The 144179-nt window shown below is 45.1% G+C and overlaps 1 protein-coding gene across 4 annotated transcripts; it reads left to right on the top strand.

The window, feature by feature from the left end:
* The first annotated feature begins 35656 nt into the window (after positions 1-35656).
* On the top strand, positions 35657-127245 carry BMF (Bcl2 modifying factor). Of its 4 annotated transcripts, XM_069729391.1 has the most exons (6): positions 35753-35788; positions 41479-41583; positions 47325-47406; positions 66834-67138; positions 71849-72003; positions 118859-127245. In XM_069729391.1, exons 3-6 carry the CDS (start codon positions 47339-47341, stop codon positions 118955-118957), a joined length of 627 nt encoding a protein of 208 aa, XP_069585492.1. In that variant the 5' UTR covers positions 35753-35788; positions 41479-41583; positions 47325-47338; the 3' UTR covers positions 118958-127245. The 4 variants fall into 4 exon arrangements, with proteins under 4 accessions (XP_069585517.1, XP_069585509.1, XP_069585500.1 ...); XM_069729399.1 differs by lacking the exon at positions 41479-41583 and having other exon boundaries at positions 35708-35788; XM_069729416.1 differs by lacking the exons at positions 41479-41583; positions 47325-47406 and having other exon boundaries at positions 35657-35788; positions 66837-67138.
* Positions 127246-144179: the final 16934 nt, after the last annotated feature.

The raw sequence follows: 144179 nt of genomic DNA, 5'->3' as shown, positions 1-144179 counted from the left end.
GGACTCGTTCCCGCATTGTTACATGATGTAATCCTGGGCAGGGATTTTCCTTATTTCTGGCAGTTGTGGGAGAATCAGTTGCTCCTTCACGGTAGCTGTACCCGTGAATCTTCTCCCATGCCATCTGGAGGTCCCGAGTCCCTAGAGGAGACCCCACAGGAAGATGTTGCTGGGGAGGTTAGTGAATCTAACCTTCAGTACCCCTTCTCCGTCATGGCGGGGGAAACAGAGGAAACTGAGGAACTTCAGCGAGAGGCGGAGGCAGACAGCCATCCGGCACCCTGCCTGCCAGATTTGGGAGTCCAGGTGGATGACTTCCACAGCGAGCAAATGAAAGATCCTACCCTGACTCCGGCTAGGAAAAATGTAAAAATGATAGATGGGGTACCCGTAGAACCTGACACTAGGCTAGCGTACCCATATATGGTTCTTGAAAATGATTTGCTCTACCAGGTAGAAAAAAAAGGGGAAGACACAGTGCAACGGTTAGTGGTACCCAAACCTTATCGGCGGAAGGTACTGGATTTGGCCCACGGACATATAATGGGGGGACATCTGGGGGTACAGAAAACCACAGAAAGGATATTGCATTGTTTTGTGTGGCCTGGAATACATTGTGATGTGCGTAACTATTGTGAGTCCTGTCCAGAGTGCCAAATCGCGGCCCCTAAATCTCAGTTCCGTAGCCCTTTGGTACCCCTTCCTATCATCGGGGTCCCTTTTGAGAGAATTGGGATGGATTTGGTTGGGCCCCTTCCCCGATCCGCACGTGGGCACCAACATATCCTCGTCATCGTGGACTATGCCACTCGTTACCCGGAAGCCGTCCCTTTGCGTAACACAGCTACCAAGACGATCGCCAAGGAATTGGTACAAGTGTTTAGTCGGGTGGGAATTCCAAAACAGATACTCACCGACCAGGGGACTCCCTTTATGTCGAGGGTAATGAAGGAGCTCTGCAGGCTCTTACAAATAGACCCGTTGCGTACGTCTGTCTATCACCCTCAAACAGATGGCCTGGTTGAGCGCTTCAACAAAACCTTAAAACAGATGCTCCGGAAGGCGATAGACAAAGATGGGAAGAACTGGGATTACTTGTTACCCTATTTGCTGTTTGCCATTAGGGAAGTTCCCCAGTCTTCCACAGGATTTTCGCCTTTCGAACTGTTGTACGCCCGTCGTCCCCGGGGACTGCTGGACGTCGCAAAAGAAACCTGGGAAGGTCAAGTCACTCCCTTTAAAACGGTGATCGACCATGTAACACAAATGCAGGATCGTATTGCCGCTGTCATGCCCATTGTTAGGGACCATATGTTACAGGCCCAGGGAGCCCAGAGGCAAAGTTACGATAGAGGCGCTAAGGTCCGTACATTTGCACCCGGCGATAGGGTGTTGGTCCTAATCCCTACGGTGGATAGTAAATTCCTGGCGAAATGGCAGGGCCCATTTGAGGTCCGAGAAAGAGTTTGTGAAGTGAACTATAAAGTGTACCAGCCGGGTAAGAGAAAACCGGAACAGATTTATCATGTGAATCTGATAAAATCCTGGAAAGACCGCTCTGCCCTAACGGTGGATCTGCCCCGTCCGGTTTGTTCACCTACTATACCAGAGGTGCAGGTTGCTGAGACTCTCTCAGAATGACAAAAATCTGAGGTTAAGCAATTTTTGTTACAGAACCGACAGTTTTTCTCCGAAAAACCTGGCCGGACTAAGTTGGTGAAACATGAGATTGTCACAGAGCCTGGCGTCGCTGTTCATGTGAAGCCCTACCGGATTCCGGAAGCCCGCCGTGAAGCCGTCTCCCGGGAAGTGATGGCAATGTTGGACTTAGGAGTCATTGAGGAGTCACACAGCGCCTGGTCCAGTCCAATTGTGTTGATACCTAAACCGGATGGCTCCATCCGGTTTTGTAATGACTTTAGGAAACTGAATGCAGTTTCTAAATTTGATGCGTACCCTATGCCCCGGGTCGATGAGTTGATCGACCGGCTTGGTAAAGCCCGATACATTACGACCCTGGATTTAACAAAGGGGTACTGGCAGATTCCTCTGGCTGAGGCGGCCAGAGAGAAGACGGCATTTGCTACACCGGAAGGTCTGTTCCAGTATGTCTATATGCCGTTTGGACTTCACGGAGCTCCCGCAACGTTCCAGAGATTGATGGATCGAGTCTTGAGGCCTCACAGACAGTACGCTTCTGCCTACCTGGATGACATCGTAATTTACAGCATGGACTGGGAAACTCATCTCCAGAAGGTACAAGCGGTGATTGATGACCTGCGAGATGCAGGTTTAACGGCAAACCCCAAGAAATGCCACATCGGGCTTGAAGAAGCCCGATACTTGGGCTACGTGATTGGCAGAGGAGTGGTTAAACCCCAGATCGACAAAATACAGGCAATTCAGGGCTGGCCACAACCAGTGAACAAGAAACAAGTGCAGGCTTTCCTGGGGATTGCCGGCTATTATCGCCGGTTCATACCCACTTTTGCAGCCATGGCTACTCCCTTGACGGATCTTACCAAGGGGAAGGGTTCCGTCATGGTAAAATGGACCTCAGCTGCTGAAGAGGCCTTCCACAGCCTGAAACGGGCTTTGTGCTCTCAGCCCGTACTAGTGACTCCTGATTTCAGTAGCGAGTTTGTGGTACAAACTGATGCCTCTGATACTGGTGTCGGAGCTGTACTTTCCCAGGTGAGGGACGGAGTCGAACACCCGGTCCTCTATCTCAGTCGGAAACTGAATGTACATGAGCAGAGATATGCGGTGGTTGAAAAAGAGTGCCTAGCCATTAAATGGGCTCTCGACTCCCTCAAGTATTACCTGGCTGGTAGGAAGTTTAGGCTGGTCACCGACCATGCCCCTCTCAAGTGGATGCACCTCCACAAGGACCGTAATAGTCGGGTAACCCGGTGGTTCCTTGCCCTGCAGGCTTACTCTTTTACGGTGGAACACCGACCTGGGGTGCAGATGGGGAACGCCGATGCCCTATCCCGAGTGCACTGTTTCAAAAGTGTTCTTGCTCGACCGGAGTGGTCTGAGCAAGGGGGGGGGGATATGTAAGACTCATGCTGGTGTGGTAGATGGAGGCAGGTATATCTCGCCCAGGTGTTTGTCCTATGTGAATTAGGCCACTCAGTATCTTCAGGGTGCCAATGGGTTAATGATTGCAGGAATAAAAGATGACCAGCCTGGGTGTTTCCAGTGTCTGCCTGGGGCACACAGATTGCCTGCCTATGTGAGACAAACGTGAGTGAAGAGCTCTGCTCAAGATCTGTATGATGTTAGCTGGGTGGGAGAAGCCCCCCCAGTTGTTGAGATAGCAACGTATTTGTTTAGTTAGTGCCGGACAGGCTAGGATTTATTTTTATGTTTTGTTTTTTGTGTTGCTTTCACGTTAATAAATCTGACCTGAGGTCAGCCTGCTCAGAAACCTGCTGTACGCCTCAGATTCAATGCACAAACCACGTGTCCTTTGACCCCAGCAAAGGCGATCCCAGAGTGTTTTGTCACAGTACCTAGTTATGCCATTCGGACTTGCCAATGCTCCATCAGTATTTCAGTCCTTTATGCATGACATCTTCCGAGAGTACCTGGATAAATTCCTGATTGTATACTTGGATGATATTTTGGTCTTCTCGGATGATTGGGAGTCTCATGTGAAGCAGGTCAGAATGGTGTTCCAGGTCCTGCGTGCTAATTCTTTGTTTGTGAAGGGATCAAAGTGTCTCTTTGGTGTTCAGAAGGTTTCATTTTTGGGGTTCATTTTTTCCCCTTCTACCATCGAGATGGACCCTGTTAAGGTCCAGGCCATTTATGATTGGACTCAGCCGACATCTCTGAAGAGTCTGCAAAAGTTCCTTGGCTTTGCTAATTTTTATCGTCGCTTCATCTGTAACTTTTCTAGTATTGCTAAACCATTGACCGATTTGACCAAGAAGGGTGCTGATGTGGTCAATTGGTCTTCTGCTGCTGTGGAAGCTTTTCAAGAGTTAAAGCGTCGTTTTTCTTTCTGCCCCTGTGTTGTGTCAACCAGATGTTTCGCTTCCGTTCCAGGTTGAGGTTGATGCTTCTGAAATTGGAGCGGGGGCTGTTTTGTCGCAAAGAGGTGCTGATTGCTCGGTGATGAAGCCATGCGCCTTCTTTTCCAGGAAGTTTTCGCCTGCTGAGCGAAATTGTGATGTTGGCAATCGAGAGTTGCTGGCCATGAAGTGGGCATTCGAGGAGTGGCGTCATTGGCTTGAAGGAGCTAAGCATCGCGTGGTGGTCTTGACTGATCACAAGAACTTGACTTATCTCGAGTCTGCCAAACGGTTGAATCCTAGACAGGCTCGTTGGTCGCTGTTTTTCTCCCATTTTGACTTTGTGGTTTTGTACCTTCCGGGCTCTAAAAATGTGAAGGCGGATGCCCTGTCTAGGAGTTTTGTGCCCGACTCTCCGGGTTTGCCTGAGCCGGCGGGTATTCTCAAAGAGGGAGTAATTGTGTCTGCCATCTCCCCTGATTTGCGGCGGGTGCTGCAAAAATTTCAGGCTAATAAACCTGATCGTTGCCCAGCAGAGAAACTGTTTGTCCCTGATAGGTGGACGAATAAAGTTATCTCTGAGGTTCATTGTTCGGTGTTGGCTGGTCATCCTGGAATCTTTGGTACCAGAGATTTGGTGGCTAGATCCTTTTGGTGGCCGTCTCTGTCGCGGGATGTGCGTTCTTTTGTGCAGTCCTGTGGGATTTGTGCTCGGGCTAAGCCCTGCTGTTCTCGTGCCAGTGGGTTGCTTTTGCCCTTGCCGATCCCGAAGAGGCCTTGGACACATATCTGTATGGATTTTATTTCGGATCTCCCCGTCTCTCAAAAAATGTCGGTCATTTGGGTAGTTTGTGATCGCTTCTCTAAGATGATCCATTTGGTACCCTTGTCTAAATTGCCTTCCTCCTCTGATTTGGTGCCATTGTTCTTCCAGCATGTGGTTCGTTTACATGGCATTCCAGAGAACATCGTTTCTGACAGAGGTTCCCAGTTTGTTTCGAGGTTTTGGCGAGCCTTTTGTGCTAGGATGGGCATTGATTTGTCTTTTTCCTCGGCTTTCCATCCTCAGACAAATGGCCAGACTGAACGAACCAATCAGACCTTGGAAACATATCTGAGATGTTTTGTTTCTGCTGATCAGGATGATTGGGTGTCCTTTTTTCCGTTGGCTGAGTTAGCTCTTAATAATCGGGCCAGCTCAGCTACTTTGGTTTCACCGTTTTTCTGCAATTCTGGGTTCCATCCTCGTTTCTCTTCAGGGCAGGTTGAGTCTTCGGACTGTCCTGGTGTGGATACTGTGGTGGACAGGTTGCAGCGGATTTGGACTCATGTAGTGGCCAATTTGACCTTGTCCCAGGAAAAGGCTCAACGTTTTGCTAATCGCAGACGCTGTGTGGGTCCCCGACTTCGTGTTGGGGATTTGGTTTGGTTGTCATCTCGTTATATTCCTATGAAGGTTTCCTCTCTTAAGTTTAAGCCTCATTTCATTGGTCCGTATAGGATTTCTGAGGTTCTTAATCCTGTGTCTTTTTGTTTGACCCTTCCAGATTCTTTTTCCATCCATAACGTATTCCATAGGTCATTGTTGCGGAGATACGTGGCGCCTGTGGTTCCATCTGTTGATCCTCCTGCCCCGGTTTTGGTGGAGGGGGAGTTGGAGTATATAGTGGAGAAGATTTTGAATTCTCGTGTTTCGAGATGGAAACTCCAGTATCTGGTTAAGTGGAAGGGTTATGGTCAGGAAGATAATTCCTGGGTCTTTGCCTCTGATGTCCATGCTGCCTATCTTGTTCGTGCCTTCCATATGGCTCATCCTGGTCGGCCTGGGGGCTCTGGTGAGGGTTCGGTGACCCCTCCTCAAGGGGGGGGTACTGTTGTGAATTCTGTGATCAAGCTCCCTCCTGTGGTCACGAGTGGTACTGCGGCTTCTGAGTTTCCTTCCTCAGGTGATGAGGTTAAGTCGTTAGGTGCTGCTCTATTTAACTCCACCTAGTGCTTTGATCCTGGCCTCCAGTCAATATTCTAGTATTGGTCTTGCTTTCTCCTGGATCGTTCCTGTGGCCTGTCTGCTCAGCATAAGCTAAGTTCTGCTTGTGTTCCTTTTTGCTATATTTTCTGTCCAGCTTGCTTTTTTGGTTTTGCTTGCTTGCTGGAAGCTCTGAGACGCAGAGGGAGCACCTCCGTACCGTTAGTCGGTGCGGAGGGTCTTTTTGCCCCTCTGCGTGGTTGTTTGTAGGTTTTTGTGTTGACCGCAAAGCTATCTTTCCTATCCTCGGTCTATTCAGTAAGTCGGGCCTCACTTTGCTAAATCTATTTCATCTCTGTGTTTGTATTTTCATCTTAACTCACAGTCATTATATGTGGGGGGCTGCCTTTTCCTTTGGGGAATTTCTCTGAGGCAGGTAGGCTTATTTTTCTATCTTCAGGTCTAGCTAGTTTCTCAGGCTGTGCCGAGTTGCATAGGGAGCGTTAGGCGCAATCCACGGCTACCTCTAGTGTGGTTTGATAGGTTTAGGGATTGCGGTCAGCAGAGTTCCCACGTCTCAGAGCTCGTCCTATGTTTTGTGGTTTTTGTCAGGTCACTTGTGTGCTCTGAACTTCAAGGTCCATTGTGGTTCTGAATTACCTATTCATAACACCAACAGTCCCAAGAAAGGGACTTTGCAGAACCCACAATGCCAAGAAATAGACTCTGTAGATTCAATTATCTTAAGAAATTGTCTCTGCAGAGCTAACGATCCCAGAATATTGTCTCCGCAGAGCCATTGATCCATTAGTTTACCAACTAATTCTAATAGCCATGACAGCGTTGTTGAATCCACTTATCCCTAAACAATTTTATTAATGTTAATTAACGGTTCAGATCAGCAGCATCCTACATCTCCTCTGTCACGACCCATTTTTGGATTCGTGGCAGCTCTGGTTCCACTATGACTTAAATTAAGCTTTTTATCCTTTCAGGACCAGCGGGGGTTAATATCAGTTTACTCTTTACCATCCTGTTGTGTTTCGTGCCGTCCGTTGACCGACACCCCTCCCCTGTCCCCCCCCTCCCGTGGGGGTCATTTTATATTTTGTGACATTATTACCGACCAATACTTTTTTCCTGCAAACCAATGGGCCGAGCTCAGGCTTTTGCTGAGTTGATCCAGACCCTCACTTATGAGGTGAAAGAGCTGCGGTGTCAGGTGGTGCAGCAGCTTCCGCAGTTGTCGTGTATCTCTCCCTGACAGGTTCTCTGGAGGGAGAGATACATTTTTGATTTTTCAGGAGGCCTGTAAGCTATATTTCAGGCTCCTCCCTCGTTCTTCAGGGAATGAGGAACAGCCGGGGGGATTATAGTCTCTCTTCTCAAGGGTGATCCCCAATCCTGGGCCTTCTCCCTGCTGACCGATTCACCATCTTTGCAGTCAGGGGACGAGTTTTTTGCAGCATTGGCGCTGGTGTATGAGGATCCTGATGGCGTCTCACTGACTGAGTCTGGACTATTTAAAATCAAATAGGGGGGCCGGCCGGCCGGCCGGCTGAGGAGTACTGCTCAGAGTTTAGGAGATGGGACACTGACACGCAGTGGATTGACCCTACTCTTAGGAGCCATTTTTGTCAGGGTCTGTCACTTAGGCTACAGGATACTCTGGTGCAGAATGCTACTCCTGGGTCATTGCAAGCCGCAGTGGCCCTTGCTGTCCGGGTGGATAGATGCCTCAGGGAGAGACATACACCAAATATACACCCTGTTGTTCTTTCTAGGGAGGAGGACACACCAGTGCAGACGGATGAATCTATGCAGGTGGGAGGAGTCTCTTCTCAAACGGGGTTGCCTGATGTTTGCAGTGGTATGGGGGCATGTTTCTGCTGTGGACTTACAGGTCATTACATCAATGTCTGCTCAGCTCACGCCAAAGTATGTTCACTATCTCAAAAGCCGCGTCCCCCTGGTCATGTGGAGGGAGGCAACCAAGGTGTGTATATTTCTTCCATCTTTTCATCTCAATGTACCATTCTGGCTGAAGTGGTGTTTGGTGGGTAAACTGAGACGATACCGGTGCTTGTGGATAGTGGAGCTGGAGTCAATTTGATGGATTCTCACTTTGTTCAGACCCATGGTCTGATGAGTAGATCTCTAGCGAGACCCATTAGTCTTCAGGCAATTGAATCTGTTCCTCTCAGCCAAGGGAGGGTGACCCAAGTCGTAGATAATATTAACCTGCGTATAGGGTCTCTTCATGAAAAGTCATGCTACGTCTTGGAGGGTATGCCAACTCCCATCGTCCTAGGCCTTTCTTGGCTGAAGAAACACAACCCAGTCATAAATTGGCGGTCCAGGAAAGTAGTCAGTTGGGACCAGTCTTGCAAGGACTGCTGCCTGACAGCTACTGTCCCTGCCATCATTCTTAAACCTACCCCTTCGTCTCTAATGGTGACAGCTAAGGAGCCACCAGGAAGTAGGGGCAGGATTCAACCCTTACCACATGTAAACCCTGAGTCTTGGCATCCTTCCAGGAGGAGAGATCAGGGAAGGGTGGTGGTTCCCTCTGTATTTAGTGAGGGTATGAGTTTAGTGACACAGGGGGACACCTCTGTTGTCGGTTCCTCAAAGAATTCACCATCCTTTGGCAAACACGTGTGTGGAAATAAACGTTCAGGTCTGGACCCGTGTGTGAATGAGTACGTGTGGGTGTCCACCAAAAACAACAAGTGTAAGTACACAACTGGGACCTGGAGTTCTAGGGTGATCAGGCCATATCGGGTGTCGACCATTCTCAGCTCTGGGACTTTCCAGCTGGAGTTACCCCCAATAATGCACGTACACAACGTATTCCACAGGTCGGTGCCATGGAGATTTGTTCCACCTCTGGAGCCTACGTTGTTGCCATTTGCCATCTCCATTGGGCTGCGTTTGCTGTAAACCTGAGGATCAGGTGACTGCAGAAGTGAATCTTTGTGGATCATGGCGTCCTCACCACACGTCATTTCCGGTGAGGTCCAGTGTTGAGGGTCCAGAGGCCCCTCATTGGAAGAGGGGTACTGTCATGATCCATTTTTGGATTTGTGGCAGCTCTGCTTCTACTATGATGTAAATGAAGCTTTTTTTTCCTTTCAGGACCAATAGGGGATTAATATCAGTTTCCCTCACTGACAATCTATTGTAACTGCATAGTTGCTGGGTCAGCTGATACTGTATGGGTGGTGACCACTCCCACCATCCTTTAAATGGTAACCTGATGCATCAACTGACTGTCGGTGATAGAGCAATCTACAGTGACCAAGCCTGGAGTAAAGAGCTTGCTGGCTGCTGTGGTTTATCAGCTGGTTTTGTGAGTTTGTGATCCTGGTGCCTTTATTCTGCTGTGCGGTGCTTTGCAGCAGAGGGAGGTGTAAAGCTAAGTTGTGTTATTACCCCGTCTGTCTCGTGTTTGTCACTGTCCCCTGTGTTGTACCATCTGCAGTGGTGAGGCTAGCGCCCTTGCCGGCCAGTGCACTAGCCATGGCAGTGTGAGTTGACAGCGACGGATGAGGTACCTGATGGCGGTGGGGGGAAGGACCCACATAGGGCATTAGGGGAGTGTAGGGTCAGGCTTAGGTTTGAGCAGGAGGTGATCATTCCTAATTTCCCTATCGGTAGGGCCTTCTTCACCCCTTTACCATCCTGCTGTGTGTCGTGCCATCCGCCGACCGACTCCCCCCGTGGGGTCGCTTTATATATCGTGACATCCTCCCTCATCTTAGTCTACCACCCTACCCGTGCCCTCCATATTTCTAATGACTTAAAACTAAAATCCTCAATAATCCGACCCTCCCACTCTTGTCTCCAAGACCTCACGTGCTGCGCCAATTTTTTGGAATGCACTACCCTAGATAATTCAATTAATTCCTAATAGCCATACTTTCAAGCATGGCCTAAAAACACATTTCTTTAAACTGGCCTATCGCCCCACGTCACTTATCTAACTATCCCCTTTTGCCCATACAATTTTTTTTTTCAAAATCAGGACCCTTGTAGCATCTATTCACACACCCTCCATGCACTTAATAGCCCTCTGTGACCATACAGATTCTGTCTGGTGACCAGTTCATGCAGTTATGTGCGTAACCTATTTATTATATTATGGCTGTATTGTACAATATAAGCACTTTTTACCATTTACCTTTCCTGTCTGCCTTATTTCCTTATTGATTGTAAGCTTGTGAGCAGGGCCCTCACTCCTTTTGATATCTGAGATATGTGTTATTCTGTAATGTCTTTATTGTCTGTATAAATCCCCTCTAAATTGTACAGTGCTGCCAAATATGTTGATGCTCTAAAAAAAATTATTATTATAATGGGACAGCGCGTTTTGTTCAGTTTTATATTGTGAAATGTATACTCTTTGCCAGGTGGATCAGTGATTGCACAATAATGTGTTCAAGGGGTTTAAACAAGTACTTTTATGTTTACTTGATGATATACACAATAAGACCTCTCACCCCAACCCCCCCATAAAAAAAAAAAATTGCATTGAAATGTCCCATTCTAAAGTGGTGGTCCTAAACCATGAATATCAGACACGCGGGACTCCCACGTCCGCTGGAAATACAGTCCCGGGTGCCAGAATATCACAGCTCTGCACACTGTAGTGGCCATCAAAGCCCATTCACTGCAATTCTTTTGACCTATTAAGAGCTCTTCGTGTTTGACCCCACCAATCTGATTTTGAAGATTTATCCTATGAATAGTATTGGACGACCCCTTTAATTATGTTCACCCCAAAAGTAATACCTATGCTCGTCATTAACCTTGATGAAGTCATTAATGTATTATCTGTCTTTTCACTTTTATCTGTCCCGTGGGCATCTCGTTGCTTATTCTGCATATGTTCTGCCTGATAAGCTGAGTAATTGACTGAATGATGACCTTGTGTAGTTATAATAACTGTGTACATAGCAGCAAAAACTTAGTCATCACCCTTGCTTTTATGTAGACAATAATGGACATGCTATAAAAATGGAAGGAACAAGTGAATAATCCTTTCCATTCTCCTTATAGACGTCACTGTAACATAGTTCTAAATTTCTGTGAAATGTGGTGAATAAAGTACTGTCAGTAATTTAAGGGGTTGTCCGGTCACGCATACTCTTTGGGGTAAAATGTTGCTTTTGTTACGGCTACCTCCCTTCTCAACTTCCCGTTCCAGTGATGACATCCCTGGCTTGCAGTCAGAATCAAATCAGATGTATTTTACTTATTTAGCGCTATCATGTTCCATCATTAGCGCTTCACAGACATTATCGTGACTGTCCCCATTGGGGCTCACAATCTAGATTCCCTATCACGAAGTGTTTGCACTGTGGGAGGAAACCGGAGATTATCTATATATTGTTACCCTGCATGCTTTTTAGGCACAGAAAAATATAAAATTATTTATCCCATCCAAGAAAACAAATAAACACAATTTTGATATTTTATTTTATCACTACAAAAAAACTATAAATTATCCCCCCCCCAAAAAAAAAAAAAATATAAAGCTATAAAAAATGTTTAAAATACCCTAAAACGATAGTTAAAAACTACAGTTCACCATGCAAAGAAGAAACCATCACATGGCAATAGTATGTTATACTGAAAAACTGGAAGAAAATCTGCGTGTGATGTAATGGAGCAAAACATATAGTTTTTCCATGGTTCGCTGTGTGTTAAAAATAAGATAAATATGATTACGGCAATACCAAATTTTTGTTTTTGTTTGGTTGTGTCACCATTTTCTGAAACCCATAACCCTAATTCTTATTGATCTAGCTGTGTTCAGGCCTCTTTGATACTTCGTGAGTCAGCAGTATTTATTGGTACACTTTTGGGGTAAAGGTGACATTTCCATAGGGTTTTTTCAAATTTTTTTAGTAAGGCGAGGTGACCAAAAAAAACCTACATACTAGTACATAATATATACTCGAGTATAAGCCGGCCCAATATAAGCCGAGACCCCTAATTTTGCCACAAAAAACTGGGAAAACGTATTAACTCGAGTATAAGCCTAGTGTGGGAAATGCAGCAGTTATTGATAAATTTCAAAAGTAAAAATAGATACCAATAAAAGTAAAATTAGTTGAGACATAAGTAGGTTAAATATTTTTGAATATCCATATTGAATCAGGAGCCCCATATAATGCTCCATAAAGTTCATGATGGGCCCCGTAAGATGCTCCATAGAATAATATGCCTCATATGCTGCTGTATAAACATTGATGGCCCCATAAGATGCTCCATAGAATAATATGCCACATATCATGCTCCAACAGTTCATGATGGGCCCCATAAGATGCCCCATACAAAATACGCCCCATATAATGCTTCATAAAGTTCATGATGGCCCCATAAGATGCTCTGTAGAAAAATATGCCCCATATAATGCTCCATAAAGGTTGATGGCTCCATAAAATGCTCCATAGAATAATATGCCCCATATAATGCTCTATAAAGGTTGATGGCACCATAAGATGCTCCATAGAATAATATACCCCGTATGCTGCTGCTGCGATTAAAAAAAATGACATACTCACCTTTCGTCGCTGGGTGCCGAATGTCGGGGGCCTGAGCAGGCGGGGACACCGGCGCTCTATGGGGGTCAGGTGCCGGAGTCTTCCGCTGGCTCAGGCTCCCAGCACTTGCGATATTCACCTGTCCCCGTTCCACCACCACGCACCGATGTGTCTTCCGGGTCTCTGCAGTGACTGTTCAGGCAGATGGCATGCACTAAACACGTCATCGCACCCTCTGACCTGAACGTCACATCCAGAGGACGTGAAAGACACAGCCTGGCGGTGAAACAGGGACAGGTGAATATCGCATGGTTCACACTCCCCCGTTATACTCACCATCCTGGCGCGGTCTCTGCACTTCCCTGCTTAGTCCTATGGCCGGCAGCTCCTTCCAGTGCTGAGCGGTCACATGATACTGCTTATTAAAGTAATGAATATGTGCTCCACGCCTATGGGAGTGGAGTCAAATCCATATTCATTTCTTTAATGAGCGGTACCATGTGACCGATGAGCACAGGAAGAGCTGCCGGCGCTGGAGACCATCTGAGAAGCAGGGAGGTGCAGAGACCGCACCGGGAGGAGGTGAGTATGATGTGACAGATGCTACTCCTGCCACTCCCCCTCCGACCCCCTGGGACAATGACTCGAGTATAAGCTGAGAGGGGCACTTTCAGCCTAAAAAAATGGGCTTAAAATCTTGGCTTATACTCGAGTATATACGGTAAATCAAATTTTTTTTTTTATTATTTTTTTTTTTAGAATGCAATATAAATCTATTTTTTGAAATGCTGAGCTTTTTCGGTGCAGTGATTCTAACTATTTTATATTATTTATTCAACGTGGTATGGTGAATGGAGTTAAAAACTACAACTTATTCTGCGAAAAACAACCCCCCCATATAGCTATGACAGTGGAAAGTAAGTTATACCTCTTGGAAGAAGGGGAGGGTAAAAAAACAAAAAGAAATGCAGAAATGAAAATTGGCCACTGTGGGTGAATTTGGTCATATGGTCTGATAAGTACACGCTGTTGATAATGGGAATATATGAGTAAATTGTTATAATGTGCAGTGACACCCCTATTTGTCAAATTTAGTCATACATTCCCAGGAGGAATTACAAACGAATGGCATAGTGCAAAGTTTTAAGAAAAGGTGCTCCACAATTATTTGGGAGGCATGTAAATATTTAATAAAACACATATGTCAGAGCTGAAAAATGTGTGAAATGGTTAGAAGGAATGTGTAATATGTCATCAGAAAATGACTTATTGTTTAAATGAGATTTTTGTTACATTTATTTTTTTCATATCACAGTCTTTATTACAAAAAATTAGTCATTTTCCAAATTTCATGCAGGTCACTGGGGCTTTTCCACTGGCTCATTATCATCAGAGGCAGGATTACAGAGACATTTAATACATCTATACACAGCTGATAACTCAAGGTCTATCAATCACAATTGCTTTGCACACGCTGATTAGATGCTTCAGTACAAAAGATAGGCTCGGAGTCTGTTCATTGTGGCTAATGTACATGTGTTTCCTGAAACAACTGGATATTAGAATCTAAAAAAGGCCCAGTGGCCAGTGTGAAAATTATTTCATTTTCAATAAACATTTTATTGCCATTGTAAAAAATAATAAAAAACAACATTTAAGCCTGATTTAAAAGATAAGTAACTTTCTGATGGCATATTAAATTTTGTGCAGCTTGTTTCCTATAAGTGGTGAAAATTAGTTTCTGCTCACAGTATTTTATTATTGACTAAGCCAGTTCTCTGCCATTAAGCAATCTTTATTTAAAAGGAACACTAAGAAAAAATTGACAAATAATAAAAAAATAATTAATCCAGCACTTCCTTTGCTAATTTTTCCCCTTACTTTACTCCTATTTTGGCAGCAGTTGGAAAGCTCGTTAGAAACAAGCCGAGCCGGATCTAAGTGCTTGTTTACATTGACAAAACCATGACCGTAAATTACCACCAATCCGCAACGTAGAAGGCAATCAGCAGTCAATTATTAATGTGTTTAGACAGGTCAACTGCGCTTCCGAAGCGCACAGAACAATCGCTAATAGACCGCTCAGTGCACGTAGACTGTTATTGTTCTCGGCAGCACATCTCCTGTTTACACAGAATATTGTGCTGTCGAGTACAATGATTTTAAGCAAGCCTATAATTTAATCCTACGAACATCGGGTGATTGGCATTCTGTTTAGACTGCACGATTATTGGGGAAAAAAGCAATTCTAGGACTGCTCATTTTCAATAATTGTGCAGTGTAAAAACGCTGTTTGTAAATGCTGTGCAAATTGGATTAAGATAAAGCTAATTTTTACTTTTTTTGATAAAGTGATTAGTGAGAACATACTAGGATAAAAGCCAGCGAGCGACCATAAAACATAAGATAGGGACATATAAATGTACACAAATTCTATCAGGTTCTCAGCGAACACTATTCTGTATGTCCATCAGAGAGGAGATTTACATCTGCCAAATTAGTGTGAACAAGCCAGATAATTAGGAAATATAAACAGGCTGATGATCACCGAACGAATGAGCAAAATGCTCGTTCGTCAGGTGAAATGATCTTTGGACTTGCTTATCCCCTTTAACCCCCAGCCTGTTTTCACTATCTTGACCAGGCCAAATTTTACAATTCTGACCACTGTCATTTTATGAGGAAATAACTCTGGAACACTTCAACAGATCCTGGTGATTCTGAGACTTTTTTCATGAAATATTGTACTTCATGACAGTGGTATAAAATTTTCTATATGACTTGCGTTATTTAGGAAAAAATCTGAAATTTGGCAAAAATTTTGAAAATTTTGTGTCACGGTTCCACCCCCAGTGTGTCTCAGATGCAGTTACTGACAGCTCGGCCATCCAATCTGGTACAGGGGCGTGCTGAGCTCTCATTCTGTTGATTGATCGCTCGATTATCCAACCTGAGACTGGGTGGCGTCTCCTGTCTCCAAGTGTTCATTATCCCAGGTGATTGCCAAGCTACCTAAATGATCTGTTTATGACAGACATCTGCCAGACGTACGTTGAGCTAGTGAGGTTTGTTTCCTCTGTGCCTTAAGTTCTGTATTTTGGTCTTTCATTGCCTGACCTTGGACTTCGTTCTGACCAGGTCTGTTTAACCCCTTCTGCTCTGACCCGCTATCCTCCTGGTATTCTGACCTTGGAACGATACCTGACTAAGCTTTGGTCTCTTCCTTCAGTTTATGACGTACCCTACTGGCTTCTGACCTTGAACATCTTGACTATTCTGCCTCACGGCTTAGTCCTGATAAGTGACTAGCGTCACTGTGGTTTTTTTTTGCCAGTATGGAGCCTGTTCACACACTTTGTGACCAAGAAGAGATTTTGACACAGATGACTCAGGATCTGGCTAAGGAATGCCAGAGTCTGGAGCCATCGCAATTTCAGTTGCAGGGTCAGATAAATAAATTGATGAAGACCCCCTATAGCCCTCCACTGCCGGCAGTGGCTGTGACGTCAGTATCCCCTAATGTACAGTTGGTTTTTCCTATGATACCCCTCCCTGATAAATTTTTGGGATAGAAAGACCAGTTTAGAGTAGAGAGCTGGGAGAGCTGTATGTTATTTTTTACCCTGCACCGCCGGTCATCAGAGGAGTTCCGGGGGGGAATAATTATGTCCGTATTGCGAGAACACCTGGGCATTTTCTTTGTCCGAGCAAGCCCCAGAATGTTTTTTTGTTGACGCTTTTTTGACAGTTTAGGTCTGATATACGACAAATCCAACAGAATCTTGATTGCTAATGCTAAGATAATGAACCTGGCGCAGTGGGGTCGCACAGCAGAGGACTACTGTACTAAGTTCCAGCAGTGGTCCACCGAAGTTCTATGGAAGGATGCTGCTCTCAAGTTTCATTTCCAAAAAGTCCTTTGTCAAACCCTCAAGGATGCTCTGGTCCTTTTTCTCTGGTGGAGGCCATGACTCAGACCATACGAATGAACTGTAGAATCCGTGAGAGACGTGGTGAATAGCAGGCTGCTTGTTATACTTCCCTGGAGCAGGTCCATTTAGACTATGTCTATACTGTGGTCTCTCACGACATCTTCTTAACATTTCCCAACTCATCCTCAAGCTATCAAACCATCGGGAGAACAACTGAGTCTGGGTGACGCCGAGAAGGTCAACCAGACTCCCAGGTAGCTTTTTCTTCCTCTGATAAAGTACTGATAAATGCGATGTTATCCTTCGAGAACCAGGTGTTATCAACAGTAGCGTTCATTGACTGTGGGTCTGCTGCTAACTTTATTGATTCGAAACTGGTTCTGAAATTAGGGTTAGAGACATTTAGTTTAGAAAGACTCATTCAAGTCGTCCTACTTGACAAGACACACTTAGCTCACAATTTGGTCAAGAAAGCAACTGTGGATTTCACTCTCCGAGTGGGAGCACTCCACTCTGAATCCATCTCCTGTTTTGTGTTGGGTAATTTACCTTTTGGATTGGTACTGGGGTTTCACTAGTTGCAGTTTCACAATCCTGTTGATGACTGGTGTCAGAAGGAGATTGTGAAGCAGAGCCTCAATTGTTACAAGAAATGTCAAAAAATTTACAAATATGCTCCACTAGTCTGAAGTGTCTTCCAGGGTACCTTAAGGGCTTCGGAGATGTGTTCTTGGAAAAAGAGGCAGAGATACTACCTCCCCATCGTCCCTATGATTGTGCTATTGATCTTATTCCTAGCTCCAAATTGCCTAAGGCTCGCCTTTACAGTTTGTTGTCTCAAATGGTAAAAGGCTTGAAGGAAAAGAAGAGCACTCACAGTAAAATATCAGGACATGGCAGGACCTGTCCTTCTCCATTGTTTCTCCCTGCCATGTCCTGCTATTTTACTGTGAAGCCATAAATCAATAAAGAACGGACCTTTTGTACGGACGGTGAGTGCTCTTCTTTTCCTTCAAGCCTTTTACCATTTGAGACAGTTTTTTTTTCCTCTGAATGAGCACCCATAGTCCGGAGTGGCTGAAGCACGCTTTCCAGCCACAGGGAGGTGAAATTGGTGTAACAGGCTGATTGTGCGCACTTCTATTTTCTACATTGTTTTTGTTTACAGTTTGTTGTGCCTCAACGAATAGCCATGAAAGAATATGTTAACGAAAGTTTACGGAAGGGTCATATCCGTCCTTCCTCCTCCCGTAGAGCTGCTGGATTTTTCTTTGTTAAAAAAATATGGTGGTCTCCATCCTTACCTTGATTTCCGATAACTAAACAAAATCATGGTTAAAAATACTTACCCACTTCCACTCATCCCCAACCCCCTATAATCAGCTTCTGGGGGCAAGGTTATCCAATGCATCTGCTGTGTTTCAAAATGTTATGAGTGATATTTTCTCTGATTGCATTGGTAGATAAGTTGTGATTTACCTGGATGATATTCTAATATTCTCGTCAGATTTGAAAACTCACCAGAAACATGTCTGTGTTGTGTTGCAGAGGTTGAGGGAGAACTCTTTGTTAAATTAGAGAAATGTGTTTTTTCTGTTCAGGAAATCTCTTTCTTGGGATATACTGTATCTTGTCAGCAGAAGGGTTTCAGATGGACCCTGGGAAGATGTAGGCCATAATTGATTGGGTTTAACCTCGTGATCTTAAGGCTTTGCAGCGTTTTCTGGGATTCTTAAACTTATCAAGGATTTTTGCAGATTGTTAATCCCCTTTTCCTCATAGTTTGTAAGCTTGCGTGCAGGGCCCTCATTCCACTTGGTATCTATTTTGAACTGTGATTTCTGTTATGCTGTAATGTCTATTGTCTGTACAAGTCTCCTCTATAATTTGTAAAGTGCTGCGGAATATGTTGGCGCTATATAAATAAAATTATTATTATTATTACTACTACAAACTGCAAGTTGTCTACTTGTAACTTTGTCTATAACCTTCCCTACCCTGCTGGGTGTATCCTTGTGCTCCGCTCTCTGTGTTTACTTCTGCTCTGCTCGCCGCACCCTGCGGCTTTGCTCTGGTTTCGGTTTTGCTCCTTGCGGCTCCGTTCTGCTCTTGGCTCCGCTCTGCACCGGGCTCTGCACACTTGCGGTTCCATCCTGCTCTCAATCCGCGCTCTGCGGTTCCTTTCTGCTCCAAGTGATCTCGGTCTCATCACAAGCAAGGACATAGCATGTCCCGATGGACTACTCGAGTTGGGGTGTCTTCTTCCCCTTCAGGTTGAATCTCATAGACAGGACCTTCGGATCCAATCCGTCATTTCACGCGGTACGGGGTTTACTCCCACCGATACTCCAACTTGCCCCAAGGCCGCTTGTCTCGAACCAGTGCCCAATCTCCGACCTTGAGAGCTGTCCCTCGCAGATGCATCGTCTCATGATGTTCGAGCTTCCGAAACTTGGTCTGGACCAACGATGTCGATGTTCACAGACCCAAGTGGACACCCCTGTCTGCGGGTAGTCCTCCTCGGGTCCAACTCGGTGATCTCTCGCCATTTTCGGCCGAACAGCAGGGTGTATAGCGTGTATCCAGTTGTGCCATGCACCTGATTGTTGTACACACAAACTAATTCGGCCACATACTTAGGCCAACGGACTTTCCGGTCCTCCTATAGCATCCTCAGCATCTGAATCAGCGTCCAGTTGAAACGCTCACAGGCTCCATTTCCTTGTGGATGATAGGGTGTCATTCTGGATTTCTCAATCTGATACAGGCGATGAAGTTCTTCCATTACTCTTCTCTTCCTTGGAAGCAGGTGCCTTGGTCAGAGTGGATTCTCTTCGGACACCCGTATACTCGGATGAAGTCTCTGCAAATGGCCTGTGCCGCCGATTCAGCAGTCTGATCCCGGGTCAGAGTTACCACAGCAAATGTAGTAAAATGATCGGTCATGACCAGACAGTGTTCATATCCTAGGTGAGCTGGACCCACAGTCAAATAATCGATCATCAATACCTCTGGGGGAGGGGAAGTCATGATGGTCTGCGAAGGGACCCTTTGTTCTGGAGGCTTGGTCAGTTTGCAGTTACTGCACCTGTGACAAGTTTCATCTACTGCCGTCTTTAGCCAGGGTTGGTAGACCAACATCTGCAGCCACTGGAATGTCTTCTCCAGGCCAAAGTGGTCCCCTCTCTCATGAGCTTCGGTGGCCACCTCACTGATCAGTTTTTCAGGAAGCACCACTTGCCAGGTAATTCCCAACTTTCGTGTTAGCTGCACTTTCCGGCACAACAAGCCATCTTCCAACTAGAGCCTCTCCCTTTGCCGGAAGATCTGCAGTGTTCCTGGGGACAGTGCCTCCCTATCTTCTTGGCTGGGAAGTTGCTTCAAGGCCACCCACTGCCTCAACCAAGCGAGTTCCCCATCTTCTTGCTGAAGCCGGACCCAGTCATCACGGGGTCGTCCCAGGGTGTGTTCTCCGGCCGCCTCCCCGATCTGTCCCTGCGTTGCCACCAACGTCCTGGCGAGGTTCCGAAACCCAGGGATCTCTTTGTCCTCCAGCCCTTGGTCCCAATTACGCCCAGGTCGCTCATGAGTCACTCTGGATAGAGCATCAGCATGCGTATTCTCAGCTCCTCTCTGATATGCGATCTTGTATCGATACTTTGCCATACGGGCCACCCATCTCTGCTCCAGAGCCCCCAGTTTCGCATTCTCCAGATGGACCAGAGGATTGTTATTGGTGCATATCAAGGCTTCAGACCCGAACAGGTACTCAACGAATTTCTCGGTCATTGCCCACACTAAAGCCAGCAGTCCCAGCTTCAAAGAGCTGTAATTTTCTGGATTTCCTTCAGAGTCATGAAGAGACCGCCTCGCATAAGCTAACACTTGCTCTTTCCCATCCTGCATCTGCGACAATACAGCCCCTAGTCCGTGTAGACTCCCATCGGTGTGGAGCATTACAGGCTGAGAGAAGTCTGCATAGGCCAGTACGGGTGCTTTGGTCAGGGCCATTTAGGGCTCGGAAAGCTTCTCCCTGGCTATCTCCCCACTGGATGGTCCGATTTTTGGCACCAGATGGTACACCTTTCAATAATTCCAGCAGCGGATTAACAATTCAGGTGAAGTTTTTCATGATGAACCGTCAATAGTATCCGATAAGACCCAGAAAGGCACAGACATCCTTCACGGTCTTCGGAGTGGGCCAGTCCTGCACTGCTGCTATCCTTTCATGTGACGGTCTCACCCCTTCAGTGGATATGACATGTCCCAGGTATTCATTCTGCTTGCAAAAGAGATGACACTTCCGAGGTTTAACTTTCAGGCCATGCTTCTGCAGCCGACTCAACACCTGTTCCAGCCATTACAGGTGCTCCTCAAAGGTAAATAGATGAGGGTAGCTTCAAAATTCAGGTCTCTCAAACATCTCTCCATCAATCGTTGAAAGGTTCCGAGTGTGTTGTTAAGGCCAAAAAGCATCTGATTGAACTCGAACAATCGCATAGGCAGTATGAACGCTGTCTTCACCCTGTCTACTTGGGACATGGGCACTTGCCAATATCCACTGGGCAGATCTAGCAATGAGAAGTACTTTGCTTTCCCCAGAGCAGATAAGAACTCCTCAATTTGTGGTAGCGGGTACGAGTCTCACACAGTGCAGACATTCAGCTTCTGGTAATCTACACAGAAACACAGGGTCCTTCTTTCGTACCAGGACAATGGGGCAGCCGACGGGCTTTGGCTCTCTCGGATAAGTCCACTCTGTAGCATATGCGTCAACATCTCTTTTACCTCCTGGTACATTTGTGGTGGAATTCGTCGACAACATCATCATGATGGGCAAAAACGTCCTGGTGTCGCTCTAGCACCGCTTCCACTTGTACCTGTTGTGGTGAGAGTACCGTTAGTTCAGGCCGCATCTGCCCCAGGATTTGGTGTCCCTCTTTAAGGTGATTAGGGGAAGATTCAGGGGACACCACCAGGGCTACTGTCCAGGGATCCCCTTGTTTCACCGTCAATTGACCAGCCTCTGGTGGTGACAACTCTTCCACAATAGCCATTATCTGCCACTTTGCTTGTGGGCGGGAGCGTAAGACTGTCCTCTCCTAGGTTAACACATTGCACCGGCACATTACCGTCGTGAACTGTGGCTAACGTTCATGCAATGAGGAGCCTTGGAGGTAGTTGTTCCACTAAAGCGAGCTCTATCTGAACTTCTACTCCTTCAAGAGGGGTGCAGGCTCGGATGGGCAGAGTGAGCACAGTCTGACCTGGTGGTAGAATGAGGATGGCAGCAGCTGGAATGACCACCTTCCCCAATGTCCTTCCTTCACTCAACGTCTCTTGGGCCTGGGCCACCTGTATCAACTGTTGAAACACCTTTCTCTGGGGGGGGGGTGAGGGCTCTATCCATTCAAGAGCACATCTGCTGACCCATTGACCAGGATGCTCCCGAGTTCTTTCAACACGTTCATTCCCAGTCACAGTGGGACAATTGCCTGGGTCTCCGGCAGTTAACATGACTCCCTTCGGCCCACATCTTTGCCACACACAGTTATTTGCATCCAGACCGCCCCTGTGACCAGGATGGGTAACTGATTGGCCGCCATCAATTTAATTACTGGGCCCAATTCAGGCCGCATCGCTTCGGGAAAGTGACGTCTGAAATAAGTCTCGAGCATAGTAGTCACTTGAGAGTCAGTATCAACTAAGCAGTGGACGGCCTGACTATCCATTTCGGCCCATACAAGAGGAGTCAGAGACACTAGACTTGTGAGACTTGCTTTTCTCCTTCTTGACTGCTCAGGCTTCGGGCGGCGTCCGCTAGTTTAACGAACTGCGGTTGGGAGATCTTCCTCGGCTCTCACATCCACGGGCATAATGTCCATTGTCTCCACATGTAAAACAGGTTGGCGGTCTTTCTGTGCGAGGTTGTCTCCTTTCCTGGTGAGGCTCGGGATTAGTTCGACCTCTAGAGGGATCCAGGGTTAGGGGAGGTTTCTTCCTTAAGTCGGGCCATTCTTCTCGCATCTCCTGAATTTCCTTCTAGATTTCGCTCACCCAACTTGGTTCAGTTGCAAGCAGAGCTGATACCTCCCCACTCCGGACCAGGGCTGTTACTCCCTGCGTGAACCGGTGCCTAAAAAGGGGTGGTTATGGTGTCTATATGCTTCGATCTGGAAAGAGAGCTTGTTGACGCTCAGGGGGACGCCCTTGCTGCCTGTCCACTTGGTAAACTGTTTGTTCGTGTTAATCTCCTTCTTAGAGTCCTCAGCACATATCACGATTCAGTGTTGGCCGGACATTTTGGTAATAAAGCCATCACTGATCTGCTTTCTCTGAGTTTTCGGTGGCCAGGTGCTCATCAGGATGTTCGGGAGTATGTAGCCGCCTGCAGTCTTTGCATGCGTTCTAAGACCTCTCATACTCGTCCATCAGGGGCTCTCCAACCACTGGAGATTCCCAGCACACCTTGGATTCACTTGTAGGTCGATTTTATCACAGAACTACAAGTGTCGGCGGGGAATACTGTAATTCTTGCGGTGGTAGATAGATTCAGTAAAATGTCTCATTTTATCACTTTACTGAACGCCAAATCCTTGGTGCAAGTTTTCAACAGGGAAATATTACATGGGATCGCGACCGATGTCGGTGACGTCACCGCTGTGCTCTGCTTTACGGCTGGCGCTGACACAGTCAGTGCGGGAAGCTGACGGCGGGGGACGTGACAGACATCGGAATGTGAGTATGTACTGTTTTTTTTTTTTTTTTTACTTTTACAATGGTAACCAGGGTAAATATCGGGTTACTAAGCGCGGCCCTGCGCTTAGTAACCCGATGTTTACCCTGGTTGCCCGGGGACTTTGGCATCGTTGAAGACAGTTTCAACGATGCCGAAGTCTTTCCCCTGATCGTTGGTCGCTGGAGAGAGCTGTCTGTGTGACAGCTCCCCAGCGACCACACAACAACTTAACAACGATCACGGCCAGGTCGTATCGCTGGTCGTGATCGTTGGTAAGTCGTTTAGTGTAACTGGATCGCCCCCAGACACAGGGCCGCGCGTTCTCGGTACCGGGCCTTTCTGGTTCGGTTCTGAGGCTGTCACGGTGGCTAGACCCGGTTCGCGACCCTGCTATGGGGCGTCCAATAAAGGTGGTGCAGTCTGTCAGGGGTTCGTGACGCCACCTGTGGTGTTTGGTCAGGCTGCTGTGGGGTCCGCTGGGGTGATGGAATGGCAGCTGGATGGTATACCTTCCCACAGGTGAAGTATGTCCCCAGGGCTTCCCAGTAAGGTGGATGGTAATGGTGTGAGGTGCAGGCAATAACGAGGACACAAGGTTGCAGTCTCTTCACCTCTTTACTGAAGACTTCAGGATCCTCAATCCAGAGCACGTTTAACAGGGCTATCAGAGACCGGCCGGTCTGATGGGCACTTCCAGAGTTTCCCTCGCAGATGGAAATCGTCGCCCACCACTAGCGCCTGTGTGTTGTAGTCCTACCCTGCTGAGCATTCGAAATAGTCCTCACAACTGCTGTTCTCGTTCTTTCGTTCTCTACAGCTCTATCTCTCTTTAGTTCCAGATGTTACTAGTTTCTCGTCCCCCAGTATGTTTTGGCTAGGATGCACCCGTATGACGGGAAGGCCTGGAGGTCTTCCGGGACCCTAGAGACGCCCCTCTCCCACTATTGCCCCTGTTGTAAATTCTGTTATCGAACTCCCTCCTGTGGTCATGAATGGTACTTCGGCGAGTTCTGTCCATGGACTCCCTCTGGTGGCTGTGAGTGGAGCTGCTGCTTCTGAGGTTCCTTCCACAGGTGACTTAGTTTATTCTTTCGCTGGCTGTTCTATTTAACTCCACTCAGATCGTTACTCCATGCCAGCTGTCAATGTTCTTGTACTGGTTCAGTTCGCTCTTGGATCTTTCTGGTGACCTGTCTACTCCAGCAGAAGCTAAGTCCCTGCTAGTTATTTATTTGTTCATTGTTTCCTTGTCCAGCTGGCTATCATGATCTTGCCCTGCTAGCTGGAAGCTCTGGGATGCAGAGTGGCACCTCCGCACCGTGAGTCGGTGCGGAGGTCTTTTTTGCACACTCTGCGTGGTTTTTTTGTAGGGTTTTGTGCTGACCGCAAACATACCTTTCCTATCCTCAGTCTATTTAGTAAGTCTGGCCTCCCTTTGCTAAAACCTGTTTCATTTCTGTGTTTGTGACTTTCATCTTAACTCACAGTCAATATATGTGGGGGGCTGCCTTTTCCTTTGGGGAATTTCTCTGAGGCAAGGTAGGCTTTATTTTCTATCTTTAGGGCTAGTTAGCTCTTAGGCTGTGAAGAGGCATCTAGGTCGTGTTAGGTACGCTCCACGGCTATTTCTAGTTGTGTGATAGGATTAGGGGTTGCGGTCAGCAGAGCTCCCACTTCCCAGAGCTTGTCCTGTGTGAGTTTAACCATCAGGTCGTTCCGGGTGCTCCTAACCACCAGGTCCATAACAGTATTCAGTGGAACAGTACAGCTGGCCCAAAGTATTAATGCATCTCAATAGAGGGATAAGAGAAGTTCTGAGACCATTTTTTTTTCTCTGCAGTGTTTTTTGTCTTTCTTTTCCTCTAAACCTCTGGGTGGTTCAGGACACAGGTGTAGATATGGACATTCAAGGTCTGTCCTCTTGTGTGGATCATCTCACTGCAAGGGTACAAAACATTCAAGAATTTGTGGTTCAGAATCCGATGTTAGAGCCTAGAATTCCAATTCCTGATTTGTTTTCTGGGGATAGATCTAAGTTCCTGAATTTCAAAAATAATTGTAAACTGTTTCTAGCTTTGAAACCCCGCTCCTCTGGTGACCCCGTTCAACAAGTAAAAATCATTATTTCTTTGTTGCGTGGTGACCCTCAAGACTGGGCATTTTCCCTTGCGCCAGGAGATCCTGCATTGCGTGATGTAGATGCGTTTTTTCTGGCGCTTGGATTGCTTTATGATGAACCAAATTCAGTGGATCAGGCAGAGAAAATCTTGCTGGCTTTGTGTCAGGGTCAGGATGAAGCGGAGGTGTACTGTCAGAAGTTTAGAAAGTGGTCTGTGCTTACTCAGTGGAATGAGTGTGCCCTGGCGGCAATTTTCAGAAAGGGTCTTTCTGAAGCCCTTAAGGATGTCATGGTGGGATTTCCCACGCCTGCTGGTCTGAATGAGTCTATGTCCTTGGCCATTCAGATCGATCGGCGCTTGCGTGAGCGCAAAGCTGTGCACCATTTGGCGGTATTCTCTGAGCATAGGCCTGAGCCTATGCAGTGTGATAGGACTTTGACTAGAGCTGAACGGCAAGAACACAGACGTCGGAATGGGCTGTGTTTTTACTGTGGTGATTCCACTCATGATATCTCCAATTGTCCTAAGCGCACTAAGCGGTTCGCTAGGTCTGCCACCATTAGTACGGTACAGTCTAAATTTCTTTTGTCCGTTACTCTGATTTGCTCTCTGTCGTCCTATTCTGTTATGGCATTTGTGGATTCAGGCGCTGCCCTGAATTTGATGGACTTGGAGTTTGCCAGGCGCTGTGGTTTTTTCTTGGAACCCTTGCAGTATCCTATTCCATTGAGAGGAATTGATGCTACGCCTTTGGCCAAGAATAAGCCTCAGTACTGGACTCAATTGACCATGTGCATGGCTCCTGCACATCAGGAGGATATTCGCTTTTTGGTATTGCATAATCTGCATGATGTGGTCGTTTTGGGGTTGCCATGGCTACAGGTCCATAATCCAGTATTGGATTGAAAATCTATGTCTGTGTCCAGCTGGGGTTGTCAGGGGGTATATGGTGATGTTCCATTGCTGTCAATTTCGCCTTCCACTCCTTCTGAAGTCCCTGAGTTTTTGTCAGATTACCGGGATGTATTTGAAGAGCCCAAATCCGGTGCCTTACCTCCTCATAGGGATTGCGATTGTGCTATTAATTTGATTCCTGGTAGTAAGTTTCCTAAGGGCCGACTGTTTAATTTATCTGTGCCAGAGCACGCCGCTATGCGGAGTTATATAAAGGAATCCTTGGAGAAAGGTCATATTCGCCCGTCGTCATCACCGTTGGGAGCAGGGTTCTTTTTTGTGGCCAAGAAGGATGGATCTTTGAGACCTTGTATTGATTACCGCCTTCTTAATAAGATCACAGTCAAATTTCAGTACCCTTTGCCGCTGCTATCTGATTTGTTTGCTCGGATTAAGGGGGCTAGTTGGTTCACCAAGATAGATCTTCGAGGGGCGTATAATCTTGTGCGAATTAAACAGGGCGATGAATGGAAAACAGCATTTAATACGCCCGAGGGCCATTTTGAGTACCTGGTTATGCCATTCGGGCTTTCTAATGCTCCATCTGTGTTTCAGTCCTTTATGCATGACATCTTCCGAGAGTACCTGGATAGATTCATGATTGTATATTTGGATGATATTTTGGTCTTTTCGGATGATTGGGAGTCTCATTTGAAGCAGGTCAGAATGGTGTTCCAGGTCCTTCGTGCAAATTCCTTGTTTGTGAAGGGGTCAAAATGTCTCTTTGGGGTTCAGAAGGTTTCATTTTTGGGTTTCATTTTTTCCCCTTCTACTATCGAGATGGACCCTGTTAAAGTTCAGGCCATTTATGATTGGACTCAGCCGACATCTGTGAAGAGCCTGCAGAAGTTCCTGGGCTTTGCTAATTTTTACCGTCGCTTCATCGCTAATTTTTCTAGTGTTGCTAAACCGTTGACTGATTTGACCAAGAAAGGTGCTGATGTGGTCAATTGGTCCTCTGCGGCTGTAGAGGCTTTTCAGGAGTTGAAGCTTCGTTTTTCTTCTGCCCCTGTGTTGTGCCAGCCAGATGTTTCGCTCCCGGTTCAGGTCGAGGTTGATGCTTCTGAGATTGGAGCAGGGGCTGTTTTGTCGCAAAGAAGTTCTGATGGCTCGGTGATGAAACCATGTGCCTTCTTTTCTAGAAAATTCTCGCCTGCTGAGCGCAATTATGATGTTGGCAATCGAGAGTTGTTGGCCATGAAGTGGGCATTCGAGGAGTGGCGACATTGGCTTGAAGGAGCCAAGCATCGCGTGGTGGTCTTGACGGATCACAAGAATTTGACTTATCTCGAGTCTGCCAAACGGTTGAATCCTAGACAGGCTCGATGGTCGCTGTTTTTCTCCCGTTTTGATTTTGTGGTTTCGTACCTTCCTGGCTCTAAGAATGTGAAGGCTGATGCCCTGTCAAGGAGTTTTGTGCCTGACTCTCCGGGTGTTCCTGAGCCGGCGGGTATTCTCAAAGAGGGGGTAATTTTGTCTGCCATCTCCCCTGATTTGCGGCGCGTGCTGCAGAAGTTTCAGGCTGATAGACCTGACCGTTGTCCAGCGGAGAAACTGTTTGTCCCTGATAGATGGACTAGTAGAGTTATCTCTGAGGTTCATTGTTCGGTGTTGGCGGGTCATCCTGGAATCTTTGGTACCAGAGATTTGGTGGCTAGATCCTTTTGGTGGCCTTCTTTGTCACGGGATGTGCGTTCTTTTGTGCAGTCCTGTGGGACTTGTGCTCGGGCTAAGCCCTGCTGTTCTCGTGCCAGTGGGTTGCTTTTGCCCTTGCCAGTCCCGAAGAGGCCCTGGACGCATATTTCCATGGATTTTATTTCAGATCTCCCTGTCTCTCAAAGGATGTCGGTCATTTGGGTGGTTTGTGATCGCTTCTCTAAGATGGTCCATTTGGTACCCTTGTCTAAATTGCCTTCCTCCTCTGATTTGGTGCCATTGTTTTTCGAGCATGTGGTTCGTTTGCATGGCATTCCGGAGAACATCGTCTCGGACAGAGGTTCCCAGTTTGTTTCGAGGTTTTGGCGGTCCTTTTGTGCTAAGATGGGCATTGATTTGTCTTTTTCTTCGGCTTTACATCCTCAGACAAATGGCCAAACCGAACGAACTAATCAGACTTTGGAAACATATCTGAGATGCTTTGTTTCTGCTGATCAGGATGATTCTGTGTCCTTCTTGCCTTTGGCTGAGTTCGCCCTTAATAATCGGGCCAGCTCGGCTACTTTGGTTTCGCCTTTTCTCTGTAATTCTGATTTCCATCCTCGTTTCTCTTCAGGGCAGGTTGAGCCTTCGGACTGTCCTGGTGTGGATACGGTGGTGGACAGGTTGCAGCAGATTTGGACTCATGTGGTGGACAATTTGACATTGTCCCAGGAGAAGGCTCAACGTTTCGCTAACCGCCGGCGCTGTGTTGGTCCCCAACTTCGTGTTGGGGATTTGGTTTGGTTGTCATCTCGTCATGTTCCTATGAAGGTTTCCTCTCCTAAGTTTAAGCCTCGTTTCATTGGTCCGTATAAGATTTCTGAAGTTCTCAATCCTGTGTCATTTCGTTTGGCCCTTCCAGCTTCTTTTGCCATCCATAATGTGTTCCATAGGTCGTTATTGCGGAGATACGTGGCGCCTATGGTTCGCTCCGTTGATCCTCCTGCCCCGGTGTTGGTCGAGGGGGAGTTGGAGTATGTGGTGGAGAAGATTTTGGATTCTCGTATTTCGAGACGGAAACTCCAGTACCTGGTCAAGTGGAAGGGTTATGGTCAGGAAGATAATTCCTGGGTTTTTGCCTCTGATGTTCATGCTGCTGATCTAGTTCGTGCCTTTCATTTGGCTCGTCCTGATCGGCCTGGGGGCTCTGGTGAGGGTTCGGTGACCCCTCCTCAAGGGGGGGGGTACTGTTGTGAATTCTGTTATCGAACTCCCTCCTGTGGTCATGAATGGTACTTTGGCGAGTTCTGTCCATGGACTCCCTCTGGTGTGTTGTGAATTCTGTTGTCGAGCTACCTCTTGTGGTCGTGAATGGTACTTCGGTGAGTTCTGTCCGTGGGCTTCCTCTGGTGGCTGTGAGTGGAGCTGCTGCTTCTGAGGTTCCTTACACAGGTGACGTGGTTTATCCTTTGGTTGGCTTCTCTATTTAACTCCACTTAGATCGTTACTCCATGCCAGCTGTCAATGTTTCTGCATTGGTTCAGTTCGCTCTTGGATCTTTCTGGTGACCTGTCTACTCCAGCAGAAGCTAAGTTCCTGATAGTATCTAATTCGTTCATTGTTTTCTTGTCCAGCTGGATATCATGATTTTGTCTTGCTAGCTGGAAGCTCTGGGATGCAGAGTGGCACCTCCGCACCGTGAGTCAGTGCGGAGGTCTTTTTGCACACTCTGCGTGGTTTTTTTGTAGGGTTTTGTGCTGACCGCAAAGATACCTTTCCTATCCTCAGTCTATTTAGTAAGTCTGGCCTCCCTTTGCTAAAACCTGTTTCATTTCTGTGTTTGTGACTTTCATCTTAACTCACAGTCAATATATGTGGGGGGCTGCCTTTTCCTTTGGGGAATTTCTCTGAGGCAAGGTAGGCTTTATTTTCTATCTTTAGGGCTAGTTAGCTCTTAGGCTGTGAAGAGGCGTCTAGGTCGTGTTAGGTACGCTCCACGGCTATTTCTAGTTGTGTGATAGGATTAGGGGTTGCGGTCAGCAGAGCTCCCATTTCCCAGAGCTTGTCCTGTGTGAGTTTAACCATCAGGTCGTTCGGGGTGCTCCTAACCACCAGGTCCATAACATGCCCCCTATGTCTTCTTAGGAAATTTAAGGTAGACAGCCAACCTATAATTAACTGTCCTGCGGAGTTTGAAGTAAGGCCTAAAGTCAGTTACTCCCGCGGTGTTCCGGCCACCGGCTACGCGCCTCAGTAGGATGTTGCCTCGGTCTCACGGCACGACTCCTACTGGTACTCCTTTTTGCTTGATCTCGTTTACACTGTTCCACAATATCCTTCGCTTCTTGTCTCTTTCTTAGGATACCGCCGCAAGGTAGTGCAGGTGCGGTTCCGTAACGTTCTGTTCTGTTCGCTAGGCACCTGCCAGGTTCCCACGCCTGACAGGGACCCCCCTGTGTCTTCTCCCTGCAACACCCCCTGCCACAGGATGTTGCCTGAATCCAACCCAGTCAGCTTCTGACTAACTTTCTATCCAACCCCTAGTTTTACCAGTGTGAGGAGGGGCCCAATAAATAAAGCCTTTTGCTCCCCCTAGTGGCTGGAGTGTGAAGTGTAATGTGTACTGGTGATACCTGGTCAGGAGAATTCCTTCAGTGCCATCAGACGTACCATCACTCCCCTTAGTGGCAGAGTGTCATACTGCAACGACCAGATCTATGGGGCGCTGCATAACGGTACCTTTAACCCTCAATGACAAAAGCGAGCACGGACGCTAATCAGTGATATGCATCTGATCAGCGGCTTGGTGGCTGTAGGATGCACAAATGGAGTGGTGCAAAGAGGGGGGGGAATATAGACAGAGACAAAAAAGTCCTCGAAAACAGTGAACACGAGTGACGATCAGTGATTTCATCAGCGCTTGGCGGCTGCAGGACACATGCACAGAGGTGGTGCAAAGGAAGGGGAAGAAAAATAGACAGGGGAGAAAAATAGACAGAAACAAAAAAGGTATTTGAAAACAGTGAGTAAAGAGGGGAGAGGGGGATTGTGGTAGATTAGTAAAGATCGGGGATCAAGAATGGATCAGGGAAGAATCAGAAACGTCTTCTTTCTTCTTTAGCAGCAGCACCAGCAGAAGTGATGGCACAGGCTTGAAAAAGTATGTGGCACCACAAGGCCCTCACAGTGCTCAGAACGATACAGTGACCACCCTGTACAAGTTCACAGCTAGAATGAGGAGTTATACAGAGTGTTCACCGTGGGGTCAGATGGCGTCTGTGCACTCTGGTGCGATGGACGTCATAGTCCTATCAGAGCTGGCCCTGGTGATTGCCAGAAACTCTGAAACTGCTGTGATTGGCTGTTCAGAAGCGATCATAGTTGCGGGGAGGATGTCGCCACCCCTGGGACAACGACTCCATGTGCCCTGCTGCAAGATTCAGCAGGCACTTAAATGTGATCACCGAGACTGCAGTCCTGGTGCTACATTAAGGATATGACTTATCTGTACGTCCAATGTACCTACCGACCTGGACATATGGATGCCAAAGGTCGTTAAGGGCTTAAAAGATCATGGTTTTCAGCAGCATGTTGTCCTGTGTAAACAAGATGTGCTTCCGAGAACAATAGCACCCTATGAGAGCAGAATGATCTATTACTCCTTATTGTACAGTATGTGTATCTGAAGTCCAGTCATTATGTTATGGAAAGTTTGACAGATATATAGGCTAGCAAAAAAGAGAAAATCTTGCCTAGATCTATCAGTATATCCACTAAATGCACAAAATTACAAGTGTGGAACAATATTAATTGTCTAAAAACACCCTCATTGTCAAAATGTTTATCCATACCAGAAAAACACTAAAGACAACTGATGATAAAAACAGTCACACTGATGGCACATTGATAACAAACTGATGAAAACTCGGGCGACACACTGATGGAAAACACTGATACTCACCGTTACTGGTTATACAAATGCTTGTTTTATACGGACGACTGAAGGAGGTCTAACAGTGTGGTCACATCAGGAGACACCCTCAGCAAGCAGCAGAATCACAGTGGTAAGCATGTACTACTTTGGCCCACGCTAGAGCCTTCAGCTCGATCTCGAGCCATAGTGACTTGATGGATGAACTCTCTGTAGGAAGATCGACTCTTGTGCAAGACTAGATACATCCACCAGGGTCTTTTCCACCATTATCTTGATATTATCAAGCCATTGGGTTTTTGGTTTTCCATTTTGCCATAATTGTAGCACAACAAAATTGATGTTCAAGCATGGCACACTGTCACAATATTTTATTGTCAAAGTCCCTGTTTCAAAAATAAGTTTTTAACAGAACATTTTGGCGTTTGGGATGCCCCATGACGTAATCACACATATTTAGCTAGTGGGGTATCTTTCTCCTTGATGACATTACCCAATTTTGCCCCGTATTCACATGTAAAGCGCCATGGAATAAATGGCGCTATAAAAATGTATAATAATAATAATAATTGCACCAATTCATCAGAATGCACAACCCAGGACAAATCGATTAATTCCCAATATCATCAATTTTAAGCGTGTCCTGAAACCACATTTCTTTACATTGGCCTATCGCCCCTTCTCACTTATATAACTGTTCCCATTTTGCCCTTAAATATTTTTCTTCAAAATCCGGACCTTCGTAGCATCTATTCACACCCCCTCTTGCACTTAGTATCCCTCTGTGTCTGTACTGTACACATCAACTGGCTGGTGACTGATTCATGCAGTGTTATGTGAACACTTTTTACCATTTACCTTTTGTGTCTCCTCTATTTCCTCATAGACTGTAGCTTGCGAGCAGGGCCCTCTCTCGTTTTGGTATCTGTTGAATTATGTGTTACTCTCTAATGCCCTTATTGTCTGTACAAGTCCCCTCTGAAATCTAAAGTGCTGTGGAATATGTTGGCCCTATAGAAATACAAATTGCTATTATTATTATTATTATTATTATTATTATTAAATGCTGAATGATTTGTCTTCTACTTTGTAGAATTGTCTTGGCAAGATAAGATGCTGTCTGCCCACTCGGGTCTGCAATACCAAGATGCCGGAATACCTACATGGCTATTCTGTTCCAAGGTGCTGTCTACGCACTCAGCTCTACTATTACAATGTGCCTGTATGTTTACATGGCTCTACTGTTCCAAGGTGCCAAACTACAAACATTTTGTCATTTTTTTATTTAAATTTCTACGTATTCTTGGCTCAGAGATCCAGTGACTCATGCCCATGTCTGTATGGGTATGCATACATGGATAAATCTCAATCATTGATTAGGATCATCCACTGATAATCTTTTGTCACAAACCTATTTACGGTACCAATCTGATTAGCTCTTCCTTCTGATGATTGAATGTTCATTGGTTCCTATTTTGTGTATGGTGACCTAAATGGGTAACGCCTCCTTTCTCTTAGATCATATGGCCAACGACTATCCTACCAGTCCATCACTGACGGGACTATGGTTTAGTTGGACAGGTAGAGTGATACCAGTATGTCAGCAGTCTCTCTTCTTCATTTCTGCATTATTTTGCTGACTGAATGGTAAGGGCTAGAGATGTGGTCAACCCACATGTAAAATCTACAAGAGAAACCAACAAAATCTTTTGACCTTCTAATAATAGATGCATGTTTTGTTTTATGAATTTTATTCTTTTATAATGTAATTAATGTAGGACTTCTCAAAAGAAAAGTGAAAGAGGAAAACAGATTTTGTGGAAAACAATAGTTTCCCTACTGTTTCCAAAGTTTCTGACGTTGTGGGCATGTCCTCCATACATGAATAAAGAAGCCTTAACAGACTTACTGTAAGTGTCACTTGTAACAAAATGTAGAACCATCATTTAATAATTTACTCACTTTGCTTGATCTTAAACGTGAGCACAGGTTTTAAAGTACACAATTATTGGAATTAGCTCTTCCATTAAAGGGATAATCTCAATTTTGGTCGTTTCCCCTATCCATGCTATGCTGGAGTCTGATCACTGGTACCTAAACCAATCTCGAGAACTGGGGCTCTGAAAAGCGTTGTATAAATGGAGCGGTTGTTGATCGATCACACTACCACCCCGTTCATACTTATGGGAGTGCTGAAGGCCAATTGAGCGCAGGGCTTGGCTATCTCCCACAGTTCCATTAGGAATGTAAGTAACAACAGTGAGCATAATTGACCAGCACTCAATTTACACTTTTAGGGTTGCCAGCCTGTGAGAACTTGGAGTGTGCACTGTCTAAAATTTTTACAGTTGGCCATTCCTACTTTTTGAGACTACCCTTTATCATACATTACCTTAGGGGGAATATTAGGTAGTGGCTGGGAAATTTTTCCAACACCTTCAAGAGTATGGGAGGTCTTCCCTTTCCTCAGGAGTCTTCTGTATGTTCCAGAAGAATTGGCTATTAACCCTATGATCATACTGTACTGCATACTCAGAATAGAATAAGGGGCCTTACGAAAAAAGGTCCTAATATTCATTTAGTTGGCAAGATAGCCATTTATAGCAGGACATCTTTATAATATTGGAGTTATCGACACCTATTAGTGTTCTTATGACTAGGTTCCCAATAAACTTGTCATAGTGCCATTACCTGGTCATACTGCGCAGACTCTTGCACTAGGTGTGTTTCGCTGGAAGAGGAGCAGCAGGGGAGCAGTCAGGTGAATATCATTTATCACATTATACCATCTAACTTCCCTATTGCTGGATGTTCGCCCTATGGATTGTCTAATTGCGGCATCTGTTGTCTATCCTTATGTCTTGGTGGGCATGATGCTCTAAATGACGTGAGTTAGTCATTCCTTTGCTGACTTTTTGTTACTTTATTTGTAAACCCACCGCATTCATAGCAACTCTCTCCATCAGGCAGCACTCTTCATTCCCATCAGTAGTGCTGACAGACGTGCTGGGTTTTGTCAGCGCCATTATTGGACTGATCAGGTGGTTTAGCTGACCGGCCAACCACTGGTGGCCAATAATCGCTCTCGGGGATCTATTTAATCTCTGTGTCTTGTCACTTGTGCCAGCTATTGCATGTTTTTGTATACTAACCAATTGCTACTTTGGGATTGATACTGTGTCCTGTCTTGTTCTCTGTATCAGTGGGGAACCCAGCAGTCAGACCACCAGGATTCAGGATGTTATTCCCCATCTTATAGATCATGGATATCTTACAATCTTCATACAAACCCTTAATCCCTTCCTCTGACTCCATCGTTCAGCATCTACTCAGTAGACGCAACTCAGGCGGCCCCCAGGTCCAGATCTCTGTCTTTGGATTAAAGGGGGAAAATCAAGACGCTTGCCCTTGGAAGCCCGCTTTGATTTGACCGATAGCATTGCACACAGCTGACGTTCCTATCTGGTATCACAATGTGTTAGAACTTTTGGTAAATCTACTACATTATGTGAGTATGCCACTCCTAAGAGTTACAAATCAGCTTGGTTACATCCGAATGAACATGAATAGGAACGTGACCATATAAACAATATTTAACGCAGCAGTCGCTGAAGGAGGGTGCTGTATGTGAGACATAGAGCGAGAGGAAAGTATCCTCATATTACTGGGACAGAGAAGGCAGTGGGTAGGACATAATGACTGTAAACCACATTGTTATTGGATAAGGCTGGTTACATACACAATGTACAGGACACAATGACTGGAGGGAAGGCGGCGAGTATCCAGGACACAGTGGGGGAGATGTGTTGATGTAGAAGTGACTGCTCCTCCTGCCAATCACAGCCTGTCCCTCCCCGGCAGCAGACACAGCTCTGTGCACTTACATGCACTTTAATGAACACAATTCTCAGCTACCAGGAGGGAGACTCTCAGGAGTGAGTACTCTGTGCAAGCTTTCTGCTTTACACCTGATCAGGAATTGTGGGGAGGGGGCTTTATACTGTATTAGTTCTGGAACCAGGGCAGCTGGTAGTTTTTGTAAACTCTTCAGTGGTGGGAAAAGGGTCCTTGTAAAATCAGTGTACTTGGAGCAATGGTCTTTGTGACAACACAATTGAGATAGTGGGGCTGATGGTGTTGTCACAAGTGCTAAGCATTTTCTAAACCTCATCCTATAACTGCTTTTTCTGTACTTTAAATGGTTGTGTTGACTTACTGTGATTTATAGGGTCTTGGAAGGCTATCACCAGGCAGTTCATGCATAATTAGACTTGGCACAGTTTACCAATAAGGAAACTTTATATAGAGGGGGTTTGTTTGATAAAATAACTTTCTGGAAAGCTGTTGACTTATTGTGTGACTTTCATTATTATTCTTACCGACTAGAGTGGTTGGGTGATTGGACAGTGAAACTTCAAGAGAGTTTTAATAGAAGTTACTGTAACTTCTTTTTCTCAGTTCACTCAACAATTTCATCTCTTAGGGTGATGGTATCATTATTGGCATCTCAAGATATTCCCAGTTTTCTCCACCTGAAAGGTGTAGATAGAGTTTGCTACATCTATCTTGATGGGTTGACTGGTTTTGACCATCAGCCCATCCAACAACTCAGGACCTCTTACTTGTTGATGTCCTATACTGCAAATCACAGTGTCATGAATCACATCCCAGGACTATCTTAGTCCTCTCCTACCTTGGGACACATAAAGTGTTTGTTGTACCTATCAGGATCGGTTTACAGTTTTTAACCCTCAGCATGACCAGCAGCTAAGAATCTCATATTAGGTGATGTCCTCACACTTGTAATGATGATGTCATTAATCACATCCAAGGACTTTCTTGATTTTCTCCGCCTCTACAGATCAGAAAGGATTTCTTATACCTATCATGATGGGTTGACAATTTTTCGACCGTCAGCACATCCAATAGTTAAGGATCTTTTATTAGGTGATGGAAATGATGTAATTAATCCTAATACATACTTAATTTACTCCTTTCCACCTCGGTATTGTAGAAATGGTTTCTTACAATGGGTAATGTGAATAGAAAGGTACCAGCTGCCCAGTATAAGCAAGCAGGTCAAGTTGGTCTTCAGAAAAAAAAAAAGAGCAAGTCTTAAGACAGAAATGATTGTAAGCAATCATACAATCGTGACATTAATTATGAGATATTTTGTAGTGCTTTGTGAAATTTTCTACTGATTGTTGACCAGTAAACATATTGGTGGATTTTGATCTTTCACCGTGCCAGTTCTGCTATGTGCACACATATGGGTAAGTAATGCCAGCAGAAGTGACCCACTGCCAAGGAAAAACAAGCAGCAGATGTCAGGCTCAAATCAGCTGTATCTACTCTACACCAGGCAGCTGTTAACCGCACATCTGGTTTTGATCTCATAGCAGCTGATCGTGATGATTTGCCATGCACTAAATGCAGGCGGTGAACGGGGATTATACGATCAACCAGTACAGACAGTAATGTAGCAGTGAACATAGAAAGTTACCAGTGCTACCAATAAACCTGTAGCTGTAATGTATGTGGCATATGCTCCTTTGTTCAGATTTTGTTGCTTACATGGCATGGGACATACGTAAAAATTGTATGGGTCCAGTCACTGAGAACCCCAGAATAGCTAGAAAGAACAAACAAACAAACCCACTCATTCTTCTTCTATGACCCATCAACCTAAGAATTTGTAGCCTTCAAATTATGCCACAGATCTCTCTATTGACTTAGGAAGAGTTTTGAGTCTACCGATTTGGGGTTAGAAGCTGTTGGACCACCACTAAATCTACGACTCAAGTTATGTTGACAAGGTTGCGAATAGAAACATAAAGAAGACCCTTTTACTAGATGTTTTATTTAAATGGAGTACCTCCTCCAATTGCCACTGTTCCACTGATTCTGGAACGTTTTTTCTTCTGTGCCCCTCCGTTATAAAATTCTATCCCAAGATGCAAATTTTCTCTTCAACCAACTGGGCCGATAATGCAAAACGTCCCTGTGGGCGTTTGCTTTCCTTTTCTCCTATGAGGCTGGACAATCGAAACACAGCCGCACCCACAGGGAAGTTTTGTGATACACTCCTAGTTGGTTGAAGGGAAATTTTGCGTCTAAATTACATGGGGGCAGAACTTTGGAATGGTGGGACACAGAAGAAAAAGAAAAACTGTTCTGGAATCAATGGAGCAGTGGTAAATGGAGGAGGTCCTGGTGAAAGAACATCTTTTAAGAAGTCAGTTTCACAAATTTCCTAAAACCTCTTTGACATCTTTGCCGAATTCTTTTTGTCGTTATTAGAATGTTTCTAGATTAGCAAGTAAAAGTGACAGTCACTCACTAATCAGTAACTTTATGTTTTCTGATCTGCCTTAACGTGATGGTAATCCCAAGGTAAAGATGTTGGCTTACTAGAGTTTGCTTGACAGATAGAAAGTTATTTTTAGCAAATCTCCTAAGTGATGTCATCACACTGGCAATGATGATGTCATTATTCACATCCTATGACATTCTCAGTTCTCTTCTCTGGTGTGCAGAAAGAGTTGAGTACACATCATGATAGGTCGATAGCTTTTAACCCTGCATTTCTCATGTCAGCTTCTTTTAATTTTTAAAGACGCTATGAGAGAATTCTTAATAAATAGAAAACAGTCCATCTTATGTCTTAAGGCTCCATACAAATTAGATTACCGTTGTCTGAACCCTCCATATCATACATTGGGAAAGGTAAACCATCTAATATATATGGGGGCTTCTGACTCTTCATGAGAAGGATCGGCAGTATGTATCCAAGCACCCAGTTATTTTGTTCTCCCTTTGAGAAAAGCCACCGTCCGGGGGCATCTACCAGCAGCTTATCCCACTGAGTCATGTGTATGGGAGAGTCAAGAGAGATAGTTGGCTGGATGCTTAGTCTGCCGACAGCTAAGATATATGAGTAACTTTAGGTCTGATTCACACATTTGTGTTTCATCATGAGAGTATGAAAAGCGATGCACGGGTCAGCAGAGGGACTCGTCGTAACCTGTCACTGACAGTTTTATAGGTATATATGAAGCTGTCAAGTTTGGGTCTGCAGACCCACAGCTGGTCCGTACTCGTACTGTGAAACTCAGATGTGTTAATCTGTTCTTATCTGAAGTGGAGAACTCTCTAAGGCCTCTTTCACGTGTTTGAAATTTACTTTCCAAGTACAGATTCCCCGTGGGTCTCATGACAAAAGCTCAAGAGCCTCATAGACATACATGAGGCTGTTGAGTTCTGCTATGTAAACCCATGGCTGGTCCAGAATTCATTGTCCGTACTCAGACTGTGAATGTCAGAAGTGTGAAATCAGCTTTAGGCTGTGTTCATACATATATGTATCACGGTCTGTGGTTCCCAGATTGGCTGAGGGGCTCCTGACCCGATATCAACGGCCTCAAGGCATTTATAAGACAGTTACGTTTCGGTCAGCAGATCCGCAGCAGGCCCTTATGGATATGTGAATCCAACCTTATCTGGAACTGAGGCCGGTTTCACATGTTCAACATTCACTGTCCAAGTACAGACCCCTTGCAAGTCTCCTGACCAAAAGTCAACGGCCCCTTACTCATATATGAGTCTGTTTAGTTCAGGTATGGAGACTTTTGGCAGATCCAGACATTATGGTCCATACTGGAATCATAAATCTCGGATCCAAACATTCATGTATCATGGTCCGAGTACAGTCCGTGACTCATCGGCTGGCTACTGGTCTCCTGACCCGAACTTGACAGCCTCATTTATGCTTACGAGACAGTTGAGTTTTGGTCAGCGGACCTGTGGCTGGTCTGTTTAGTCAGACCGTGACACATAAATGTGTGAATCCAGCCTGATTCTGAAGGACCCAGGTTGTTTGAGTAGCACCTCACTAAGAACTCTTTAATGCTTCATTTCACCTGTGGTGGCGCTGCACGCCATGTTTGGTTCTCCATGAACTTTTAAAATAGGAAATTTCTCAATTAGACTTCCGAAATTAGATGTTTTTGATGAAATATGTACTCTTTACTGGAGACTCCGGGACAAGGGACTTATTTTTGGAAACAAGAAAGAAACAATGAAGGGAAGTATAGAGGAGGCTTCATTGCTGATGTTTTTGTTAGTGATCAGCTGCTCTCACAAGCGTGTTCTGCTTTCAGCCTCCAAACATGACTCAGCAGCGCCGAGCTGACATGTTAACTCCCACAATGCAATGCTGCACAACATAGAGTACTACTTTCACAACATTGCTTGGACTTGCATCGCGGTCACAACTTAGAGAAGTAAATAACAAAGAAAATACATGAGGGTGGGGGGACGTCACCAAAATGAAAGTAGGAAGTAGCTAAAATAATGACGTTAGAGAAATCATGGAAGGCAAAAAAAACAAGATGGATTCACATCTGAAATACATTAAAGGACACTCCAGATTCAGAGACTAAGCATATTTACTGTCTAGTAAATATTTCTGCAACTTTTTACTATTCGGCCTTGGTTATCAAAAAAGTCTAAAAGAAGAAAACATTCTTGTCGCCCGTAGCAACCAACACCTCTTTATAAAATGAAAGCTACACAGTGATTGGTTGCTATGGGTAACACACAGTTGTGATAAATCTGCCCCAGGTTTAGCAATTTCTTGCTGTTTTTTAAGATCTCTGCTTCTGGTTATTGTGTGGGAACTTTTACGTCATGTACACACGTAGTGTAAGTTCTGAAATATTTTTTCCAGCTGTATTCTTTTTACGCAATCTATTGCATTTAACAATCCAAACAAAAGGGATGTGATTTCACAAAAACTCCTCAAGTGTGCAATTTTGGTGCTTTTTTTTCACTATTGTCTTTTGTGGGCAGCCTGAAAAAAATGTGTGCGTTAGTGCAAAATCAGAACTTTTCTATCAAAAAACACTTCTTCAAAGGCACATGAATTAAAGGGGTAAACACATCTAAAGACAAAGCAAAGGAGCAATAACCACGGAAGATTTTTATTGCAGAAAGCATGCAGATAATAAGCATTAGAAAAGAAATAGCGCAACATTTACGCTACATGTGAACACAGCCTGACTGTTTACTCACAAGGATAGTGTATCTGGCCTGTACATGTGGTAGAGAGATCTGATTACTGTTCTGTAATGAACCATGCACCTACGGGAGAGGCATATGACTGGGACAAGTTTACATTTGCTGGATGTAGACAATGAAGGCATCCACTTCAAAATCCAAGGCAAGAGACTTTTTGTAGTGCTCGTGAGTAAAGTTAGTGCCAACTTATTCGCAGGAGCAGTGGCCACTGGACTGGAGCCACGAGAATCGGCTCTTACCTGGTGGCATCCATGGCTCCTCTTTTTATTTGCAGGCCTGGCGTGGCACCACTTATTTGTCTCGCCACAATGGTGACATCATACTAGGCCCCCATATCAAAGTTATGAGGCAGTTCTCGGGGCTGCCCTCCAGCAACCACCGGCATGGCCACTAGAAAGGGTCATTTCGCACCAACTCCACTGGCGGGTATGAAGGCCAACATAGTGAACCAGCTGTTTTCAGAAAGATGTATGACGGCCTCCTGAATCTTCCAGAGGAGATAAGAATTGGCTTTGATTTAATTCTCCTGATCATTTTTCTCTTGCAGGTTGATGAGCTGCTACCGGATGATTCTGGCAGCGGCCTACCATAGAACACACATAGACTCTCAGCCGAGCTGAGCATGTGCTTGGGAAAGATTGCAGTTGACCGAGTAAGCTTTTGGCCAACAGTTATCTAAGTTGTATGGCCATGTTAAGTATGGGTCTGTTTACACTGTGCGGCTACAACACTTGACAGAAGTTTGCTGGAAAAACCATACGTGGCTTTACGGCAGTGACTCTCATTAGCACAACACTGGGCAATCCATGGTAAAACCACATATACTTTTGTGTCTTGTTTGCTGCCCCAGCAAAGTTGCTGTATCTGAATATTTCTGTAGGATTTATTCAAACTATGCTGTTTAGTCGCAGCACAGAACCCAGTGTCAGATAAGGTAAAACTGCCTTAGTTCGTAGCTAAGGCCTCTTTAACACTTCCGTCGTTTCAGAACCGTCGCAATCCGTCGTTTTGGGAAAAAAACGGATCCTGCAAATGTGCCCGCAGGATCCATTTTTTTCCCATAGACTTGTATTAGCGACAGATCGCGACGGATGGTCACACGTTGCATCCGTCGTGCGACGGATCCGTCGTGTTTTGGCGGACCGTCGTCTGGAAAAAACATTCAATGTAATGTTTTTTGTCTTCGTCGGGAAAATGTGACGCGATGGATCCTGCGGCATATGTCGTTGACTAGAATGGAAGCCTATGGACACAGGATCCGTCGTGACACATCGTATGACGGAATCCAGCACTGGAATCTGTTTTTTTATATTGAGCATGCTCAGAATCAGGAATTTGTAGCCAATTGGTCAGACAGGCCCCAAATCTATATAAACCTGGCCTGGGGCGTCACCCCCAAATGTGCCAGCAAGACTCCTGCCAGCCTGAAGACAGCCAACCAGTCAATATATTGGTTTCCCTATTTTCCAGTAGCCAATCACATTTGGGAGACTCCCATTTTTAGGCATGGAAAACAGATCCGTCAAAAAAAACGGATGAAACGGATGGTAAAAACGGACAAAACCGATGCAACAGATCCAGTTTTTCGATGGAACCGTCTAGCGGATCTCTCGAAATACTGGATGCGTAGCATCCGGTTTTCACTATTTTTGACGCATACGTCGCGCCGACGCATTGTGACGAATTAAAAAAAATGGAAGCGTGAAAGTAGCCTAATTCCCTATACACACATCCATATAAAATAGTACGTTTTCATCAGAGTTTGGGATCAGTGTGTCATCAGTGTTTGGGATCAGTGTGTCATCAGTGTTTCATCTGTGTTTTTCGAATATGGATAAAGAAAGAATTACGGTAAATTACTAACCTACTCCTATACTTTGCAATGTTAAACATGTGCTGTACATGTACATCCGTGTGCTGTACATGTTTTTTTAGGGACCCATGGACTCGTATTGGCTCTTGTCATCCATGCTGCTGGATGTCCTTCGAGTGTGGGAAAAATTCAGAAAAGTTCCCAGGCTCGAGTTCATATGAGGACAACCAGCAGAGGGCGCCTCACCGCGAATGAAGGTAACTATAGGTCATTGACCTAGTTTCCATTCATTCGCTGGGGTTTTACAGCCAGGAGCATAGCTGCATTATAGCAGAGCTCCTGGTTGTAAAAAAAAAATAACCCCCTTCAGATGGATCTACAACGTGGGACGTTACAGATCCTCGGAAGGTATGTATATTGTTGGTTTATTATTTTTTCTTTGTCACAGAGCGAGGGTCTTCAGCGAGTGGATTGAGAGTAGAATAAATTAATACAACAACCTTTGTGATTTTTTCATTAAATTAATTTTTAATAATGTGTGTGTTTTTTTGAACCCTTTACTAGTATTGGATTAATAATGGATAGGTGTCATAATTGACGCCTCTCCATTATTAATTTGGCTTAATGTCACCTTACAATAGCAAGGTGACATTAACCCTTCATTACCCCATATCCCACCGCTACACGGGAATGGGAAGAGAGTGGCCAAGTGCCAGAATAGGCGCATCTTCCAGATGTGCCTTTTCTGGGGTGGCTGGGGGCAGATGTTTTTAGCCAGGGGGGGCCAATAACCATGGACCCTCTCCAGGCTATTAATATCTGCCCTCAGTCACTGGCTTTACTACTCTGGCGGAGAAAATTGTGCGGGAGCCCACGCCAATTTTTTCCGCCATTTAACCCTTTAATTTAATAGCTAGAACGGCCAAATTTTGCACCTACACACTACTAACATTAGTAGTGTGGAATATGCAAAAAAAAAAGGGGGATATGACATGGTTTACTGTATGTAAACCATGTCTCATATTATGTCGGGTTTTTGAAGGAGATCGCAAAAGCCGGCAATTGAATTACCGGCTTTTAAGCTATCTCGCGCTGGATGAAATATAAATATATATATATATATATATATATGTGTCTCACTAACACATTATATATATATATATATATATATATATATATATATATATATATAGACAGTATATATGTTTTTATTATTTTTTGAGCACATGGATCCCTTGTATGTCCGTATGTCGGTTTTGCAGGCCTGCGAGAAAATCTCGCAGTACGGATGCCATATGGATTACATACGGAGGATGCCATGCGCAAAATACGCTGACACACCCTGCCTACGGAGGAGATACGGACCACTATTTTGGGGACTTTTCACCGTATTACGGCCGTAAATTACGGACCGTATTTTTATATGCTGAGTGTGAGGCCGGCCTTAGAGTTTTCACTCTGGCTATGTGCACATGGTGACTTTTTCCCTGTGGAAACCACCTGAACTGTGTGCATATAAAGGAGGATTTGGAGAGCTTCCTCTCAGTTTTTGCTCCCCAAAAAAATTCATGTGCACGTAGCCGCTGAGTAGTGATGAGTGAATGTGCTGGGATAAGGTGTTATTGGGACATGCTCGGGTGCTAACCAAGTGATTTTGACGTGCTTGAAATATATGTTTGAGTCCTCGCGCCTCCAAGTCTCGCGGCAGTTCGACTACTGCAACACATGCAGTAATTGCCTGTTTATCAGGCAATCCCTGCGTGTGTTTTTGCTGTCGAACTGCCGCGAGACTTGGAGGCGCGAGGACTCAAACATATATTTCAAGCACGTCAAAATCACTTGGTTGCCACCCGAGCATGTCCCAATAACACCTTATCCCAGCACGGTCACTCATCACTACCACTGAGTGTAAACTGTGTGGAAACTCTCCAAAAACTCCTCAAAACCTTTGAGTTTATGCTCAGTTTCCGTTCAAAAACTCAGCAAAACCACAGCAATTCAAAGAAAAACCGCGTGCAATTAATCATCTGTAAATAAATCAGGAGAAAAATCAGCAGCAGATCAGTGGCAATATCCGATTTATACATGGATTTGTCACAAGTTTTGCTGCAGGTTTCACTCTATACATTAAAAATTACCAAAAATACATTAGTAATATTGCAGAAGAAATATATGAAAAGGGTATCACTCCCTGGGCATCAGTGCTCAGTGCTTCTGTAACTCCATTTATATCTAAAGAAGTCACAGAGACGACTTAGGCTACTTTCACACTAGCGTAGGTACGGGGCCGTCGCCACGCGTCGGCCCAACGTACCGACGCAAACTGCGAGAAAAAGAACAATGTGGGCAGCAGATGCAGTTTTAAAATGCATCCGCTGCCCCATTGTAAGGTCCGGGGAGGAGGGGGCGGAGTTCCGGCCGTGCATGCGCGGTCGGAAATGACGCACCAAAAAACATTAGATGGAACGTTTTTTTTGTGCCGACGGTCCGCCAAAACACGACGCATCCATCGCACAACAGATGCGACGTGTGGCGATACGTCGCAATGCATCGCTAATGAAAGTCTATGGAGAAAAACGCATCCTGCGGGCAACTTTGCAGGATGCGTTCTTACTCCAAAACGTAGCATTATGACGTACGTCAAAAAACGCTAGTGTGAAAGTAGCCTTAGTTCAGCCACACTGGGCTGCTTCTTGGCCATGACAGGCTGTGATGAGAGTAAACCTTTAATGTGTTGAATGACTGTTGCCGTCCACAAGATTGCATACAACTGAATGCATTGTTCTGGCCTGCAGATGTGACTCAGGAGTTAAAATCAATCAGTAGCATTGCAAAACGCCCTGGGCTAAAAGGTGATAGGAGACACATGACCTTCATGTACAATTGCACAGACACTGCATAGAATGAGATAATCTTTTCCTAGAAGCAATGTCTTTGTACACAAGACACGTGTGTAATGATTTTGCCATGTATGAAACCGGAGGCATACATAAGTGCATTAATTCCATCTTCAGAGATAGCTATTGCTGGATACAGCTCGCAAAAGCAAGCACTTTTGCCATTTACTGCTTCAAAAAATTTGCTGCCGTTCTTGAGATAGTAACACTTTTCTTTTGATTACTGCTTGTTGCCCAGGAGACCGACCACTGCTGGTGTCTACCTTGTAAACATTGCACAAGAGTTAACAGTTCACTCCAGCGATCCTGAACAGCTTCAAACAGTGTTTACAAGCTCAATAGAAAAGAGCATGTAAGCACTGAGCAATGTTTTGCTCTCTAGTAGCAGTGGCCGGTCTCCAAGGCAACGAGCTATAAATAAAAGAAAAGTGTTAATATCTCAGGAACGGATGAAAATTTTAATAAGCAGTAAATTGCAAAATTGCTTGTATTTGCAAGGACTGTCTGACAATACCCATTTATGAAGATGGGAATAACCCCTTTAAGGAAGGGAACATGTACAACTCTGTGCATGAGCTCCTTTTACAGGCAATCTGACATCAAGATTGTGGGTATAAAACTACTGCCAAGATATTATAGACCCACCTTTACTAGAATGACTCCATAGGATCTTCACTGTTAACACACTAGTCCTGAATGGATTATCGTCCCACTTCACAGAGCTAGCAGTGTTGCCTTTCCACCTGGCAGTACTGTCCACACCAAGACATGGCTTCCACAGTAATGCCATTCTCCCCTACTCAGGGAAATCAGACAGTGAGCAATCAATCAAGCTAAATTTGCTGGTGCTGGGTGAGGAAACAAGCCTTGAAGACAGAGGTTCGTTAAGTGCTCTGACACGCCCAGAGCACTTAACATCTATTTGCTCATTTCTTGGGAATGTAGTAATATTTAGAAGGTGTTGATGGATTTGGCTTTCAAAGGCCTGCTTGCCCATATATGTGATTGTGGGGGACATTGATCTTACTGACAGATTTCCATTAATAAGTTTGCTTTGGTATGTTTCACAAAAGTTATTAATCTCTTCCCTAAAGGTTCGGATCTTAGTTGTATGGGCTTGTAAGTTCATTCAAATCACACAAGTTCTGTTCCCACTAATGGGACGGCATCAGATTCTGACAGGTCAAATATCCACTTGAAGTCACTGGAAAATTTATATAAAGATAGTAAAATTAAATAAGACAGGAGTGCAAACAGAATAAAGGCACCGATACTCATCAGATGAATGGCGCATAAAACTGCCATTTCACTGGAATCGATGGATCATCTAACGTGTACAGGTGGCACTGACTCTCCTTAACAGCACATATTGGGTTAAAGAAGGGTCCTGTGTGTTAGACGTCAAGGTTCTCAATACTTTTGAGGTTCCTGGCTGCTTCTTACTCACCTCCCATAATTGAGGGCACATGCATGCTCAAGGAAGTTGGCATCTGCACCTCGATTCAAGGCATTTTTTAACAGTTGGTGAGATGATATACAACTGCTTTATTTTCAGAACTGACCCTCTTGGAGGAGTGGTGTATTCTGGCAACTTTCTGATAAAATTGTTCATTCCTTAGCTCTTGAGTTTCGCTCCCTATGATTGGTAGCTAACTACCCATTTCTCACTTCTGTCGTTCATAGTCTAGATATGGACCATGATGTCCAGAATGACCCAGAGTTTCCTGACCCAAACTCAACAGCCAGTAGGAGGCGGTGAATTCAGGTCAGTCCATACTCAGGCTGTGAACGTCAGACGTGTCTTACCCCCAGACCCTTCATCCGGGCATGCCTTCAAGTGATCATTACTGATCAGTAAAATCCCATAATTGCAAACAAACAGTCATTTTTAATTAGTTTTCTAGTCTTGGTTTGGGGTACAGGGAGCACAGAGGTCGCAGTCATACTTATCCTGGTGCCTGGCAGGCTCCAATGGCCCTCGAGCTGTAGAAGAAGAGACTCGTTATATAAATTTCACATGCCAAATGGGAGTCTTACTCCTCTTTATTGGCACGGGAGCTTCAAATTAAGTCTCTGCCTTCATTTATCTTCTATTTTGAAACAGAGATTTCCTAATTCACTCATTAATTCCAAAATTTCTCCCTCCCCACAAGCTGTTTTACTGATGACCCTGACAAATAAATGAAGTGCCATGGAGCCATACTTATGGCCTACTAATTAACACCAGTAGGAAGTTTACATTAGATGCTCATTAGTACCTTATAAAATGCTTCCCAGAAAATGCTGTGCAGTTCCTCCTAAAATAGCAAATAAAGAAAGTGTACTAATCTCCACAATGGAAGCTTTACTCAACGACTAATAAGCTTATCTGTATAACTGTACTTATAGGGAGTAAGGAAGCAGCTTTCACGTCCTTGCCTTAATGAAAGAGTGCCCCAAGAAAGTTCAACTTAAATTTCTTTATTTGCTGACTTACAAAATAAATTTACACTTTATCATCCGGCTCACAGCCGAAATGTCTGCATCAGCCTGTGCCATTGGCGGCTGCACCACCGTATAACTCACAAGTGCTGTAATGGCTTTGCTTTAATCTTGGCTCTGGCCTCTGCTCAGACTCACACAGACCTGACATACACAGAGCCTCCTGCTCTGCTGCTTGCAAACCAAACACTGACTCAAATCTTACCTGAAAGTTTAAATGGAAATCATAGACATGGGCAACACCAAAGACCCGAAGTGGAGGGAGAGATCCATCCCATTATCTTCCCACAGATCTCTCCAAAAATAAAAGCTTCTTAAATCTGACTTGGTCAAGTTGTTTGGCCCAATCCAAAGTCTCTTTTATTTAGCGTTGTAACCACAGCTGTGGCTGTAATCACAATGCTCTCCTGCGGGTTCAATATGTTTCTATGCACATCCTGGGGGGCACATAACGACCCTCGTATATATGATTCCCCTCACTGCCTCACAATGGATAACAGTAAATCCCTATTAGATGACCAGCTCTATCCTCACCTACTGTATTCTCACCCACCCCTTGTAGATTGTGAGCCTTCGCGGGCAGGGTCCTCACTCCTCCTGTACCAGTTATGACTTGTATTGTTTAAGATTATTATACTTGTTTTTATTATGTATACCCCTCCTCACATGTAAAGCGCCATGGAATAAATGGCGTTATAACAATAAATAATAATAAATAATAATAATAATATTAGATTAGGACCACCCACTGGACTCCAGGGATTTCCATAAAATATCATCAATGTTAAATTTTTACCAATAAACCTTGCAAATAAAAGCAGACACTTGACAGGTTTACTTTAAAGGTGCCCTGTTCTCAATATATCTGCTCCTGGATCCAGTGTCCGCGTTTTGCTTGTGTTCAACACAGGACAGAGTTTCTTGTGTCTGCACATCATTTGTGTTATGCTAGAAGGGGAATGGCTGACCACTTATTTCAGTTGACAAGCCAGCTTTTTTCTTCAATGTAAGCTAGTTACTAATATATTTCATTTACCCAAAGTGCTCCCATCTTCAGATATCAGGTTTGGGGTCTGTTGTGAATTCTGTGGCAGAGCTCCCTCCTGTGGTCACAAGTGGTACTTCGGCTGATTCTCTCTGTGAGCTTCCGTTGGTGGAGGAAAGTGGTACTGCGGCTTCTGAGTTTCCTTCCTCAGGTGATGTGGTGAAGTCGTTAGGTGCTGCTCTATTTAACTCCACCTAGTGCTTTGATCCTGGCCTCCAGTCAATGTTCTAGTATTGGACCTGTTTCCTCCTGGATCGTTCTGTGGCCTGCTGCTCTGCATAGCTAAGTTCCGCTTTGCTATTTTGTTTGCTGTTTTTTCTGTCCAGCTTGTCTATTTGTTTTTTCCTGCTTGCTGGAAGCTCTGGGACGCAGAGGGTGTACCTCCGTGCCGTTACGGAGGGTCTTTTTGCCCCCTTTGCGTGGTTTTTGTAGGGTTTTGTGTTGACCGCAAAGTTACCTTTCCTATCCTCGCTCTGTTCAGAAAGTCGGGCCTCACTTTGCTAAATCTATTTCATCTCAACGTTTGTCTTTTCATCTTAACTCACAGTCATTATATGTGGGGGCTGCCTTTTCCTTTGGGGTATTTCTCTGAGGCAAGGTAGGCTTATTTTCTATCTTCAGGCTAGCTAGTTTCTCAGGCTGTGCCGAGTTGCATAGGGAGCGTTAGGCGCAATCCACGGCTGCCTCTAGTGTGGTTGGAGAGGATTAGGGATTGCGGTCAGCAGAGTTCCCACGTCTCAGAGCTCGTTCTATGTTTTTGGGTTATTATCAGGTCACTGTATGTGCTCTGACCTCTATGTCCATTGTGGTACTGAATTACCTTATCATAACAGGGGTCCCAGTAGGCCAACTTCTGGCTTGTTCCCGACACACACCTTGCTTGTGAATTGGGCTACCAGCTTCTTTCGATAGCAAAGTGAGCTCCATTTTCATTTGCCACCATGTAAAGAGAGAAGGGGACTGGCTTAGCTATTAAACAATGCATTATATCTAAGAAATAATATTTTATGATGGTTTTTTTTAATCCTTTATTCCTCTGTAGTTCTTGTTTAACATCTGTATGGTACATTACTTATTAGTGTTGTACCTGTTATATAATTCTCCATCATTTCTCTATTCTGCCAGGGTTATTGACATGACAACGGGTATCCGTGACTCCTGTGAGCTCTAGTATAAAACCATTTACCTTACCTTATGACACCCCGGAGTAACGGCCACCTCCCCCTTTCCTGTGACAGAGGATTACCCCCTATTAAACACATGACAATTAAATTGGATTAATTGGCCACAGCAGCCGTTTATTAAAATTTAACATACAACAATATAATAACAGTAAACCCCGGAAGTGGATGGTCCTCGAAGCCCGAAACCAGTATTAACGTTTTTCAGCCAACCGTCCCACCTATTTTGGCCTTATATCCACCTTACCCCCAGCCGCTAAGCACCAGCTCGGAGGCAAACTCCACCCGCCAGGCCAAAACCGCACACCAGTTTGTGGGTCCCCCAATAATCCCCTCCACGGGATTATCCATACCCCTTTTACCATTTCAAATTACCCCGGGGAGTCCAGGACCTATTGAGATCCCCCCCCCCCCGGCAATTCGCCATTTTCCACTTCCACCAACTTCGAGGACCACCACCCCAGCCATGCTGCTGCGACATAAGATCATCCATACTTAAATTTACATAAGTACATTCATAATGTTAAGCATCCTAGCTCTAACCTCATACTAACAACAGTTGCTTCTACCCTTGAACCTTAACTACAAAGGGAGGGTGGGTGGGAGCTTCTCTTCTGTGGCTGGTGAGTACCCAAATGGTTGCCCCCTCCACGTGGCCACCCCCTTTTATATAGCCCCCCCCTGCCCTGTCTCCGACCCCTCCTTCCTTTTTCAAATTCAAAAAACTCTGTCCCTCCTCTTAGCTTCTGTTAACCCTATAACCCCCCAACTTCCTACGAGCTCCCTATTGTCCCACGTCACCCTGTCATGGCGGACACCCCCAAGGGCCAGAGGCCCAATACGGCCTTTCTTGACAACGAGTATCCGTGACTCCTGTGAGCTCTAGTATAAAGCCATTTACCTTACCTTATGACACCCCGGAGTAACGGCCACCTCCCCCTTTCCTGTGACAGAGGATTACCCCCTATTAAACACACGACAATTAAATTGGATTAATTGGCCACAGCAGCCGTTTATTAAAATTTAACATACAACAATATAATAACAGTAAACCCCGGAAGTGGATGGTCCTCGAAGCCCGAAACCAGTATTAACGTTTTTCAGCCAACCGTCCCACCTATTTTGGCCTTATATCCGCCTTACCCCCAGCCGCTAAGCACCAGCTCGGAGGCAAACTCCACCCGCCAGGCCAAAACCGCACACCAGTTTGTGGGTCCCCCAATAATCCCCTCCACGGGATTATCCATACCCCTTTTACCATTTCAAATTACCCCGGGGAGTCCAGGACCTATTGATATCCACACCCCCCCCCCCCCCCCCCCGGCAATCCGCCATTTTCCACTTCCACCAACTTCGAGTACCACCACCCCAGCCACAAACATAAATGTACTAACCCCTTAGCCATTTATGTCCCTCCACACCTTCAAAGCTGTTTCGATGCCCTCCTGGATCGCCAGACACCACATGTCGGTACCAACTGCATTCAAGTGCACCCCATCCAACCTCCAATAACCTCCCGTACCGGACTCCAAATTTATATGACGCACCACTACCGCTCCGTTCCTTGCCATGAACCTCGAAACAGCTTTGTTTACCTTAATCCTTGCCCTGTTCACCCCTTCTGGTGACCTAGCACCCCGCCAAACCTTCCGCGGTACGATGTCCGACCACACCACCAAGACCTTTGGAAACATCGCCCATAACCTCAATACATCGAACTTAATGTCTTTTATAAGTTCCCTGCATGGCCTTTTTCCGAGGTCATTACCCCCCAGGTGAATAACTAAAATTTGTGGGACCTGGTCCCAACGCACGAAACGATGGAAGTCCGGTAAAAATTGACTCCAAGTCATCCCCCTTTTCCCGATCCATCTCAGCTTTGCGACGTCCCGCGAAAAACCCAATTGGCGGCCATCCGGGCGAATCGCTGCCCTCTCCGCCGCCCAGAACACGAACGAGTGTCCCATTATCCACACCAGCCTTCTATCGTGTTCTGTAAGAGAATAAACATTAACACCGATCATTTCGAGAAAACCCACCGAATACGTGACCATGTAAAATTAAACCAGATCCGGGCGAACATAAGACCGGAACCTTTCTGATTCCCACCGCCCAATTCTTTTAACCACTTCATCCCCCAACCCTCTCCTGGCTGCTTCCGTTGCAGCCCCTATCCGGAATGAATGGCCGCTATACTTCGCTGGCGAAATCCCCCCTGTCTCCAAACACTTCCGAAAAACTGAAACAAATTGGTAGCGCGACAAGAACGAACCATCTGCATGAACCAACAGTGGATCGGGTAATACACCCCCTCTTATCAACCTATCCACGCAGATTACCGGGCACAATGGACAATTTGGAACTTGAAATAACACTAATTTGCACCCTTTGCCAGTTACATCCGTTTTTGACGACCTGATAAACACCACTACCTTGTCAGACGTAACATCCACGTCTTCTCTCCGTAAACCCCCTCCCTTAAATCTTGAAGGGCTAACCAACTCCCCCAAGCGAAATGCCCCAAAAAACGCCAATGCAAAAGCCGCTTGGAATAAAATTACTTCCCAATCCGAAAAACAAACCGCTCGTAATTGCCTTCCGATTGTCAACAGCACCTTAAAGGAGACCGGTCGTCTACCATCGAATGACTTCTGCCCTTTTTTCAAACCTTTTACCACTTGCATTACCATAAATGATTTTGTCTCATCGTTTAAACCTCTAGCCCTGAAACCAAATGCTAAACCAGCTAGAAACTTACTCACTTTGGACACCGACCAACCGGATTCCCACACATGCCCTACTAGCAACAACAGCTTGCTCTCGTCGTCCATAACGGACCCGTAAGACACCTTCCAACTTTCCCATGTACTCCAGGCCTGCTCGTACTGCAGCCAAGACCTTTCTGACAGTGATCTAGCAAATAGCTCCTTCACGGCCCTAAAGGCAGGTTCCACAGCTCCGCTGGACATTCCCGGCACACTGAATCCAAGTAAGGCCTCGGCCCTTGAGACTGATGCCACTGTGAATGGAAAAGAACATCATCAGCATTAGTAGGCTCAATTGCCTTGCAATCCACTACAATCCACAAGTTGAGCTTTAGCCCCAAGAAAACCAAGTGCTGCAGTAGCCTAACTACTTTTTGAGACTCTGCAGACAGCGAATTGATGGCTTCCACGACAGTCACATTTTCGCAAGAAAAACAGATCTTTTTATTCATCACTGACTCGCCCCACACTGACAACGCCACTACTCGAGGAAATAACTGTAATAAGACCCGGTTTTGTAATAAACCTCGTTCGCGCCAATCGAGTGGCCACTCCGCCACCAACACCTGACCGCGATACCACAAATTGAAACCACGCTTTTCAATCACGTTAATGCTAAAACCTAGATCTACTGCGTTTTCCACTGTTTGAATCCAAATGGATTTGCCATTGTATTCCTCTAAGAAAAGAGCCCACACCTTCAAATCCTGTTTCAACTCCTTAGTCAATCTGATGAAATGCAGGGGAGACTTTACCCCCACCGTCGCCAAAGACAAATGGCGACAAAATGCGCGGCCCATTGGCATAATTCTGCAAGCAAAGTTCAGCTTGCCCAATAAAGATTGCAAATCGTGCAGCGTTATCTTGCGCCGGGTACTTGCTTTTCTCACTTCTTCCCGAAAAGCAACCAATTTGTCATCAGGCAATCTACATTCCATTGCAACGGTATCAATTTCTATGCCTAGAAAACTTAGTGTCGTCACTGGCCCAACCGTTTTATCAGCCGCTAATGGAACTCCGAAACCTTTTGCTACCCTCTCCATTGTGTGCAGTAGAATCGAGCAAGCCGCGGACTGTGGCGGGCCTACAAACAAGAAATCGTCAAGATAATGCAAACACGAATTCAAACCAGATACATCCTTAACCACCCATTCCAAGAATGTACTAAACGTTTCAAAATAGGCGCATGATAGCGAACAGCCCATGGGAAGACAACGATCAATGAAAAAACCTCCGTCCCAAAAACAGCCTAACAGGTGCATGCTCTCCGGATGCACTGGTAACAGACGAAACGCCGCCTCGATATCCGTTTTTGCCATCACAGCACCCCTACCACACAACCGTACCAGATTAATCGCTGCATCGAAAGACATGTAAGAAACTGCACACAGTTGAGGATCAATACCGTCGTTTACTGACAGACCTTTTGGGAAGGATAAATGGTGAATAAGCCTAAATTTGTTAGGCTCCTTCTTCGGAACCACTCCTAGCGGTGACACCCTCAAATTACTGATTGGAGCCGTTGGAAAAGGTCCGGCCATCCTACCCAGATCAACCTCTTTTTTCAATTTTTCAGAAACAATGCTAGGAAACTGCAGTGCCGACTTTAGATTCTTTCTTGACAAACAAACATCCTGCTCAATAAACGGAATTTTAAAACCGTAACCAAAACCTTCCCTCAAAAGTGACGCTGCTGCTACATCTGGGTATCTATTTAGATAAGCTTCCATCGCGTCTAGCCGCACCGGTGTCTCCCCTTTTTTCAGCACCGTCTCCCCCTCTTGTTTTTCCCCCTCTGAAACATCTAGCCGCCCCGTGTGTGCCCCCACAACTTGAGCATTCGTGCTTGTACTTGCACTTGCTCCCAAATCTACATGTCCCCTCATTAAAGGAGAAATACAGTCCCTTCTGCATTGCGACCGAGTGTCCTGACTGCCCTGAACCCCCGGCGCCCCCCTGAAATGGCTTCCCTGATTCGCTCTAACCGGTGCCATAACTCTCATCCACAGTGCTATATCCTTATGATCCCAACGTATACCTGGTCGTACCGCTTTGCGCTGCCTGAACTGCTCGTCGTACCTTAACCATCCCAAACCGCCATATACCCTGTAAGCCTCCCCAATCGCGTCCATATAGCAAAAAAGTCCCGAACAATTTTCGGGTGCCTTTTCGCCTATCACGCTTGCCAATATAGCAAACGCCTGCAACCAGTTTGAAAAAGAACGAGGGATTAGGCGGTACCGCCTCCTTTCCTCATCATCTTTCTTGGAATCGTCTCTTCTTAACCTATCCAGATTAAATCTTTCCAACGGTAGTAATGAAAAAATATCTACGTAATCCCCCTTCCAGATCTTTTCCTTCACCTCCTCCCGCAAATGTGACCCCAGCGGTCCCTCAAAACAAACGTATACTTCGCTCCTAGCGGAATCATCCAGACGCACCGTGTCCTCATTTTCCTTATCTTTGCTAGCCCCTTCGTTTTGGCCTCCCGCGTCTGCTGACCCCGTCCCCCTTCCTGCTTCACTGCCGCCCCCCCCTGATGTAGCTGCGACCGCTGTACCCTGGCCCCCACACTGCGACACTACCTCAGGGCTTGTTAACCCCCCTATCCCCACTGGCCCTTCCGCGATTCCTAACCACGCCGCTGCAGGTGACCCCCCCCTTGAGGGCCCCCGTACCATATTCTGGCTAAATCTCTAAGGCCATGTAATATTAGGCCCATCCCCCTGCTAGCCCCCCCCCATAAATAACTCCCGTTCCCTACTCTCACTGGGAGCTACGGAGGGGTTAAAATTAGTAAATTGCTGGCTCTCACCTGGCTGCCTGGGCGCTGTGAACCCAGCAGCCGAAGGTCCTGGGTCCTGATGAAGGCGTGCTGGTCCCATGCTGGCTCCGTCTGCCGGTGGCTCCGCAGCTCCCGGGTCAACCTGCCTCACCGGCTGCCCACCGCCAGAAGCAGGCGAACCGGCAAGAATTACAGGGCCCCTCGGAGCTGCCGCCGTGATCTGCAGGGCGCCGCCATATTGGGGAGGTCTCCACAGGGCGCCGCCATCTTGATGTAGTCCCTGGTGCTGGTGCGCAGGCGCCGGGCCCCCAGATCCGGCGCCATCTTGCCGGAGACTTCTCTCACGTGGTGCCGCACTTCCTGCAGCGGCGCCATCTTGGATGAAGTCCTGGGAGAGTGGCGCCGCTGCAGCGCTGCTGACCGAGGCAGCCGAACGCTGCCCGCTGCTCGCCGGAGCCGCCCCCATCGATCCTCGGTACGCCGCTCCATCCTGCGTGCTGGAAGACAGGCCGGCCGGCTGCCGGCCGCTGGGACGTCGCCGCACAGGGGCCCGCCCCCTGGCACCTCGCGCTCCTCCACGCCGAGCGGGGCCTGCAGAGCCGCTGACGCCCGCCGCTCCTGGTCCTGGATCCCGTCGTCTCTGCGCCGCGGGGGGGGGGGGGGAACCCGGCCCCTGTTGTAGGTCCCGCCTGTTGGATGGATTCCTCCCAGCCTGCGGGCGGGGAGCAGGGGGACCGCGTCCACCGGCCCTGGCTGGAGGGTCCCTGGAGGGGCTCCGTATGCGGCGCCGGACCCGGGGGGTAGCCTCAGGACTAAGGCGCGCCGGAGGCCGAGACCTCCGCGGCCGGAGTCCTGCTGGAGGGGCGATGGAGGCTCCGGCTACCGACCCCTGAAGCAGGCTGTTCACAGAAGCCTGCAGCCAATCCGTCCCTTGGGTGGCTGCTTCCACCCGTAGCTGCTGGAGCAAGGCCTCGACATCCATCGCTTGGGTACAAGGAGCTTCTCTTCTGTGGCTGGTGAGTACCCAAATGGTTGCCCCCTCCACGTGGCCACCCCCTTTTATATAGCCCCCCCCTGCCCTGTCTCCGACCCCTCCTTCCTTTTTCAAATTCAAAAGACTCCGTCCCTCCTCTTAGCTTCTGTTAACCCTATAACCCCCCAACTTCCTACGAGCTCCCTATTGTCCCACGTCACCCTGTCATGGCGGCCTCCCCCAAGGGCCAGAGGCCCAATACGGCCTTTCTTGAGATTAACTCTTCCCAGTAACATGGGAATATAGCTTATTACAGAAGGTATTGGAGATGGCTCGCAAAATCGAAAGTTGTTCTAATAATAATAATAATAATCTTTATTTTTATGAAGACCATTTTATAGACAGAACAGGGAAGGAAGGCTTTTTCCCTTATTTCAAAATGTAGCTTTTCGGAAAGGAGATTGGGAATAGCCATGATAAAAAGCATCTTCTGTGGCTCCTTGCGGGCGGGGCTTGGTTTTCCTGATGTCTTATTGGAAGCAGAGTCGTTGAAGAAGGCTCCTTTCTTTCTAACTGGTTTGTAAGAGGTAAGATAGGAAAACCGTATGATTTCCTGGGAACCAAATATGGAAATTCTCTATATTCATCCACAGTTTGAGTTTTAAGTATAGAATAGAGGATGATTTAAGGCCTTTTTCTGTTTGTGTCTTGTGTTTATTTATGGGCTTCAACCATAAATGTGTCTCAGTTACTCTTCCTGAAAGTAAACAGATCTTAAACATGATGACGTGAATGGAAACATCTAGAATATTGGAATGTTGCATAACTTTTCTTTGCACAATGAGTAAGCGATATTTACAGAAAACTGGAAAAACCCTTGCTTTGTTTTTCTCAGGTAAAATAACTGCAATGACACTGACACCTGATGCCACTTATCTATTTCAGTGATCAATGACCTGCTATAAACTAATCATCTGCTTTTTTCATATCTGTTCTTTATTTTTTATTGCTAAATGGCCAGCGCCAAGCCATTTCCATCAGTGAAGTCCGCAATAAGTCTGGACATGCTTCTAAAATATAATACTGTACTTTGCTATGTTTTTTCTTAATTCCTTGACCATCAACTCAGGTGACAATGCCCTAGGTCTCATGTCAGCTACAAACTCCATTTATATTGGTATCTTGCATTGGCACACAGTCACAGCTAATATGAAGCCTATGCACGTCCACTCAGCCTTCATTAATTTAGATGTCACAAGTAGATAACTGCTTTACCATGGATTCTGCAGGGGAAGTAAGAAGGCAATTAAACTGGCGGCTGCCAGAGGGGGAAGGAGACTGACTCTGCCCAAAGCCCACCCCCAGCAGTACAATTGAGATATAAAAAAGATTATAAAGCTATATTTATATTCTATAAACACCTCAGAGACAGAAAAGTATAAGTAAATAGAGCAAGCCATGCTGGTAATATCACTCTCCCAGTCCAATCAGGAGACGGAAACCAAAACAGGAACCATGATTTACTGGAGGAAAGAGGTATTTTTTTATTTGCCTCTGACAGGATAGTCTTTTTGAACGAAGCTTGGAGCAGGAGTCCTGTCAAAAGTACTGGCATGTAAACAGGGTCGGAATATAGTTTTCTTACTATCCAATGGACAAATACGGTCATAATGTCCATCAGCAGAGCTTGACTCCTATATTCAGGTAAAGGCACCTGTAGAGTCTAATCTTTATTAAAAAATACAAAATTATAATCTTGCCATTTTTCACATTGGCCTTTTTTTTATCTAACTTCTTGATGTTTTAGTAAATGCACATGTGCATTAGAAGCAATGAACATACTCAGACCCTATCTTTTGTATTGGAGCATCTAATGAGCATGTGCAAAGGTCATTGTGGAAACAAGGATGTGACACTGCCAGTGATTGTTGGTGGAGCTTTTATCAGCTTTGTATAGAGGTGTTAGCTGTCACTGTAACCCTGCCTCTGATGATAATGAGCCCACTGTAAACTCTCCTAGAAAGAACAGCAAGTATGAATCTAAAAAAACAAACAGTGGCCAGCGTGAAAATTGCAAGACTACTAATTTAGTTTTTTTTTTAGTAAAAATCTTTTATGTGGAAAAAAATTGCAGAAAAAAATACATGTAACACAAAAACTGATTTCAAGAATAGGTCATTTTAGGTCACATTTCCTTTAAAAGTGAATTTTTAAGACATTTTGCTTCACAAATGTGAATTGTCTTTGGAAATCTGGTTGTTCTGATCCTTGGTGTGGTAGAATTGATTAGCATTGGATGTCTGTACTAAATATTCATCATATTCCACAAGATGAAAACCAACCCACTGTCTGGACCTCCACGCTCTGACAGACAGTGAGTCATGTAGAGTTGCTCAGTCGGTCATGCGACCTAATATTGCACAGACCTGGCACTCTCGCCTACAGCTCCCATAAATTACTACACAGCTTTCACAATCTATCATAAACACTTCTGCAAATTTTTAGTATTTGATAATGTCCCTTCCACAAAAAATATATCACATAAAATCTTCATTTCAATTATGAACATTAACGGTGTGTTCAGACTGACTTTTTTTTTGGGGGGGGGGTGTGAATTTTTGGGGTAGAAATTGATCTCAGACTCATTGTGTTCCACCTGGAATCAAAGAAATTAAAGTGTGGTAATGTCACGCTGTGGCTATACGAAAATATTGAAAGGGGCCCTGCGCCATCCCTAGGACTTGGAGGCAGGGCCGTATTTGCCACTAGGCACTTGAGGGCACGTGCCTAGGGCGGGGACAATGCAGGGGGGCGGCACCTGAGCAAGTTTAAAAAAAAAAATAAAAAAATTTTTTTTAAGTCGGGGGGTCCCCCCGCCCACCCACCTCAGTCCCAGTTGCTGCGGGGGGAGGGGGTCTCGGGCGCAAGGCAGCCATCAGGGCATTGCTGCCCTGACTACTGTATGGGGCAGAAATGGGTGCTGTACATTTAAGCAGCAGCAGCCCAAGTGCATCATGTTCCTCCTGACATCGGTCATGTGACACGCTGCGCGCTCTTCTTACTGTAAGAGCACTGGAGCAGACTGCAGAGAAGCAGGTTTGTGGGAGAAGATACTGAAGTCGGCGGTGAGCAGGGAGAGGAGGCGGGCAGTGTGTGAGGACTCAGAGGAGAGGAAGCTGCAGAGAGGAGTGAGGTGAGAGAGGAGACGGGAGTCTGCTGATGTGAGTGAGTGAGGAGAGGGGAGGCTGCTAAGGGGAGGGGATGAGAGGCTGGTAAGGAGATGAGAGGCAGGAGAGGCTGGAAAGGAGAGGAGAGGCAGGAGAGGAGAGGCTGGTAAGGAGAGGAGATGAGAGGCTGGAAAGGAGAGGAGATGAGAGGCTGGAGAGGAGAGGCTGGAGAGGAGAGGCTGGAAAGCAGAGGAGAGGCTGGAAAGCAGAGGAGAGGCTGGAAAGGAGAGGAGATGAGAGGCTGGTAAGGAGAGGAGATGAGAGGCTGGAAAGGAGAGGAGATGAGAGGCTGGAAAGGAGAGGCTGGGAAGGAGAGGAGATGAGAGGCTGGAGAGGAGAAGCTGGAAAGGAGAGGAGATGAGAGGCTGGTAAGGAGAGGAAATGAGAGGCAGGAGAGGAGAGGCTGGAAAGGAGAGGAGAGGCTAGAAAGGAGAGGAGATGAGAGGCTGGTAAGGAGATGAGAGGCAGGAGAAGAGAGGCTGGAAAGGAGAGGAGATGAGAGGCTGGTAAGGAGAGGAAATGAGAGGCAGGAGAGGAGAGGCTGGAAAGGAGAGGAGAGGCTGGAAAGGAGAGGAGAGGCTGGAAAGGAGAGGAGATGAGAGGCTGGTAAGGAGATGAGAGGCAGGAGAGGAGAGGCTGGAAAGGAGAGGAGATGAGAGGCTGGAAAGGAGAGGAGATGAGAGGCTGGTAAGTTGAGGAAATGAGAGGCAGGAGAGGAGAGGCTGGAAAGGAGTGGAGAGGCTGGAAAGGAGAGGAGAGGCTGGTAAGGAGAGGAGATGAGAGGCTGGTAAGGAGAGGAGATGAGAGGCTGGAAAAGAGAGGAGATGAGAGGCTGGGAAGGAGAGGAGATGAGAGGCTGGAGAGGAGAAGCTGGAAAGGAGAGGAGAGGCTGGAAAGGAGAGGAGAGGCTGGAAAGGAGAGGCTGGAAAGGAGAGGAGAGGGGATGAGAGGCTGGTAAGGAGAGGAGATGAGAGGCTGGTAAGGAGAGGAGATGAGAGGCTGGAAAGGAGAGGAGATGAGAGGCTGGAAAGGAGATGAGAGGCTGGAAAGGAGAGGAGATGAGAGGCTGGAGAGGAGAAGCTGGAAAGGAGGAGAGGCTGAAAAGGAGAGGAGAGGCTGGAGAGGAGAGGCTGGAGAGGAGAGGAGAGGCTGGAAAGGAGAGGAGAGGCTGGAGAGGAGAGGCTGGAGAGGAGAGGAGAGGCTGGAAAGGAGAGGAGAGGCTGGAGAGGAGAGGCTGGAGAGGAGAGGAGATGAGAGGCTGGTAAGGAGAGGAGATGAGAGGCTGGTAAGGAGAGGAGATGAGAGGCTGGAAAGGAGAGGAGAGGCTGGAAAGGAGAGGAGAGGCTGAAAAGGAGAGGAGAGGCTGGAGAGGAGAGGCTGGAGAGGAGAGGCGATGAGAGGCTGGTAAGGAGAGGAGATGAGAGGCTGGTAAGGAGAGGAGATGAGAGGCTGGTAAGGAGAGGAGATGAGAGGCTGGAGAGGAGAAGCTGGAAAGGAGGAGAGGCTGGAGAGGAGAGGCTGGAGAGGAGAGGAGAGGCTGGAAAGGAGAGGGGAGGCTGGAGAGGAGAGGCAATGAGAGGCTGGTAAGGAGAGGAGATGAGAGGCTGGTAAGGAGAGGAGATGAGAGGCTGGAAAGGAGAGGAGATGAGAGGCTGGAAAGGAGATGAGAGGCTGGAAAGGAGAGGAGATGAGAGGCTGGAGAGGATAGGCTGGAGAGGAGAGGATAGGCTGGAGAGGAGATGAGAGGCTGGAGAGGAGATGAGAGGCTGGAGAGGAGATGAGAGGATGGAGAGGAGATGAGAGGCTGGAAAGGAGATGAGAGGCTGGAAAGGAGAGGAGATGAGAGGCTGGATAGGAGATGAGAGGCTTGTGAGGAGAGGCTGCTGAGGAGAGGAGATGAGAGGCTGGTGAGGGGAGGCTGCTGAGGAGAGGAGAGGGGAGGCTGGTGATGGGAGGATGTGAGAGGCTGGTGAGGAGAGGGGAGGCTGCTGAGGAGAGGAGATGAGAGGCTGGTCTCATGCTGTATATGGGGAGGCTGTGTGGGGCTCATGCTGTATTTAAGGGGCTGTGGGGGTTTAAAGATATATAGGGGGTGTCAGCATACTTAATTCTGCTCAAAATTAAGTGATACAATTAATATTAATTAATATTGAGTAGAATTATTTTCATGCTATTGGTTCAGCCTCCACAACAGTCATGTTCTTTCATCTGGCCCCTCTGGAAAATAAATTGCCCACCCCTGATCTGGAGACATGGAGTGAGAAGCCCACAGATTAGTCCGTTCTCTCACTAAATTACCCATCCAGCTCTTCAAACTATTCTCTCTGAAACGTCCCAGCATTGCAGAGATAAACTTCCCTGTTTGCAGTCTGAGTGATGCTGCCCGTGGTTTTGGTAGTATGAATCGACTGACAGGTTCCCCTTAAAAACCTGTCAGCCAAACCTTGCAACCGTGGCAGAATCAACTGACCATGTACTGTGTATGAGATCCACCAGATTCTCACATGACAACTAATGGAAAGGTTTGCTAAGGCTCCTTTCACATCAGCGATTTTCTCCGTTCGCGGCAGATACTGCAGTTTTTCCGCCTCTGTCGTGTAACATATCACTTACAGGCCGGCAACTCTGCGTTCGGCCTCATTCATTCCCTATGGGACTTGCGGACATGTGCGGCACTTGAGGTGAGACAAAAAAAAAACACTGCTAGCTGCATTTTTTTTCCTGTTGCTGCAAGTACGGCATTTGCCGCAAGTCCCATAGGGAATGAATGAGGCCAAACACAGTGTTGCCATAAGTGATCCATTACGGATGCGGAAAAACTGCCGGATCTGCCGCAAATGTCAAAAATCGCTGATGTGAAAGTAGCCTAAGTCACTGCCGATAGTGTCTGCATTAGTCATAGTCACCAATGGGGGAGGCAGCACGAAAAGTGCCTAGGGCAGCAGAAACTCTAAATACGGCCCTGCTTGGAGGCTAACTATCCCTGCTCCCAAAGATACCTCTAAAGGTGAGGAGGTTTTTGCCACCAGCCTTACTGTTCTCCTGTTATTCCCCAAGCTGTCCACTTCCCCTCCCCATGAGGCCTGGGATGGAAATGCTAGTATATAAACACATAAGACAAACGGGGATAACAAAAAGCAACCAACATACAATACACTCACCAATGGTAGAAAGGTATATAGGGAAGGGTAGGAATGTACAAACCAAATGGGAATGGGACAATGAGGAAAGCATACACCCCAAAAAAACAGACAACAATCTCCAGCAGCAACAACGAACTTCAACTCAGCACAGCGACAACAAAAGGGCTAGGAAGTAAAACTTTCACTGGCAAGGAAGAGAAGGTCTGGCCAGATTTTATAGAGGGAGGAGATGACCAGGTCAGAAACAGCTGTGAGACAGTGCTGCAAGTTTCTAACCAGCATAGAAAGGGTCATTAACCTCTTCAGCACCAAAGGAAACAAAATCCGTGAAACACAAATACACAGGCTAAATGGAAGATCTGCGATTCACAATATGTAGTGATCTTCTAACTCCAGTTCTCACAGGATGACGCGACCCACTCGTGACAGGTCCTCTGCTTAGGACCCTTTTCTGAGAGAGCAACTTAATTTTGAGATGTTGTTGCCACTTTGGATAACCTACAATATGTAGAAGGAGCCTAACCGCTCATTGTCTAGGAGACCGACCACCGCTGCTGTCTAGCTTATTAACTGGGATTAGGAGCTAACAGTGCTCTCCAGCAATCTTATTGTCCTACTGCAAAACAGAAAAGAGCTTGTAAGCACTGAGCATGTTCTGCTAACAGCAGTGGTCGGTCTCCAAGTTAACAAGGTGAAAAGGAAATTGTTAATATCTCAAGAACGGATGAAAATTTGAACAAGCAGTAAATTGCAAAATTGGAGTTACCTATTTATGTAGATGGGAATGACCCTCTTAACCTCCAATGATCAGCTGTTATCCGCATAGGAAACGTGGCATTAAATGGTTAAACTCCATCAGATTCCTAAATTTGGTAGAAAAATTGTGTTGTTGTTTTTTTTAAGAGTACCACACGTAATTTCCTTCCCAGAAAGAGCATTAAATAAGTTAGACCAGATTGCAATCTGCAGTTCACTTCCTCTAGTTTCTGATGTAAATGCACAGGGTCGGTCATGAGAAGAGAAGCAAAGGCCTTTAAAGTGTTGGTATGTTACACAATCATGCTGGGATTACTAGGTATGTGTTGGTAATATTATATCTCAACATATCGGATAATGTCTCCTTCGGTAAATAGTGTTGGTATATAAACATTATAAAAGTTCCATGTAATGGAGGTGACATGATGTTATAGACTCTTTATAAGTGATAATACTCCCCCATGTCCTGTAGTTATTACATAGTAAACATTTAGCTCAGATCTGTAAAATGTATTCGCATTATAAACAACATGGCAAATAGCAATTACAGCTGAAATAATCAAGTAGAATTTAATAACACAAATTTGTACATTTCAAGACTTCTCTTGGTTACAGAAGTGTTGTTTTCATGCTGTGAGATTAGAGACATACAAGAGATTGGCTGCTGTAGATAACACATTTTTATTTGATCATTTTAGAAATACTCCTCAGCTCATTAGATGTCATCTCTGTAATCGACTGACCACTTAAAGAGGACCCGTCAGCAGGATTTTAGACTCTTAATTAAAAACATGGCTGTATTGGCACTTTGAAGCTGATTAAAATGATACCTGTTTTGAAAAAAATCAGTTTTGTCATTCTTCTGTTATCATGCGTGTAAGTTTTATGCCAATGAAGCGCAAGTGCAGGGGGATTGGATGTAGCACTTGGTCTTTTCCTGTCTGCCTCTACTGTAGAAACAGGTCACTGAAAAAGCAATGATCATAGTCATGGACCGGAAGCAGAAGGGGGGCAGCTAACACCCAGCCTGGCAGGAGAAGACCATGTCTGATGTCTACTCCCACTGCACTTGCACATCATTAGCATAAGACTTCTGCAGTTGATTACAAAAGAACAACAAAATGGATTTCTTAAAACAAAGGTACAATTTTAGTCATCTTTAAAGCACTATTACAGCCATATCTTTAAGAGTCCAAAATACTGCTGATAGTTCCTCTTTAAAGTAGTATTCTTGTGCTTTTATAAAATTTATTCTGTAGTCCCCTAACATATATGATTCAACTTGTATTAACTTATTTAGTTGTTTGTTTTTTTGTTAAGAAAAATCATGGTATATTTCTTATCAGGTAATTAAATATTGAAGAGATTACAATGTTTCCCTCTAGAAATTACATGGCTCACATTGAGTCACAATCTCCATTATATCAACTTCTCGTTTAATAAAATTGCTTGGACTGTATCACTGAGGTTCTTCACATAAACTCATATCACAGTTAATGATGATGTCAGCACAGCTCCTGTCACACAGTAATATAAAAGATGACAGTTCAGCTTCCATGAATGTTTAAAATATTCTGTTACTTTATTCAGGAGAATTTAGATGAGGGGGTAATGACAGTATTATCTCAGCAGGCAAAGATGATCCTTGATATAGCTGTCCATGAGATGCTCTACTGCTCTCATGGTGGAAGTAGGTGGAACTGTAAGGAAATAAGTATGTCATATATAAAAGAAGTGCAGAGTGTGATAGACAATCAGGATGAAGGTACAGAAAAAAATGCTGGACTGCTTCTTGTAAAGATACCCATCTACAGTTGATCAAAATGGACATTTTTTAACCCAAATGATGATTCATCAGAGCAAATTTAACAAAGAACAATACATTTAGCCAACCATTTAACACATCGCTATAGTCTAGAGAGAAAACGGCGGAAGAGAGTATATTAGGTTCTGACAGTTTGGTAGTTATACATTTTTTGGAATGAATACCATGTGTTAGGACTCATTCAGAACGTTCATGCCAATCGATACGAGGACGGGCCCCTAAAGAATGGGCTGGCCACAACTCTCTGACTCCAGCATGACAGCTTCGTATATTTCTACGAGACCCTCATGCTCGGGTCGGGGGGAGACTCCTTCAGTCTGTGCATTAGCGATCTGTGTTCGGAGCGATTGGCATGGCCATCTGAATATCCTCTAATGCATTCAACCATAGTTGTTTTTTAAAGCAAAGCATGGTTCCCTGTACTCAGAAGGCACCATAACGATGACTGAAACATATTGAAATCTTAAATTCTGACTTGATTTGTAATAGTGTCAGAAGATTAGATAAAGGTTGCTGATCGGCTGATTGCATGGCACAACAGAATCTCCATACATAGCTGTCTGATAGACAATGAGTGGAGCAGAGGCCGCGCATGCGCACGTCCACTCTATTCTGGAGAGCCATGTTCTAGGAATCGCTGGCAGAATCATCTTTGAACCCCCTTTTCAGACAGGCGTAATCAGATTTCCCATTAGGGCTGGAGTTAGAATTACACAGAAGTCTATAGAAAAGTATAAAGCTTTCAGTTATGTAAACTGACTTTTCCCCGCCCGAGTTCCCACATCAGACTACAGACAGTTTGTACACCCGTCTGTATATTGTGCAACATTGTGCAACTGAATTTTTAATAGTGTTTACACAGACATTCAGGTCCCCCGGGTTATCTGTTGGGACCAGAACCCATGGAGTTCTTGATCTTGTCATTACATCAAACTGTTAATGTTAAAATGACAATGTTATAGCTGTCCATGTAAAATAGTAATGCTTGCTTCATATATCTGATTTCTCCAGCAGGATGGAGCACGCTATGTTCATGAGTTCAGATGAATTGGACGACGATGTGTTTTATCCAGATGACTTTGAATTCTCAAGGGAGCCTATAACTCCATCGTCCCCGTCAATGTTCTCTTCGAGTCCACCTTACAATTGTCTCCTCAGCCGGTTCCAGCTCTTCACTGTATCGCACTGCTGCGGTCCAGGATGCAGGATTACGGAGTGCAAAGACAAAGCCACTCAGACCCTAGAACCGTCCTCCACCAGTGGTGATATCATGTTACCGTGTGGCGTTTCGGAATCTCCACCGAGACTCTTCTATGGTAAGAGGCAACATTGTCCTGGTTGCGTGCCTACCGTAGATTGAAATGTATTGCATTTGTCCAATATTGTACTTCCATCATCATTTCTACAATGGAGTTTGATGGCCCCTTTGACTTTTAACGTGACCCGTTAATTCAGATCGGTCACAAGAAATATGGTATGGTTTGACTATTAGGAGCGATCAAAGAATGTGTATTTATCATGCAGGAAATTTTCATCATGTCTGAATTAAAGGGAATCTGTGAAGAAAGTAACCACCAGGATGGCGTTGTGCAACTAGGATTTAGCGTTTCAAACATGCTCATGTCAAAACTGTCAATTGCCGAACTACATTACTAGGAAGATGAGTCAACTGGGAGGAGGCGCATGTGCAGATGAAGTCAAGGACAGGACACTTGGCTTCACTGTGCATTTGCATGTGCCTGCTGTCAATGAACACATGCCCCGCTCAAACTCTTCTCGGCAAGGTCGAAATCCTTACGATCTATTACAGATAGATCTGACCCAGGCATGTTTGTAATGCTACACTCCAGGTACGATTGTGGTGTGTTAGGACCCAACCTAGTGACAGGTTCCCTTTAAAGGGAACCTGTCACTACATTCATGCTGCCCAAACTATAAGCAGCATAAATCAGACCTGATATAGTCTGGGTGTGACATTTTAGAAAAAACAGTTTGAAATGGAAGGAATATAGAGTCTGGATGACTTCTTCACCGTTTGACTCCAGAGAGCAATTTTTTACCCCTAGATTAAAATAATAAAAAATAGCTGTTCTCATCATCACCTGGTCCAGCGTTTCCTCTCTGCCTCTGCTCTGGTGATTGTTTACATGCTGCAGCAATTTCATCATGATTAACGTACATATCACCGCTGCAGCCAATCAGCTCTGCCGATGTAGGGAGATCAGTGACTGTTTGCACTGGTGACATGTGCTGCCACTGCTGCAGCATGTAAGCAATCACCGGAGTAGTGGCGGAGAGGCAGCACTGGACCCCAGCAGAGGGAGCAACAGCTTTTTTTATTTTGTAATTTTCGAGTCACAAGGAAATTTCCTGGGCATTGTTCTTACACAAGGCTCTGACAATCAATGTCGCTGGCTCTCAAAAACAGGAAACGCTGATAAATGTGATGGCCGTCACCTCTAACCTGTCATTGATCCCCCACTGTCCCGATACCCCACCACTTCTTCCTTCCCAGTTTGTGACCTCCACCATTTCCTGTGTATGGATTGCTGTTTGCTGCATGTTTTCTTGTGGTTCCCATCTGTCACAAACGCCTTATTGTATTTCTATTGACTATGTGTCTTTTTCAGACACAGATTTGTAAAATGATCATTGGCACGGGCTGCTCATGCAACAGGGAAATGGAAACTCCTGTGTTTCTTATTAGCACCGTTGGCTTTGTGCCACGATCAGTGCTGGCTGTGGCTCTTCTAGTGCACAGGAATGCTCTGCCCATATGTGTGCAGATAGTGGAGTGCTCTGCAAGGCACACGACATATGGAAGCCACTGAGGAGGTACTGTTCCCAGGCCTCAGGGGATAGATAGGCTGTGAGCCAAAGCCTGCACAGGGCTTTGATGATGGATGCTCATGGATATCTTTCATGCTTTTTTTTTCTGCAGCAGGCACTCTCTTGCCATAAGGAGCTACTGGTAGGCTATTCAAAATTTGAAGTAGATTGTAGTCTACTGTAACCAGTACAGGCATTATAGGCCATCAAAAGCAGAACGGAGGGGTCTGACTGTAAGTCAGCCTGATGAAGAATTGAATTCTACAGCCTCTTCAATATGCACCTGCACCTCATGGAGGCTTTTTTTTTTTTCAACCCTGACTTATTAAAGGGCTTGTCCGGTCAGAATATATTGATGAACTATTTGCAGAGTATATATTAGATCAATGAAGGGTCCAACTCTCTTCACCCCCACCACTAATCTACAACAAGCTCCACATGTGGCCAGTTGTAATCACATTAAACTCATTTGCATTGGCCAGTTCCATTCACTGTGCAGTGGCCACTGCTGGGTACTGCTCAGCTGCGTTCAACGTGTAGGGGCCACTGCTGGGTACTACACAGCTCCATTCACATTGCAGTGGCCATTGTTGAGTACTGCGTTGCTGCGTTCAATGTGTAGTGGCCACAGCTGGGTACTGTGTGCAATATCTTTCAATGTGCAATGGGCAGCACGGTGGCGCAGTGGTTAGCACAGCAGCCTTGCAGCGCTGGGGTCCTGGGTTCTAATCCCACCCAGGACAACATCTGCAAAGAGTTTGTATGTTCTCTCCGTGTTTGCGTGGGTTTCCTCCGGGCACTCCGGTTTCCTCCCACATTCCAAAGACATACTGATAGGGATTCTAGATTGTGAGCCCCATCGGGGACAGTGGTGATAATGTGTGCAAAACTGTAAAGCGCTGCGGAATATGTTAGCGCTATATAAAAATAAAGATTATTATTATTATTAATGTGTAGTGGCCGCTGCTGGGTACTGTGTGCAATATCTTTCAATGTGTAGTGGCCACAGCTGGGTACTGTGTGCAGTATCTTTCAAAGTATAGTGGCCGCTGCTGGGTACTACACAGTTGCGTTCAATGTGTAGTGGCCGCTGCTGGGTGCTGTGTGCAGTATCTTTCAATGTGTAGTGGCCGCTGCTGGGTACTGTGCAGTATCTTTCAATGTGTAGTGGCCGCTGCTGGGTACTACACAGTTGCGTTCAATGTGTAGTGGCCGCTGCTGGGTACTGTGTGCAGTATCTTTCAATGTGTAGTGGCCGCTGCTGGGTACTGTGTGCAGTGTCTTTCAAAGTGTAGTGGCCGCTGCTGGGTACTACACAGTTGGGTTCACTGTGTAGTGGTCACTGCTGGGTACTGCGCAGTTGCGTTCCATGTGTAGTGGTCACTGCTGGGTACTGCGCAGTTGTGTTCAATGTGTAGTGGTCACTGCTGGGTACTGCGCAGTTGCGTTCAATGTGTAGTGGTCACTGCTGGGTACTGCGCAGTTGCATTCAATGTGTAGTGGTCACTGCTGGGTACTGCGCAGTTGTGTTCAATGTGTAGGGGTCACTTCTGGGTACTGCGCAGTTGCGTTCCATGTGTAGTGGTCATTGCTGGGTACTGCGCAGTTGAGTTCAATGTGTAGTGGTCACTGCTGGGTACGGAGTAGCTCCATTAAATGTGCAGTGGCCAAAGCTCAATATTGTGCAGCTCCAATCAATGTGCAGTGGCAGAACCTGAGTACTGCGCATTTCTATTCAATGTGCAGTGGTGGCTGCTGAGTACTGCACTGCACAGTGGTGGCTGCTGAGTACTGCACTGCACAGTGGTGCAGTGGCTGCTGCTGTGTACTGCGCTGCTCCACTTATTGTTCAGTGACCATTGCTGGGTACTGTGCAGGTCCACTCACTATGTAGTTGCAGTTACTGGGTGCTGCAGAAGAAGACTGCCCAGCTAATGCCAATATACAGTGTATATACCCTGTCCAGCGTGATTACATCTGGCATCCGCCAGAGCTTGTGACAAATGATCGGTGGGGGTGCTAGGTGTTGGACCCCACTAATCTGATATTGCATAGATTGATGACCTATCCTTAGGGCTTGTGCACGAGTGTAAAAATCGGATGAGTGCAATCCGTTGTTATTCTGAGAAGGCAAACCTTTTAAGTCCTACTCTAGGAAAAAGTGTGCAGAAATTGTCTTATATGCCATTAACATTCAATTATTTCTTTAGCTGATTATTATTTTGTTTGGAGATGCTACATGTTTTGACTTTTTTATGGATATTTATATTTCTCAGTAGAAAATGTATTGTCTTTACAAAGTCATCTGTGCATCAGTAATAGTCAGTGATAGCGCTACTTCTAGCTCATCGTGAAGGATCCCATCAAGTTTGGAAAATCCACATCTATTATTTTTACATATCTATAAATTTCAGAAGCAGTCAGAATACATCGCATAATTGTGTGGATCAGACAGAAAGGGTTTACTGTAAGGTTTGGTCTTTTCACACGGATAACTAATAGTGATGAGCGAGTATACTCCATTGCTCGGAGGTTTAGTTTTCCTTGCCGCAGCTGGATGATTTACATGTGGGGGTTGCCTGGTTGCTAGGGAATCCCCACATTTAATCAAGCTGTCTAGTAGCTGTAAATCATTCAGCTGCCGAGGTGAAAACGAAATCTCCGAGCACTAAAATACTCGGAGACCACCGGAGCGTGCTCGGGAAAACTCAAGCAACGAGTATACTCGCTCATCACTATTTTCACTTTTTTTGTCTGTGCATTAGAGGAGTTTTCTGATTTCAGAAAACTCTGTCTCATTAAAAAAACAAAAAACAAACAAACTGCGCTTTACTCTCCTTCCCCAGGTCCAGTGCTGAGATCCCATCACTGCTCCGGCATCTGTTATTATTTGCAGCTGTGATGTCACATCGACGATTAATGAGCTCTGCCCGGGTAGACAGCACGAACCAATGAGCTCACTGATTGGCCGCACCGCTGTCAACAAGACATCAGCGCTGCAGACAATAACAGCCCTTGGGTGCAGTGACAAAGACTCAGCACTGGACCTGAGGAGGGTGAGTATAGACATGTTTTTTTTTTTTTTAATACACAGCAGCCAGGGGGACAGGAGGTTTTGTGAAACCGGAAAAACCCTTTATATATGGACAATATCAGATAATATCTTTCTTACCTATAGTGGTGTTTCTGCATTGTAGGAAATGCTGGATATCTCTTACACCAGTCTACAAACTTATCCATACCAACTGGAAATGGGACAGGTCGTCTGAGGCAGGAGCGGAGTGCTGAGCGCCGAATTGCTCAAAAGTTGCAGTGCATCGGGGATCAATTCCACAGAATTCATCTACAGAGGGTAAAGTCACATAGATTTTGTCATTAATACACTATGTTCCAAATTATTATGCAAATGACATTTTTCTCGGATTTTCGTAAATGATCGGTGCAAATGACAGTCAGTCTAATAAAAGTCATCACCCGTTAGAGTATACATCGAATTTTATTGAAGAAACCTCCCAATGATAACAGTATGATCTCCAAAATGAATAAAAACTCAAAATGCACTGTTCCAAATTATTAGGCACAGTAGAATTTCTACACATTTGATATGTTTTAAAGAACTGAAAATGCTCATTTGTGGAATTTGCAGCATTAGGAGGTCACATTCACTGAACAAAAAAGCTATTTATCTCCAAAACATCCCAATAGGCCAAGTTACATGTTAACATAGGACCCCTTCTTTGATATCACCTTCACAATTCTTGCATCCATTGAACTTGTGAGTTTTTGGAGAGTTTCTGCTTGTATTTCTTTGCATGAAGTCAGAAGAGCCTCCCAGAGCCGCTGTTTTGATGTGAACTGCCTCCCACCCTCATAGATCTTTTGCTAGATGATACGCCAAAGGTTCTCTGTAGGGTTGAGGTCAGGGGAAGATGGTGGCCACACCATGAGTTTATCTCCTTTTATGCCCATAGCAGCCAATGACTCAGAGGTATTCTTTGCAGCATGAGATGGTACAATGTCATGCATGAAGATGATTTTGCTCCTGAAGGCACATTTCTGCTTTTTATACCATGGAAGAAAGTTGTCAGTCAGAAACTCTATATACTTTGTAGAAGTCATTTTCACACCTCCAGGAACCTTAACAGGCCCTACCAGCTGTTTTTCACTGATTCTGATCCTAAACATGACTCCTCCACCTTCTTGCTGACGTTGCAGCCTTGTTGGGACATGGTGGCCATCCACCAACCATCCACTACTCCATCCATCTGGACCATCCAGGGTTGCTCGACACTCATCAGTAAACAAGACTGTTTGAAAATTAGTCTTCATGTATGTCTGGGCCCTCTGCAACCGTTTCTGCTCATGAACACTGTTTAGGGGTGGCCGAATAGTAGGTTTATGCACCACAGCAAGCCTTTGAAGGATCCTACACCTTGAGGTTCAAGGGACTCCAGAGGCACCAGCAGCTTCAAATAACTGTTTGCTGCTTTGTAATGGTATTTTGGCAGCTGCTCTCTTAATCCAATGCATCTGTCTGGCAGAAACCTTCCTCATTATACCTTTATCTGCATGAACTCTGTCTGTGCTCTGTTTCAGTCACAAATCACTTCACAGTATGATGATCACTCTTAAGTTTTCGCGAAATAACTAATGTTTTCATACCTTCTCCAAGGCATTGCACTATTTAATGCTTTTCAGCAGCAGAGAGATCCTTTTCATTTCCCATATTGTTTGAAACCTTTGGCCTGCTTAATAATGTGGAACATCATTTTTATGTAGTTTTCCTTTAATTAGAATCACCTGGAAAACTAATTATCACATGTGTTTAAGATTGATTTCAGTGATTCATTGAGCCCTGAGACACAATACCATCCACAAGTTTATTTGAAAAACAAAACAATTAAATCTTTATGACACTTAAATCCAATTTGCATAATAATTTGAAACACGGTGTAGTCATGAGTTAGATTAGTTACCAATGTAACAGGACAATAATGTGGTAAGCCATGACCTCAACCCGATCACACACTCGGGATGAATTAGGATTGGGACCAGACCTTCTCAGTCTTACATCAGTGCCTGACGCCACAAATGCCCTGTTCTCGAGAGGGTTCAGGTTCCCAAACAACCATTTCAAGGCCTTTTTACACAGTCAAACAAATGTTGATAGAAATATTCAGCCCAATCATTAAAGATGCCTAGTGATCAGTCTGTGAAAATGTTCCATGGCCGACAGCGCATCCTCCCATGTTATCAGAGAATGTGCTGCAGACAAAAAATGCCTATTGGGAAACAAATGATCACATGTCAATCAATCATACAAACCTCCATCCTGATCATTGCTGAGCACTGGTTGTCTTCCCATATTGTCCATTGGCTCTTATTTGTCTGCCCTTGTAAAAAAAAAAACCCTTTAAAAGGGTTGTCCAGTAAAAAAAAAAAAGATATTACCTATCCAGTGGGAGTCCGACCGATCAGCAGGAAGGGGAGCTTTTATCTGCATAATAATAGAGCGCCGGAGTGCTATGGGACCTGCTCTCCATTCAGTTCCTGTGGATCTGGCTCTTGGGTTTTTCCAGCAGCCACATAGAGAATGAATGGAGTAGCGCCATCTTCTAACAAGGATAAAGGTTCCTTGTTCTACCAATCGGTGCCAGTCCTACACCGATTAGTTATCAACTTTCTTGTGGATAGGCAATAACTTGTTTTAAATGGACAATCGCTACAAAGAGTCAGTGGGTCTCCATACACAGAAGGTTGGCTGATGTATATGGGTACATTTACCTTACATTTACCTTTATTAAATGTTTCGAGAACATGGATTTCTGATATATTCAGAGTTGCCTTTCTACAAGGGAGCATTCAGAATCACTGGACAAAAATCAGACATTTATCCGGTTTATTTGGTTTAGGGTATTTGCAGCTTTGGTGCCTTTTCCAGATATGATAAAATGGACTTTGAGCATTTTTTGGGGAAAAAAAACTTCTTTGGTGCTGTAAATCAAGCTTCAGCATGCATCTGAGAAAGTAAAACAAGCCTTGAATAGAAAGAGGAAGCCTAAATGACCTCACATCTACACACAGCAGGATCACGGTATATGGACCACAAATTAATTCCACGCGTTCATTGAAAAGGGTACAATCAATTAACTGCAAGGTTGATTCAGACCAGTGGGAAGTATAATGCGCAGGACATCTTGTTTTGGTAGGAAATAACAGAATAGCTTGTATTTTACCTCTCTACTTTTCTGTGCTTAGGAGTCTAGTGGGCGGTCTTATTTAATGATTGACAGCTATCTCCGTAGTTACAAGCTGCTAATCATTAAATGATGGGATAAAGCAAATGGAAAGTAAAGGGAAAGATTGAGGTGGGTTATAGGAACACTTATCCTGCTAGCAAACCAACTCGGGTCATGTACCTTTTCAGTACAGGTGCTCTTTAAGAAATAAAACAAGAAGAAGTTGTAGAACAGGTTTTGTAAAAATGCCATTGCACAATATTTCAGCTTTGTGAATTGTATATTAGAGAGGCCAGAAGTAGGTTGGTCAAGGCCAAAAGATGGAATATATCCAATTTTAAGAGGAATCAAGGAAATAACTAAAATCATGATAGTAACACCTCAGCCATTTTATCCTTTTTCAGCTTGCTCAGACACATCAAACATCACAATCCATGAGCTGCAACATCAGAAACAATCCCTTTAAAAATGATGGACTCAACCTACATGATTTTGGTTGGAACAGCTGTAGTCAGCCAGCTAGGAAATGTAGTATTATATGGTAGCATTTATTTGGAGGTCCGCAAAGCCCTCCATGTGCTAGCCAGAGGTACCCTGACTGCCACCATTAGGTACTGGAATGAGATTCTCTAACCCATTGTGAGACCATGTGCAGGTGCAGTGGGCTTTGAGTTTCTTCTGATGCATGACAATGCCAGACCTCATGTGGCTGGAGTGTGTCAGCAGTTCCTGCAAGATGAAGGCATTGATGCTATGGACTGGCCTGCCCGTTCCCCAGACTTGAATCCAATCGATCACATCTGGGACATCATGTCTCGTTCCATCCACCAACGTCACATTGCACCATAGACTTCCAAGAGTTGATTGCTGCTCTAATCCAGGTCTGGGAGAAGATCCCTCAGGAAACCATCCGCCGCCTCATCAGGAGCATGCCCAGGCATTGTAGGGAGATCATACAGGCACGTGGAGGCCACACACTACTGAGTATCATTTCCTTGCCTTGAGGCATTTCCACTAAAATTGGATCAGCCTGTAATTTGATTTTCCACTTTGATTTTGAGTATCATTCCAAATCCAGACCTCCATGGGATATTAGTTGTGATTTGCATTGATCATTTTTATGTTTTATTGTTCTTAACTAGTGATGAGCGAGTGTACTCGTTGCTCGGGTGACCTCCGAGTATTTGACTGTTCGGAGATTTAGTTTTCATTGGGGCAGCTGAATGATTTACAGCTAGTAGCCAGGCTGAGTACATGTGGGGTTTGCCTGGTTGCTAGGGAATCCCCACATGTAATCAAGCAGGCTAGTAGCTGTAAATCATCCAGCTGCCATGATGAAAACTAAATCTCCAAGCAGTCATAAATACTCGGAGGTCACCCGAGCAATGAGTACACTCGCTCATCACTATTCTTAACGCATTCCACAATGTAATAAAGATTTACAACTCGAATATTTAGTTCAGTGATATCTAGGATGTGGTATTTTAGTGTTCCCTATATTTTTTTTTGAGCAGTGTATATATACCCCTCCCTCCCTTGTAAAGCTTTAGACACATCCTTCATATGAACCCAAGCCTGAAACCCTCAGACACCTGTTATGGGTTTAGTTGAGCATCAACTGTGATGTCATTTCTCCTGTTGTTTACTTGCTGTCAACATTGAGCGATTTATACTTGCACCTGCTTTTGAACCTTTGACTGAACCTGCCCTGGCCCTTGGCTAGTTATTCTAGATCTCGACTCATTGTTTGTATCATCACTTCTTTCTAAGAATCTAGTACAGACTACAATGTCCTGGGGGTAGGTAAGTATTCATATAGTGACTAAAGGTATGTGCCACAGGTCTTTCCTCACTTACAGTATGTGGACACGGCAACTTTTTGACACCAACGTACCCACTAAGTTTTTTAAAGATGAAGTCGCTTCAGGAAAACACTGGTGGTCAATCTTGGCTGTGACACAGGTCATGCAGCCAAAGTTTATTATGTACTCCTACATTGCAAAATAATGCAGTTGAATGGGGTTGAAATGCGACCCCAAGGGTACTGCAAGAAGCAGTTGGATTTTTTATTATTTGCTTGGCCCAGTAGAAGTATCCTAAGGGTCACAACGAAGACCCAATCCCTAGTATTGCACTGTGATCAACTTCAATAAATTTATGCCTGCAGCATATTAAAAACAATCCTGAAAAAACACAAAAAAACATTGTTTTTTTCTAAATATTCTATGTATGAAACTAAGAAAACTAAAAAAAACTCTTTTTTTTAAGAAGTAAACATTTGTTTTTGTACATGTTTTCCAAGTTCTATAAGAAAAATTCTACAATGAAACAACCCCTAACCACAGCATGGTGCTTTTGAAAAAAAAAATGCCACGGATCCCCCTAAAAAAGCCACAAAAATGTTATAAAACAAAATATTTTGGAGGGAATTTATCATGAGGGAAATTTTTAACACCATTTTCTTTTTGTGGCTACATGGCCTTTGCTTACCTGATGGAATATATCCAAAATAGGATGTGTCCATTCATACGCCAGAGACAGATTCTGGTAGAGAATTTTTGTATGGTTTTACATAGGGTTGAGCGACTTTTACTTTTTTAGGATCGAGTCGGGTTTCGCGAAACCCGACTTTCTCAAAAGTCGGGTCGGGTGAAATAGGCCGATTATTGCGAAAAGTCATGGATCGAACGAAACTTGTAGATTGTGAGCCTTCGCGGGCAGGGTCCTCATTCCTCCTGTACCAGTTATGACTTGTATTGTTTAAAATTATTGTACTTGTTTTCATTATGTATACCCCTCCTCACATGTAAAGCGCCATGGAACAAATGGCGCTATAACAATAAATAATAATAATAATAATAATAATAACATGAAACCCAATGCAAGTCAATGGGGAATCAAAGTCGGCAGTGAGTCGAGGACAGGAAAACACCTACAGTGCCCATTTTTATGCCAAAGACATCAATTCTTATTTCTTAAGCTTGTCAATCTTAATTTACTTTATAATAATAGTTAGGCATTGAAAACAGGGGGTCATTTGGCTAAAGTTGTGGGGGGTAGGGCTGGCTCAAGATTTTAGTGGGCCCAGGAAACGCAGACTACGTCACGTCGGTGGAGCAGGGAGAGGTAAGTACTGAAACTTTGCAAGTGCTGTGATCCCGAGCAAGCAGGGGGGGCCCACGTGTTCGCATTGGCACTGGCACAGGGCCCCTCAAAGTACAGCGGTGTGTTTGACGGCGGGGGCGCCTCCCACTGGCAGAGACATTTTTGCGTACTATGAGGGGCCCTGTGCCAGTGACGTCGCCAACGAGTATGCCCCCCACCTGATGAAGGAACCTGCACTTTCATCTGCACCTTCCTCTTTGTCCCCGTGTAAGGTGGTATAGTATGCGGGAAGGGGAACCTGACTTTCAGCAGGGTCAGATTCTGGCTGTGTAGAGTGCAAGGGGAATGTAGTGGTCTGGGTCAATGTACCAGCAGACTCATGTAGCAGTGGCTGGGCAATGGGCAGGAAGAGGAGGAAACACAGATATAGTCCCAAAGAATAAAGTAGGCTAAATGCAGTTCAAAATTGGTAACAGGACTAAACAGGCGGCATAGCTTTGTTCAATGGGGAAAAACTGTAATGAGTGGCAGACACAGTTAGTAGGCCCAAGTAATAAAGTGGGCCAAATGAAGTTCAAAATTGGTAACAGGAGTAAACAGGCAGCACAGCTTTGTTCAGTGGAGGAGAACAACAAGCAGCGGCAGACACCGTTAGTACGCCCAACCAAACCAGTAGCCCAAATGCAGTGTAATATCTGATATAGCCCGAATGCCAGAAGATTGAAGCTCAGCTTTGTAAAGTGGAGAACACCAAGCAGCCGCAGACACCATTAGTACACCCAACCAAACCAGTAGCCCAAATTCAGTGTAATATGTGATGTAGGCCGAAATCCTGAAGATTGAAGCTCAGCTTTGTAAAGTGGAGGAGAACACCAAGCAGCCGCAGACACCACTAGTAGGTCCAACCAAACAAGTAGGCCAAATGCAGTGTAATATTTGATATCGGTTGAAAGCCTGTAAATTTAAGATCACCTTTATTCTGTGGAGAACACCAAGCTGTGGCTCACACCATTTGTAGGCCCAACCAAAGAAGTAGGCCAAATGCAGTTAAATATCTGACACCGGATGAAAATTGAGGCTCAGCTTTGTTCAGTGGAGGACAACAGTAATGGGAGGCAGACACAGTTAGTAGGCCTTAATAAGTAAGTAGGCAAAATGCAGTTCAAAATGTGTTTGAGTAGTACACAGGCGGCATAGCTTCGTAAAGCGGAGGACAGTTGTAATGTGTGGCACGGACAGACAGGCAGACAAAGGCCTAAAATAAAAAAAGTAGGCTAAATGCGGTTCAATACTGCAAGCAGGACTAACCCGGCGGCCTAGCTTGTTTCAGGGGGAGAGAGTTGTAATGTGTGGTGCAGACAGACAGACAGACAGAGGCCTAAAATTAAAAAAGGTGGCAAAATGCGGTTCTAAACTGCTACCAGGACTAACCCGGTGGCCTAGCTTGTTTCAGGGGGGGAGAGTTGTAATGTGTGGCGCAGACAGACAGACAGACAGAGGCCTAAAATTAAAAAAGGTGGCAAAATGCGGTTCTAAACTGCTACCAGGACTAACCTGACGGCCTAGCTTGTTTCAGGGGGGGGAAGGTTTGTAATGTGTGGCGCGGACAGACAGACAGACAGGCCTAAAATAAAAAAAGGTGGCAAAATGCGGTTCTAAACTGCTACCAGGACTAACCCGGCGGCCTAGCTTGTTTCAGGGGGGGAAGGTTTGTAATGTGTGGCGCGGACAGACAGACAGAGACCTAAAATAAAAAAGGTGGCAAAATGCAGTTCACAATTGGTAACAGGATTACTCAGGTGGCATAGCTTTGGTCAGCGGAGGACAACTGTTATAAGTGGCTGACAGTTAGTAGGTCTAAATACTACAGTTGGCTAAATGTCAGCCAATGAATTGGTCATAATAAATAAACTGGTGGCATTGCGAGGTACAGGGGTGGGCTCCTATGCAGAGTTGCAGACAGTAGTAGTTGGCGCAAAGCATTAAGGGGTCTAAATGGAGGCCATGGCCCGTGTATAATTTAACTATCATCTATCATTGCAACAAACTTGTAATGGCAGTGCCATTTAAGGATTTAACAGCACAGGCTACACAGTGGTGGGGCAGGTAAGTTTTGCAAGTGGTAGAGCACAGTTCGAGCTGGGGGGGAACACTCTCTCGTGGGCGGCGGTACTGGCACAGGGCCCCTCATATCTGACATTGGTTGTGCATCACCACCGTCAGAGACACTTCATTGTACTATGTGGGACCCTGTGCCAGTGCCGTCGCCCAAGAGTGGGAACACACACCTGTCCAGCCAAATGGCACTCGCACGGGTGCTTGCGCCAAGTTGTGACCACGAACCTGTGGGGGGAGTCAGCCCATTTAGGGAGTTATAAAAAGGGCCTATGGTGGACATTCGGCACCTGCAAATGGCGGAATTGGAGCAGTCAGTAAGAGGAGGCCAAATACAAGCAATTTTTCAGGCAAGCTACGTGTCTGCAGGTGAAGGTGGGGCAAAATAATTTGAAATCCATGATTGGTTCATTTTAATGAAGGTTAGATGATCAACATTTCAGGGAGCCAGATGTGTCCTTTTTCGGTCAGTATCAAACCAGCAGCACTGAAGGCTCTTTCTGAGAGCACACTAGCAGCTGGGCAAGCGAGCTCCTGTAATGCATATTCTGCCAATTCGGGCCAGGTGTCTAGTTTAGATGCCCAGTAATCAAAGGGGAATGACCTGTGAGGGAGAACATCGATAATGACGGAAAAATAGTTGGTAACCATACTGGACAAATGCTGTCTCCTGTCACTTTGCATTGATGCAGCAGTACCTGTCGTGTCTGTGGTCAATGCGAAATCACTCCACAACCTGGTCATAAATCCCCTCTGTCCAACGCCACTTCGGCTTTGTGCACCTCTAACACCTCTGCCATGTTGCCCCCTACAGCTCGTGTGAGAACCATCAGCGCCGCTGTGTGCTGGGAATGCCAGAACCAAACGGTCTACAAGAGTTGCTTGTTTGGTAGCCAATATTTGCTCAAGGTTCTCATGTGGCATGATACTTTGTAATTTTCCTTTGTATTGTGGATCCAGGAGGCATGCTAACCAGTAATCGTCATCGGTCATCATTTTGATAATGCGGGGGTCCCGTTTTAGGATACGCTAGGCATATTCTGCCATGTGGGCCAAAGTTCCAGGTGTCAATTCACTGCTTGTGCTGGGTTGAGGAGCACTTTCTTGAAAATCTACATCACTTGTGGCCTGCAAAAACCCTGTACCTGACCTTGCAATGCCACCAGTTTCTATTTCCCCCTGTGAAGCATCCTCCTCTCATAGATATTCAGCCCCATCATCCTCCTCCTCCTCTTCGTCCACCACCTTGTCCAGGAAAGTTCCCTGAGCAGACAATGGCTGACTGTCATCAAGGCTTCCCTCCTCCTCGGCCGCAGACGCCTGCTCCTTGATGTGCGTCAAACTTTGCATCAGCAGACGCATTAGTGGGATGCTCATGCTTACGATGGCGTCGTCCGCACTGACCAGCCGTGTGCATTCCTCAAAACACTGAAGGACTTGACAGAGGTCTTGGAGCTTCGACCACTGCACACCAGACAACTCAATGTCTGCCATCCAACTGCCTGCCCATGCCTGTGTATCCTCCCACAAATACATAACAGCACGCCTCTGTTCGCACAGCCTCTGAAGCATGTGCAGTGTGGCATTCGACCTTGTTGCCACGTCGATTATCAGGCGGTGCTGGGGAAGATTCAGCGATCGCTGATGGTTAAGCATACGGCTTGAGTGTACGGGTGACTGGCGGATGTGGGAGCAAAGTCTGCGCACCTTCAGGAGCAGGGCTGGTAAATCTGGGTGATTCTTGAGGAAGCACTGCACCACCAGTTTCAATGTGTGAGCCAGGCAAGGTATGTGTTTCAGTTTTGAAAGGGCTATGGCAGCCATAAAATTCCTTCCGTTATCACTGACTACCTTGCCTGCCTCAAGATGTACACTGCCCAGCCATGACTCAGTTTCTTGCTGCAAGTACTCGGCCAGTACTTCCGCGGTGTGTCTGTTGTCGCCCAAACACTTCATTTGCAGCACAGCCTGTTGCCGCTTCCCACTAGCTGTTCCATAATGGGACACCACGGTGCAACACTGACAGCTGCGGATGGAGTGGTTGTGCGACTGCACTCTGTGGACGATCTTTCGCTTCTGGAGGAGGGGGAGCAAACGCCTATATCCAACTGTCTCCTAGACTGTGGGCTAGGCAGAACTGTGCCAGTATTGTTGTCCCCTGTGGACCCTGCATCCACCACATTAACCCAGTGTGTGGTAATGGACACGTAACGTCCCTGGCCATGCCTACTGGTCCATGCATCAGTTGTGAGGTGCGCCTTTCTACTGACCGATTGCCTGAGTGCATGGACAATGCGTTCTTTGACATGTTGGTGTAGTGCTGGGATGGCTTATCTCACAAAGAAGTGTCGACTGGGTAAGTCATAGCGTGGTACTGTGTAGGCCATCAGGGCTTTGAAAGCTTCGCTTTCAACCAAACGGTAGGGCATCATCTCTAAAGAGATTAGTCGAGCTTTTGCTACTGGTGGTGTCATAACCGGTTGGCTTCCAGTTAGGGAAGCAATGTTGCGTTGCTGACTAGCTTCAATAGGAGCAGGTGCACCAACGGTACGGGACGTTTGGTAGTTAGTCCATGCTTCCAAGTGCCTGCTGGTTAGATGTCTACGCATGCACGTTGTATTTAAATTTTGAACATTCTGCCCTCTGCTAAAGGTCTTGGAGCATTTCTTACATATAACTTTGCACTGATCATTCGGATCTTGGTTAAAAAATTGCCACACTGCACTCGTCCTACTATGGAATACCTTTTCAGGCTTTGCACGCCGTGCTACTGCCACCGGATTGCAACGCTGTACTTCACCTGTTGTGGTTTTTGACACACATTTTCGGCCTCATGTGGGCCTGCCAGATGACAACTTTTGCAATGTAGATGGCTGCTGCAGATCATCCTCCTCCGCTTCTGAGCTACAGGCTGCGGCACCCTCTTCCCCCAATGGCTGCCAATCAGGGTCAACAACTGGGTCATCTATCACCTCCTCTTCAATGTCATGGGCACTGTCCTCTGTGTCACCGTGTAAAGTGCTATAGCGTTCGGGACTGGGCACCATAGTCTCATCAGGGTCAGATTCGGGCTCAGTACACTGCGAGGGCAAAGTTGTGATCTGAGTCAATGGAACAGCATAATAATCAAGCTGTGGCTGTGCATCTGTGCACTCCATGTCCGATTCTTCCTGTAATGGGCTTTTTATTATTTCCCTCTCTAACCCAGGCACGGTATGTGTAAAGAGCTCCATGGAGTAAAGTGTAGTGTTGCCTGCCGCATCCTTCACTTTTGTTTTGGGTGAAGGACACAAGGAAGCAACTTTTTCTGGACATGGAGCATCCACTAATGACTCGCTGGTTTTAGATTTCGAAGCTTCTGAAGAGGAGGTGAAAGAGCTGGAGGCTGAGTCAGCAAGGAAAGCCAAAACTTGTTCCTGCTGCTCCGGCTTTAAAAGCTGTTTTCCTACTCCCAGATAAGGGAGCCTTCGAGGCCTTGTGTAGCCAGACGATGACTCTGCCTCTACACCTCGAGCCTTTGGTGCTATCTTGCTTTTCCCAGTACCACTAGATGCTCCCCTACCACCCCCACCATCATTACAAGTTGGCAACGACTGCCCACGGCCTCTTCCACCAGACTTCCTCATTTTTGCTGAAATGTTACCAAAATAACAACCATTATATGCTACTGTTAAACAAGGTAGAAGGTGTATATTAACTATTGGAGAATTTATATCTTCCTTTTTTTGGCGGGAAGACAGCAGGAACAAACAGGCCCTGTGTATTACACAAAGATAAAAAACAATAATGCAGTGGCGCTAGTGAAAAAAGCATAAAGAAGCAGCAAGTATAGCCCTTAACCACACAGGGCAGAGATGAAACTCTATGAATTATAGTAATTAATATATACCTGCGCTAAAAAAATGCGTAGAAGTAAATAACCATTTACCTGAAGCGAAGGATGGTGCTGGGAGTAATATTCATATGTACATAAAGCAATAATATTCGGACTAAGGGTAAAAAAGAAAAGAGAAAGAAAAAATAGATCTATATATAATCCTCAAAAAAACAAAACATGTATTGTGTTATATGCTCAACACATAACCAAGCAGATCAATATAAATGGTACTACTAGAAGTATATATGTGTGCAATATAAAAAAGCAACCAATGATATAGAGGCTTGCAAAGTAGTAACTTCCTTCATAAGCACACAGTGGTAATCCAGGAACGATTATACGTACTATCAACTGCAGCGGCACATAGGTCCGGAGGGTATCAGCAGGAGCAGCACACGTAGAGCGGTAAGATAAAAACTTGGTATTTACTTCCCTTAAGTAGTTGTGATGAAGTTCAGAGGCAGTAATCCCTCGGCGTGCTGTCCCGGCCGGTGACAGCCGCCCTTACGGCAGGAAGTAGGTAGGCTGAGCGCTCTAGTTCGTTGCAGCTGACAGGACCTGTAAAGACTTTGGGTCACGTGTCCTGTATGTCACGTGGTGCCCCTGTTGAAAGTACGGAGCACCGTAGGAGCCAAGAATAACCAACGCGTTTCCACGTTTCGGAATAACACGGATTCCTTCTTCAGGGTTGGCTCCCGATGTGCTCAGCTGGCTATATATAGCCTTGACTCCCAAGATGCCCGTCACTCAAAAGCAAAGAGTTCGACTCCATTGTTAAGTCCCTTCGGTTTGAGCGTATCCAATTCAAAAATAAAGAAACAAGATTTATTTTTGAATTGGATACGCTCAAACCGAAGGGACTTAACAATAGAGTCGAACTCTTTGCTTTTGAGTGACGGGCATCTTGGGAGTCAAGGTTATATATAGCCAGCTGAGCACATCGGGAGCCAACCCTGGTTATTCTTGGCTCCTACGGTGCTCCGTACTTTCAACAGGGGCACCACGTGACATACAGGACACGTGACCCGAAGTCTTTACAGGTCCTGTCAGCTGCAACGAACTAGAGCGCTCAGCCTACCTACTTCCTGCCGTAAAGGCGGCTGTCACCGGCCGGGACAGCGCGCTGAGGGATTACTACCTCTGAACTTCATCACAACTACTTAAGGGAAGTAAATACCAAGTTTTTATCTTACCGCTCTACGTGTGCTGCTCCTGCTGATACCCTCCGGACCTATGTGCCGCTGCAGTTGATAGTACGTATAATCGTTCCTGGATTACCACTGTGTGCTTATGAAGGAAGTTACTACTTTGCAAGCCTCTATATCATTGGTTGCTTTTTTATATTGCACACATATATACTTCTAGTAGTACCATTTATATTGATCTGCTTGGTTATGTGTTGAGCATATAACACTATACATGTTTTGTTTTTTTGAGGATTATATATAGATCTATTTTTTCTTTCTCTTTTCTTTTTTACCCTTAGTCCAAATATTATTGCTTTATGTACATATGAATATTACTCCCAGCACCATCCTTCGCTTCAGGTAAATGGTTATTTACTTCTACGCATTTTTTTTAGCGCCTGTGTATTACACAACACAATGTATAAGGCAGAACGTGGCTAGCAGATATACGCCAAACAGAACTCACGTAGATCCACTTAGTGGAAATTTAAAGCTCCCCTTTTTTTGTTGGGGGGAGACTGCAGGAAATAACAGGCCTTGTGTATTAGACCACACAATGGACAAGGCAGAACGTTGCTGGCAGATATACGCCAAACAGAACTCACGTTAATCCACTTAGTAGCAATTTAACCCCTCTGTGACCTTAGACGTACTATCCCGTCGAGGTGTCCTGGGCTTATCTGACCCTGGACGGGATAGTACGTCATAGCCGATCGGCCGCGCTCACGGGGGGAGCGCGGCCGATCGCGGCCGGGTGTCAGCTGCTTATCGCAGCTGACATCCGGCACTATGTGCCAGGAGCGGTCACGGACCGCCCCCGGCACATTAACCCCTGGCACACCGCGATCAAAGATGATCGCGATGTGCCGGCGGTGCAGGGAAGCACCGCGCAGGGAGGGGGCTCCCTGCGGGCTTCCCTGAGCCCCCCGCAGCAACGCGATGTGATCGCGTTGCTGCAAGGGTCTCCTCACCTCCCTCCCTGCTCGAGCCCCGGATCCAAGATGGCCGCGGATCCGGGTCCTGCAGGGAGGGAGGTGGCTTCACAGAGCCTGCTCAGAGCAGGCACTGTGAAGCAGCCTGCACTCCTATCAGATCAGTGATCTGACAGAGTGCTGTGCAAACTGTCAGATCACTGATCTGTGATGTCCCCCCCTGGGACAAAGTAAAAAAGTAAAAAAAAAAATTTCCAAATGTGTAAAAAAAATAAAAAAAAATATTCCAAAATAATGAAAAAAAAAAAATATATATTATTCCCATAAATACATTTCTTCATCTAAATAAAAAAAAAAAACCAATAAAAGTACACATATTTAGTATCGCCGCGTCCGTAACGGCCCGACCTATAAAACTGGCCCACTAGTTAACCCCTTCAGTAAACACCGTAAGAAAAAAAAAAAAAAAACGAGGCAAAAAACAACGCTTTATTATCATACCGCCGAACAAAAAGTGGAATAACACGCGATCAAAAGGACAGATATAAATAACCATGGTACCGCTGAAAGCGTCATATTGTCCCGCAAAAAAAGAGCCGCCATACAGCATCATCAGCAAAAAAATAAAAAAGTTATAGTCCTGAGAATAAAGCGATGCAAAAATAATTATTTTTTCTGTAAAATAGTTTTTATCGTATAAAAGCACCAAACCATAAAAAAATGATATAAATGAGGTATCGCTGTAATCGTACTGACCCGAAGAATAAAACTGATTTATCAATTTTACCAAACGCGGAACGGTATAAACGCCTCCCCCAATAGAAATTCATGAATAGCTGGCTTTTGGTCATTCTTCCTCACAAAAATCGGAATAAAAAGCGATAAAAAAATGTCACGTGCCCAAAAATGTTTTCAATAAAAACGTCAACTCGTCCCGCAAAAAACAAGACCTCACATGACTCTGTGGACCAAAATATGGAAAAATTATAGCTCTCAAAATGTGGTATTCCAAAAAATATTTTTTGCAATAAAAAGGGTCTTTCAGTGTGTGACGGCTGCCAATCATAAAAATCCGCTAAAAAACTCGCTATAAAAGTAAATCAAACCCCCCTTCATCACCCCCTTAGTTAGGGAAAAATAAAAAAAAATGTATTTATTTCCATTTTCCCATTAGGGCTAGGGTTAGGGCTAGGGTTAGGGCTAGGGCTAGGGTTAGGGCTAGGGTTAGGGCTAGGGTTAGGGCTAGGGCTAGGGTTAGGGCTAGGGTTAGGGTTAGGGTTAGGGCTAGGGTTAGGGCTAGGGTTAGGGCTAGGGTTAGGGCTAGGGCTAGGGTTAGGGTTAGGGCTAGGGTTAGGGCTAGGGTTAGGGCTAGGGTTAGGGCTAGGGTTAGGGCTAGGGTTAGGGCTAGGGTTAGGGCTAGGATTAGGGTTAGGGTTAGGGTTGGGGCTACAGTTAGGGTTGGGGCTAAAGTTAGGGTTAGGGTTTAGATTACATTTACAGTTGGGAATAGGGTTGGGATTAGGGTTAGGGGTGTGTCAGGGTTAGAGGTGTGGTTAGGGTTACCGTTGGAATTAGGGTTAGGGGTGTGTTTAGATTAGGGTTTCAGTTATAATTGGGGGGTTTCCACTGTTTCGGCACATCAGGGGCTCTCCAAACACGACATGGCGTCCGATCTCAATTCCAGCCAATTCTGCGTTGAAAAAGTAAAACAGTGCTCCTTCCCTTCCGAGCTCTCCTGTGTGCCCAAACAGGGGTTTACCCCAACATATGGGGTATCAGCGTACTCAGGACAAATTGGACAACAACTTTTGTGGACCAATTTCTCCTGTTACCCTTGGGAAAATACAAAACTGGGGGCTAAAAAATAATTTTTGTGGGAAAACAAAAAGATTTTTTATTTTCACGGCTCTGCGTTATAAACTGTAGTGAAACACTTGGGGGTTCAAAGTTCTCACAACACATCTAGATAAGTTCATTGAGGGGTCTAGTTTCCAATATGGGGTCACTTGTGGGGGGTTTCTACTGTTTAGGTACATTAGGGGCTCTGCAAACGCAATGTGACGCCTGCAGACCAATCCATCTAAGTCTGCATTCCAAATGATGCTCCTTCCCTTCCGAGCCCTCCCATGCGCCCAAACGGTGGTTCCCCCCCACATATCGGGTATCAGCGTACTCAGGACAAATTGGACAACAACATTTATGGTCCAATTTCTCCTGCTAACCTTGGAAAAATACAAAACTGGGGGCTAAAATATAATTTTTGTGGAAAAAAAAATATTTTTTATTTGCATGGCTCTGCGTTATAAACTGTAGTGAAATACTTGGGGGTTCAAAGCTCTCACAACACATCAAGATGAGTTCCTTAGGGGGTCTACTTTCCAAAATGGTGTCACTTGTGGGGGGTTTCTACTGTTTAGGTACATTAGGGGCTCTGCAAACGCAATGTGACGCCTGCAGACCATTCCATCTAAGTCTGCATTCCAAATGGCGCTCCTTCCCTTCCGAACCCTCCCATGCGCCCAAACGGTGGTTCCCCCCCACATATGGGGTATCAGCGTACTCAGGACAAATTGGACAACAACTTTTGTGGTCCAATTTCTCCTGTTACCCTAGGGAAAATACAAAACTGGGGGCTAAAAAATAATTTTTGTGGGAAAAAAATTTTGTTTTATTTTTATGGCTCTGCATTATAAACTTCTGTGAAGCCCTTGGTGGGTCAAAGTGCTCACCACACATCCAGATAAGTTCCTTAGGGGGTCTACTTTCCAAAATGGTGTCACTTGTGGGGGTTTTCAATGTTTAGGCACATCAGTGGCTCTCCAAACGCAACATGGCGTCCCATCTCAATTCCTGTCAATTTTGCATTGAAAAGTCAAACGGCGCTCCTTCCCTTCCGAGCTCTCCCATGCGCCCAAACAGTGGTTTACTGCCACATATGGGGTATCAGCGTACTCGGGACAAATTGGACAACAACTTTTGAGGTCCAATTTCTTCTCTTACCCTTGGAAAAATAAAAAATTGGGGGCAAAAATATAATTTTTGTGAAAAAATATGATTTTTTATTTTTACGGTTCTGCATTATAAACTTCTGTGAAGCACTTGGTGGGTCAAAGTGCTCACCACACCTCTAGATAAGTTCCTTAGGGGGTCTACTTTCCAAAATGGTGTCACTTGTGGGGGGTTTCAATGTTTAGGCACATCAGTGGCTCTCCAAACGCAACATGGCGTCCCATCTCAATTTCTGTCAATTTTGCATTGAAAAGTCAAACTGCGCTCCTTCCCTTCCGAGCTCTCCCATGCGCCCAAACAGTGGTTTACTGCCACATATGGGGTATCAGCGTACTCGGGACAAATTGTACAACAACTTTTGAGGTCCAATTTCTTCTCTTACCCTTGGAAAAATAAAAAATTGGGGGCAAAAATATAATTTTTGTGAAAAAATATGATTTTTTATTTTTACGGTTCTGCATTATAAACTTCTGTGAAGCACTTGGTGGGTCAAAGTGCTCACCACACCTCTAGATAAGTTCCTTAGGGGGTCTACTTTCCAAAATGGTGTCACTTGTGGGGGGTTTCAATGTTTAGGCACATCAGTGGCTCTCCAAACGCAACATGGCGTCCCATCTCAATTTCTGTCAATTTTGCATTGAAAAGTCAAACTGCGCTCCTTCCCTTCCGAGCTCTCCCATGCGCCCAAACAGTGGTTTACTGCCACATATGGGGTATCAGCGTACTCAGGACAATTTGGACAACAACTTTTGAGGTCCAATTTCTTCTCTTACCCTTGGAAAAATAAAAAATTGGGGGCAAAAATATAATTTTTGTGAAAAAATATGATTTTTTATTTTTACGGTTCTGCATTATAAACTTCTGTGAAGCACTTGGTGGGTCAAAGTGCTCACCACACATCCAGATAAGTTCCTTAGGGGGTCTACTTTCCAAAATGGTGTCACTTGTGGGGGGTTTCAATGTTTAGGCACATCAGTGGCTCTCCAAACGCAACATGGCGTCCCATCTCAATTCCTGTCAATTTTGCATTGAAAAGTCAAATAGCACTCCTTCCCTTCCGAGCTCTCCCATGCGCCCAAACAGTGGTTTACTGCCACATATGGGGTATCAGCGTACTCAGGACAAATTGGACAACAACTTTTTGGGTCCAATTTCTCCTGTTACCCTTGGTAAAATAAAACAAATTGGAGCTGAAGTAAATTTTTTGTGTAAAAAAGTTAAATGTTCATTTTTATTTAAACATTCCAAAAATTCCTATTAAACACCTGAAGGGTTAATAAACTTCTTGAATGTGGTTTTGAGCACCTTGAGGGGTGCAGTTTTTAGAATGGTGTCACACTTGGGCATTTTCTATCATATAGACCCCTCAAAATGACTTCAAATGAGACGTGGTCCCTAAAAAAAAATGGTGTTGTAAAAATGAGAAATTGCTGGTCAACTTTTAACCCTTATAACTCCCTAACAAAAAAAAAAAATGGTTCCAAAATTATGCTGATGTAAAGGAGACATGTGGGAAATGTTACTTATTAAGTATTTTGTGTGACATATCTCTGTGATTTAATTGCATAAAAATTCAAAGTTTGAAAATTGCAAAATTTTCAAAATTTTCGCCAAATTTCCGTTTTTTTCACAAATAAACGCAGGTACTATCAAAGAAATTTTACCACTATCATGAAGTACAATATGTCACGAGAAAACAATGTCAGAATCACCAGGATCCATTGAAGCGTTTCGGAGTTATAACCTCATAAAGGGACAGTGGTCAGAATTGTAAAAATTGGCCTGGTCATTAACGTGCAAACCACCCTTGGGGGTAAAGGGGTTAAAGCTCCCTTTTTTTTGTGGTAGACTGCAGGTAACAACAGGCCCTCTGTGTTAAACTACACACACACTGTAAAAAGCAAAACGTGGGTGGCAGATATACGCCAAACAGAACTCACGTTAATCCACTTAGTGGCAATTTAAAGCACCCTTTTTTTTTGTTTTTGTGGGAAACTGCAGGAAAAAACAGGCCCAGTGTATGACAACACACAATGTACAAGGCAGAACGTGGCTGCCAGATGTATCAAAAAATACAAGGGCTGTAGTAGAATTTCAATCTCCCTACAATGATCAAAGGACAAGTATGGCAGCAATAAAAAGGACTGCTGCACACAAAAAGAGTGTGGACAAAGAATCAAGAGAACTGTGCAGAAAGAAGCAACAGGATTTTTGCTTTGAAAAAAGCAGTTGGTTTGCACAGCGGCGTACACACAGCAATGCAGCTATCAGGGAGCCTTATAGGGCAGCCTAAGCTACAGAGCTGATGCACTAAAAAAAAAACTCCACTGTCCCTGCAAAGAAAAGGTGGTGTTGGACAGTGGAAATCGCTACAGCACAAGCGGTTTGGGGGTTAATATTCCCTGCCTAACTATATCCCTGCTTATGACGAAGCGGCAGCAACCTCTCCCTATGCTCAGATCGGCAGAAGTAAGATGGCGGTCGGCGTGCACGCCCCTTTATAGCCCCTGTGACGCCGCAGAAAGCAAGCCAATCACTGTCATGCCCTTCTCTAAGATGGTGGGGACCGAGACCTATGTCATCACGCTGTCCACACTCTGCGTGCGCCTTCATTGGCTGAGAAATGGCGCTTAAAGCATCATACGGAACGCGAATTTGGCGCGCAGATCGACGACCTCATGGCCGATCCCACAGTGGGATCGGGTCAGGTTTCACGAAACCCGACTTTGCCAAAAGTCGGCCATTTATGAAAATGTCCGATCCATTTCGCTCAACCCTAGTTTTACAGTCTAGCATCTGATACTTAAAGAGTAACATGATTGTTATTGAGCACCTCTTCTATTTTTTAACATAGTAAAGGCTTCACAAGAGTGCAAATTTATCTGGTGTCATCAATTTGCTATTACACGAATGCTTTAACAAAAATGTGCCAAATTTAATAAAACTGTCCATGAAAGATGCATGTACAGTAAAACACATGTTTGGTTTGCTTGTTTGATTGATTATTAAGGAAAATGTTTTTGGCTTCTTAAATGATAATTACTCAAAATCACATGCACCATTTAAAAATAATGCGTGCAATTTTCCAGGCATATTTCAAATGTGGTTTAATGCATTTTTTATGCTTTTTTGCTACCAATAAAACTGCTAAAGTATAATGGCACCTTTCCAAGAGAATCATTAACTCAAGATCTTCAGTAGGGAATGCTGTGCACCCACCACTTGTCCGTGTCTTGAAAGTTGCAACAGCTTCCAAACTCTTAGAAATTAAGGGTCTGATTCATCATTGCTTACTCATTTTATTCATTATTTTGTTTGCACCTTTTCTTTTAGGGTAACATTACTGGGTTCCATGTGTTGTTTTTTTTTCCATTGGCATTAACTAGATGTGTTAGACTAATTAATCATTTGCGGCTTTTCAAAATGGTCCAGCATGTTTGTGCTATTATACCACTGGAATACAAAATCTTTCAGATTTTATTTTTACACAGTTGAAGATTAAGGGGCAACATTGTAAAGGATCATGCGACTTCTTGCTCTGAGGAAGCACAACATTTTGATGAATTTGGAGGTGAAAATCCACAATGCAAAAATAAAGACAAGACAAAAAAAATTACTTAAAAACACGCAAGTGATGAATTGGGATTAAAGTGTTAATTAATTCCCTTTTGTTCATTTTTTTTTACAACCATGCGAATGGCCGTCAACAATAAGTTATGTGGGACCCTTACGATGGCAGTGGGTCCGCTCACCAATAAGACAATCATGTGGCCGGCTGTTAACAATAAGCCATGTGAGACCCTACCCCTACAATGTCAGTGGGTCCTCTTGCCGACAAGACAATCATGTGGCCGGCCGTTAATAATAAGTCATGTGAAACCCTACCTTTTTCATGGTGGTGAGTCCTCTTACTGATATACAGTTATGCATCTGGCCGTTAACAATAAGCTATGTGAGACTCTACCCTTATGATGGCAGTTTGTCTTCTTGCCGATAAGACAGTCATGTGGCCAGCCGTTAATAATAAGCCATGTGAGACCCTACCCTTACGGTGGGAGTGGGTCCTCTTGCCAATAAGACAATCATGTAGCCGGCCGTTAATAATAAGCCATGTGAGACCCTACCCTCGTGATGGCGGTGGGTCCTCTTACCGATATGACATGTGGCTGCCCGTTACTAATAAGCCATGTGAGACCCTTCCCTTACAATGGTGGTGGGTCATCTTGCTGTACAGACAATCATGCAGCTGGCTGTTAATAATAAGCCATGTGGGACCCTTCCCTTACAATGGCGTTTGGTCCTCTTACCAATAAGACAATCATGCAGCTGGCCATTAATAGTAAGCCATGTGAGACCCTTCCCATACAGTGGCGATGGGTCCTCTTACCGATAAGACAATCATGTGGCCGCCCGTTAGTAGTAAGCCATGTGAGACCCTTCCCTTACGATGGCGATGGGTCCTCTTACCGATAAGACAATGCGGCCACCAGTTAATAATAAGCCATGTGAAACCTTTCCCTTATGATGGTGGTGGGTCCTCTTATTGATAAGACAATCATGCAATTTGCCATCAAGCCATGTGAGACCCTACCCTTATGATGACGGTGGGTCCTCTTCCCGGTTAGACAATTATGCGGCTGGCCATTAATAATAAGCCATGTGAGACCCTACCCTCGTGATGGCGGTGGGTCCTCTTACCGATATGACAATCATGTGGCCGCCCACCAACAATAAGCCAGGTGAGACCCTAACCTTACGATGGTGGTGGGTCCTCTTGCCAATAAGACAATCATGAGGCCGGCTTTTAATAATAAGCCATGTGAGACTATATCATTATGATGGCGGTGGGTCCTCTTGCCGATAAGACAATCATGTGGCCACCAGTTAATAATAAGCCATGTGAGACCCTACCCTTACGGTGGCATTGGGTCCTCTTGCCAATAAGACAATCATGTAGCCGGCTGTTAATAATAAGCCATGTGAGACCTTATCCTCATGATGGCGGTGGGTCCTCTTACCGATAAGACAATAATGTGGCCGCCCGTTAGTAATAAGCCATGTGAGAGCCTTTCCTTGTGATGGAAATGGGTCCTGTTACCGATAAGACAATCATGCGGCTGGCCATTAATAATGAGTAATGTACAGTAAGACTCTATCATTATGATGGCGGTGGGTCCTGTTACCGATAAGGCAATCATGTGGCTGCCCGTTACTAATAAGCCATGTGAGACCCTTCCCTTACAATGGTGGTGGGTCATCTTGCTGTACAGACAATCATGCAGCTGGCTGTTAATAATAAGCCATGTGGGACCCTTCCCTTACAATGGCGTTTGGTCCTCTTACCAATAAGACAATCATGCAGCTGGCCATTAATAGTAAGCCATGTGAGACCCTTCCCATACAGTGGCGATGGGTCCTCTTACCGATAAGACAATCATGTGGCCGCCCGTTAGTAGTAAGCCATGTGAGACCCTTCCCTTACGATGGCGATGGGTCCTCTTACCGATAAGACAATGCGGCCACCAGTTAATAATAAGCCATGTGAAACCTTTCCCTTATGATGGTGGTGGGTCCTCTTATTGATAAGACAATCATGCAATTTGCCATCAAGCCATGTGAGACCCTACCCTTATGATGACGGTGGGTCCTCTTCCCGGTTAGACAATTATGCGGCTGGCCATTAATAATAAGCCATGTGAGACCCTACCCTCATGATGGCAATGGGTCCTCTTGCCAATAGGACCTTGGTGCAGCTGCACATGTCCTCTTGTGATCCGAGTGCTATGTTTTGTTTACTGACAACATCTAGCATTTACTATATTACTATTTTTTAATGTACTATATCCTCCTTGGTTGTAGATTTTATATGCAGTACATATTATGTTCAGGGAGAAAAGGATGTTGCTTTTCTTTATCTACCAATGTAGTAGTTTTGCAGTCTGCAGAAGGGTTGTACTGGGTGAATGACACACAAGCGCAGGAGGCTGGGGGGAGCCTCGCAGTGTTGGGGGATGACGAGGCATTGCGTGAGTGAGGCAGCGGCCAGCAGGACTGTGTGTATTTTGTGGCTGCAGTGCCCTCCCTGTTTATATCGCTTTCTATATTTAGTGTCTGACTCATGAGATATTTCACTACCCACAATTCACCTCTAGCACCTGACTACTGCCTTTTTTTATGCATTTCCAGCCAGCAGAATTAAAGACACCCTAAGGACATTGAATTGGTTTTGTGGCTTTTTTTTCCTCTTATGTAAACACTAGCGGCACGTCAAGACATTTACAAAGACCCAGAAAAAGGTTTCACAGAAACAAAAACACTTCTCGGAAACTTCAAACTTTTAAAGGGGATTGTCCAATCTTGTTTAAATAAAGCATGTTCTTATATAAAGAAAAGTTTTTCAACTTTCTGACAACTTTTCTTCAGACAATATTTATACTTAGAGGACAAACTCAACCCTACCTTAGTGCTTGGTTAGTAAGATAGAGTTAAAGGGAATGTGTTGTCAAAAAATAACCTTTTGCCTAAATCAAGTTTTTATGTTACATATAATTTTTAAACAAATTTGACTTGGACTTTGAAACCGAGGACAGAACAGAGGGTGAATTACCTACAAGAACAGAAGTGTGCTGAACAAAGGAAAGATTTCAAAGTGAGTAACCTAAATAACGAAATACCAAATAAACAATAAAGCAATTACTGTTTACAAGTAAACAGTCGGTTTACTAAAGATAAACAGAAGATGGGTGCAAAGTATAGCAGGGAGACAGCAAAGTGAAAACCCTTAGCTGGAATCTCACAGACTGGCTCCAAACATCAACGGAAAGTCAGAACATCCAAATGAATCTCTCACCAGCAAGAAACACCAGCAGGAGCACAATATAAAGCTGCACCCAACAGGTGATAGGCACACAAATGAAAACACCTATGTTAAACTAGACATACTGTAGCCAGAATAGCAGAAAACTGCCAGAAAAAAAGGTGCGTCTCCTGTGGCTCAGCAGAAAGAGCAAATGACCACAAAACACAACCTCAAGGGATAAAATCCTGGAGCATGACAATAACATAGAATCACAATACTCAATGTCACAGCTGACCCTGCTCACTTTACAATGACCTTCGTACACACTCATTAGATGCTTTAATAAAAAGATCAAGGGTCAGAGCCTGTTCATTGCTGCTAATGTACATGTGCATTTCCTGAAGCAGCAGGAAGTTAAATTCTAAAAAATGCCCCAGCAGCTATTGTTTAAATTGAAAGATTACTAATCTATTTTTTTATAAAATAAATTGAATTAAAAAACCTGGTTTAAACAATAGGTAATGTTTTGTAGACACATTTGCAGCGCCCCAGAGACCTGGTCGTTGCAGTATGGCCCCAAGGCGAGTAGCGGTACGTCCGATGGCACTAAAGAGTTCTCCTGACCAGGTATCACCAGAACACATTACACTTCACACTCCGGCCACTAGGGGGAGCAAAAGGCTTTATTTATTGGGCCACTCCTCACACTGGTAAAACTAGGGGCTGGGGAGGAAGTTAGTCAGAAGCTGACTGGGTTGGAACCAGGCAACATCCCGTGGCAGGGGGTGTTGTGGGGAGAAGACACAGGGGGGTCCCTGTCAGGCGTGGGAACCTGGCAGGTGCCTAGCGACAGAACAGAAAGTTACGGAACCGCGCCTGCACACCTTGCGGCGGTATCCTAAGGAAGAGACAAGAGGGAAAGAATATTGTGGAACAGTGTAAACGAGATCAGCACAAAGGAGAGCCAGTAAGAGTCGTGCCGAGAGAGGAAGGCAACATCTTACTGAGGCGCGTAGTCGGTGGCCGAATCACCGTAGGAGTAACTGACTTCACGCATTACTTCAAATTCCGCTGGACAGTCAATTATAGGTTGGCTGTCTACTTTCTACACCTACGAAGACATAGGGGGCAACATTGGGAGAGGGGCGTCTCTAGGGTCCCGGAAGACCTCCAAGCCTTCCCGTCAAATGGGTGGCGTCCTAGCCATAACATATCTGGGGGACGTTAGAAACTAGCAACATCTGGAACCAAAGAACGAGAGAGAGAAAGGAAGCTGTAGAGAACGAACGAAAGAGAACAGCAGTTGTGAGGACTATTCCGAATGCTTAGCAGGGTAGGACTACAACACACAGGCGCTATTGGTAGGCAACGATTTCCATCTGCGAGGGAAACTCTGGATGTGCCCATCGGACCGGCCGGTCTCTGATAGCCCGGTTGAACGTGCTCTGGACTGAGTGTACTGAAGCCTTCAGTAAAAGGTAAAGAGACTGCAATCCTGTGTCCTCGTTATTGCCTGCACCTCACTCCATCACCATCCATCTCACCGGGAAGCCCTGGGGACATACTTCACCTGTGGGAAGGTCTACCATCCAGCTGCCATTCCATCACCCCAGCGGACCCCCACAGCAGCGTCGGTCACCCTGACCGAATACCACAGGTGGCATCACGAACTCCTGACAGACTATACTACCACCTTCATTGGACGCCCCTTAGCAGGGTCGCGGACCGGGTCTAGCCACCGTGACAGCCTCAGAACCGAACCAGAGAGGCCTGGTACCGAAACGTCGTGGCCCTGTGTCTGGGGGCACTCCAACTTGGCGTCACGAACAGCCTGAAGAATTGGGTCATGTGTGCCTTGGAACTGTGATTGAAACGTGTTGGACTGTGATTTATTGCAAGGACTGTGTATTGCTATTGACGCATGATTCCCGCCAAAACCGCCGCCATTGCTGCGCCACGAGGAGTGCAGGAGAAGAAGGAGGGCGTGTCATGGGAGGAGATCGAGAAAACGGCGCGAACAGCGGGACCCGCCCCCTCCGACTACGGCTGCAGGAGGACGAGCTCAGGAATGGAGGAGCTCAAACCCCCGAATGCAATGGAGCCTCGTGCGTGTGCTGCAGACCCAGGAGCAGAGCTGATGACCAGCGGGCACCCGAACGACGACGAAGTGACCCCGGAGCACCGCAGCCCAGCAGAGGCGACCCAGATCTTGCCGTCGTGTGGGGACCCGGATCCCCTGGAGTTGCCGGAGGAGGCCTTGGGCCACCCGACTCCAGACGGGGGGTCGGCGACGGCGAGGAACTGGAAGTCGGAGCTGTGCTGGAAAGCCGCCCAAGGGAAGCCGTGGTCAGGGCCGCAGCAGACTCCAGCGTCCTCGTCAGCGGAGCCGACCGACATCGGTGGAACCACATCAGACGCAGGTACCAACAGCGCCCCTGCCCCACCGACCGTTTCGGCTCCGGCGACCGCTCCCCAACCCATTGATGACTGGTGTCCCGCTACTGAGATCGTGGTGGCGGCCCTGTACGCCATGAAGGGGATCCTGCCCCCACTACCGACACCGCTGGGTATACCGATCAACATCAGCCCCAGAGGAGTGGTCTTTGAGTGGAATGCCCCCCGGTTTCAGCCAGACGGGTCCCGACAGGAGGGCTCCTACATCATCAGGCTCACCTGGGATCAGTATAGGCGAAGCCTAATCTCGCAATGGGAAGATCGAGAAAGAATGGAACAGACCGTCCTACCCGAGGAACGGGTGCCCCTTGTCAATTGTTGCCCTGAGAGTTTGATAAAACGGGATTGTGCTGGCCTTTCACCGGGGGAGGGGTTGCGGCTTCATATTAGAGCCAGGGCTGCTGACCGAGGTCTATGTGACTAGCTGCAACGTGGAACCCCAGTCCCGCAGTGTCCCTCCACTCCGCAACTTGTACAGAGGGGACCATGTGACCTACACCCGCCACTGGAGTGAGCGAGGGTGGTATGCCAAGAGAGTCAAACGCTGCGCACTAGTGGTTGCGCCATCGACGATCACGACTGAAACTGGTGGCGGGACTCCACTGACCACTGACCCCATAGGACCCAGCACTACCATCCCGATGTGTGGTGCTCTGCTTGTGGAGTCCGCCACCGGTATCAACGTTCGCACCCAGATCGCTGCTGATACGACGGTGCTGGAAGGTGACACGGAGCCAGGCTTTCCCCGGATGGGATGTGGTCGCCACTGGCCGATGTCGTGTCACCCATTACAGCACTAAACCTCGAAGACCTGAAAATTTGTAAATAGTTAACTGTTCCTGCTGCTATTCCCAACCCGCCCAGGGTTAACTCCTAGGGATCCCTTTGTTGACCCGGGATCCCTATTGTTTTCTATTGTTTGTCTTTTTCTACTGTTCATCACTGTTTAAAGACTGCCGAATCATGGACGGTGAATAGTTCACAAACTGGCCTTGTAAATAGTTGCACCTTTTTAAGGGTGCCCCCTACTGGTTTTATAAGTCAGAGAAGACTTTGTGAAGACTTTGCGAAGACTTTGCGAAGACTTGCTGCAGAAGCACTTGCTTGCTGAAAAGAGAATCTGCACCAGAGACTTGGGTCCCTCTTAAAGGGAATGTTGATGATTGTTTTACCGAAACGTTAATAATGTTGAAGGATTTAGAAAGTTTTGATAATGTTAATGAAGATTGAGGACAGGAAAGTCTGAAGTGAGCCCAAAGGGGTTAGAGAGAGAGAGAGTCCTCCTGAGAAATGTAGAAAGATGGTCGGCGCAATGGCAGTAGGCTCAGCCAAAGGAGCTAGGCGGTCCTGCATTGGCGAAGTGAGAACGGAAAAGAAGGTTGAGTTGTTATAGTACTTGTTAGTAGGCCTTTAGTGGGTTCAGCTATACGCCCTTAAAGGAAGAGTTAGTTTAAGGTTCAAAAATTTTGCACTTAGTAGAATACCCGGCTGGGTACAGAAAGTTATTTATAGTCTAAACGTTATTTAAAACTGTTATTTTTGTTTGTAACGTTCAAGTGTCCTCACCTCCCATAAAGGGAAGCACCTTTTCTATTTATTGTTCTTAGCATTTAAAAATTTTGTATGTCTTTCACTGCATTGTATTGTTGTTCTTCTTCCCGGTCCAGGAGTACTGGATTTAACCGGGGGGGGGGGGGGGGGGGAGTGCAGCGCCCCAGAGACCTGGTCGTTGCAGTATGGCCCCAAGGCGAGTAGCGGTACGTCCGATGGCACTAAAGAGTTCTCCTGACCAGGTATCACCAGAACACATTACACTTCACACTCCGGCCACTAGGGGGAGCAAAAGGCTTTATTTATTGGGCCACTCATCACACTGGTAAAACTAGGGGCTGGGGAGGAAGTTAGTCAGAAGCTGACTGGGTTGGAACCAGGCAACATCCCGTGGCAGGAGGTGTTGCGGGGAGAAGACACAGGGGAGGGGGGTCCCTGTCAGGCGTGGGAACCTGGCAGGTGCCTAGCGACAGAACAGAACGTTATGGAACCGCGCCTGCACACCTTGCGGCGGTATCCTAAGGAAGAGACAAGAGGGGAAGAATATTATGGAACAGTGTAAACGAGATCAGCACAAAGGAGAGCCAGTAAGAGTCGTGCCGAGAGAGGAAGGCAACATCTTACTGAGGCGCGTAGTCGGTGGCCGGATCACCGTAGGAGTAACTGACTTCACGCATTACTTCAAATTCCGCTGGACAGTCAATTATAGGTTGGCTGTCTACCTTCTACACCTACGAAGACATAGGGGGCAACATTGGGAGAGGGGCGTCTCTAGGGTCCCGGAAGACCTCCAAGCCTTCCCGTCAAATGGGTGGCGTCCTAGCCATAACATATCTGGGGGACGTTAGAAACTAGCAACATCTGGAACCAAAGAACGAGAGAGAGAAAGGAAGCTGTAGAGAACGAACGAAAGAGAACAGCAGTTGTGAGGACTATTCCGAATGCTCAGCAGGGTAGGACTACAACACACAGGCGCTATTGGTAGGCAACGATTTCCATCTGCGAGGGAAACTCTGGATGTGCCCATCAGACCAGCCGGTCTCTGATAGCCCGGTTGAACGTGCTCTGGACTGAGTGTACTGAAGCCTTCAGTAAAAGGTAAAGAGACTGCAAACCTGTGTCCTCGTTATTGCCTGCACCTCACACCATCACCATCCACCTCACCGGGAAGCCCTGGGGACATACTTCACCTGTGGGAAGGTCTACCATCCAGCTGCCATTCCATCACCCCAGCGGACCCCCACAGCAGCGTCGGTCACCCTGACCGAATACCACAGGTGGCGTCACGAACTCCTGACGGACTATACTACCACCTTCATTGGACGCCCCTTAGCAGGGTCGCGGACCGGGTCTAGCCACCTTGACAGCCTCAGAACCGAACCAGAGAGGCCCGGTACCGAAACGTCGTGGCCCTGTTTCTGGGGGCGCTCCACATTTACTAAGGACAATTAAAAGGATCACCCAAAACAAACAAGAACATCCACTTTTGGGTATAGGTTACTTAAACCCCAGTCCTTTTCAGCCCAGGGCATCCCCATATTTGCCGGGATTGTTTAAAAAAAATATGGGATAGCATTAGCAAATGTGGGACTGTCCGAAATTATGCTTATTATTGTGTTACATGATTATATTGCTAAGCGTAGGTTCACACTATATTTGCAATCAAGGTTTGACTTACATACGCAAAAAATCTGCTTATATATATGTCTTCAGTGCCCATTGTCACCACAGCCCTCACACACACAGTATGATGTCCTCATTGCCCTCTAATACACAGTATGAAATCCCCATAGCCCTCCCACACAGTATGATGTCCCCACAGCCCTCCCACACACAGTATGATGTCCTCATTGCCCTCTAATACACAGTATGAAATCCTTATAGCCCTCCCAGACAGTATGATGTCCCCACAGCCCTCCCACACACACAATATGATGCCTCCACAGTCCCCCAACACACAGTATGATGCCTCCACAGTCCCCCAACACAGTATAATGCCCCAGAGCTCCACACACAGTATGATGTCCCTCACAGTTCCTCACATACATTAAAATGTTCCTCACAACCCCCCACACAGTATAATTCCCATATACAGTATATTAACAAGGTCAGTATTAAAAAAAAAATAGAATACTTATATAAAAATGGCCAAAGCTCAAAATCACTAAAAATATATATTCTTTAATGGATAACATAATACGGTAATTAAAAACATTAAAATAGACATATAAAAGTCAAATAAAATATCCAGGTTAAAGGGAACCTGTCACCCCCCAGGGTCTATTAAGGTAAAAGAGCCACCTTCAGCAGCACTAAGGCTGCATTCTGTGAAGGGTGTCTCTTATGGTTTTGATGCCTAATAACGCTGAAATAATCACTTTTAAAAATTTCGCGCCATACCTGTATTGAGTCTGGGGGGTACGTTTTCTCCCCCTGACTCAGCCGCCTTGCAGCCGTCCATCATCCTACCGGGCACCGCCTCCTCTGTGTTTTGTGCCGTCACCGGCGCCTGCGCTGTGCAATTATTTCTCTCGGGCATGCGCCATACGCGCTGCCCTGGAACTCACATCAGCTGATATGTACTGATATCGCGCTTGTGTGTAGCGGAGTGTGTTATGATGTATTCACACTGCGGGGTTGAGAATCTGGCGCTGTGCGCCGGAGCGATATCAGTACATCAGCTGTGCTGCTGAAGGTGGCTCTTTTACCTTAATAGGCCCTGGGAGGTGACAGGTTCCCTTTAATGGCAAAACTCCTTTGAGTGAATTCTACAAATAAATACAGAGCTGTATCATGTGAAATCAGTATTGATGACGGAAACACAATAAGTACATGCAAAAATAGCCATGGCTGTATAAATAAATGTTGTTTAAGACAAATATAGGTAAACAGGGAGAGAGTGATATCATATGAAAGTTCACATAATGATAATAATGCACAAGGGCATGGTATATGTTACCTCTCGTTTCGCATCATCCGTTGTCAGGGGGTGTTCACTCTGTTCAGGTTCATCAGGGGGTGTTCACGGTGTTCAGGGGGTGTTCATTCTGTTCAATTTCTGATATTCACATGTGTACGGAATGGCTCTTAGGCTTTTGACAGTGGCATTTAAAAGGCCAGATACTGAGTGTCCCTTCCGAAGCCTATCAGTCCTCCCACCCTGAAATATTATTGTGGGGTGCCAATATCACTATCATGGCAGCCTGCTGTCTTCCAAGTTAGTGCAGCTATGAAGCCCAGCCGTTGAATCAGTAATTTTGCGATACACTGCAATATCACAGCAGTGCAGTGTATTATACAAGTGATCACTGGTTCAATAGCATAAAAAAAAAATAAAACAGGTCACGGAGCTGCGCCTGCCCCACGTGCGGCAGTTCCTAAGAAAGGACACGAACAGAGAACTATTGTAGAGGGTGAGAAAGAAGTCATAGCAAAAGAAGTGGAAACCAGAAGGAGTTCTGCCCTACACAGGCTGCCTCCTTCTGAGGTGCAGGATCCCGGTAGCCGGAACACCGAGGGAGCAACAGTCCTTTATGCCTTGCTCCAGAGACCGGCAGGACAGCTAATTTCACGTTACTGATCCGCCCCATACCCAGGAGGCAAGGTTGCACCCACGAGAGGCCGGGGCGTGCTAGAGTCCCTGTAAAAAGCCTCATGCCACCGGTCATATGGGTTGTCCTATCCATCTGGGGGACAGAGAGAGACATAACATCTAGAACATCTACAACAGTTGTGAGGACCTTATGAGAGGCTCAGCAATAAGGTACTACAACACGCAGGCGCTAGAGGAAGGCTACTGATTTCCACCTGGATAAGGGGACTCTGGATTTGCTCTGGACTGTGGATGCTGATGCCTTCAGTAAAGGTAAAGAGACTGCAACCTTGTGTCTTCGTTCTTCACTGCGCCTCTCAGCATCCACTATCTACACACTGGGAAGCCCTGTGGACATACTTCACCTGTGGGAAGGTATACCATCTAGCTGCCATAACATCACCCCAACAGACCCCTAAGCAGCGTCGGTCACCCTGACCGAATACCACAGCTGGCGTCACGAACACTATCCCTTTAAAGACCTTTCCCCCTTTTACACTGGACCTCCCGAGGGCCACAGACCGGGTCAGCCACCGTGACATCCCCCTTGAGAACCGAATGAACCCCCCTAGTATCCCCTGAGTATCCCCTAGCCCTTGGGGGCGATCCACAAGGAGGAGAAATTGAAAACTAAGAGGGACCCACTGAGTCTTTGTGGCCTAAGGGCCCGCATAATCCTGGAGATTCTTTCTCGATACAATCGTTATACTCCTTCAATAAGTTGTGTACAGTAATATAATTCCTAATTTTCTGTTTACAGGAAAAATCCTTAATCTCAGATGTCTGTAATGTATACTCACAAGTCTAGAGGTCTTGCTTAATGATTTATCTGGTTACTAAGTAATTGGCGGATTTCCTGTCTAGTACATGAATGACAAAGCATGTTTTTGTTTTGACCTTCAGTAATTTCCTAATTCTTTTTTCTAAGAAACAACAACTAGTGATTTACGTAATGATAATAATAAAACACAAAGTCCGTAATTAGCTCGTCTGAACATCACACGTCACCGGAGGTGGGAGGAAAAGTGTCGGTCAAGGAATGATCTTTAATAAACAATCAGTAGTTTGAAAATTTGTTGCTAATCCAATGAGCATTTTTATTAGGACTTGCTGCAAGTGAGTGGATCCACTTTATCAGCATTCTGCCAGCACTGTAGGAGCTAGAACTTCCTTTCTATCACTTCCTAATATGTGTTGTTCCTGGGCTGAACTGTAGCTGGCCTTCTATTTTGCCTGCATTTTTGACAAGCATGCGAACAGAAAAAGCTCTTATAATGAAATGTTGACTAGATACGTGTTTCTAGTAGTAATGCAATTCTAGCACAGACTTTACGCTTTGACTTCTCTTCATATATAAGGTGTTAGTATGTATAGTCTCCATAATATAGATGTCACAATGTGTCCATTCTATGAAGACGTTGTATTGTCAGGACGTGAAGCGGTGGAGGATGGTTATGTTTTCATACTCTAGAAAACCCCTGTTTTGCTGCCTCAGCAGTGTGGTTTCAGTTAAAGATTAACCCTGTGACCCGCACAGTGTAAAATCACTTACAGATGGATCACTCCTCACCCTCCAGCCTGGGATTTTCAGAAAAGTCTGCAGCTGCGGATCTGACATATTCCCTGATTTATCTAATAAAAGAGTGTTTTACTTCAGACTACTCGGCTTAGTGGAGACAAGGTGTTTGTTAAATGAGCGAAGAAAGGTAAAAGCTTTATGATGGTATCTTTGGTGCACTTGAATCCTATAAGGTCCCTTGCAGATGGCGCCTGTAGGGTACAGAGCCGCTAGGACTTTATCTGCAGCACTCTGCTTCCAGAGGAGACGTTCCTTTAATATGGTGTTCAGTTTTATGTGGCAGGATATTTTCTGCCTGTGAGTGCCGATTTATAGCTTCTCATAAGGAACACATTGCACAACCATGTGCGTGATGTTTAACACTATGTTCACATTAGATTTTTGCCCTACATTTGGTAAGGGTGGACATGTGACTATATAGACGGCAGTCACACACTAGACACATGCCACATAGACACCACTCGCACACTAGACACATGCCGCTTGGACACTGGTCACAGACTAGACACATGCCGCATAGACGCCACTCGCACACTAGACACATGCCACATAGACGTCAGTCACACACTAGACACATACCACATAGATGCCAGTCACACACTAGACACATGCCGCATAGACGTCAGTCACACACTAGACACATGCCACATAGACGTCAGTCACACACTAGACACATACCACATAGATGCCAGTCACACACTAGACACATGCCGCATAGACGCCACTCGCACACTAGACACATGCCACATAGACGTCAGTCACACACTAGACACATGCCACATAGACGCCGGTCACACACTAGACACATGCTACATAGACGTCAGTCACACACTAGACACATGCCACATAGGCGCCTGTCACACACTAGACACATGCCGCATAGACGCCGGTCACACACTAGACACATGCCACATAGATGCCAGTCACACACTAGACACATGCCACATAGACGCCTGTCACACACTAGACACATGCCACATAGACGTCAGTCACACACTAGACACATGCCACATAGACGCCTGTCACACACTAGACACATGCCACATAGACGTCAGTCACACACTAGACACATGCCACATAGATGCCAGTCACACACTAGACACATGCCACATAGACGTCAGTCACACACTAGACACATGCCGCATAGACGCCGGTCACACACTAGACACATGCTACATAGACGTCAGTCACACACTAGACACATGCCACATAGGCGCCTGTCACACACTAGACACATGCCGCATAGACGCCGGTCACACACTAGACACATGCCACATAGACGCCAGTCACACACTAGACACATGCCACATAGACGTCAGTCACACACTAGACACATGCCACATAGACGCCTGTCACACACTAGACACATGCCACATAGACGTCAGTCACACACTAGACACATGCCGCATAGACGCCGGTCACACACTAGACACATGCTACATAGATGCCAGTCACACGCTAGACATATGCCGCATAGGCGCCTGTCACACACTAGACACATGCCGCATAGACGCCGGTCATACACTAGACACATGCCACATAGATGCCAGTCACACACTAGACACATGCCACATAGACGTCAGTCACACACTAGACACATGCCACATAGACGTCAGTCACACACTAGACACATGCCACATAGATGCCAGTCACACACTAGACACATGCCGCATAGATGCCGGTCACACACTAGACACATGCCACATAGACGCCGGTCACACACTAGACACATGCCACATAGACGTCAGTCACACACTAGACACATGCCGCATAGATGCAGGTCACACACTAGACACATGCTGCATAGAAGCCACTTATGCACCTCTGCCTCTATTTGGAAATCAAGGTCCCAGTGTCTGGAGGAAGAGTGGAGACGCCACAATCCGAGCTGCCTGAGATCTAGTGTGAAGTTTCCACAGTCAGTGATGGTTTGGGGAGCCATGTCATCTGCTTGTGTAGGTCCACTGTATTTTATCAAGACCAAAGTCAGCGCAGCCGCCTACCAGGCAATTTTAGAGCACTTCATGCTTCCCTCTGCTGACAAGCTTCTTGGAGATGGAAATTTCATACTCCAGCAGGACTTGGCACCTGTCCACACTGCCTAAAGTACCAATACCTGGTTTAAAAACAACAGTATCACTGTGCTTGATTGGCCAGCTAGCTCACCTGACCTTAACCCCATAGGGAATCTATGTGATCTTGTCAAGAGGAAGATGAGAGACACCAGACCCAACAATGCAGATAAGCTGAAGGCTACTATCAAAGCAACCTGGGCTTCCATAACATCTCAGCAGTGCCACAGGCTGATCGCCTCCATGCCACGCCACACTGATGCAGTAATTGATGCAAAAGGAGTATTGAGTGCATTTACTGAATATACAGTGGGGCAAAAAAGTATTTAGTCAGTCAGCAATAGTGCAAGTTCCACCACTTAAAAAGATGAGAGGCGTCTGTAATTTACATCATAGGTAGACCTCAACTATGGGAGACAAACTGAGAAAAAAAATCCAGAAAATCACATTGTCTGTTTTTTTAACATTTTATTTGCATATTATGGTGGAAAATAAGTATTTGGTCAGAAACAAAATTTCATCTCAATACTTTGTAATATATCCTTTGTTGGCAATGACAGAGGTCAAACGTTTTCTGTAAGTCTTCACAAGGTTGCCACACACTGTTGTTGGTATGTTGGCCCATTCCTCCATGCAGATCTCCTCTAGAGCAGTGATGTTTTTGGCTTTTCGCTTGGCAACACGGACTTTCAACTCCCTCCAAAGGTTTTCTTTAGGGTTGAGATCTGGAGACTGGCTAGGCCACTCCAGGACCTTGAAATGCTTCTTACGAAGCCACTTCTTCGTTGCCCTGGCGGTGTGCTTTGGATCATTGTCATGTTGAAAGACCCAGCCACGTTTCATCTTCAATGCCCTTGCTGATGGAAGGAGGTTTGCACTCAAAATCTCACGATACATGGCCCCATTCATTCTTTAAAGTACCCGGATCAGTCGTCCTGGCCCCTTTGCAGAGAAACAGCCCCAAAGCATGATGTTTCCACCACCATGCTTTACAGTAGGTATGGTGTTTGATGGATGCAACTCAGTATTCTTTTTCCTCCAAACACGACAAGTTGTGTTTCTACCAAACAGTTCCAGTTTGTTTTCATCAGACCATAGGACATTCTCCCAAAACTCCTCTGGATCATCCAAATGCTCTCTAGCAAACTTCAGATGGGCCCGGACATGTACTGGCTTAAGCAGTGGGACACGTCTGGCACTGCAGGATCTGAGTCCATGGTGGCGTAGTGTGTTACTTATGGTAGGCCTAGTTACATTGGTCCCAGCTCTCTGCAGTTCATTCACTAGGTCCCCCCGCGTGGTTCTGGGATTTTTGCTCACCGTTCTTGTGATCATTCTGACCCCACGGGGTGGGATTTTGCGTGGAGCCCCAGATCGAGGGAGATTATCAGTGGTCTTGTATGTCTTCCATTTTCTAATTATTGCTCCCACTGTTGATTTCTTCACTCCAAGCTGGTTGGCTATTGCAGATTCAGTCTTCCCAGCCTGGTGCAGGGCTACAATTTTGTTTCTGGTGTCCTTTGACAGCTCTTTGGTCTTCACCATAGTGGAGTTTGGAGTCAGACTGTTTGAGGGTGTGCACAGGTGTCTTTTTATACTGATAACAAGTTTAAACAGGTGCCATTACTACAGGTAATGAGTGGAGGAAAGAGGAGACTCTTAAAGAAGAAGTTACACGTCTGTGAGAGCCAGAAATCTTGATTGTTTGTTTCTGACCAAATACTTATTTTCCACCATAATATGCAAAAAAAATGATAAAAAAACAGACAATGTGATTTTCTGGATTTTTTTTTTCTCAGTTTGTCTCCCATAGTTGAGGTCTACCTATGATGTAAATTACAGACGCCTCTCATCTTTTTAAGTGGTGGAACTTGCACTATTGCTGACTGACTAAATACTTTTTTGCCCCACTGTACATTTCAGAAGACCAACATTTCAAATTTTAAAATCATTCTTCAAGCTGGTGTTAAAGTTTTCTAATTTACTGAGATAATGACTTTTGGGTTTTCATTGGTTGTAAGCCATAATCATCAACATTAACAGAAATAAACACTTGAAATAGATCACTCTGTTTGTAATGACTCTATATAATATATGAGTTTCACTTTTTGTATTGAAGAACTGAAATAAATTAACCTTTTGATGATATTCTAATTTTGTGAGAAGCCCTTGTATATGCAGAATGGTGAATTCACACATTTCTGCAACTGTTCCAAAACTTTTGTCTGTAGCTGACGTACCACTTTGCCTCCACCATTGCCTCCACCATTGCTTCTCCTTTCTATATCACTATTCTCACCGCAGACTTTTAAGCTCTCATCTTAGATTTGTAACATGGTTCCTTGATCTGGAAATTCTTATTTACTTATAACTGGCTATGGATCCCGAAGTCTATGGAGATGCAACCTGGAGATGAGAATACAACCTGAAGGAGTTTTAGGCTGCCGTCACAATAGCAGTATTTGGTCAGTATTTTACATCAGTATTTGTGAGCCAAAACCAGGAGAGGGTGATGAATGCAGAAGTGGTGAATATGTTTCTATTATACTTTTCCTCTAATTGTTCCACTCCTGGTTTTGGCTTACAAATACTGATGTTAAATGCTGACCAAATACTGCTAGTGTGACGGCAGCCTTAGAGTGATAAATGGGCAATCCCTTCATCCAGTGTTCCCCAACGCCAGTCCTCTAGAGCCATTAACTGATCATGTTTTCGGGATTTTTCACCTGTGCAATACTAAGGAAATCCTTAAGGTATGACCCTATCTATTCCTGCTCCCAAAGGTACATCTAAAGGTGAGGAGGTTTTGGCCACCAGCCTTACTGTTCTCCTGTTATACCCTAAGCTGTCACATCCCCCTTCCCAGGAGGCCTGAGACAGAAATGTTAGTGTATAAACATGAAAGAGAAACAGGGATAACAAAAAGCAACTGTAACGGAAAGCTGACTGCTACTCCACGTATTTCCAGTCTAAAAGAACACACTTTATTCACAGCACACAGAATATATAACGCAGATACACAGGGCAGGCCAATAGAAAAAGCAGGCCAGACATACATTACAATAGCCGCAGGGGGCCGGAGCCTGCTGATATTTACTGTGGGAATTACAAAGGTGGGGGAGGACAGAAGGGGGATATCGTGTCCTCTCTGCCCAGGGGCGCAGCCTGTGGACTGATGCATTTCACATGGAACCTATTATACATAATATATACTGCATAACATATTCTTGGTGCTGGGGGTTCTGTAACCCTGCTCCCCTTTTCAGCGACGCGATCGGCATACACAGTCTGATCCTTAACAGATCGGTTTGGGGATGACCGAAGTTTATGGGGTTGGTACAAGTTCCGTTTGTCGACTTAGCCCATCGGCATTACCGTTTTGTTTGCCGGGTCTGTAGTGGATGGTGAAGTCCAGAGGTTGTAGGGCTAAACTCCACCGCAGTAATCTGGCGTTGTCTCCGGAGACCTGATTAAGCCAGACTAGGGGATTATGGTCCGTTAGGAGGGAAAACTGTCGTCCATACAAATATGGTTGTAACTTTTTGAGTGCCCATACTATTGCCAGGCACTCCTTCTCGATGGCCGCATAGCTCACTTCACGGGGCAGTAGTTTCCGACTCAGGTAAGCTACCGGGTGTTCTTGGCCGTCCGGCCCGACTTGGCTTAGTACTGCCCCCAATCCAAACATAGAAGCGTCTGTGTGAACAAGGAAACTTTTCGTTGGATCGGGTGCGGCCAATACAGGGGTATTGGTGAGGGCGTCCTTTAGCTGGTGGAAGGCTTCCTCACACTCTGGGGTCCAGGTTACCTGGCGGGGTTGGTTCTTACGGGTCAGATCAGTGAGGGGCTTGGCCACGCTGCTAACATATAGTAACATAGTAACATAGTTAGTAAGGCCAAAAAAAGACATTTGTCCATCCAGTTCAGCCTATATTCCATCATAATAAATCCCCAGATCTACGTCCTTCTACAGAACCTAATAATTGTATGATACAATATTGTTCTGCTCCAGGAAGACATCCAGGCCTCTCTTGAACCCCTCGACTGAGTTCGCCATCACCACCTCCTCAGGCAAGCAATTCCAGATTCTCACTGCCCTAACAGTAAAGAATCCTCTTCTATGTTGGTGGAAAAACCTTCTCTCCTCCAGACGCAAAGAATGCCCCCTTGTGCCCGTCACCTTCTTTGGTATAAACAGATCCTCAGCGAGATATTTGTATTGTCCCCTTACATACTTATACATGGTTATTAGATCGCCCCTTAGTCGTCTTTTTTCTAGACTAAATAATCCTAATTTCGCTAATCTATCTGGGTATTGTAGTTCTCCCATCCCCTTTATTAATTTTGTTGCCCTCCTTTGTACTCTCTCTAGTTCCATTATATCCTTCCTGAGCACCGGTGCTGTAATTGGGACCAAATTTCCTATAATACCCCGCTGTCCCGAGAAACGCCATGACCTGGGTTTTTTGTGCGTGGGGTGGGCCATTTGGCTATGGCCTCAATCTTGGCTGGTTCTGGTCTCTGTTTCCCACTTCCCACCCAATGCCCTAAATAATGAACCTCTGCTTTGCCCAAGTGACACTTGTTTGGGTTCAGGGTGATTCCGGCCTTGTGGATCCTGTCTAATACTGTCTCTAGGTGATTTAGATGCTCTTCCCATGTCGCGCTGTAGATAGCGATGTCATCCAGGTAGGCACACGCATAGTCCTGGAGACCATCCAGAAGCCAGTCAGCCAGCCTCTGGAAGGTCGCCGGGGCAGTCTTCATCCCGAATGGCATAACTTGAAACTGGAATAAGCCGAACGGGGTGACAAATGCCGACTTGGGAATAGCATCAGGACTAAGGGGAATCTGCCAGTAGCCTTTGCATACATCAATGGTGGTCAAATACTTTGCCCCTGCCAGCCGGTCTAACAAGTCATCCACACGCGACATGGGATACGCATCCGTCACTGTTTTTTCATTGAGCTTACGATAGTCTACACAAAACCGTGTAGTCCCATCCTTCTTGGGCACTAACACTACGGGGGATGCCCAGGGACTACCTGACTCTTCAATGACCCCTAAACGCAACATCTCTTGTATCTCTTGTCGCATCCCTTCTCGTACAGACTCAGGGATGCGGAAGGGGGGGTTGTCGCAGGGGGGTCTGATCCTGGGTCTCAACCTTGTGTTGTGCCAGGTGAGTGTACCCGGGTTTCCCCGAAAACATCCTCTGTTGCTGCCTCAACAACTCCTCCACCTGCTGTCTCTCCCGGGGACCTAAGTCTTCACCCCAGTGTACCTGGTCCCATGTTTTAGACTGAGTCCTCTCCCCTAAGACATCAGGCAAGGGAAGTCCGGCTAAATCCTCTGCTTCAGGTGCACAGATGGCCACTATCTCTTCAGGGCGCTCCCGATAGGGCTTCAGCATATTCACGTGGAACATGCGGATAACCCTGGGGTCGTCACAATCGGTGACATTATAGGTGGTGTCGGCTATTTTCCCCACTACCTGGTAGGGCCCCTGCCATGCAGCTTGGAACTTGTTCTGCCTAGTGGGCTCTAACACCAGGACCTTCTGTCCTATTTCCAAGGTGCGCTCTCTGGTCCTCCGATCGTACCATACGCGCTGGCGCCGCTGGGCCACCTGCATGTTCCCACGTACAGCCTGGGTCAGCTCCTGTAGGCGGTCCCGGAATTCCAGCACATAGGGTACAATAGGTACCCCTTCTATGATGCCCTCCCCTTCCCAGTATTCCAGCACTAAGTCTAGGGGTCCCCTTACCAGTCTCCCGTATACCAGTTCGAATGGGGAAAACCCCGTGGATTCTTGGGGCACCTCTCGATAGGCAAACAGGAGGTGAGGCAAGAATTTCTCCCAGTCCCTGTAGGTCCTGGTAAAAGTCCCAATGAGTTGTTTTAACGTCACGTTAAAGCGTTCACACAACCCATTGGTTTGCGGATGGTACGGGGCGCTTCTAATGGACCTTACGCCGCACAGCTTCCACAGTTGGTTGGTCACCACTGCTGTAAACCGGGTACCCTGGTCCGAGATAATCTCCCGGGTTAATCCTACCTGTGACAAAACCTGGAGCAGGGTGGCCGCCACCGTCTCTGCCAGTATGTTAGGTAACGCAACCGCCTCTGGATACCGTGTGGCATAATCTACCACTGTCAATATATTCCTTTTCCCTGACGGACTGGGTTTGGCTAACGGCCCTATCAGATCGACCGCTACTCGGCGAAATGGTTCCTCCACAATGGGGAGGGGGCGTAATTTGGCCTTGCATCGATCTCCCCTCTTGCCAATGCGCTGGCAACTGTCACAGGTCTGGCAGTATTGACGAACATCATAGGTTACCCCCGGCCAAAAGAAGTTTTGTGTCAGATGATGCCTGGTGCGACTGACGCCGAAGTGCCCGGCCAAGGGTATGTCATGAGAGATTCGCAGTAACTTTTGCCTATACTTCTTGGGAACTACCAGCTGTCGTTTTATAGTGGGGCTCGTCCCTGTGTGGTGCTGCTCTGTGATCCGGTAGAGGAGTCCCTGCTTCCATATAAACTGTTCCCCTTCCAGTACCCCTCTCCCCTCCTGTGCCTTCCCACGATATCCCTCCAATGAAGGATCCTCAAGTAATTCCCTCTTAAATTCATCTGGGGTGGCCCAAGAAATGTGTCTGGCTATGGGAATACGTGTAGGGCTGGGATGTCTTTCCTGGGCCTCCTCTGAGTGTGATTCCGCCTCCGCAGCTCCAGCTTGTCTCCGGGTGGTCACAGGATATGTCTCAGCCAGAGGGGCAACCGAGAAGGCAGACAACATGGGCCCCAAGTCATTTCCCAGCAAAACGTCTGCAGGAAAATCCTCCATCAAGCCGACCTCAGCAAGGCCATCCCCAACTCCCCAGTTCAGGTGAATCCTGGCAGTGGGTAGTCGATGTATGGCTCCCCCTGCTACACGGACTGCCACTGTCCGGTCCGTCTTCTCTTGGTCCCGGACGAGATGAGGCTTCACAAGGGTCAAAGTTGCTCCGGAATCCCTTAGTCCCTGTATGCGTTTCCCATTAACCCACATGACCTGTCGATGCTGTTGTCGATTATCTGCCCAGGCTACCTGCACGGGGTCTACTTCATGCAGCACTTCCTCCATGTCTTCCACCCCTTGGTTAGGCTACGTTCACATTAGCGTTTTGCGTGTTTGCGTCGGGCGACGCAGCGGCGAAGCATGCGTCATGCTCCCCTATATTTATAATGGGGAACGCATGGACATGCGTTGTGCTGCGTTGTGTGACGCATGCGTTTTTTTGCCGCAAGCGTCGGGCGCAGAAAACGCAACAAGTTGCATTTTTCTTGCATCCAAATTTCAGCAAAAAACGGCGCATGCGTCGCAAAACGCAGCGTTTTTGCATGCGTTTTGGTGCGTTTTTATTTGCGTTGTGCGTTGCGTCGCCGACGCAGCGGCGCACAACGCAAATGTGAACGTAGCCTTAGTTGCAGCCCCCAATGCCGGATCAGCTTCGCCTTGGTAGCAGGGTACAGCGGCCCGGCGGAAGGTAGCTGTTCCCACCTTTGGCCACTGGGTATGCTGAGTCCGGTTGGGACATTGTCTTTGCAGGTGGCCCAGCTGACGGCAGGTGTGGCATCGCGCCCCAGGGGAACTGTGGTAGGCCGGGTTTCTAGCTGGTCCCCCTACAATCTTCGGTGGTTTGGGGCCCTCCAGGTCCATGGGCGGACCCTTAGTGACCATCTTTGATCCGGACAACTGAGGCCTCCTGGCGTCATGATGTTCATCGGCCAGAAGAGCGGCTTCCTCAAGAGTCATTGGCCGCCTGTCCCGAAGCCATTCCTGTGTCTCTGGGTTTAGTCCATTAAAGAATCGTTCTAGCAAGAAGAGCTGGAGGACGTCCTCCTTAGTGGTTGCTTGGCTCCCTTGTACCCACTGTAGCAGTGACCGCCGTAATTTACAGGCCCATTCAGCGTGGGTATCGGTTACTCGTTTTATAAGTCTGCGGAACTTTTGGCGGTATGCCTCTGGTGTCAGCGCATACCGGGCCAAGATCACTTCTTTGATCCACTCATAGTCCATACAGTCCTCATCAGGTACGTGCGATAGGCGTCCTCTGCCCGGCCTGTCAGCTTGCTGGCCAGAATCTGAACCCGTTCCTCCGGCTTCACTTGATGAAGGACACACTGCTGCTCAAAGTCCTGCAGAAAGCCATCAATGTCTTCCTCTGCCTCCCCCAACTGTCGGAAGGCATTATAATGGATCTTTTTGTGGCTTACTGTTGAAGGTACATGGGCGGAGGCCAGAGCTCTCCTTGCTCGCTGACTCTCCTCTCTCCGCTCTGCCATCTCCATCTTGGTTAGCTCTATCCTGGTCCGCTCGGCCATCTCTTCCTTCAGATCAGTACGCACATCAGCCATCACCTCTCGTATGATCGCTACTGCAGGTTTTGGGCCATAGAACGCCAGTCTGTTCTTTACCTCCCTCTGGAATTCAGTCTCCTCCACGTTCACATTGGGGAGTGCTGCACTGTCGTGTTCCATGATGGCTGCTATCAAATCCGCTTTTGTTTTGTTGCTGGCGATTAACCCTCGGGCTTCCACCAGATCTTTTAATGTAGTCCTCTTTAACTTCTGGTAGTTGTCTTCCATTCATTCCTTTCCTCCTGTAGAAGGGATATCACATCCCACTGTCTGCCACCAGTGTAACAGGGTCTACCAAGCTGGGGTACATCTTTCAGTACCACCCCGTGTTTCAGGAGGTCCACTCTGCTTTTGCTGGATTCTGAATGAAGGACGCTGGCTGGAATTCCTTGATTACGAGAGAGCATATAAAAGCTGACTGCTACTCCACGTATTTCCAGTCTAAAAGAACACACTTTATTCACAGCACACAGAATATATAACGCAGATACACAGGGCAGGCCAATAGAAAAAGCAGGCCAGACATACATTACAATAGCCGCAGGGGGCCGGAGCCTGCTGATATTTACTGTGGGAATTACAAAGGTGGGGGAGGACAGAAGGGGGATATCGTGTCCTCTCTGCCCAGGGGCGTAGCCTGTGGACTGATGCATTTCACATGGAGCCTATTATACATAATATATACTGCATAACATATTCTTGTTGCTAGGGGTTCTGTAACAGCAACTAACATACAAAACACTCACCAAAGGTAGAGAGCTATATATGGAATGATAGGTTTGTACAAACCAAATGGGAATAGTACAGTGAGGAAAGCATACACCCCAAAACAGCATGTAACAATCTCCAACTCAGCACAGCGATTCCAAGGGACTAGGAAGTAAAACTTCACTGGCGAGGAAGAGAAGGTCTGGGCAGATTTTATAGGAAGAGGAAATGACCAGGTCAGAAACAGCTGTGAGATGGAGCTGTAAGTTTTTTTTTACCAGCATAGAAAGGGTCATTAACCTCTTCAGCACCAAAGGAAACACCAACACCCAGGCTAAATGGAAGATCTGCAATTCACAATACGTAGTGATTTTCTAACCCCAGATCTACCAGGATGGCGTGACCCACTCATGACAGTTTGCGCATTCACACAGATCGTTATGTAACATTGTGCTGTCAAAGTCCGTTTTTAATATCCTACATAGTTTGGTGTCATCAGCAAAAGACTGACACTTTACTCTCAATCCTATCCACAAGGTCATTAATTAATAATTTAAAAAGAATCAGTCCTAGCACAGATCCCTGCGGTCCCCACTGCTGACTATATGCCATTTAGAGAGCGCACCATTTATGACAACTCTTTTTTTCTTGTCATTTAGCCAAGTCCTCACTCATCTGCATATGGTTTCCCCCAGTCCCTGCATATGGAGCTTCAGTATAAGGCTGTTATGTGGGACAGTATCAAACGCCTTTGTAAAGTCCAGATAAATCACATCAGCCGCATTACCTGATTTGCACTCACCTCCTCACAGATACCCACATGTTAGTTAGACACAACGTATTCTTTATGAATCCATGCTGGTTGTCAGTTATTATACTGACTCGTTTATTTACACTGTACAAGACAGCAACCTGGGGGAAAAATATGCACCATTCCATACTTTCCTCCTGGTCCTGTTACATTTGGTATACACCACTTTACTGAAAGTCAGTAAAGGGTATTTAAGTGACACATGTCAGACTTGTATAGTGTGGATAGGTGCATTTTAGTAACAAAATCTTTGTGGCTTTCAGTGAATTCAGGTGGGAGTCTTAGGGTAAATTCATACAAAGTTTTTTTTTACAAGTATTTTGAATTGGATCCATTTGAAAACCCAAATCAAAGGGTATTTAAAGCATTTTTATATGGATCTTTAAGCAAATCTGAGTCAGAATTCACACAAATAATCTCTTTGTATGAACATACAATTAAAGATTTTCTTTCTGTTTTTTTTTTTTATTGCAAGGGACCCCACACAAAAAGTTTAGACATATTTTTCAGATCTTTAGATCACAGTCTTAAAGCAGCAATGTTCAATCCATAGATTATTCAGATGGAACTGTAGGTCAAATCTAGAAGAAGAAAACAAGGTCAAAGTCCGGACCGGGGTCAAATCTAGAGAGGTACACAGAAAAGGCTATAAATCCAGATGGCAAAGCTATCTGGGTCAAATCCAAGCGGTCGTGGAACATGGCGAAAGACTAGAAGCAGTGCCTGTTTTAATAGAAACTAAACTTCTTTTCAATTTATTGATTAGTATTTGTAAAATTATTAATTTTTGTAATATACATAATCACCTTATTTTCCTTACATCTATCTTTAATATTATGCTGAAAGTGCTGAATTATCTGCTTATTCCATGCTGTCTGAGTAGCTGATTTGTTGTGTCACGGGTTTACCACAACAGAGAGGAGCCAGGAGACCGCAGCCTCTGATTTCTCCTACTCCTGCACTGATTAAAAGCACTTCAACTTCATATTAAACGGTGTAAATTTATTTTTAGCAGTGTAGGGGTTAATCTACTCTGATGATAGCTCCTGAAGCATTGAGGCTCTCAGCTGTGCACTCCCATCTCCTATATAGTCTGGGACCTGGCTAGCACTAATTGTCAGAGAGAGCTTATGCTGCATGGCAGGAGATTGTTGTTGGTGGTTATTTGAGTGGGCGGTTGGTGGATTTATCTGTAACTGTTGCTAGATTTTGAGTGTGTGATAACTCCCTTTCTTCTCTTACCATGGTTTAACTCCATCCTCCACTCCCGGGTGTAGTCCTCTGTTATTTGTGTGAGTATATTTGTATGTTTGGTATTTTTTGTTTAGCCTGTTTGTATTACCTTGTTAGTCTGGTTGGTGTATTACGGTATGCTACTACTCCCCTTTTTCTGGGTGTGGGAAGGATACAGACTGAGGGCGGATTCAGGAGCTATGGCAAGGAATGTGGCCCCAGCGTCTTCACCATCAGAAGTAATCTGGGGAGCAGGGCGAGCTAGGGTGCCCCTAGCATGAGGAAGCTGGACGGAGCCCCTGGTCTCTGGACGCTTGACAATAGAGCCGTGACATGTAGGTCTAGCAAAATCCACTACTGATATATGAGCCTCTCTGCTCCCCACTTCATGGCACAGAGACTATTTACTATTTTTTTAACAGAACAATATATAGAAGAAGAATATGAACAAGGCCATTTCTCTAGGTCAACTACTTTCATTAATGGGTTTTACACAGGGTTTGACTGAATGTATCATATATGTTCTTATTTTGTGCAGATTCAACAAAACAGAAACCAAATCTGGTTCCAGATATTTGTCTTCCTTCGTAACTTGGTGATACATCGCGAGAGGAACAGGGGTGACTTCCGAAGGTGAATACCATCCATGGGTCATGATCTACTCTGCTTATTGCATCACTGGACGGTTCTGTGTTGGTTACAGAAGAGGATGGTCCAGCATCATCATCATCAGGGATTTCTGGTCAAACACTGTTGAGACGATAACTTGTGTTGATATCTGTGGACTTAACCAGAATTAAGCTGCACTATGGGAAAGAGAACTGAACTTACACGATTTGTTTCTGCAGGTGAGCCTTAAGGTTTTACACAACCAAACCGAAATCTACACAGCAGGTACAGGGGATAAGGAAGGGGACATATTTCAGGATCTACCTCCGAATTTCTTTATCTAAATCCAGAGTTTGAAATAAAACATCAAATGTTCCCAACATTGGACCTGTAGAGCCTGAATACGACGTCCGTTATCAAATATCTGATGAATTTATGGATAAATGAAAACAAGACCAGATAAAGAAGTGTATATAGCATTGCCTTTATACCATATATAGCTTATATATCGCATACAGAGTTATTTTCTGGGTAACCTTAAAGACTGATGACTGTTTGCAGGTCTCAGACTTTTCTAGAAGCTGATGTGTTTGTGATATTCAGGAAAAATTATTTATTCCAAGCAGAGAGAATTACACGTCAACCCATTACTAAAATAGGTCTGTGTAATCCTTCATACGTATGGGTTGTGTGAATGGGCACATGGGCCCAGAGAGTCATGCTGCCTTTGGAAGAGCATCAAGGCATAAATTAGCGACAGTAGTGGTCCCTATTTTGGTTTGACAGAGGAGGTCCCTATCATTGGAGTGTGGGGATCAGGATTCACATTTACTTGTCCAATTTTGCAGCAGCAAATTTTAAAACAATTGGAAGAATTTTAGCCACTTGTCTGGTACAGTAATCCAAGCGGATTTTACCTGCTCAAATGTACACATAAAATCCGCAGAAATTCTGCTACATGTGGACGTTTCCTATCAGTAGAGGATGTGTTATATGAATAATCATTTGGCTTAGATCTATACTGTTTTAATTGATGTTACAAGCTTTTTTTTAAGAAATTGTAAAAGGGTAACTCCACTTTAACAAAAATCATAATATTTCTTAATTTGTGTAATGGGAGGAAGCATTCAAAGAAGGTAACTGAAAAACAGTACTATTTTAAATAAACTACAGAATATACAATGGTATTTCAAGTTAAAGGAATTGACAAGGCTTTTTATTCAGCTGAGGCCAGACAGCAGATCAGAGGACAGTGATCAGCTGTGATCGACAGAGGATGTAGTATTGCATGCATCAGTATAAAGAAGAAGTAGTATTACATGCAGCAGCATACAGAAGGTGTAGTATAATACAGAAGTTGTAGTATTACATGCAGAATACAGAAGGTGTAATATTACATGCAGCAGCATACAGAAGGTGTAGTATTACATACAGCAGCATACGGAAGGTGTAGTATTACATACAGCAGCATACAGGAGGTGTAGTATTACATACAGCAGCATACAGAAGGTGTAATATTACATGCAGCAGCATACAGAAGGTGTAGTATTACATACAGCAGCATACAGAAGGTGTAATATTACATGCAGCAGCATACAGAAGGTGTAGTATAACATGCAGCAGCATACAGAAGGTGTAGTATAATATGCAGCAGCATACAGAAGTTGTAGTATTACATGCAGCAGCATACAGAAGGTGTAATATTACATGCAGCAGCATACAGAAGGTGTAGTATTACATACAGCAGCATACAGAAGGTGTAGTATTACATACAGCAGCATACAGAAGGTGTAGTATTACATACAGCAGCATACAGAAGGTGTAATATTACATGCAGCAGCATACAGAAGGTGTAGTATTACATACAACAGCATACAGAAGGTGTAGTATAACATGCAGCAACATACAGAAGGTGTAGTATAACATGCAGCAGCATACAGAAGGTGTAGTATTACATGCAGCATGCAGAAGGTGTAGTATTACATGCAGCATACAGAAGGTATAATATTACATACAGCAGCATACAGAAGATGTAGTATTACATACAGCAGCATACAGAAGGTATAGTATTATATACAGCAGCAAACAGAAAGTGTAGTATTACATGCAGCAGCATACAGAATGTGTAATATTGCATGCAACATACAGAAGGTGTAGTATTACATGCAGCAGCATACAAAAGGTGTAATATTACATGCAGCAGCATACAAAAGGTGTAATATTACATGCAGCAGCATACAGAAGGTGTAGTATTACATGCAGCAGCATACAGAAGGTGTAGTATTACATACAGCAGCATACAGAAGGTGTAGTATTACATGCAACAGCATACAGAAGGCGTAATATTACATGTAGCAGCATACAGAAGGTGTAAAATTACATGCGGCAGCATACAAAAGGTGTAGTATTACATGCAACAGCATACAGAAGGTGTAATATTACATGCAGCAGCATACAGAAGGTGTAGTATTACATGCAGCAGCATACAGAAGGTGTAGTATTACATGCAGCAGCATACAGAAGGTGTAGTATTACATGCAGCAGCATACAGAAGGTGAGTATAACATGCAGCAGCATACAAAAGGTGTAATATTACATGCAGCGGCATACAGAAGGTGTAATATTACATGCAGCAGCATACAGAAGGTGTAGTATTACATGCAGCATACAGAAGGTGTAGTATTACATGCAGAATACAGAAGGTATAATATTACATGCAGCAGCATACAGAAGGTGTAGTATTACATGCAGAATACAGAAGGTATAATATTACATGCAGCAGCATACAGAAGGTGTAGTATTACATGCAGAATACAGAAGGTATAATATTACATGCAGCAGCATACAGAAGGTGTAGTATTACATGCAGAATACAGAAGGTATAATATTACATGCAGCAGCATACAGAAGGTGTAGTATTACATACAGCGGCATACAGAAGGTGTAGTATTACATGTGGCAGCATTCAGAAGTTATACTTTTGTCAGTAATTTAAAGGGAATATATCAGTAGGATTACTCTTCCTGAGCCATCCATATGGGCATATAGGTCATAGGAAGCTGAATAAAATGATACCTTGATATCTGCAATCCGATATCTTATTCCAGAAAAATCCATATTTTTCTTAAATGTAAATAAGCTGATAAGATCTATGGGCTGGACATAGATCTCCAGAAGAATTACCTCCAGTGATAATAATAATAATAATAGTAGTAATAATAATATTTTTTTTATTTCTATAGCCCCAACCTATTCCACAGCACTTTACATTTCAGAGGGGACTTGTACAGACAATAAAGACATTACAGAATAACAAATAATTCACAGATCCCAGGAGGACAGAGGGCCCTGATTGCAAGTCACAATCTATGAGGAAATAGGGGAGACACAGAAGGTATATGGTAAAAAAGTGTTTGTATTGTTCGGTCCACCCTTCGATATAATAAATAGAGCATTCATATAACGCTGTGTGAACCGATCACCAGACGGTATGTGTACAGTACAGACACAGAGGGCGTGTAAAAGGGGGTGTGAACAGATTCTACGAGGGTCCTGATTTGGAAGAAAATTTTGTATGGGCAAAACAGGGATAGTTATATAAGTGAGGTGAGGTGATAGGCCAGTCTAGGAAATGTTTTTAGTATACGGTACTTTTCAAACTGTTGGTATTGGGAATTAATCAAATTATCCTGGGTAGTGCATTCCAGAGAATTGGTACAGGATGAGAGAAGTCTTGGAGACGGGAGTGGGAGGTTCAGGTTATAGAGAATGTTAGGCTTAGGTCATTAGCAGAACGGAGAGCCCGGGCAGGGTGATAATCAGAGATAAGGGAGGAGAAGTAGTTTATTATAAATGACAGGGGCTGTCACCAGTGTGATATGTAATGGCTCCTCTCCACTCTCCTGTGTGCAAAGCTGTGTGTGATTACTACTCCCACAGTACAGCATAGTCTGCAGGTTCCTTTCAGTGTTTCAGCTTCCATCTCATAGTGTTGCAATACAGCAGAGCTGTGAGAGTTGCAGTGTGACCATGTTTGTTATGAGACAAGGTTCAGTTTTACTGTTCTGTGTTAGTTATATGTCTCACACTTAAAATATAGCTCTGGAGGCAGATTCCCGGAGAGATCTATGTCCGGCCCAGAGATCTTAACAGCCTGTTTACATATAAGAATAATGTGGATTTCTCTGGAATAAGACATCAGATCACAGTTATCAATTTATCATTTAATTCAGCTTCCTATGACTAACATGCCCATATACACGGCATAATTATTTTTTTCATACTTGTATAATTACGTGTAACAATATTGTGCAGCCATTTTGTAAGAATTAAAAAGTAAACCTTTGAAAAATTTTTGTTCATATGTGTACCCTTTTAATTGCAAGCAGACCAGTGGTGATCTGCGACTTGAGACCCCCCATTATCTCCTGAGCTGCGAATATTTTAGGTAGGGGGTTTTGAGTGATCAATAGCAGTCTAAGGACTCAGATGCCCACTGATCTTCGTGCAGCTAAAAAAGTACACATATAGTAAAAAATAGCATGAACGATTTACTTACTTTTTAAAGAAAAAAAAATCGAATAGTTGATAAATGTGAATCTTGTGGTTCTAATTCATAAATTTGCAAGTCAATCCATTATTCCACATGTGCTGTGTATTTGTAAAATATGCGACTTGTATATTCTTGTGTTGATTGAGAGAACTATGCGATTATGGTCCTGTGTGAGCCCTGTCCATCGTCATTATTTCTATGGTACTAAAATGATTAGGTACGATCAACCTAAGCCATCATATAAAAATATATATATGGGATACCTTCTATTTTTCCAGATTTTCTTTCATGTTAGTGTAGGCACTGGTAGTATCTTGTTATGATCTACCTTTCCTAATTGTGGGAGGTTAAACTGGTAGTATAAAGCAGCAGTGGCGCTAGTAGGAAGTGGCAGTGGCGCGAGCAATTCATCATGCCACTGTCTGATCACCTGAGTCTTTACAGACAGCATAGATGACCATGGACTGATCATAAGACAATCAGGGCAGTTTAGAATAACAATCTTTTGCGAATATATATATGAAATGTGGTGCATGCACTTAGCAATATCTTGTAAATCCGTAGAGAAAAACAATAAAAGAAAAATGGCTTTTCATATGAGGATTCCAATGTGGATACTAATTATTGTTTTGTAGGTTTTAGTTACAAAATCAAGTGTAATCTTTGAATGATTTTATAGCCAGCATATGTAAAATCAAATATTTTTACAAAGCTCTTCCCTTTGGCCTATAGAGGGGTTATCTGTTATGATACGGTGGTCTAGGAGCAACTTGGAACGAGCTCTGAAGGAAGTGGTAACTGTACTGACCGCAGTCCCCAAGCTCAACACAACACTAGAAGTAGCCGTGGAATGCTCCTAACTCTCCCTAGGCATCTCGTCACAGCCTAAGAGCTAACTACCCCTAAAGAAAGAAGCAGGAAAACTATCTTGCCTCAGAGAAAATCCCCAAAGGATAGATTAGCCCCCCACAAATAATGACTGTGAGTGGAGAGGGAAAAGACATACACAGAATGAAACCAGGATTAGCACAGGAGGCCAGTCTAGCTAAATAGATAGGACAGGATGGAATACTGTGCGGTCAGTATAAAACACTACAAAAATCCACGCAGAGTTTACAAAAAATCTCCACACCTGACTAAAGGTGTGGAGGGCAAATCTGCCTCCCAGAGCTTCCAGCAAGACAGAATTAATTCACACTGATAAGCTGGACAAACATAGAAAGCACAGAATGGATAAGTCCACAATCTATGGACAGAAAAGAGCAAGCAAAAACTTAGCTTAGCTGAACTGGTCAGGATAACAGAGAACTCCAAAGAGATGTGAATCCAACCAGGAACCATTTACAACTGGCACTGGCTGAAGAAAGAGCCAGACCTAAATAGCCGAGCAGAAGAGACGATAAGTGGAGGCAGCTAATGACAGCTAACTCCAAGGAGCAGCCATTCCACTAGAAACCACAAGAGGGAGCCCAAGAGCAGAACTCACAAAAGTGCCACTTACAACCACCGGAGGGAGCCCAAGAGCAGAATTCACAACAGTTACCAAGCAGGCAGACTCCCACTCTATGATGTCCGTCTACCCTAATTGGGCAGAGATTGTCCTCACATGTCATCCCGTAATGGGATTTTGTTATCATTTTTTGCATAAATCAGTAGTAGTAAGTGTGAAAACTAGAGTTGAACAAACCTTTTCACATGACTCTGGTCCGGTGGACATGTTGTAACTCTGACATCTGGGCCAGAGAACTGCAAACTTCATACAACCTACTAACATTTTGGGTGCCAATTCTTATGAATGGGCCCAAGCGATGTGATGACATAGTGGGGCCTACTAATAAGAAGAGACATCGGGGATGCTGGAAGGTAGTAGGAAGTCTAGCCCGGATTCCACTGAGTAATAACATGGCCGCTGGACCAGGGTCCTGCGAATCGTTTTGCTCAACTATAGTAAAAAAACTTATTTTTAATCTTTTTCTAATTTGTGATAAAGTGGTGTTTTGGTCACTTTATAGCAGCTTCTATAATACATTTTCCTGCTTGTAGGCTCTTTGTAAATGCTCAGAAACCTGCTCAGTCATCAGAAAAAGTAATGTAGTTTAAAATTATAAATAGAGAACAGAGAAGGAAGTGCAGCTGAAGTATCTTGCTTGATGTTTAAAGCGATGTTTGGTGAAAACACGTTATCCCCTATCCACAAGATTGATTAGCCCCAAAAGGGGCTGTTTTATCCCCATTATAGAAAGGAGCGGAAGTGTTCATGCTCAACTGCTGCTCTATTCATTTCTTATGGCGCTGTGGAGCGCAGCGCTTGGCTTTTTCCACAGCGGTATAGGGAATGAACGAAGAGGCTATTGGACATCCGACCAAAAAAGACAAACTTATGCAAATTTGGACTCTGTGAGCACCACAGCCATTACTTTTTGGTTGTCAAGACTTTTTTTCACCTGGCAACCAAAATTAACTGTATTCCATGAGGGTGGCAGCAGCATATGGACTGTACATTATGGACCCAGACTTATGCTCCATTATCTGCCCCAGGAAAAGATTGGAAAATAAACCACTCTGCAGTTTATTGAAGGGGTTGTGCTGAACTAGAAAGCTATAGCTAAAAACAGCGCCACTTTTATCCCTAGACGGTGTCTGGTATTATAGGTGAGCTCCATTTCAGAACATAGGGTTCAATTGTAATACCTCACAAAACCTGTGTGCAGGTGTGGCACTGTTTTGGAAAAAAAAACAGCTATGATTTTGGAATCCTGGACAACTCCTTTAATTATAGTGGAGGTTCCTTGGTGACTGAGAAAGTACAGGTTGCTACTATAGAAGTGGTGAGGTTATTTTATTCTTTGACTGACCCTACATTTTGGATTTATCAGATTTTTTTCTCCAAATTAAGACTGAGTTTTTTTTATGTAGTAAGGTGACAATCATGTATAAGTGTTATAGTCATGAAACATTTCACCAGTAGATTTGACTGTAGTGTGATATCTCAGTATAAATGCAAGGCAAAAACCTTGCATATACTATTTAAAGAGGTCCTGTCTCTGGAAAAAAGTGGCCAATTTTTGCTCTTATTTCATTCCTATTACTCACCTGAGTCTGGCAGTTTTTTTTTTAATCCTTCATAAGGTTCCAGAGATATTGGCCTTTTCATTTAGTGCTAGTTTTTCTGGTCCTTGTGAAGAGGGCGTGGCTCAGTTAATTCTGAGGGTGTGTCTTTATGTTGCTCTGCAAACCACACCCCCTTGTAAACACCAGAAAAATTAGTGCTAAATTTAAAAGCCTCATATATCTGGAACTGTACAGTGGATTTAAAAAAAACAAAAAGTGGATAATTTAGGGGAACTGTGGGAATAAAATAAGAGCAAAAACTGGCCATTTTTAATTTGGTCCCCTTTAGGAAAAAAATCAGCTTTTTTTTCAGAACCAGCACCAATATGTCCACAGCTTGTGTCTGGCATTGCTGACCGATTTATTCGAATGTGATCGACCTCCAACACCGCAAACTTCCCACAGACAAGAGTGGTGCTGTTATTTGAAAAAAAAATAACCCTTTTCTCAAATCTAAAGCAGCCTCTTAAATGATTAGGTTTCTGTCTTGTTCTAGGATCAGAACAAAATGAAGTAGTTAATCCTGTGTGACCTCAGGGCTGGCTTTGTATATTTCTTTCTGTGTTCCATATGTATATTATTTGTCATTCACACTGTCCTATTTTTTATATTTGTAACTAATACAAGTTTTAATAAAAAAATTACAACTATTACACCTCTACTGTGTTATTTTTATTGTATTTAAAGATGACCGTCAGTGAAACACGGTTTTCCGTCACTTCACTCCTCCATCTAATTAGGTTTATTACACTCACTGGTCCAAGCTGTACTCTCAGATGCCTCTGCGGCATTAGTGGAACTGTAAAGCAAAGATCTTGCAAGTATGCACGCTAGTTGCTGCTGTCTAGGAAACCGGCCACCTCTGAAAGACTGCATTGGTGGCCGATAAGCTAGACGTCATGCAAATAAGTATTGAATTAAAAATCCCTCTGTTCCTTAGAGTGGAGAAGATTTTTTAATAAGAAGTAAGTTAGTTGTTATTACAACATTGCACTTTTACTTATTTCAGAGAGAAAACCCTGTCAAATTATACAAATGTGTCCACTTTCCACCACCACTAGAGGAAGCCTTCCAGATGATTTTTATACACTGAATTCAATGCGAGAACAGTACCCCCAATGCATTGCTGTGGTAGCTGAAGACAAGCTGATTTTTAAAATTTACTTTTGTCCATTAAAGGGTTTTTCCCACATTGGCAACATTTTTTTTTAAACAAAATACAGTATCTGCACGACTATTGTTATATAGACTAAGTCCAAAATTATGTTTCTTTCTTGTACCTTTGTGCCTTTTTTCGTCATCTTCTGCCCCTCTGTACATTGTTTCATAGAGCTGAATGGGCAGTCCTATTCTTACATACCTAAAACTACATATCCCAGGAGCACCCTGCTTCACCTCAGTGCTGCAGCCCCCTTGCCCTGCTCTTTTGTGTTATTTCTGATAGAGATAGATAGATCTTAATATGAGTACTTTTTATCACCATGGATAAAGGTGACTGTTGATATTTGAATGTAGTGTCCGTAAACCATTAATTAACTAATATTGTATACTATATATAATCACCACATTTCTTTGGTGGTTTATGGGGATTTTCAGAGTATGATCATGCTGTCCCTTGCATGCATAGCAGAACTGAGCATAGAATAGCTGAGCTGTTCTACAGCACGACTGTCAGGGCATTGACAATAACGTGACAGGGTCTGGAGGATGTTTTATTAGAGTCATTAGGTACACCTGTTTTTCGTGAATTATATAGGGTCATTAGGTGCAAATGCAGTGAGTGTCAGTGATATCTTCAGCATAGCATAGCTGAGCTGTGCTACTACACAGTTGTAAGATGTTTTGTCACACAGGGTCATTGGGTGCATCTGTTTTTCTTGACTTATATAGGGTCATTAGGTGCAAATGTGGCTGGTATCTGTGGGATCATCAGCATAGCATAACTGAGCTGTGTTACTACAGAGTTGTAAGATGTTTTATCACACAGGGTCATTTGGTGCATCTGTTGTTCATGAATTATATAAGGTCATTAGGTGCAAATGTAGCTGGTATCAGTGGGATCTTCAGCATAGCATAGCTGAGTTGTGCAACAACGCAGCTGTCAGATGTTTTATCACACAGGGTCATTAGGTGCATCTGAGCATGTATTAGACTTAATAGAGACAATGGAAGGTAAAAGGGACATCACCAGGGGGGTAATGGCTGCAAATCAGTGCAGACTAAAAAAAGATTGTATTGACACTTATTAATTCTGTACTGGAAGCTGAAACCACATTATGACTTTGGGAATAACCCATTAAGTTTTATTTTGGGTAGCCATCATTTTATACTTTCTCTCAGTCAATGCCTGTACATTGTAAATCGACTTCTTGCTTGAACGCCTACAATGCCTGTCCGGACTGCTGGGAACATAAAATTTGCCACTGGTGTCCATCAGACACTGTATATCAAAGTTTTTGTTTTTGTCGTAGTACTAGGGGCTATTTGCAGTGTGTCAATAGGATCACAAAACCTTCCCGGGGGTTGCCATTGTTAGATCATTTTAGGTGGAATAACTCTGCGAATAACTAAAACTACAGGTGCATGTATGAGATGACGAGATTATGGACATGGCCTTTTCTTTTGACATTATCATGCAGCATAAAGCTTTCCGTGTTTGTGTTCTTCTTCTGGCATTGTCATGTGTGCCTTCCTCCAAACAGTCCCGAAACAGACCTCAGGTTCACCCTTTGTGGTTTGAGCTGACCCTGTTATTGTGTGCAACAAAAATCATAATAGCAACAGTAGTGAAGACTCCCAGAGACACAGAGACACGTGTGCACCCTCGCTCCTCGGATATCATAGTCAGACACCATCAGCATGGAAGATGTTTGGAGATCCTGCTGCCAAATTATGCACCAAGGATACATAATCCGAGACTACCATGGCTTAAGTTTCACTACCTAGAAGCAATGAGTTAGTCAAATGCTGTGAGATCTGCTTACACAATAACACAGGCAACGGTCTTTGAACGGACAGTGTGTGCAGTGCCTCGGTTACTGTTTTACCATAGTATTATAATCTGATAGCATGAAAATCTGTGGCCTAGGGGGTTAAACACAGCCCGTAATGACATTCTGAGAAGCTCCCAAACATATGGTTAGCACCATTGTGACGAGAGACACTTTGTGGCTTGCACTGGGAGGAACTTTGGGGTTATATGACTTATTTTTAGCTCCGTGAAGGAGCACTCCAGGCGAAACTGTTACTGTGTTATGCAATGTGCACACCATGACTTGTATTCTGTACATGCTATTCTGTGAATCGCCGTGTCATGCAATACTCCTCAGGCCCTACTCTAAATATCACAAAATGCATTGGTTGTATCGAATTAGGAATTTTATAGAAATATTCCCTTATTGATGTTATATCCACATCTCCCAATTGCTATAAATGAAGGAATCAGCATGGATCAAGAACAAGTGAGGCCAAAATTAGTTCTGCCCTGAAAGGGATTGTCTGACCACTACAAAAAATGTACAAGTGGCAAGGTTAGTAAAAAAGATATAACATAAGGCATAAGACATAGTCGCCTGCTCTAACAAGGACAGGAAGCAGTGACCTGATCACTGAGGCTTGTGATTGGCTGCAGTGGTTCAGATTACCCAACAACACTTCATTGGATGTGCCTCTGATTAGTGTTGGCCAGGACACAATTTATTTGGGAACAACCAACCATATATAATGTGTTTTGGGATCCCCCAACTCCTCCCTAGTGGGAGATGTTAGGGAGAGAATGATAGGACAGTTGCATTTCAACATGTCCAATCCTTTTTTTTAATCGAGTGATCGCTGTCAGCCACAAACAATTCGGTCAACTGGTAAATAAAGAAAAAACAGGATAGAGAAACTGGAGAGGGAGGAAAGGCCAGCTTATCTGAGTGTGCCCCTTCATCTTCGAACTTGGAGAGTCTTTACGTAAATCTTAGTGTTTCCTCTTTCATAATAACAGTCAGAAAGGGTTTCCAAAAAGTTTAACAGTAATCAGTAAACTATTGTCATAAACAGCTTTTACAATAGGTGTGCAAGGCTACGTAGGGCTGCAAACAAGGTGCACAGAGTAGCGCATAGTCAAGTGGAACATCTGTAAATATACGCTCTGTACATTTGTAGTCATTAATTAGAAGTATGATGAAGCGTAGCAAAAAAAACATTCTTGTAAGGTAAGGATTTTCAGGGTGATTTTGCATTCCCTTTCATTAGACCAACAGATATGGGTGTTACTCACCGGTCATGGCTGCAGCACCAGACCTTGCTCACTTCATTTATGGCCGCCTCCCTTTATAGTAGTTCATACCAGGTTTCTCAAGAAACCTGGAAAAATCCTCTGACAAAATTACCCTAGACCTTTTAAGGCTGGCTCTGGCAGAGGTCAGGTGCTTGGGTATTCAGTAGTACCATCCAGAGTTGCCTCACGTTTGTCAGTTTGCTACTTGTTTTCTTGGCTTAACTCGAGAGCGGTATCTCTCTTCTCCGCTGCTACTCCTGACTCCCAAGCTACAACCAGCATTATTTCCAAGCTCAGTACAGCTTTGTAGGTATTGTTCACATCTACTGTACCTCTCAGTAAGCAAGTTACCAACTTTTTGCAACTGTTCTTGATGCTGTCCACATTTGGCCACTGCAATCAAGGTAACACATCTCTTCTAGCTCTACCATTTTCTCACTACAGTGTTTCCTCGAAAATTTGACCTTTCTCCAAAAATAAGCCCTAGCATGATTTTACAGGATTTTTGGGGTATGCTTGAAATATAAGCCCTACTTCAAAATAAGCCCTATGACAGACAAGGTCAGCATTAGGGGAACAACCTGTCACTAGCCCAAGGCCCCCACTCTTTTAGGGGCCCCCAGCAGTTGTTTTCTATTTCTATTCTTTTGAACTGCAGTAGGACCTTTGGTGACATAACGGTCACGTGAGTGACCATAGGTTCTTTAACTGGGGAAGTTTAGAGGAACTGAAAAATAGTAATAAATAATAATAATTTTATTTCTATAGCACCAACATATTCCGCAGCACTTTACATTTTAAAGGGGACTTGTACAGACAACAATAATCACATAAACAACAGATACCAGGAGGAATGAGGGCCCTGCTCGCAAGCTTACAATCTATGAGGAAATAGGGGAGACACGAAAGATGGATGGTAACAATTGCTTTCATTGTTCTGACCAGCCATAATGTAAGAAATGAGGTGTTCATGTAATGCTGCATGAACTGGTTACCAACCAGAATATGTAAAAGAACAGACATAAATCCTGAGAGAACATGATACGATGAACCTGTTTATGGTGAAAATTTTGAATGGGTAACACAGGGATAGTTAGATTAATGTGAGGCCATAGGCCAATCTGAAGAAATGCGTTTTTAGGGCATGATTAAAACTGTGGGTATTGAGGATTAATCAAATTATCCTGGGTAGTGCATTCCAAAGAATTTGTGCAGCACGTGAGAAGTGTTGGAGACGGGAATGGGAGGTTCTGATTATTGAGGATGTTAACCTCAGGTCATTAGGAGAGCGATGGGCACAGGTAGGGTGGTAGAGGGAGGAGATGTAGGGTGGTGCTGAACCATGGAGTGCTTTGTGGGTGAGAGTGATACGTTTATATTGAATTCTCGTTTATATTAAATTCTGTCAAAAATTAAGAGACCACCACATCAAAACCATTTCATGGGCAGCCCAATCTGCAGACCTGAACCCCATTGAAAACCTCTGGAATGTAATCAAGAGGAAGATGAATAGTCACAAGCCATCAAACAAAGAAGAACTGCTCACATTTTTCTGCCAGAAGCAGTGTGAAAGACTGGTGGAAAGCATACCAAGAGGCATAAAAGCTGTGATTAAAAATCATGGTTATTCAACAAAATATTGATGTCTGAATCTTCCTGAGTTAAAACATTAGTATTGTTGTTTCTAAATGATTATGAACTTGTTTTCTTTGCATTATTTGAGGTCTGAAAGCACTGTGTTTCTTTTTTAATTTTGACCATTTTTCTTTTTCAGAAAAAAAAATACAAAATTTATTGCTTGGAAATTCGGAGACATGTTGTCAGAAGTTTATAGACTAAATGAACAATTTACATTTTACTCAAAATATACCTATAAAGAGAAAAATCAGACAAACTGAACATTTTGCAGTGGTCTTTTAATTTTTGCAAGAGCTGTATAACACAAATGTGAGTACACCTCTAACATTTTGGTGAAGATTTTATTATATCTTTTCATGGGACAACACTGAAGATATGACACTTTAACACAATGTAGTCATAAATACATGGAGTATGTAGTCTAAATTATAGTTTAATTATTTTAATTTTTTTTTAATACCGTATAAGCTGAGATTTTTTTGTGCTGAAAACACCACCTTGGCTTATACACGAGTCAATTGTCCAGAACGCTGGCGGGGAAGGGGGAGCAGCAGCAGGAGTCGGCGACTGTGGCACAGTGACAGCTGCAGCCGCCGGCTAACAGAAGACATACTCACCCTCCATCGCTGCATCTCCGTCCCTGCATCTCCGTTGTCTCGACACTGGCAGCTCTCCTCTCCTAGGCGTGGAGCGCGTATTCATTACCTTAATAAGTGGTACCAAGTGACCGCTCAGCACATGAGAGGAGAGCAGTCGGCGCCTGGACAAAGGAGATGCAGGGATGAAGATACAGCGATGGCACGAGGAGATTGAGTATGATGGGGGATGGGAGGGGGGATGTGAGCCATGCACTGGGGGCCGAGCCATGGGGGACCGGTGGAGCCGAGCCATGCGAGACCAGGGAAGCCGAGCCATGCGGGACGGGGGGAGCCGAGCCATGCGGACCGGGGGGAGCTATGCATACAACAGGGGGAGCCACATGACAGGACAGGAGGACCCACATACCAGGACAGGGGGAGCCACATAACAGGAGAGGACAGGGGGAGCCACATATTAGGATATCAATAAAGGATGGGGGAGCCACATACCAGGACAGGACAGGGGTAGCCACATTCCAGGACAGGACAGGGGGAGCCACACATAGCAGGACAGGGATGAGGGGTCAATGCATACCCAGCTTATACTCGAGTCAATAACCTTACCCAGTTTTCCGTGGCAAAAGTAGGTGCCTCGGCTTATACTCGGGTCGGCTTATACTCGAGTGTGTACGGTATGTAAAAGACATAAACATATAATGAAATATGTATCAAGAACAAAGGGTGAGGGGGTCCCCCAGTCAGTGTTCAGATCATCCACTGCATCAAATTGGTCTGCATGGCTGTCGTCCCTAAATGAAACCTCTTCTAAAGATGATGCACAAGATAGCCCGCAAAGATTTTGCTGAAGGCAAGCAGACTAAGGACATGGATTACTGGAACCAAGTCCTGTGGTCTGATGAGACCAAGGTAAACGTATTTGGTTCAGATGGTGTCCAGTATGTGTGGTGGTAACTAGGTGAGGAGTACAAAGACAAGTGTGTCTTGCCTACAATCAAGCATGGTGGTGGGAGTGTCATGGTTTGGGGCTGCATAAGTGCTGTTGGGAGCTACAGTTCATTGAGGGAACCATGAATGCCTAAATGTACTGTGACATACTGGAGCAGAGAATATTGACATTGTTGGGCACAATTTGGATGTTTTCACTTTAGGAATGTACTCATTTTTGTTGCCAGTGCTTTAGACATTAATGGCTGTGTGTTGAGTTAGAGAGTACACAAATTTATGCTGTTATACAAGCTGCACACTGACTACATTGTTCCATGAAAAGATAAAATAAAATATGTACAAAAGTGTGAAGGGTGTACTCATTTTTGTGATATGCAGTACTGTACGTGTGTGTATAATGTGGTGAAACGCTACCTAAGTAGGTTGGGCAACACTCGCTTGGCACGGGATTTAAGCACTCAGGCATGGTTTCTCCACGTAAACAGTCTTATTCGGTTTATTAGACATCATAAACCATAACACAAACAGTTCTTTACATAGATCAACGGAACACATTTACCATCGACAGTCGGTTCCAATGGCAGATCCGTGTCTGCCCATAACCCCTCCCGGGAGAGGGAGCACTCCAGGAAAGTGTAGCTGGCACTTGTAAATCTGAACAGTGTGTGTTTTGCCAGTTGTAAGCGGGAGGAACCCCGCTCACAGAAGGACTGTGTTTGATCTGCCACCATTTTGTCATATTTTCTTGTTTTGCACAGAGGGCTGTATATTTCTTACTACACCTTGGTTTATGCTGCCTACAATAATCCAAAGGAAGTTTTTAAAGCCGCAGTGTATCATCTACCTCCGTGTGCAGCCGAGTGATCCAAGTTACTACAGCAGGTACAGCTGGTAAACACAAAACCTATATAGAAAAGAAATAACAATATAATAAGAAGTTGAACACTATGAATACTAAAAATAATAATATTACCCAACAAAAGTATCCAAAAAAAAATAATGAAAACATTTTTTTCATAGATTTTTATTTGATAATTAAACAGATCATGATTACACACAAAAATATCAATAAATATAATAAGCAGATGACAATGCAAGAATATTTGATTAAAAATATTATTAAAATAACATTATGTCCTACTGAAAAAAAAACAATACGTAGACAGATATAATAGTCAAAAAATATATGTAAAAATATATGCGAATAGATGTGTCCAGCAGGGGACAGGGAGCAAACAAACCACTTGGCAATGGGCATGGAATAGTACTGACTGTTATCACAATACCACCAGCATAAAAAGTAAATAAATAAATAAGATAAATGATGGCAAACCAAATAAGGGTGCAATTTAACAATCAATGTAATGAATATATAAATTCATACAAATGTGAAAAAAAAAAAACAATAAAAAAAATCAATAGTGGTAAGTGGGTGAAAAATATATAAGAAAAAAAACGCTTAAATACAAAATAAGTGCAACAATGTGAAAGAAATATATTATAAATGCCAGTGTAAACTGATACATATGCAATCAAAAAAGAACAAAATAGCCATGATCAAGTGATCAAAAGAGCCACCAACAATGGGGTATAAAAGAATAATGGGTAAATCACATAATGCCACAATGCTCACCAGTGAGGAGCTCCACCGTCCCCTGCTCACACTATTCCAACGCACGTCAGGGACAAAGCGGTAGCAAAACGTGCGTTGGAGTGGTGTGAGCAGGGGACAGAAATACAGCTGGTAAGCATACTGGCACGGCAGGTACAGCTGATATACAGACTGGCACAGCAGGTGTAGGCAGGTATGGATGATATGCAGGCAGGTAGATGCTGAGAGGCACAAGCAGGCCTAGGCAGGAATGAGCAGGAACAAATGGGTACTGGTAGGTACTAACAAACAGGGGACCTGAGAACAAGCAAGAGTGCAGACTAAATAACTTCACACATTGCTAAGGCACCTCCCAACAGGTGGAGGTGCCTTAAATAATAAGTGACTCCCAGATATTGGCTAGGGACACTTTTAGATGGTAGTGGGGGAGCGGCACCGCATCTCTAAGGTGACACCAGGCTGCTCTATTATACTCCTTCACTTTGCTCAACACTTTTCTTAAACATTGCATACAGCTTTGTTTATTTAATTTTATTCCATCTGGAGGTATTCCCATTTCTTTATATCATGTTTATAATCTGTTACATTTCTTTCTATGGTATTAATTGGTTGCACATGTACTTTTGAGCAATGCACACTCCGTTTATTATTGTCTGTCTGTTGCCCCTTTGAGTTGCAGTACTATGTTCTGGCTTACCACTGTCACCACCCTACTTCCTCAGTATATGTTTTTTTGTATAGTATATATTAATAAAGCTCTACCTTTTATACATTTACTTATTGGTTCTTTGGTGCTTCATTTGTTCTTTATATGATTTTTACACTTTTGGATGGTGCTCACTGTCTCTGTCACAGGGTCACCGCAACACAATGAAGCCAGAAGACCACAGCATCTGGTGGCTCCTACTCCGCCGCTGAGAAGAAGAACTTCTCCAGTGTATTAAACGTGTTTATTTCTTCCAGCAGAACAGGGGTTAATCAACCATGTTGTAAATTCCTGCATTCAGCTGTGCTAGCAACTCCTTTTCCCTATAAAATCTGGGCTCGATTACCAAGTCATCGTCAGAGTTAGCAATTGCTGCAGACATAGGAGTGGGAGAAGTTCGTTTTGAGAAGGAATTCTGGAGGAGTTTATTAGTGACTCTTGTCTGGTTTGTATACTTGGTATCACTTATCCTTCCCTGTTTTGCTTTCTTCCTCTTCCTACACACCCTGGTGCAGGGGCTGGCTGGCAAAGTTTGGCCTGGGGGCAAGCATACAGCAGTGGCCTGTTGTGAATTCTGTTGTCAAGCTCCCTCCTGTGGTCATGAATGGTACTTCGGCTGGTTCTGTCCATGGGGCTGCGGCTTCTGAGTTTCCTTCCACAGGTGACGAGGTTAATTCGTTAGCTGGCTGCTCTATTTAACTCCACTTAGATCATTGCTCCATGCCACCTGTCAATGTTCCAGTATTGGTCTAGTTCACTCCTGGATCATTCTTGTGACCTGTCTTCCCAGCAGAAGCTAAGTTCCTGCTTGTTTTTCTTTAGTTTGCTATTTTTGTGTCCAGCTTGCTATTTTGATTTTTGTCTTGCTTGCTGGAAGCTCTGGGACGCAGAGGGAGCGCCTCCGCACTGTGAGTCGGTGCGGAGGGTCTTTTGCGCCCTCTGCGTGGTCTTTTTGTAGTTTTTTGTGCTGACCGCAAAGTTACCTTTCCTATCCTCAGTCTGTTCAGTAAGTCGGGCCTCACTTTGCTAAATCTATTTCATCTCTGTGTTTGTATTTTCATCTTTACTCACAGTCATTATATGTGGGGGGCTGCCTTTTCCTTTGGGGAATTTCTCTGAGGCAAGGTAGGCTTATTTTTCTATCTTCAGGGCTAGCTAGTTCCTTAGGCTGTGTCGAGTTGCATAGGGAGCGTTAGGAGCAATCCACGGCTATTTCTAGTGTGTGTGATAGGATTAGGGATTGCGGTCAGCAGAGTTCCCACGTCTCAGAGCTCGTCCTATATTATTTGTAACTATCAGGTCATTCCGTGTGCTCTTAAGCACCAGGTCCATTATTGTCCTTACCACCAGGTCATAACAGTGGCCCATGAGTAGCGGCCCATCCTTAAAGGGGTTGTCTGATCTTAAGCTACATGTCTACACTCACTATGTGTGAATTCTCATATCATGTGCACTGTGTGCTGTGACGTTTCATCTAGTACGCCGATGGGGGAGTCCTACATAATGTATCTAGACAAGAGATAAAGTACATGCAAAATAGTAAAGTTCGATAAACATTCATTACCAATTGGAGTGAGGGTCCAGGCGTCCACCACACCCGACGCGTGTTTCGCAATGAAATGCTTCGTCCCTGGCCTTTATATGCACATATTTTTATGTATTTGTATGCTTAAATGATTTTATTATGCATGCTTAGGCGTACTAGATGGGTGTGCATTGTTCTATTGAGGAGTTTCTCTTGCACTATAAAGCGAATGAAATACCAACATTCACTACCTGGTACAAACTTTTGTATTTAGATTGCCAAAATATATTTTGTCCAGGTGTATCCACTTCTTTCTTGTTTATGTGGTCCTCACCTGTCATTTATATTGAATTTTATTACCATTCTTTGGTCATATTTTATTGGTTTTTTTTATAATAAAATATAGTTTTTATCAATACTTTTGTGTGGCGCATTTTTCAATAAGTGTATTTATATAATAAGTGTATTTAACCAATAAGTGTATTTATTGGTTTACTTAAGATGTCACAGGTCTCAGTCCAGAATACCAGGTACAGGGACGGAGATGATCCGGCAAGCAGGGGGGCAAAGTGGGCTCCTCTCTCCAGTTGAGGTCTGTGAGCCTTTCCTTCTAGCGCCATTGTATGTGAAGTCCCTGCTGCCTGAAGCTACTAACAGAGTCCTCCTTTTCCTTTCTCCTGTCCTGGGACAGGTACATGCATGACGGGCAAATTGAGCCATTTTATAGAGACTCTATCCTGCCCCAGGATCTTAAGGTGCTGCTGCGTCTCAGGTATAGTGTGGGCAATGTCAGTATGATCTTATGCCCTCCGGTTCTGCTCCGTGCCTTAGAGTCCCACAAGAGCTTCTGCGCTGGCTCTCATGGTGTCCTTCCGCCATTCCCCTCTGAGCCCTGTTCCTCTTCTTTGCTCATTCCCTCCTAAGCTCCACACACTCCACCCTCCTGGTTAGGGTCCATTCCAAAGGCTCCCTCGTGGCTGCAGGCCTCTCCGTCTGCTCCAGACGTCTGCTCTCTTCAATATCTCAGGCTAAACTCACTCCTCTTCCAGGCCAGAACACATATAGCTGGGGGACACTCCCCTATATCCGGGGTCTGAGCTCCCCCTCCTGGCCTGGATTCAGAATGTTGCGTGTGGGTGCATTACCTGGTAAAGGAAACCCCTTTGCCTCCAGGCATGACATTACCCTCCCCGAAGGGAAGGCAACATCACTGCAGCAACCGGTCACCTGGGGTGCTGCAAATGCACCAATGACTGACACACGCACAGCCCCACTGTATAATGACACACACAACCCCTCTGTATAATGACAGACACACGCACAGCCCCACTGTATAATGACATACACACACGCACAGCTCCAATGTATAATGACAGACACACACACAGCCCCACTGTATCATGACAGACACACACACAGCCCAACTGTATAATGGGGGTTAGTTGGGATAACCCATTTAAACAGGTTTTCCAAGATTTGTTTTTGCTTGGCCCAGGGCCAGACTGGGACCAAAAAGCAGCCCTGGCACAACAAAAATTCACCACTCACATACAATGAATGTCCTTCCCCAAATCGTAGAACACTGGCAGGTTGTGCCAACTTTTGATTTACTAGTTACACCAATCAACTTGAAACATGTAAACCTGCAGTGGCCATAGTGTGCATAGACAACAGTTCAATACAGACGGCTACAGACTGTTGCCACACTGCAGACTATACTGAAAAATACAACACTGATCAGACAAAACGTTTTGTATCCTCATTATAGGGATTGTTCAATAGAAGACAGCCCCTTTTGAATGCTCCTAGTCTGATGACTTCTCCGCTAAGAGCACTGTGTGTCCCCCAGCAATCTCATGACATTGTTTATGTGACATAGGCGCTGCAGACTCTCAGAGGACATTGATGATCTGCAGCCGTCAAAGTACAGTTTGATGATAACGGGCTGCTCTTGTGCCATAAACAGTGTCATGACATCTGCGCTGGTCCTGAAGTAAGTACGCTTGTATTTTAGTCGACACATTGGGAGCACAACCACTTTAAAGTGAACCGGTCACATGCTATTAACCCTACATATATGGATGGGGTTAATTTGTACTATATTCATCCCAGAGGCTTCCCATTTTCAGTTATACAGGAGCAGCCGATGCGCCTTCAGTCACCACTCAATACATAGCCCCCATTCAGTACATAGGCGCCGGAACTAACTGACAACCGGCTCAGCAGTTCATTAGTACAGAGCTGGCTGTCAGTCAGTGATGGTGCACGGTTACAGCTGCCGGACACTATATACTACTGAGTCGGCTGTCAGTCAGTGATGGTGCACGGTTACAGCCGCCGCTCACCATGTACAGAGACGGCTGTCAGTAAGTGATGGTACATGGTTACAGCAGCTGCTCACTATGTACTGAGCCAGCTGTCAGTCAGTGATGGTGCATGGTTACAGCAGCTGCTCACTATATACTGAGCGGGCTGTCAGTCAGTGATGGTGCACGGTTACAGCAGCTGCTCACTATGTACTGAGCCAGCTGTCAGTCAGTGATGGTGCATGGTTACAGCAGCTGCTCACAATGTACTGAGCCGGCTGTCAGTGATGGTGCACGGTTACAGCAGCTGCTCACTATGTACTGAGCCGACAGTCAGTCAGTGATGGTGCATAGTTACAGCAGCTGCTCACAATGTACTGAGGTGGCTGTCAGTCAGTGATGGTGCACGGTTACAGCAGCTGCTCACTATGTACTGAGCCGGCTGTCAGTCAGTGATGGTTGTTATGGTCTGGTGATTAAGGAGCGACATGCGACCAGCTCTGAGCAGGTGGTAACTATACTGACCGCAGTCCCTAAGCTCAACGCAACACTAGAAGTAGCCGTGGAATGCTCCTAACTCTGCCTAGGCATCTCGTCACAGCCTAAGAGCTAACTACCCCTAAAGATAGAAGCAGGAAAACTATCTTGCCTCAGAGAAAATCCCCAAAGGATAGTTTAGCCCCCCACAAATAATGACTGTGAGAGGAGAAGGAAATGACATACGTAGTATGAAACAAGATTTAGCACAGGAGGCCACTTCTAGCTAAATAGAAATAGTACAGGACAGAACGCTGTGCGGTCAGTAAAAAAACTAGAAAAAGTCCACCACAGAGAAATGCAAAAATCTCCACACCTGACTAAAGGTGTGGAGGGCAAACTCTGCTGCCCAGAGCTTCCAGCTTAGCTGAATAGATCCATACTGATAAGCTGGACAAATGAGCAAAACATAGAAAGTGCTGAACAACAAAGTCCACAACAAGTGAACTGCAAAAGGACAAGCAAGGACTTAGCTTTGCTGAACCGGTCAGAGAGTCAGGAAAATCCAAAGAGCAATAACTCCAGGCTGGAACAATTGACAACTGGCATTGAATGAGGGATCAGGCCAGACTAATATAGCCGAGCCAGAAAGACGATCAATGAAAACAGCTGCAGAAACTAAATCCAAGAAGCAGCCATACCACTCAAAACCACAGGAGGGAGCCCAAGAGCAGAACTCACAAAAATGCTACTTACAACCACCGGAGGGAGCCCAAGAGCGGAATTCACAACAGATGGTGCATGGTTACAGCAGCTGCTCATTATGTACTGAGCCAGCTGTCAGTCAGTGATGGTGCACAGTTACAGCAGCTGCTCACTATGTACTGAGCCGGCTGTCAGTCAGTGATGGTGAATGGTTACCGCTGCCACTCACCATGTACTGAGCCGGCTGTCAGTTAGTGATGGTGCATGGTTACAGCAGTTGCTCACTATGTACTGAGCTGGCTGTCAGTCCGTGATGGTGCACGGTTATAGCAGCTGCTCACTATGTACTGAGCCGGCTGTCAGTCAGTGATGGTATATGGTTACAGCAGCTGCTCATTATGTACTGAGCCGGCTGTCAGTCAGTGATGGTGCACGGTTACAGCAGCTGCTCACTATGTACTGAGCCGGCTGTCAGTCAGTGATGGTGCACGGTTACAGCCGCCGCTCACCATGTACAGAGCTGGCTGTCAGTAAGTGATGGTGCATGGTTACAGCAGCTGCTCACTATGTACTGAGCCAGCTGTCAGTCAGTGATGGTGCATGGTTACAGCAGCTGCTCACTATGTACTGAGCCGGCTGTCAGTTAGTGATGGTGCACGGTTACAGCCGCTGCTCACTATGTACTGAGCAGTGACTGAAGACACGCCTCTATAACTAAAAATTGCAGAAATAAAGTTAATTTCCTCCAGGCGGCAGGACACCTTTAATAGCATTTTTGACATGACAAATTCCCTTTACAGGTGTAACCGCTTCTGAATCCCTGTTTCCCCCCAGTATAATAATAAATAATATCACCTATAGTCATCTCCAATGCTGCGCCGTTCCAGCTGTGTCGGCACTGGATCTCTCGGGTATCACGTGATAATGTTACGTAATCCCTGCGGACAATCAGCGCTGGCTGTGCTCTCCTCTCCAGAGGGCAAATCAGACATATAGAGGAAGTGAGAGCTGTAGGGGCCCTTTCACTTCCTCCAGATGTCATTTATGTCTGTAGGAGAGAAAAGCAAAGCCAGCGCTGATCGTCTGCAAGATTACGTGACATAATGTCACGTGATACCCAGGAGATCCAGTGCCGACACTGGTGGAATGGCACCAGCAATGGACATGACTATAGATGATATTATTGTTCTGGGGGAAACCTAGGAATTCAGACGGGGTTGTCCGAATAGTGGACAACCTCTTTTAGGCCAGACAGCAGCTACTATGGCCCTGATTCATCAAGTTCCAGTACTGGTGCTGTTCATTCAGGGCTTGATGAGATGTGCCGGAGTGAGAGACGCTGGATTCATTATGCCTCTTTTTGAATCCTGCCGCGTCTTAAAATTTTTCGACTTCTCAAAGCGTTTTAAGCAGATTTCTGGCTGAAAACACTTTGATGAATTGGGGTCTATGTGACTTTATATCAGAACATCACCATATTCACATGCTGGGCAACACAGGCCCATTACATACACCTGATATAGTCACTAGTCACACAGGCACACATTATATACAAGTGCACAGCACAGATGCCGGACGTCACACCCTCATTACATACATCTCATATACAGCTGATGATCCATGTGCAGCTATTCAGGCACACATTATATAGAAGTGCACAGCACACATGCTAGACGTCACACCCTCATTACATTCATCTCATATAGTCACACACATCATACATGTACTTAGTACACACATGCTCTATAAGAAACGCTCAGCAGGTACACATCACGTTTCTCACACACACACGCAGCTCTCTCACACACGCAGCTCTCACACACACGCATCTCACACACACGCAGCTCACACACACACGCAGCTCACACACACGGCATCACACACGTGCAGCTCTCACACACATGCATCACACACATCACACACATGCAGCAGCATCACACACACGCAGCAGCATCACACACATGCAGCATCACACACACACGCAACTCTCAGACACACAAATCTCACACACATGCAGCTCACACACGCTGCATCACACACACACACACACACACACACGCATCACACACACCAGATACCTCATACACACATCACACACTCTCCTCTGTCATGCAGGGGCGGCTGATGTCCATGTGCAGCTCTTCAGTTTCTCCTTCTCACAGCAGCACTGTCCCAGCTCCCAGCACATCCCCCGGTCTGTCCATCTCTACCAGGATAGCAGATAAGAGCAGAAGTCACACACATCATACATGTACTTAGTACACACATGCTCTATAAGAAACGCTCAGCAGGTGCACATCATATATACAGCACATGCAAGCTGGACAAGTATCACACACACAAGTATCACACACAGCACACACACACAGCTCACACACACACACAGCTCTCACACACACACACGCAGCTCACACACACACACAGCATACACACGCAGCTCACACACACGCAGCATCACACATACACACGCATCTCACACACATGCAGCATCTCACACACATGCAGCATCACACACACATGCAGCATCACACACATGCAGCATCGCACACATGCAGCATCGCACACACAAGCAGCTCTCACACACGCTGCATCACACACACACAAAGCTCACACACACACCAGATACCTCATACACACATCACACACTCTCCTTTGTGGTGTAGGGGCGGCTGATGTCCATGTGCAGCTATTCAGGCACACATTATATAGAAGTGCACAGCACACATGCTAGACATCACACCCTCATTACATTCATCTCATATAGTCACAAACATCATACATGTACTTAGTACACACATGCTCTATAA

This window comes from Ranitomeya imitator, chromosome 1 (assembly GCF_032444005.1).
Source record: "Ranitomeya imitator isolate aRanImi1 chromosome 1, aRanImi1.pri, whole genome shotgun sequence".
NCBI classification, from domain to species: Eukaryota; Metazoa; Chordata; class Amphibia; order Anura; family Dendrobatidae; genus Ranitomeya; species Ranitomeya imitator.
Note: the sequence above shows the minus strand (reverse complement) of the source record. Positions and strands in the feature narration are given on the sequence as shown.

Bases quoted from the DNA above. Each gene is read 5' to 3' on its own strand.
- BMF (XM_069729399.1), top strand. From the start codon at position 47,339: ATGATGTCCAGAATGACCCAGAGTTTCCTGACCCAAACTCAACAGCCA. The intron at 67,139-71,848 runs GTAAGAGGCAAC...TCTGCATTGTAG, and splicing joins TCCACCGAGACTCTTCTATG to GAAATGCTGGATATCTCTTA. The intron at 72,004-118,858 runs GTAAAGTCACAT...TATTTTGTGCAG, and splicing joins ACAGAATTCATCTACAGAGG to ATTCAACAAAACAGAAACCA.